At 48.1% G+C, this 144,179-nt stretch overlaps 2 protein-coding genes and 1 non-coding gene across 3 annotated transcripts; 1 reads left to right on the top strand and 2 right to left on the bottom strand.

The window, feature by feature from the left end:
• Window positions 1-23,511: 23,511 nt before the first annotated feature.
• Window positions 23,512-97,792, top strand: LOC147124605 (low-density lipoprotein receptor class A domain-containing protein 1-like). Its single transcript, XM_085990228.1, has 6 exons — window positions 23,512-23,672; window positions 55,905-55,986; window positions 66,324-66,446; window positions 73,958-74,095; window positions 77,746-77,868; window positions 89,967-97,792. The coding sequence occupies exons 1-6, from the start codon at window positions 23,637-23,639 to the stop codon at window positions 90,104-90,106; spliced, it is 642 nt and encodes a 213-aa protein (XP_085846354.1). The 5' UTR covers window positions 23,512-23,636; the 3' UTR covers window positions 90,107-97,792.
• On the bottom strand, window positions 95,441-114,717 carry btf3 (basic transcription factor 3). Its single transcript, XM_085990242.1, has 6 exons — window positions 114,611-114,717; window positions 113,254-113,322; window positions 105,907-106,020; window positions 103,546-103,747; window positions 97,856-97,912; window positions 95,441-97,441 (listed from the first exon to the last, which is right to left on the bottom strand). The coding sequence occupies exons 2-6, from the start codon at window positions 113,320-113,322 to the stop codon at window positions 97,395-97,397; spliced, it is 489 nt and encodes a 162-aa protein (XP_085846368.1). The 5' UTR covers window positions 114,611-114,717; the 3' UTR covers window positions 95,441-97,394.
• On the bottom strand, window positions 107,553-107,685 carry LOC147124604 (small Cajal body-specific RNA 24). The gene has a single exon (XR_015080238.1).
• Window positions 114,718-144,179: the final 29,462 nt, after the last annotated feature.

Raw genomic sequence — 144,179 nt, 5'->3', positions numbered from 1 at the left:
AGCCATGCCTCTCCACTGTCATCGAGCTGGGTGGGACTGCACTCGCCTGGTTCCATTCTTATCTATCTAATCGTAGCCAGAGAATCACCTGCAATGGCTTCTCTTCCTGCTCCTGCATCATTACTTCTGGTGTCCCCCAAGGATCTATCCTTGGCACCCTCCTATTTCTCATGTACATGCTGCCCCTTGGTAACATCATCCGCAAGCACAGCATCAGTTTCCACATGTACACTGACGATACCCAACTCTACCTCACCACCACTTCTCTCGACCCCTCCACGGTTTCTAAATTGTCAGATTGCTTGTCCAACATCCAGTTCTGGATGAGCAAAAATTTTCTCCAATTAAATATTGGGAAGACCGAAACCATTGTTTTCGGTCCCCGCCACAAACTCCGTTCCCTAACCACTGACTCCATCCCTCTCCCTAACATTTGTCTGAGGCTGAACCACACTGTTCACAACCTTGGTGTCATATTTGACCCTGAAATGAGCTTCCGACCACATATCCGCAGCATAACTAAGACCGCCTATTTCCACCTCCATAACATTGCCCGTCTCCGCCCTTGCCTCAGCACATCTGCTGCTGAAACCCTCATCCATGCCTTTGTTACCTCTAGACTTGACTATTCCAATGCACTCCTGGCTGGCCTCGCATGTTCTACCCTACGTAAACTTGAGGTCATCCAAAACTCGGCTGCCCGTGTCCTAACTTGCACCAAGTCCTGTTCACCCATCTCCCCTGTGCTCGCTGACCTACATTGGCTCCCGGTTAATTAATGCCTCAATTTCAAAATTCTCATCCTTGTTTTCAAATCCCTCCATGGCCTCGCCCCTCCCTATCTCTGTAATCTCCTCCAGCCCCACAACCCCCGAAGCTATCTGCGCTCCTCTAATTCTGCCCTCTTGAGCATCCCTGATTATAATCGCTCAACCATTCGTGGCCAAGCCTTCTGTTGCCTAGACCCTAATCTCTGGAATTCCCTGCCTAAATCTCTCGGCCTCTCTACCTCTCTTCCTCCTTTAAGACGCTCCTTAAAACCTGTGACCAAGCTTTTGGTCATCTACCCTAATTTCTTCTTAGGTGGCTCTGTGTCATTTTTTGATTTATACTCCTGTGAAGCGCCTTGGGATGTTTTACTATGTTAAAGGTGCTATTTAAATACAAGTTGCTATTGCAATTATTTTCCACCCCATAACCCTCTTGTACAAGTAGAGAAAATTTAGATTATATTTATATCTGAATAAATCCTCTATAGCTTCATTGTTACCATGTGATATTTAAATATGTTACTTGAAATTTCAAACATTGAAACAATCCACTCCTTTACTAGTTATCCTATTTCCGCAAAATGCACATAGTTCCTTGAAAAGTGAATATTAAAGAGTATGGGGAGTTCGGAGGAGAATGGGATTCAATTAGGTAACCCGTGGAGAAAAGTACTGGCACAGATTTGATGCTAAATACTCTTTGTCTCTGAATCTAAGCACTAGTGTACAGATACTGGGAGAGTATTATCTATCTATCATATATAAAAAGACCTCTCTGTCTGTCCGTTCTCCATACGTTTGAAAGTTATAGAGCGTACCGACGCGCGCGTCGCCTCAAAAGAAAGCTTGCGATTGCGGACCGGTCATAGTCGTATTTACGTTTCGGCCGGACAAAGATCGCGCCCGCGGTATCCAAAAAAGTTCAACATTCCGCTCATTAGCATCTCATTAGCGACCGTGTGACATCGAGGTCGACCAATCGTACGGCGGGTTCCTGGCGCGTGCCATCCTACAGTTGAGTGTTGAGTGACTTGACGATTGACCAATCCTACGCTTCGGTGACCTGACCGGTCGACGGTGCGTGTGTGGGCGGGCCTTATCCTTCTGAACCGAGGTGAGTGGCCGCCATCTTGCTTCCATTCTTTTTCCTGCTTTCTGCGTCTTTTCAAATATACATTTCCAGCAAAATAAAATTGAATTTATTAAATTGTTTTTAAAAAAAACTTCATTCATTTGCAAATATTTTTTCTAACCTGAACATTCTTTTTCCTACCTTTTCCCGTTTTTTTGTTAGGCCTGAAAGCCTGGGCCTTTCTTGCCCAGCCAGGTCCGAGCTAGGGCTTCTGCTAAGCTCCTCACCACCCCGCGCCCCCCGCCCCCCCACCGTCACGTTACCCGGGGCAACGGCGTCAGCCACGAGGGTCAGGGTTCGCGCGCAGCAGGAGCTGGTGAGACGCGGCGTCGGATCTCGGCCTTGGTGAGCGGGAAGGGTTACCCCGGCCGTGGGGGGCGGGGCTTGGTGAGCGGGGCTCTTGGCCGGGGGGTGCGGGGCTCGGAGAGCGGGGCGGCTGTGGCTTGGAGAGCAGGGCTCTCGGCAGTGCGGGGCGGGGCGCTGGGGCTTCAAGAGCGCGGCTCTCGGCCGGGGGGGCGGGGCTCGGAGAGCTCGGCTCTCGGCCGGGGGGGGGCGGGGGCTTCAAGAGCGCGGCTCTTGGCCGGGGGGGGGCGGGGCTCGGAGAGCTCGGCTCTCGGCCGGGGGGGGGGCGGGGCTCGGAGAGCTCGGCTCTCGGCCGGGGGGGGCGGGGCTCGGAGAGCTCGGCTCTCGGCTGGGGGGGGCGGGGCTCGGAGAGCGCGGCTCTCGGCCGGGGGGTGCGGGGCTCACAGAGCGCGGCTCTCGGCGGGGCGGCGCGGCAGGGTTACCCTGGCAACTGGGCGTGGCCACAGAAACCCCACAGTGCAGATAGAGGGCATTTCGGCCCATCAGCCTCAAGCCCTCCCTTCCTCCCCCCCAGGAGGGAGGGCGCCGACCTCGGGAGGGAGGGAGGGCTCCGACCTTTGGAGGGAGGGAGGGCTCCGACCTTTGGAGGGAGGGAGGGCTCCGACCTTTGGAGGGAGGGAGGGCGCCGACCTCTGGAGGGAGGGAGGGAGGGCGCCGACCTCTGGAGGGAGGGAGGGCGCCGACCTCTGGAGGGAGGGAGGGCGCCGACCTCTGGAGGGAGGGAGGGCGCCGACCTCTGGAGGGAGGGAGGGGGCCGTCCCTCGGGAGGGAGGGGGGGGGCGCCGACCTCGGGAGGGGGCGTTCAGGGGGCTCGGGGACTCTCCCCCTCCCTCCCCACCCCACCCCCCCAGTCGCGCTCTCTCTTCCCCCCCAGTCGCGCTCTCTCTTCCCCCCCAGTCGCGCTCTCTCTTCCCCCCCAGTCGCGCTCTCTCTTCCCCCCCAGTCGCGCTCTCTCTTCCCCCCCCCAGTCGCGCTCTCTCTTCCCCCCCCCCCCAGTCGCGCTCTCTCTTCCCCCCCCCCCCCAGTCGCGCTCTCTCTTCCCCCCCCCCAGTCGCGCTCTCTCTTCCCCCCCCCCCAGTCGCGCTCTCTCTTCCCCCCCAGTCGCGCTCTCTCTTCCCCCCCAGTCGCTCTCTCTCTTCCCCCCCAGTCGCTCTCTCTCTTCCCCCCCAGTCGCTCTCTCTCTTCCCCCCCAGTCGCTCTCTCTCTTCCCCCCCAGTCGCTCTCTCTCTTCCCCCCCAGTCGCTCTCTCTCTTCCCCCCCAGTCGCTCTCTCTCTTCCCCCCCAGTCGCTCTCTCTCTTCCCCCCCAGTCGCTCTCTCTCTTCCCCCCCAGTCGCTCTCTCTCTTCCCCCCCAGTCGCTCTCTCTCTTCCCCCCCAGTCGCTCTCTCTCTTCCCCCCCAGTCGCTCTCTCTCTTCCCCCCCAGTCGCTCTCTCTCTTCCCCCCCAGTCGCTCTCTCTCTTCCCCCCCAGTCGCTCTCTCTCTTCCCCCCAGTCGCTCTCTCTCTTCCCCCCCAGTCGCTCTCTCTCTTCCCCCCCAGTCGCTCTCTCTCTTCCCCCCCAGTCGCTCTCTCTCTTCCCCCCAGTCGCTCTCTCTCTTCCCCCCCAGTCGCTCTCTCTCTTCCCCCCCAGTCGCTCTCTCTCTTCCCCCCCAGTCGCTCTCTCTCTTCCCCCCCAGTCGCTCTCTCTCTTCCCCCCCAGTCGCTCTCTCTCTTCCCCCCCAGTCGCTCTCTCTCTTCCCCCCCAGTCGCTCTCTCTCTTCCCCCCAGTCGCTCTCTCTCTTCCCCCCCAGTCGCTCTCTCTCTTCCCCCCAGTCGCTCTCTCTCTTCCCCCCCAGTCGCTCTCTCTCTTCCCCCCCAGTCGCTCTCTCTCTTCCCCCCCAGTCGCTCTCTCTCTTCCCCCCCAGTCGCTCTCTCTCTTCCCCCCCAGTCGCTCTCTCTCTTCCCCCCCAGTCGCTCTCTCTCTTCCCCCCCAGTCGCTCTCTCTCTTCCCCCCCCAGTCGCTCTCTCTCTTCCCCCCCAGTCGCTCTCTCTCTTCCCCCCAGTCGCTCTCTCTCTTCCCCCCCAGTCGCTCTCTCTCTTCCCCCCCAGTCGCTCTCTCTCTTCCCCCCCAGTCGCTCTCTCTCTTCCCCCCCAGTCGCTCTCTCTCTTCCCCCCCAGTCGCTCTCTCTCTTCCCCCCAGTCGCTCTCTCTCTTCCCCCCAGTCGCTCTCTCTCTTCCCCCCCCAGTCGCTCTCTCTCTTCCCCCCCAGTCGCTCTCTCTCTTCCCCCCCAGTCGCTCTCTCTCTTCCCCCCCAGTCGCTCTCTCTCTTCCCCCCCAGTCGCTCTCTCTCTTCCCCCCAGTCGCTCTCTCTCTTCCCCCCCAGTCGCTCTCTCTCTTCCCCCCCAGTCGCTCTCTCTCTTCCCCCCCAGTCGCTCTCTCTCTTCCCCCCCAGTCGCTCTCTCTCTTCCCCCCCAGTCGCTCTCTCTCTTCCCCCCCAGTCGCTCTCTCTCTTCCCCCCCAGTCGCTCTCTCTCTTCCCCCCCAGTCGCTCTCTCTCTTCCCCCCCAGTCGCTCTCTCTCTCTTCCCCCCCAGTCGCTCTCTCTCTTCCCCCCCAGTCGCTCTCTCTCTTCCCCCCAGTCGCTCTCTCTCTTCCCCCCCAGTCGCTCTCTCTCTTCCCCCCCAGTCGCTCTCTCTCTTCCCCCCCAGTCGCTCTCTCTCTTCCCCCCCAGTCGCTCTCTCTCTTCCCCCCCAGTCGCTCTCTCTCTTCCCCCCCAGTCGCTCTCTCTCTTCCCCCCAGTCGCTCTCTCTCTTCCCCCCCAGTCGCTCTCTCTCTTCCCCCCCAGTCGCTCTCTCTCTTCCCCCCCAGTCGCTCTCTCTCTTCCCCCCCAGTCGCTCTCTCTCTTCCCCCCCAGTCGCTCTCTCTCTTCCCCCCCAGTCGCTCTCTCTCTTCCCCCCCAGTCGCTCTCTCTCTTCCCCCCCAGTCGCTCTCTCTCTTCCCCCCCAGTCGCTCTCTCTCTTCCCCCCCAGTCGCTCTCTCTCTTCCCCCCCAGTCGCTCTCTCTCTTCCCCCCCAGTCGCTCTCTCTCTTCCCCCCCAGTCGCTCTCTCTCTTCCCCCCCAGTCGCTCTCTCTCTTCCCCCCCCAGTCGCTCTCTCTCTTCCCCCCCAGTCGCTCTCTCTCTTCCCCCCCAGTCGCTCTCTCTCTTCCCCCCCAGTCGCTCTCTCTCTTCCCCCCCAGTCGCTCTCTCTCTTCCCCCCCAGTCGCTCTCTCTCTTCCCCCCCAGTCGCTCTCTCTCTTCCCCCCCAGTCGCTCTCTCTCTTCCCCCCCAGTCGCTCTCTCTCTTCCCCCCCAGTCGCTCTCTCTCTTCCCCCCCAGTCGCTCTCTCTCTTCCCCCCCCAGTCGCTCTCTCTCTTCCCCCCCAGTCGCTCTCTCTCTTCCCCCCCCAGTCGCTCTCTCTCTTCCCCCCCCAGTCGCTCTCTCTCTTCCCCCCCCAGTCGCTCTCTCTCTTCCCCCCCCCAGTCGCTCTCTTCCCCCCCAGTCGCTCTCTCTCTTCCCCCCCCCAGTCGCTCTCTCTCTTCCCCCCCCCCAGTCGCTCTCTCTCTTCCCCCCCCCAGTCGCTCTCTCTCTTCCCCCCCCAGTCGCTCTCTCTCTTCCCCCCCAGTCGCTCTCTCTCTTCCCCCCCCAGTCGCTCTCTCTCTTCCCCCCCCCCCAGTCGCTCTCTCTCTTCCCCCCCCCAGTCGCTCTCTCTCTTCCCCCCCCCAGTCGCTCTCTCTCTTCCCCCCCCAGTCGCTCTCTCTCTTCCCCCCCCAGTCGCTCTCTCTCTTCCCCCCCCAGTCGCTCTCTCTCTTCCCCCCCCCAGTCGCTCTCTCTCTTCCCCCCCCCAGTCGCTCTCTCTCTTCCCCCCCCAGTCGCTCTCTCTCTTCCCCCCCCCCCCCAGTCGCTCTCTCTCTTCCCCCCCCCCCCCAGTCGCTCTCTCTCTTCCCCCCCAGTCGCTCTCTCTCTTCCCCCCCAGTCGCTCTCTCTCTTCCCCCCCAGTCGCTCTCTCTCTTCCCCCCCCAGTCGCTCTCTCTCTTCCCCCCCCAGTCGCTCTCTCTCTTCCCCCCCCAGTCGCTCTCTCTCTTCCCCCCCCAGTCGCTCTCTCTCTTCCCCCCCCAGTCGCTCTCTCTCTTCCCCCCCCAGTCGCTCTCTCTCTTCCCCCCCCAGTCGCTCTCTCTCTTCCCCCCCCCAGTCGCTCTCTCTCTTCCCCCCCCAGTCGCTCTCTCTCTTCCCCCCCCAGTCGCTCTCTCTCTTCCCCCCCAGTCGCTCTCTCTCTTCCCCCCCAGTCGCTCTCTCTCTTCCCCCCCCAGTCGCTCTCTCTCTTCCCCCCCCAGTCGCTCTCTCTCTTCCCCCCCCCCCAGTCGCTCTCTCTCTTCCCCCCCCCCAGTCGCTCTCTCTCTTCCCCCGCAGTCGCTCTCTCTCTTCCCCCTCCCCCAGTCGCTCTCTCTCTTCCCCCCCCCCAGTCGCTCTCTCTCTTCCTCCCCCCCAGTCGCTCTCTCTCTTCCCCCCCCGTCGCTCTCTCTCTTCCCCCCCCGTCGCTCTCTCTCTCCCCCCCCGTCGCTCTCTCTCTCCCCCCCCGTCGCTCTCTCTCCCCCCCCCGTCGCTCTCTCTCTTCCCCCCCCCCGTCGCTCTCTCTCTTCCCCCCCCCGTCGCTCTCTCTCTTCCCCCCCGTCGCGCTCTCTCTTCCCCCCCCGTCGCGCTCTCTCTTCCCCCCCCCGTCGCGCTCTCTCTTCCCCCCCCCGTCGCGCTCTCTCTTCCCCCCCCCGTCGCGCTCTCTCTTCCCCCCCCCCGTCGCGCTCTCTCTTCCCCCCCCGTCGCGCTCTCTCTTCCCCCCCCGTCGCGCTCTCTCTTCCCCCCCCGTCGCGCTCTCTCTTCCCCCCCCGTCGCGCTCTCTCTTCCCCCCCCGTCGCTCTCTCTCTTCCCCCCCCGCTCGCTCTCTCTCTTCCCCCCCGCTCCGTCGCTCTCTCTCTCTCTCTCTCTTCCGCCCCCCCCCCGCCCCCAGTCGCGCTCTCTCTCTCTTCCAACAACAACATGCCCTCGAAAATGCCTCGGCACCGCCGGGCACCCCCAGCTAGTCTATATATATAAAGCAGCTCTTCTGTCTGTCTGTCTGTCTGTTCGTTCTCTATACGTTTGAAAGTTATAGAGCGTACCGACGCGCGCGTCATGTCAAAAGAATGCTTATGATTACGGACCGGTCATAGGCGTATTTACGTTTCGGCCGGACAAAAATCGCGCCCGCGGTATCCAAAAAACGTTCAACATTCCGCTCATTAGCATCTCATTAGCGACAGGTTGACCAATCGTACGGCTGATTCCTGGCGCGTGCCATCCTACAGTTGAGTGACTTGACGATTGACCAATCCTATGCTTCGGTGACCTGACGGTTGACCAATCGGTGCGTGTGTGGGCGGGCCTTATCGTTCTGAACCGAGGTGAGTGGCCGCCATCTTGATTTTTCACGATTTTTTCCCCACACTTTCTGTGTGTTAGGGAACTAAGCTAAATATTTGAATAATGTGTTAGGGAATTAAATAACAATTTATTTGAGTTTTAAATTGTGTTTAGCAACAGTAGGAAATTAAGTGATCCCCTAACCGCCGCCGTCTCCCCCCTCCTCCTCACCCTCACGCAGGGGGGACTCGGGGCTGCTCCCCCGCAGTCGCGCTCTTCCCCCCCCCGCAGTCGCGCTCTTCCCCCCCCGCAGTCGCGCTCTTCCCCCCCCCGCAGTCGCGCTCTTCCCCCCCCCGCAGTCGCGCTCTTCCCCCCCCCCCGCAGTCGCGCTCTTCCCCCCCCCGCAGTCGCGCTCTTCCCCCCCCCCGCAGTCGCGCTCTTCCCCCCCCCCGCAGTCGCGCTCTTCCCCCCCCGCAGTCGCGCTCTTCCCCCCCCGCAGTCGTGCTCTTCCCCCCCCGCAGTCGCGCTCTTCCCCCCCCGCAGTCGCGCTCTTCCCCCCCCGCAGTCGCGCTCTTCCCCCCCCGCAGTCGCGCTCTTCCCCCCCCGCAGTCGCGCTCTTCCCCCCCCGCAGTCGCGCTCTTCCCCCCCCGCAGTCGCGCTCTTCCCCCCCCGCAGTCGCGCTCTTCCCCCCCCGCAGTCGCGCTCTTCCCCCCCCGCAGTCGCGCTCTTCCCCCCCCGCAGTCGCGCTCTTCCCCCCCCGCAGTCGCGCTCTTCCCCCCCCGCAGTCGCGCTCTTCCCCCCCCGCAGTCGCGCTCTTCCCCCCCCGCAGTCGCGCTCTTCCCCCCCGCAGTCGCGCTCTTCCCCCCCCGCAGTCGCGCTCTTCCCCCCCCGCAGTCGCGCTCTTCCCCCCCCGCAGTCGCGCTCTTCCCCCCCCGCAGTCGCGCTCTTCCCCCCCCCGCAGTCGCGCTCTTCCCCCCCCGCAGTCGCGCTCTTCCCCCCCCGCAGTCGCGCTCTTCCCCCCCCGCAGTCGCGCTCTTCCCCCCCCGCAGTCGCGCTCTTCCCCCCCCGCAGTCGCGCTCTTCCCCCCCCGCAGTCGCGCTCTTCCCCCCCCGCAGTCGCGCTCTTCCCCCCCCGCAGTCGCGCTCTTCCCCCCCCGCAGTCGCGCTCTTCCCCCCCCGCAGTCGCGCTCTTCCCCCCCCGCAGTCGCGCTCTTCCCCCCCCGCAGTCGCGCTCTTCCCCCCCCGCAGTCGCGCTCTTCCCCCCCCCGCAGTCGCGCTCTTCCCCCCCCCGCAGTCGCGCTCTTCCCCCCCCCCGCAGTCGCGCTCTTCCCCCCCCCCCGCAGTCGCGCTCTTCCCCCCCCCCGCAGTCGCGCTCTTCCCCCCCCCCCGCAGTCGCGCTCTTCCCCCCCCCCCGCAGTCGCGCTCTTCCCCCCCCCCGCAGTCGCGCTCTTCCCCCCCCCCGCAGTCGCGCTCTTCCCCCCCCCGCAGTCGCGCTCTTCCCCCCCCCGCAGTCGCGCTCTTCCCCCCCCCGCAGTCGCGCTCTTCCCCCCCCGCAGTCGCGCTCTTCCCCCCCGCAGTCGCGCTCTTCCCCCCCGCAGTCGCGCTCTTCCCCCCCGCAGTCGCGCTCTTCCCCCCCGCAGTCGCGCTCTTCCCCCCCGCAGTCGCGCTCTTCCCCCCCGCAGTCGCGCTCTTCCCCCCCGCAGTCGCGCTCTTCCCCCCCGCAGTCGCGCTCTTCCCCCCCGCAGTCGCGCTCTTCCCCCCCGCAGTCGCGCTCTTCCCCCCCGCAGTCGCGCTCTTCCCCCCCGCAGTCGCGCTCTTCCCCCCCGCAGTCGCGCTCTTCCCCCCCGCAGTCGCGCTCTTCCCCCCCGCAGTCGCGCTCTTCCCCCCCGCAGTCGCGCTCTTCCCCCCCGCAGTCGCGCTCTTCCCCCCCGCAGTCGCGCTCTTCCCCCCCGCAGTCGCGCTCTTTCCCCCCCGCAGTCGCGCTCTTCCCCCCCGCAGTCGCGCTCTTCCCCCCCGCAGTCGCGCTCTTCCCCCCCGCAGTCGCGCTCTTCCCCCCCGCAGTCGCGCTCTTCCCCCCCGCAGTCGCGCTCTTCCCCCCCGCAGTCGCGCTCTTCCCCCCCGCAGTCGCGCTCTTCCCCCCCGCAGTCGCGCTCTTCCCCCCCGCAGTCGCGCTCTTCCCCCCCGCAGTCGCGCTCTTCCCCCCCGCAGTCGCGCTCTTCCCCCCCGCAGTCGCGCTCTTCCCCCCCGCAGTCGCGCTCTTCCCCCCCGCAGTCGCGCTCTTCCCCCCCGCAGTCGCGCTCTTCCCCCCCGCAGTCGCGCTCTTCCCCCCCCGCAGTCGCGCTCTTCCCCCCCCGCAGTCGCGCTCTTCCCCCCCGCAGTCGCGCTCTTCCCCCCCGCAGTCGCGCTCTTCCCCCCCGCAGTCGCGCTCTTCCCCCCCGCAGTCGCGCTCTTCCCCCCCCGCAGTCGCGCTCTTCCCCCCCGCAGTCGCGCTCTTCCCCCCCGCAGTCGCGCTCTTCCCCCCCGCAGTCGCGCTCTTCCCCCCCGCAGTCGCGCTCTTCCCCCCCGCAGTCGCGCTCTTCCCCCCCGCAGTCGCGCTCTTCCCCCCCGCAGTCGCGCTCTTCCCCCCCGCAGTCGCGCTCTTCCCCCCCGCAGTCGCGCTCTTCCCCCCCGCAGTCGCGCTCTTCCCCCCCGCAGTCGCGCTCTTCCCCCCCGCAGTCGCGCTCTTCCCCCCCGCAGTCGCGCTCTTCCCCCCCGCAGTCGCGCTCTTCCCCCCCGCAGTCGCGCTCTTCCCCCCCGCAGTCGCGCTCTTCCCCCCCGCAGTCGCGCTCTTCCCCCCCGCAGTCGCGCTCTTCCCCCCCCGCAGTCGCGCTCTTCCCCCCCGCAGTCGCGCTCTTCCCCCCCGCAGTCGCGCTCTTCCCCCCCGCAGTCGCGCTCTTCCCCCCCGCAGTCGCGCTCTTCCCCCCCGCAGTCGCGCTCTTCCCCCCCGCAGTCGCGCTCTTCCCCCCCGCAGTCGCGCTCTTCCCCCCCGCAGTCGCGCTCTTCCCCCCCGCAGTCGCGCTCTTCCCCCCCGCAGTCGCGCTCTTCCCCCCCGCAGTCGCGCTCTTCCCCCCCGCAGTCGCGCTCTTCCCCCCCGCAGTCGCGCTCTTCCCCCCCGCAGTCGCGCTCTTCCCCCCCGCAGTCGCGCTCTTCCCCCCCGCAGTCGCGCTCTTCCCCCCCGCAGTCGCGCTCTTCCCCCCCGCAGTCGCGCTCTTCCCCCCCGCAGTCGCGCTCTTCCCCCCCGCAGTCGCGCTCTTCCCCCCCGCAGTCGCGCTCTTCCCCCCCGCAGTCGCGCTCTTCCCCCCCGCAGTCGCGCTCTTCCCCCCCGCAGTCGCGCTCTTCCCCCCCGCAGTCGCGCTCTTCCCCCCCGCAGTCGCGCTCTTCCCCCCCGCAGTCGCGCTCTTCCCCCCCGCAGTCGCGCTCTTCCCCCCCGCAGTCGCGCTCTTCCCCCCCGCAGTCGCGCTCTTCCCCCCCGCAGTCGCGCTCTTCCCCCCCGCAGTCGCGCTCTTCCCCCCCGCAGTCGCGCTCTTCCCCCCCGCAGTCGCGCTCTTCCCCCCCGCAGTCGCGCTCTTCCCCCCCGCAGTCGCGCTCTTCCCCCCCGCAGTCGCGCTCTTCCCCCCCGCAGTCGCGCTCTTCCCCCCCGCAGTCGCGCTCTTCCCCCCCGCAGTCGCGCTCTTCCCCCCCGCAGTCGCGCTCTTCCCCCCCGCAGTCGCGCTCTTCCCCCCCGCAGTCGCGCTCTTCCCCCCCGCAGTCGCGCTCTTCCCCCCCGCAGTCGCGCTCTTCCCCCCCGCAGTCGCGCTCTTCCCCCCCGCAGTCGCGCTCTTCCCCCCCCGCAGTCGCGCTCTTCCCCCCCCGCAGTCGCGCTCTTCCCCCCCCGCAGTCGCGCTCTTCCCCCCCCGCAGTCGCGCTCTTCCCCCCCCGCAGTCGCGCTCTTCCCCCCCCGCAGTCGCGCTCTTCCCCCCCGCAGTCGCGCTCTTCCCCCCCGCAGTCGCGCTCTTCCCCCCCGCAGTCGCGCTCTTCCCCCCCGCAGTCGCGCTCTTCCCCCCCGCAGTCGCGCTCTTCCCCCCCGCAGTCGCGCTCTTCCCCCCCGCAGTCGCGCTCTTCCCCCCCGCAGTCGCGCTCTTCCCCCCCGCAGTCGCGCTCTTCCCCCCCGCAGTCGCGCTCTTCCCCCCCGCAGTCGCGCTCTTCCCCCCCGCAGTCGCGCTCTTCCCCCCCGCAGTCGCGCTCTTCCCCCCCGCAGTCGCGCTCTTCCCCCCCGCAGTCGCGCTCTTCCCCCCCGCAGTCGCGCTCTTCCCCCCCCGCAGTCGCGCTCTTCCCCCCCGCAGTCGCGCTCTTCCCCCCCGCAGTCGCGCTCTTCCCCCCCGCAGTCGCGCTCTTCCCCCCCGCAGTCGCGCTCTTCCCCCCCGCAGTCGCGCTCTTCCCCCCCGCAGTCGCGCTCTTCCCCCCCGCAGTCGCGCTCTTCCCCCCCGCAGTCGCGCTCTTCCCCCCCGCAGTCGCGCTCTTCCCCCCCGCAGTCGCGCTCTTCCCCCCCGCAGTCGCGCTCTTCCCCCCCGCAGTCGCGCTCTTCCCCCCCGCAGTCGCGCTCTTCCCCCCCGCAGTCGCGCTCTTCCCCCCCGCAGTCGCGCTCTTCCCCCCCCCGCACTCGCGCTCTTCCCCCCCCCGCACTCGCGCTCTTCCCCCCCCCCGCACTCGCGCTCTTCCCCCCCCCCGCAGTCGCGCTCTTCCCCCCCACCGCAGTCGCGCTCTTCCCCCCCCCGCACTCGCGCTCTTCCCCCCCCCCGCACTCGCGCTCTTCCCCCCCCGCACTCGCGCTCTTCCCCCCCCGCACTCGCGCTCTTCCCCCCCCCCCGCAGTCGCGCTCTTCCCCCCCCCCGCAGTCGCGCTCTTCCCCCCCCCCCGCAGTCGCGCTCTTCCCCCCCCCCCGCAGTCGCGCTCTTCCCCCCCCCCGCAGTCGCGCTCTTCCCCCCCCCCCGCAGTCGCGCTCTTCCCCCCCCCGCAGTCGCGCTCTTCCCCCCCCCCGCAGTCGCGCTCTTCCCCCCCCCGCAGTCGCGCTCTTCCCCCCCCCCGCAGTCGCGCTCTTCCCCCCCCCCGCAGTCGCGCTCTTCCCCCCCCCCGCAGTCGCGCTCTTCCCCCCCCCGCAGTCGCGCTCTTCCCCCCCCCCGCAGTCGCGCTCTTCCCCCCCCCCCCGCAGTCGCGCTCTTCCCCCCCCCCGCAGTCGCGCTCTTCCCCCCCCCCCGCAGTCGCGCTCTTCCCCCCCCCCGCAGTCGCGCTCTTCCCCCCCCCGCAGTCGCGCTCTTCCCCCCCCCCGCAGTCGCGCGCGCTTCCCCCCCCCCCGCAGTCGCGCGCGCTTCCCCCCCCCCCCGCAGTCGCGCGCGCTTCCCCCCCCCCCGCAGTCGCGCGCGCTCTCTCTCTTCCCCCCGCAGTCGCTCTCTCTCTCTCTTCCCCCCGCAGTCGCTCTCTCTCTCTCTTCCCCCCACAGTCGCTCCCCCTCTTCCCCCCCACAGTCGCTCCCCCTCTCTCTTCCAACAACAACATGCCCTCAAAAAAGCCTCGGCACTGCCGGGCACTCCAGCTAGTATATATAGATGGGTATGTCTGTCTGTCTGTCTGCTATACACTCAAAATTTATAGAGTGTACCTGCACATATGTTATATCAAAAGAAAGCTGATGATCAGGGGAGTGTCATAGCTGTATTTACTTTTTGGTCAGACAAAAATTGTTCTGACGGTATACAAAAGACTTTCAAAAATCCGCTCATTAGCGGTTGACCAACCCTACCGCTCATAAGCGTATAGTGACGTGATGGTTCACCAATCATACAGGGGATAGCGTTGACTGACGTGATTGTTCCCCAATCCTACAGTTCAGTGACCTGATGGTTGACCAATCGGTGCATCACGGGGGGGGCGTTTCATTCCGTGTGTGGGCGGGCCTAATCCTGCAGCCTCCTGAAACTTCGTCACCACCTTTTTAATTGCCACAGCGACAGCACCAGCACAACATACCCCCACATTGCGGCTCCAGCACAGTATCCCGCTCCCGGCCCGCCAGAGCGGCAGGTGAGTTGGGGCCACTTGGGCCGGGCCTGACAACCGCTCGGCCTGAGACACAGAGCGGGTGGAGGAGCGGCAGCGGCCGGCCGTTAACCACGCGGCCCGCGGCCGGCCGCACTGGGAGCTCAGCTGGGGTCAGTCTCTGCCCGAGAGCCCGGCCGGGCCTGAAGCGCTAGGCCGCGCACGGCCACCGCGGCCGCACTCCATTTTCAAAGCCCTTCCCAGGGTGCCAAAAGAGGGGGAGGGAGGAAGAGGAGAGGGAGGGAAAGAGAGAGGGGCCAGACGGGCAGGGAGAGGGGGCAGGGAGGGAAAGAGTGACACAGAGCGGGGGAGCGGCAGCGCCCGGCCGTAAACCGCGCGGCCCAAAAAAGCCCTGGCAACGCCGGGCCCCCCCCAGCTAGTTAACATATAAAGGGGTTTTGTAATGAAACTCTAGACTGAAAAATTTGGAGGTTTCTATCTTTAACACCTAACAAAGGCAAGTGCAATCTTTCACAATATTCTATGTTTTACATTTTTACATTATTTCAATGTATAACTGGTCATAAGCATTGCATTGTTTTTTAATAAATTGCCATTATATTTTGTTCTATATTAGTCAATAATTAGTCATCAAATACTAAAGTGGATGCATTGATATGGCTCTGCCTGTGAGATCTAAACTGAAAAATGAAGCTGAAATTACCAGGCTCTTTGTGTAAGCTTAATTTCTGGGGTATGTTAAGGTAAAGATGCGGAGGTAAAAAATGAAAGAAAGACTTGCATTTATATAGCGCCTTTCACGGCCATCAGATGTTCCAAAGCGCTTTATAGCCAATGAAGTAATTATGACCCCAGTTATACATTGAACAATGTAAAAATGTAAAACATAGAATATTGTGAAAGACTGCACTTGCCTTTGTTAGGTGTTGAAGATAGAAACCTCCAGATTTTTCAGTCCAGAGTTTCATTACAAAGCCCCTTTGTAGTCACTGTTGTAATGTAGGAAACGCGGCAGCCAATTTGCACACAGCATGATCTCACAAATAGCAATGTGATAATGACCAGATAATCTCTTTTTAGTGATGTTGAATGAGGGATAAATATCGGCCAGGACATCAGGGATAACTCCCCAATTATTCTTTGAAATAGTGCCATGGGATCTTTCACCTGAGAGGGCAGATGGAGCCTCATCTCATCCAAAAGACGACACATCCGGCAGTGGGTAGAACTTAAAAACAAAAAGGGAGCAAACACTTTGCTGGGAGTGTACTATAGGCCCCCAAACAGTCAGGGGGAGATAGAAGAACAGATATGTAGGCAAACCTCAGAGAAGTGTAGAAATAATAGGGTAATAATAGGGGATTTCAACTTCCCCAATATTAGCTAGGATAGTCGAAGTGTGAAAGGCTTAGAGGGTGCAGAATTCTTAAAAAGCTCTCCTGGATGGACTTTGAGCCAGCATGTAGAAAGTCCTACAAGAGAGGGAGCGGTACTGGACCTAATTCTAGAGAATGTAGCCGGGCAAGTGGTAGAAGTGTCAGTAGGAGAGCATTTTGGTGACAGTGCCCATAATTCATTGAGATTTAAGGTAGCCATGGAAAAGGACAAAGATGAACCAGAAATAAAGGTTCTAAATTGGGGTAAGGCCGATTTTAATATGATAAAGCAGGATCTGGCCAAAGTGGACTGGGATCAGCTACTTGTAGGAAAATCCACATCAGAGCAATGGGAGTCATTCAGAAAGGAAATAGGGAGCGCCAACATGTTCCCGTAAAGGTCAAGGGCGGGACCAACAAGTCCAGGGAACCCTGGATGTCAAGGGATATACAAGAATGGATTAGGGAAAAAAGGGAGGCTTTTGGCAGATACAAAGGACTAAACAGTGGAAGCCTTGGAGGAGTATAGAAAGTGCAGGGGGGTACTTAAAAAAGAAATTAGGAGAGCGAAGAGGGGGCATGAAAAAACACTGGCAGGCAAAATAAAGGAAAATTCCAAGGTGTTTTATAAGTATATTAAGGGCAAGAGGATAACCAGGGAAAGAGTAGGGCCCATTAGGGACCAAAGTGCCAATCTGTGTGTAGAGCCGGAAGATGTGGGTGAGGTTTTAAATGAATATTTTGCATCTGTGTTCACTATGGAGAAGGACAATGTAGGCAAAGAAATCAGGCAGGGAGGATTGTGATATACTTGAACAAATTAGCATCGAGAGGGAGGAGGTACTAGCGGTTTTAGCAGGCTTAAAAGTGGATAAATCCCCAGGCCCAGACGAGATGTATCCTAGGCTGCTGTGTGAGGCAAAGGAGGAGATTGCAGGTGCTGTGACACAAATTTTCAGAACCTCTCTGGCCACAGGGGAGCTGCCAGAGGACTGGAGGACAGCTAACATAGTACCATTATTCAAGAAGGGTAGTAGGGATAAACCAAGGAATTACAGGCCAGTGCGCCTAATATCAGTGGTAGGGAAATTATTGGAAAAAATTCTGAGGGACAGAATTAGTCTCCACTTGGAGAGGCAAGGATTAATCAAGGATAGTCAGCATAGCTTTGTCAGGGGGAGATCATATCTAACCAATTTGATTGAATTTTTCAAGGGGGTGACTAGGTGTGTGGATGAAAGTAGTGCAGTTGATGTAGTCTACATGGACTTCAGTAAGGCTTTTGACAAAGTCCCGCATGGGAGACTGGTCAAAAAGGTAAGAGCCCATGGGATCCAGGGCAATTTGGCACATTGGATCCAAAATTGGCTTAGAGGCAGGAGGCAGAGGGTGATGGTCGAAGGTTGTTTTTGTGACTGGAAGCCTGTGTCCAGTGGTGTACCACAGGGTTCAGTGCTGGGTCCCTTGCTGTTTATAGTGTACATTAATGATTTAGATATGAATGTAGGAGGTATGATCCGTAAGTTCGCAGATGACACGAAAATTGGTGGAGTGGTAAATAGCGAGGAGGGAAGCCTCAGGCTACAGGATGATATAGATGGGTTGGTCAGATGGGCAGAACAGTGGCAAATGGAATTTAACCCTGAAAAGTATGAGGTGATGCATTTTGGGAGGACTAACAAGGCAAGGGAATACACGATGAATGGTAGGACCCTAGGAAGGACAGAGGATCAGAGGGACCTTGGTGTGCATGTACATAGATCCCTGAAGGCAGCAGGACAGGTAGATAAGGTGGTTAAGAAGGCATAGGGGATACTTGCCTTCATTAGCCAAGGCATAGAATATAAGAGCAGGGAGGTTATGATGGAGCGGTACAAAACACTAGTTAGGCCACAGCTGGAATACTGTGTGCAGTTCTGGTCACCTCACTATAGGAAGGATGTGATTGTATTAGAGAGGGTGCAGAGGAGGCTCTCCAGGATGTTACCTGGTCTGGAGCGTTTCAGCTATGAAGAGAGACTGGACAGGCTGGGGTTGTTTTCCTTAGAGCAGCGAAGTCTGAGGGGGGACCTGATTGAGGTGTACAAAATTATGAGGGGCATAGATAGGGTAGATAGAAAGGAACTTTTCCCCTTTAGTAGAGGTGTCAATAACCATGAGGCGTAGTTGCAAGGTAAGGGGCAGGAGGTTTAGAGAGGATTTGAGGAAAAACTTTTTCACCCAGAGAGTGGTTGGAATCTGGAACTCACTGCCTGAAAAGGTGGTAGAGGCAGGAACCCTCAACATTCCAGAAGCATTTAAATGAGCACTTGAAAAGCCATAGCATACAAGGCTACGGACCAAGTGCTGGAAAATGGAATTAGAATAGATAGGGCTTGATGGGAAGTGCACAGGACGCCATCTTGGTAAAAGGGATTGTGCGCACGCCTAACGACCGCCGGCTGCATGCAAAGCGGGCAGATCATGCTGTCAATCGGTGCAATGCTGATTTGATGTCCGTACTGCCACGCTCCAGTCGACGCCCTCTCTTAACCTCGCACAGCTGAAAGCGTGTTAAACGGCATGAAGGACCCCCACCCGCACTATTTAAAGGGATCATGAACTACTTACAGGTTAGTTGCTGGATTAATTCTTCTGGCTGCTGGTGCAATTGTATGCATTTTTGGAGCTTTCCTATACTTGGCTAAAGTTTGAATAGTCTACAGGGAGTGGTCTGGCTGGTAAGGGTGTTCAGCCCTTCACCTGTGAGTAACCTGATTTAAATTCACTGAAAATTACTTTAAAAATCTATACTGAACCATTGAAGAGTTTCACTGGTGCACATTATTCAGCTTCATAAGAACATAAGAACATAAGAAATAGGAGCAGGAGTAGGCCAATCGGCCCCTCGAGCCTGCTCCGCCATTCAATAAGATCATGGCTGATCTGATCCTAACCGCCAATCTACTATCACAGAACCATCTCCTGAATCTAACAGAATTAGACACACGAAATAGGAGCAGGATCAGGCTACATGGCCCCTGGGCCCGCTCCGCTACCCACAGGGCCATGTCCGATCCGAACCTAGACTCATGTCCAAATTCCTGCCCGCTCCCCGTAACCCTTAATTCCCTTTACTTCTAGGAAACTGTTTATTTCTGTTTTAAATTTATGTAATGATGTAGCTTCTACAGCTTTTTGGGGCAGCATATTCCATGGACCTACCACCCTCTGAGTGAAGTAGTTCCTCCTCATCTCAGTTTTGAAAGAGCAGCCACTTATTCTAAGACTATGCCCCCTAGTTCTAGTTTCACCCATCATCGGGAACATCCTCCCCGCATCCACCCGATCCAACCCCTTCACAATCTTATATGTTTCAATAAGATCGCCTCTCATTCTTCTGAACTCCAATGAGTAGAGTCCCAATCTACTCAACCTCTCCTCATCCCCGGGATTAACCGAGTGAACCTTCTTTGTACTGATTCGAGAGCAAGTATGTCTTTTCTTAAGTATGGACACCAAAACTGTATGCAGTATTCCAGGTGCGGTCTCACCAATACCTTGTACAACTGAAGCAATACCTCCCTATTTTTATATTCTATCCCCCTAGCAATGAAAGCCAACATTCCATTGGCCTTCTTAATCACTTGTTGCACCTGCATACTAACCTTTTGAGTTTCGTGCACCAGGACCCCCAGATCCCTTTGGACTTCAGTACTTTCCAGTTTCTTGCCATTAAGATAATAACTTGCTCTACGATTTTTCCTGCCAAAGTGCATAACCTCACACTTTCCAGTATTGTATTCCATCTGCCAAATCTCTGCCCACTTACTTAGCCTGTCTATGTCCCCTTGCAGGTTTTTTATGTCCTCCTCACTCACTACTTTCCCTCCCATCTTAGTATCATCTGCAAACTTTGATATGTTACACTCGGTCCCCTCCTCCAAATCGTTAATATAGATTGTAAAGAGTTGGGGACCCAGCACTGACCCCTGCGGAACACCACTAGTTACTGATTGCCAGTCTGAGAATGAACCATTTATCCCAACTCTCTGCCTTCTGTTAGATAGCCAATCCTCTATCCATGCCAGAATATTACCCCCAATCCTGTGATTTTTTATCTTAAGCAATAACCTTTTGTGTGGCACCTTGTCAAATGCCTTTTGGAAGTCTAAATACACTACGTCCACTGGTTCCCCTTTATCCACCCTATATGTTACTTCCTCAAAGAACTCCAGCAAATTTGTCAAACATGACTTCCCCTTCATAAAACCATGCTGACTTTGTCCTATTAAATTATGATTATCCAAATGTCCTGTTACTGTCTCCTTAATAATGGACTCCAAAATTTTACCTACCACAGATGTTCGGCTAACCGGTCTATAGTTTCCAGCCTTCTGTCTACTGCCCTTTTTAAATAAGGGTGTTACATTAGCAGTTTTCCAGTCTGCCAGGACCTTTGCTGAGTCAAGGGAGTTTTGGAAAATTATTATCAATGCATCCACAATCCCTACCGCCACTTCCCTCAAGACCCTAGGATGCAAGCCATCAGGTCCAGGTGATCTATCCCCCTTGAGTCCCATTATTTTACCGAGTACCACTTCCTTAGTGATTTTGATTGTGTTTAGCTCCTCCCCCCCCCCATAGCCTCCTGTTTGTCCAGTGTTGGGATATTCTTAGTGTCCTCTACTGTAAAGACTGATACAAAATATTCATTCAGTGTTTTTGCCATCTCCATATTTCCCACCATTAATTTCCCGGTCTCATCCTCTAAGGGACCAACATTTACTTTAGCCACCCTTTTTCTTTTTATATAACTATAAAAACTCTTACTATCTGTTTTTATATTTTTTGCTAATTTACTTTCATAATCTATCTTCCCTTTCTTAATCTTTTTGTTATTCTTTGCTGTCTTTTAAAGTTTTCCCAATTCTCTATCCTCCCACTAGATTTGGCTACCTTTATATCCCCTTGTTTTTAGTCGAATACTATCCTTAATTTCTTTACTTAGCCACGGATGGCTGTCTTTTCTTTTACACCCTTTTCTTCTCAGTGGAATATTTTTTTTTTGGAAGTTGTAAAATAACTCCTTAAATGTACACCACTGATCATGTATCGCCTTACCCTTTAATCTATTTTCCCAATCCACTCTACTCAATTCCACTCTCATACTTTCATAGTCTCCTTTATTCAAGCTTAGCTCGCTTGTTTGAGATCCAACCTTCTCGCCCTCTAATTGAATATGGAATTCAACCATGTTATGGTCACTCATTCCAAGGGGATCCTTTACTAGGACATTTTTAATTAATCCTGTCTCATTACACAGGACCAGATCTAAGGTTGCTTGCCCCCTGGTCGGTTCAGTTACATACTGCTCAAGAAACCCATCCCTAATACACTCAATGAACTCATCCTCAAGGCAGCCCTGCCCAATTTGATTTGTCCAATTAATATGATAGTTAAAATCCCCCATAATTATAGATGTTCCCTTATTACAAGCCTCAACTATTTCCTGATTGATACTCCGTCCAACAGAGTTGCCACTGTTCGGAGGCCTATAGACTATGCCCACTAGTGTTTTTTTCCCCTTATTATTCCTGACCTCCACCCAAACTGTTTCATTATCCTGATCTTTTGACCCAATATCATTTCTCTGTATTACAGTGATTCCTTCCTTTATTAACATAGCCACCCCACCTCCCCTTCCTTCCTGCCTGTCCTTCCTGATCGTTAAATAACCTGGTATGTTTAATTCCCAGGCATTGTCACCCTGCAGCCATGTTTCTGTAATGGCCACAAGATCATACCCATATGTAGTTATTTGTGCCATTAACTTGTCTATTTTGTTACGAATGCTACGTGCATTCAGACAGAGAACTTTCAAATATGTTTTGTGACACTTAGTTCCTGCTTTTGCCCTTTTTATTACTTTACCTTTTACTCCATACCTTCTGCCCCTTCCTGACACGCTCTGGTTTTTAATTTCCCCACTGCTACCTAAGTCTATGACCTTCTCTGTTGTCATTTTTATTATTTGCTCTCTAGGACCCTCCCCCCCACTAGTTAGTTTAAAGCCCTCTCTACAGCCCTAGTTATATGATCCGCCAGGACTCTAGTCCCAGCACTGGCCAAGTGAAGCCCATCCCAACGGAACAGCTCCCTCCTGCCCCAGTACTGGTGCCAGTGTCCCAGGAAGCAAAACCCATTTCTCCCACACCAGTCTTTGAGCCACGCATTTAACTCTCTAATTTTATTTGTCCTAGCCAAATTCGCTCGTGGCTCATTATTACCCTTGAGGTTTTGTTTTTTAATTTGACCCCTAGCTGCTCATACTCCTTTAACAGAACCAGCTTCCTAGTCCTATCTACGTCGTTTGTACCAACATGGACCATGACAACTGGATCCACCCCCTCTCACTGCAAGTTTCTTTCCAGCCCAGAGGAGATGTCCTTAACCCTGGCAACACAGCCTTCGGGACGCTCGCTCTCGGCTGCAGAGAACTCTATCTAGCCCCCTAATAATACTATCCCCTACCACTACAACATTTCTATTTACTTCCCCCTCTTGAATGGCCCCCCATTCCACGGTGCTGTGGCCAGGTTGCTCATCCTCCCTGCAGTCCCTGCTCCTGTCCCCACAGGGAGTAAGAACCTCGAACCTGTTGGACAAGAGCAAGGGCTGCGGCTCCTCCAGCTCTACCTCCTGGATCCCCATACCTGCCTCACTCGTAGTCACACTGTCCTGTCCCTGACCATGGGCTACATCTGAATTAATTAACTTCATAGGTGTGACCACCTCCTGATACAGAGTCCAGGTACTTCTCCCCCTCCCTGATGTGTCGCAGTGTCTGAAGTTTAGACTCCAGCTCATCAACACAGAGCTGGAGTTCCTGTAGCAGCAGACACTTGTCACAGACATAATCACCGTGAGCCTCAATGGGGTCCACCGGCTCCCACATCTCGCAACAGTAACACATTACCTGCTCCATTCTATGTAATTATTTAAATGTTTTATTGTTAGTTATGGACACCCTCTGCCCAATTTTAGATGCTAGTATCCCCTTTAATTAAATGGATTTAAATTAAATCAATCCCTCTAATTACACCAGTTAAATGGTTTACCAGCAGTCACTCTGCACCAGAAAGGCCTTATTAACTACAACCCACAGAGTTAAAGTTTGAAAACAGCACCTAGCACCCCAACTCACACTTACCCAAACTCACAGCACTCTCTGCTGACTCGCACTCAGTGCTTGCTCGCACTAGCACTGGTCTTTTTATACTGTTTGTTTGTTTACAGCCAAATGAGTGACCCCTGCTGATTGTTGAGAAAACTGGTTTCCACTGCCTGCTGTGCCAATTTACTCCTCCTGCAGTGTAACCTTGTTTTACTCTTAAACCAACAGAATCCCAAATATTTAACTTTTCCCCTTTACTTAAACTGCTTAAGTAATCTTATCAAGAATGATTTAAAGAGAAATAACAATTAAAGAACTCTCACACTTACCCAAACTCACAGCACTCTTTGATGACTCGCACTCCGTAGTAAATTAAATATTTTTGATATGAAAAATCTTTTAAAATGTACCTATGCCTGTGTGCTTAAGAAAATTAGCACAATTTGAAGAGCCTTCCTGAACCAATGCAATCGGTGGAATCTCGCAATTTTGACCTGAGGGCAAGGCCATTTTTTGGGTCGGGCCTGATTCCAGCTAATTGAATCTTGAGCAAGTGTCAAAGATTGGGGAAAACACGAACACAAGTTGCTTTGGGTGGTAACTCACTTTACGTTTAAAATTCCTCGATCTTTTGCGCTGGTTCACCTGATTCCGCCCAGATTGCGCTAGCGGAAAGTGAAACTCGACCCCCTTGTGTTTTATATAGTGGTTTCATTGTTCGTTTTCATTTAATCACTTGATCTAATATGTGGAATGTGATCAGGGCCACTGATCTACATGTGTGAATAAGTCAAATTCTATTTTTGTTTCGTGGATTTCTGGGAATTATACCAGTCTTTTTGGGATCAGTTTCTGCAATTGATCCATTTTTTTCTGCAAAAGCCTTGAATATGATCTTTCACTCGTGTACTGCCTGACCATTCTCCCGGGTTATCAGTTGAGACAACATGAGGGCTAGAAATCACACCCAGGCCTCCTCGACAGCTATTCTCTCTAGATTAAATTTACTGTCCTGTTTATTTCATGTTCTACTGATTTAATATGGATTTCAAGTTTCTAATTACAAACTTTGTAGAAGTTTCATTTCCGGGTATTTCATAAGCCTCAGTGGGAGATATTTGATCTTTACTCTAGCTTCTTGCTAAAGTGTTTACTGCACCTTTAATGGCCCTCTACAGGTAAGTAACATTATGGAAAAGTGTGTGCGTTGCTAGGTGACAAATGAAAGTAGGTTCTTGTCCTCTGATTCGGGTGGAGTTTCAAAGCCCGCAGATCGGTGCCGCGGGAACTTTATCAAAATCTTCTCTTTTTCGTGCATCCTTAGTGTTCTACTTTTGAAAGCGTGCATCAACACTGATGCGAAATGAGTTCAAACAGAATATATCCGTCGCGATTCAAGGTACAATGCATTAATTTCAAAGTATTTACGCACTTCTTTTTTACAACTTTAAAAGATGGCAACATCCAGTTCAGTTTATCAACCGTGTAAAAAGCATGTTGCTGTTTTATCAGAGCTGGTGTATGAATAGACATAATTATCAATGGAGTCCTTTCATATGACAGATTGGCAATGCCATGTAACTACGTGTCATAAATTAACTTCCGTTAAATTAATGGTGGATTTCGAATCTCCTTACTCTTATTAGTGGTTAAAGTGCTCTTTTAGACACACTTCATTGTTGCCTTTACCGTGAAAATACATTTTTTTTAAATTTGCAATAGAAAATGTGCATGTCTACTTCATGGAAACACACTAAATCACTAAAAGAACATCATTGACAAGTGTTAAAGAACAAACTCATAAGAAATCATAGACAGCTTCAAAAACAAAGACTTGGCACATCCACAACAAATTGGGCTGAAATCAGCAGAGCGACAAGTCCAGTGGAAGCTGTCCGGCCCATCCGTCACAAAATAGTGCCATCGATCAGAATTAGTTTCTATTACAAATCATCCCGTATTTTTGATTTGGAAAAAGCCCTGTTTCACGGTATTGGAGTGCTGGGTGTGGGCTTGTGCTCAGCATTTTGCACTCGGTAAGTAACTCCCCCCAACTCAGAAAAGAGGCGAGGTGCTGAACTCGTCAGTTTACGGGGAAATCTTTAAAAACAGACGGCGAAATTTTTGTGGGAATGATCACAGCTTGTTCTCGCATGCCTCGTAGCTTAGGGCACTTGAAGTACGAATAAAGTAAGATCCCTTTTCATCGTAATCCAGTAAGAGAGTATTGACCAGATTGCCTCATGTACAGGATATATTACCTTACCTGAGAACTACTTCACTAGACCCAATGAACTGTGTCGTAAATTGATAGTAACTCGTTGCAATAAAACTTTGGAAATATAACAGGACTGAATCACTAGGCCAGCAAATTTGTATTCAGACACAACAACAACTTGTATTTATATAGCGCCTTTAACGTAGTAAAACGTCCCAAGGCGCTGCACAGGAGTATTGTAAGACAAAAAATTTGACACCGAGCCACATAAGGAGAAATTAGGGCAGGTGACCAAAAGCTTGGTCAAAGAGGTAGGTTTAAAGAAGCATCTTAGAGGAAAGAGAGGTAGCGAGGCGGAGAGGTTTAGGCAGGGAATTCCAGAGCTTGGGGTCTAGGCAACAGAAGGCACGGCCACCAATGGCTGAGCGATTATAATCAGGGATGCTCAAGAGAGCAGAATTAGAGGAGCGCAGATATGTTGGGGGGGGGGGGGGGAGTTGTAGGGCTGAAGGAGATTACAGAGAGGGAGGGGGCGAGGCCATGGAGGGATTTGAAAACCAGGATGAGAATTTTGAAAGCGAGCTGCTTAACCGGGAGCCAATGTAGGTCTGCGAGCACAGGAGTGATGGGCGAATGGGACTTGGTGTGAGTTAGGACATGGGCAACCGAGTTTTGGATGACCTCAAGTTTATGTAGGGTAAAACGTGTGAGGCCAGCCAGGAGTGCATTGGAATAGTCAAGTCTAGAGGTAACAAAGGCATGGGTGAGGATTTCAGCAGTAGATGAGCTGAGGCAAGGGTGGAGATGGGCAGTGTTAAGGAGTCTTTGTTATGCTGTGGATATGTGGTCGAAAGCTCATTTCAGGGTCAAATATGACACCAAGGTTGCGAATAGTGTGGTTCAGCCTCAGACAGATGTTAAGGAGAGCGATGGAGTTTGTGGCGGGGACCGAGAACGATGGCTTCAGTCTTCCCAATGTTTAATTGGAGAAAATTTCTGCTCATCCAGAATTGTCGGACAAGCAGTCTGACAATTTCGAGACCGTGGAGGGGTCGAGAGGAGAGGTAATGAGTTAGAGCTGGGTGTCATCAGCGTACATGTGGAAACTGATGTTGAGTTTTCGGATGATGCCGCCAAGGAGCAACATATAGATGAGAAATAGGAGGAGGCCAAGGATAGATCCTTGGGGGACACCAGAGGTAATGAAGCAGAAGCGGGAAGAGAAGCCATAGCAGATGATTCTCTGGCTATGATTAGATAGATAAGAATGGAACCAGGCGAGTGCAGTCCCACCCAGCTGGACGACAGTGGAGAGACATTGGAGAAGGATGGAGTGGTCAACCATGTCAAAGGCTGCAGACAAGTCAAGAAGGATGAGGAGGGATAATTTACCTTTGTCACAGTCACAAATTATGTCATTTGTGACTTTGATGAGAGCCATTTCGGTACTGTGACAAGGGTGGAAACCTGATTGGAGGGATTCAAACATAGAATTGCGGGAAAGATGGGCACGGATTAGGAAGCTAACAACAAGTTCAAGGACTTTGGAGAGGAAAGGGATGTTGGAGATGGGGCGGTAGTTTGCAAGGACGGAGGGGGTCAAGGATTGGATTTTTGAGGAGAGGGGTGATGACGGCAGATTTGAGGGAGAGGGGGACAGTACCCGAGGAGAGAAAACCTTTAACAATGCTAGCTAACATCGGAGCCAGCAAAGGAAGTTGTGTGGTCAGCCGTTTGGTGGGAATAGGGTCGAGGGAGCTGGAGGTGGGTTTCATGGACAAGATGAGCGTGGAGAGGTCATGAGGGGAGAGCAGAGGGAAACTGGAGAAAGATGTGAGTTCAGCACTAGGGCAGGGGGCGACCTGAGAGGAAGTTTGGCCCAGTGGGCTAGGGGAAGGAAGGGAAGTGGCAGAGGCAGCTGAATGGATTGTCTCAATCTTGGAGACAAAGAAGTCCATGAGCTCCTCAGACTTGTTATCAGAGGTGAGGGTGGAGGAAACCGGGGAGAGGGGTTTAAGAAGATGGCTAGCAGTGTAGAATAGAAGCCGGAGTTTATCTTTGCATTCCAGAATGATTCTGGAATAGTGAGCAATTTTGGCAGATGAGAGCAGGACCCGATAATGCTTTATGTGGTCCAGCCAGATCTGGCGGTGAATGGCTAAACCAGTTGTCCACCATATCCGTTCCAGTCTGCATCCCTTGGACTTAAGGGAGCGAAGATGAGAGCCATACCAGGGGGAATGGCCAGGGTGAGAGAGAATAATTGTTATAGTAGGGACTAGGGCATCAAAGGTACTGGTGAGGGTATGGTTGAGCAGATCGGTAGCTGCAGAAATGTCATGGTCAATGGAGGGCCAAAGGCTGGACAGTTGGAATTTCATAAGTGCAATTCTAAGAGAGTTTGGAGAGAGGTTTTTCCAGGGGCGGACACAGAAGGAAGTAGGGTTGTGAGGGGTGGAAGGGGGAATGTGGATGGAGAGCGATACGAGGAAATGGTCAGAGATGGCTTTATCTGGGATTGACACGATGGGAGTAGCGAGACCCAACTCGGGAAGGATTTCCAGAAAGAAATACAATAGCCAGTACTGATGGTTAATCAGTTATATACACCAAAATACAGCAAAGGCGGTCCATGGCAAAGTTATAACTTGCTATTCAACTTAATATCCTTGTAATGAGCTCCAGCAGAGATCTGCCAGCTGAGGTCTGGCTCAATTACACATCAGTGCAGGAGTGAGCGCTCTCTCCCCACAAACCTTTCCCCCTTTTGCCACAAATTTATGCTCACACATAGGCTGAAGGAAGCTGCCATTGCTGGGAGTTCTGAGCCATGAAAAACTGTTAAGACATATTTTATGTGCCACAAGCTTAATTTGCATTGAGACTTTGGTATCACTGAGAAAGGCAAGGAAGTCCAAAGTGCCTTTCACCCCATCTTAGCACAGTCTTGAAGGATGATATATCCAATTAGGTCTTCCAATCAGTACCTTCAAAGTTTTTTTTTAGAATCGTAGAATCATAGAAATTTACAGCACAGAAGGAAGCCATTCTGCCCATTGTGTCTGTGCCGGGTGAAAAAGAGCTATCCAGCCTAATCCCACTTTCCAGCTCTTGGTCCGTAGCCTTGTAGACCAAGATACTTTCAGTGCATATCCAAGTACTTTTTAAATGCAATGAGGGTTTCTGCCTCTACCACCCTTTCAGGCAGTGAGTTCCAGACCCCCACCACCCTCTGGGTGAAAAGATTTCTCCTCAACTCCCCTCTAATCCTTCTACCAATTACTTTAAATCTATGCCCCCTGGTTATTGACCACTCTGCTAAGGGAACTAGATCCTTTCTATCCACTCTATCTAGGCCCCTCATAATTTTATACACCTCAATTAAATCTCCCCTCGGCCTCCTCTGTTCCAAAGAAAACAACCCTAGCCTATCCAATCTTTCCTCATAGCAAAATTCTCCAGCCCTGCAATTCTTGAGTCATGTAAAGTCATACCTCACGGGGACAGCTACCTCCCACTGGTTAGCCCATTGTTCAATGTGATGAGTAGCGTGCATTAGATCCTCAGGTGAGTCTCATATCACTTGTGAAAAGGAGGACTGCAATTTTTTTCAGAAATGCTCAATACAGTCACTCCAAGACCATCCCTTACCGTGCAATCTAGCACATCATTGATGCAACATTGAATAGGATCTGTCGGGTGTATACAACTGTGGTCATGAGCCCTGGCAGTCTGGCCCTCTAATCCCAGCCAACTCAGTTCTATTTGTGCTTATACTTATTACTTGCTGGTTTGTGCCTTTTAAATGTAATGGGCTGTTTTGGGAAGGACTGCTCTTCAGGCTGATAAAACATATATCAGAATACCAAAAATAAAAACAGAAAATGCTGGAAATACTCAGCAGGTTAGGCAGCACCTGTGGAGAGAGTAACAGAGTTAATGTTTCAGGTCGATGACCCTTTGTCAGTTCTGACGATAATATATACATCTAATATATTTGCACCTATGTGTTCCATAAAGACCAAATGCCTAGATATCCCTTGGAGAGGTGATGGTAAACAATTTTGCTTCACTTCTCTCACTGTCTGAGGCTGAACCAGACTGTTTGCAACCTTGGCATCCTATTTGACCTTGAGATGAGCTTCCGACCACATATTTTCTCCCATCACCAAGACCGCTGACTTCCATCTCCGTAACACAGCCCATCTCCCCACTGCCTCCGCTCATCTGCTGCTGAAACCTTCATCCCTGCCTTTGTTACCTCTAGACTCAACTATTTCAATGCACTCCTGGCCGGCCTCCCACCTTCCACTCTCCACAAACTGAACTCATCCAAAACTCTGCTGTTCATATCCTAACTCGCACCAAGTCCCGTTCGCCCGTTGCCCCTGTGCTTGCTGACCTACATTGGCTCTCGATTTGGCAGCACCTTGATTTAAAAAGTCTCATCCTCGTTTTCAAATCCAGCCATGGCCTCGCCCCTCCCTATCTCTCTAACCTCCTCCAGCCTTACAACCCTCCGAGATCTTTACGCTTCTCCAAATCTGGCCACTTGCGCATAAGAACATATGAAATAGGAGCAGGATTAGGCCATATGCCCCTCAAGCCTGCTCCATCATTCAATAAGATCATGGCTGAACTGCTACATCAACTCCACTTTTCCGCCCCATTCCCATATTCCTTGATTCTCCCGATTTTAGTTGCTCCACCATTGGTGACCGTGTCTTCAGCTGCCTAAGCTCTGGAATTCCCTCCCTAAGCCTCTCTACCTCTCTCTCCTCCTTTTAAGATGCTCCTTCCAACCTACCTCTTTGACCTGACCTGTCCTAATATCTCCTTATGTGCTCGGTGTCAAATTTTGTTTGATAATGCTCCCATGAAGTGCCTTGGGAAATTTATACTACATTAAAGGCACTCTATATGAAAGTTGTTGCTGTTGAAAGAAATGTTTGTGGAATTGTTCCTCCACCTTTCCACAGATCATGGAGCTGAAGTAAAATCCACATTTGGTAATGCACTCTCTCCCATAGCTTCCAACTTCTTTATCAGACTGCATGATGCACTAGATCGAAAGCCTTGTGAGGAACAATGTAAATGGGTTTCTTCCGAGCCTTACAAAGTTCTGTGATCTTGAATATATCCATAACCTGTCCTACATATTCCTTACAATAGATGAATCCAGCTGTTCCTTTCTGATTAACTGTGCCCCTCCAAAGCACCCCATAATACGTATCGCGGTAATTCAAAGACCAGCTTAAGAGTCACTGATATAATTCCTCATTAGAAATCACCGTCTATGTCTGCCTCAAAACGAATCCTATTCAGCCTCCGAGGACAGCTCCAAAGTGAGTCAGCAATTCTTAGCAATGTTCTGCAAGACCATTCTTGCTCCCCATCCTCCCCCACCGTGCCTATAGTCCCTTTCAGGGATTCAGCATAAATACTGTCCATGCCTGCAATTCCACCATTAGCTAAGCAATTCAATGTAGAGTCTAGCTTCTTCCAAAAAACTGTTCATTTAAGGCCTTCTCTCTGTGCAACACATGTTTCCAATCTTTATAGAGATGAGTTTTTCCTAAGGCCTGTTTTGTCAGATGGCAGGCAGCCCAGTGTAATGTTCTCTCCAGACTCTGAGGATGCCCTCCCAAGTTTGTTGGTCAACACCAGCCTTGTCGGTCATTGGTACTAGCCCAGAGAAACCTTTCAAAAACATTTTATGACAGAAATGGAAGTTATTCTAAACCGATATAAAACTCTAGTTCGACCCCAGCTGGAGTATTGTGTCCAATTCTGGGCACCACACTTTAGGAAGGATGTGAAGGCTTTGGAGAGGGTACAGAAGAGATTTACTAGAATCGTTCCAGGAATGAGGGATTACAGTTACATGAATAGACGAGAGAAACTAGGGTTGCCCTCCTTGGAGCAGAGAAGGCTAAGGGGAGATTTGATAGAGGTGTTCAAAATCATAAAGGGTTTAGATAGAGTAAATAAAGAGAAACTGTTTCCAATAGCTGAAGGGTTGATTACGAGAGGACACAGATTTAAGGTGATTGGCAAAAGAACCAGAAGCGACATGAGGAAAAACTTTTTTACGCAACAAGTGGTTAGGATTTGGAATGCACTGCCTGATAGGGTGGTGGCTACAGATTGAACAGTAGTCTTCAAAAGGGAATTGGATAAATACTTGAAGAAAAAATTGCAGGGATATGGGGAAAGAGTGGGGAATTGCTCTTCGAAAAAGCTGGCGCAGACTCAATGGGCCGAATAGCCTCCCTCTGTGTTGTACTCTATGATTCTAAATTATCTAACAGAAAAGAATTTAGGGTAAGGTTTGTATAATTCCATGCTCCTATGGATGAGCACAACCCAATAATCCTGCTTCATCTTCCCAATAACTTTCCCAGCTTAATTGTGCAGAAGCTCTTGACTGCTCCATAAAAGAAAGAACTTGCATTTATATAATGATTTTTATAACCCCCAGAACGTTTCAAAGCAATTCACAAGCAATAAAATACCTGTTGTAATGTTGGGAAACATTGGAGCTAATTTGCGTACAGTACGATCCCATGAACAGCAATGAGATAAATGACCAGATAATCTGTTTTTGGTGGTGTTGGTTGAAGGATAAATGTTGGCCAGGATACCAGGAGAACTCTTCTGCTTTTGTTCAAAAAGTGCCATGGGAGCTTTTACATCTATGCGAGAAGGCAGATGGGGCCTCAGTTTTACATCTCAAGCCAGCCCACTATTGGTTCCCCAATGTCACAAAACAACCAATTCCCAATTCCCAACAAGTTCCTCCTCTTGGGGAGCACCACTAAAATAACTAGACAAACTAAAATCACATACGATAAGTTAAAATATGACTTTCTTCTCCTTATTGACAAAACACAATATATCCTGCGGTGCCCATGGGTCACAAAAGGCTTGAAGGGAACCTGTGGATACCACATGGCTTAATTACAGGGTCACCTGGAGTGCAGCACTCCCTCAGTACTGCACTGAAATGTTAGCCCATATATGTGCTCCAGTTTTTGGAGTGGGGCTTGAACCCACAATCTTCTGACTCCTGTGAAAGTATTATCGCTGAGCCAAGGCTGACACTTGTCATTCAAAAAGGCCTCAATTATCAGTTTAAAGGCCCTCTGATTTCACCTAACAGCTCTCCTTCCCATTTTCAGTTAATGTAATAGGCTTGTGCTTAGTGGTTGAGCAGTTAGAGGCTCCAGCTTTAGTTTATTTATAAATTTTGCTGCAAAGGCATCCTCTGCTTTGTTCACCCTTTGGCAGCCATTCAGACTGGGTCCCAGGCTTTGTAGTTGGCAATAACCTCCTTGTCTCACAGCACAAAGGCCATCGGCTACTCCAACTTGACAGACATCCATTGTCAGGAGGCCAGCATTTTGCCCAAGACGGCCAAGAGCTGTGTTTATAAAAAAAAAAAAAAAAAAAAAAAAAAAAAATTGCATTTGTATTGCGCTTTTCATGACCTCAGGACATCCCAAAGCACTTTACAGCCAATAAAGTACTTTTGAAGTGTAGTCACTGTTGTAATGTAGGATAAGCGGCAGCCAATTTGTGCACAGCAAGGTCCCACCAATAGCAATGAGATACTGACCAGCTGATCAGTTTTTTAGCGATGTTGGTTGATGGATAAATATTGGCTATGACTCACTTATGTTATTGGTGAATAATGCCATGTAACCGATGAACCTTGCATGGACTGTTTACAAAGCGTCATAAATGGAGGCCTAGAAGTAGATCATCATAGAGTCATAGAGTTTTACAGCACAGAAAGAGGCCCTTCGGCCCATCGTGTCTGCGCCGTCCATCAATCCCTGTCCTGTCCTCTCCTCAACTAGGAAATAGCATGTGGAACAAAAGAAATTTGTAGTGGGGGGAAAAGAATGAGAAAACAAATACAGTTCTAGACTATATGATGTTCAAAATCAATGCATTAAAGATATTCTATACAGAAGCCCAGTTATATAACAACTAATTAGACATGCAGGGCTGGATTTTACCAGCCCTGAGGAGGCGGGTTTGGAGGCTGGACTGCTGGGGAAAATGGGAAAAATTGGGAACGGATCCCAACTCTGCTCCCAACCTGCCTCCGAACCATCTTCCTGGGAGGCGGGTCCCTGACTCGCGCAGGGACCCATCTCCTAGCAGCGGGAAGGGGATTAGAGCTAATTAACTGCCTGTTAACAGGCAGTTAGGAGGCTTTTCACCATTTTCTGCCTGCTGATGTGGCCTTCCCGGCGGCGGGAAATTGCGCCAGGGTCAGCGAGGTGAGCTGCGGGTCTGCTGCAGTGTAAGTGTGCAAATGACAGCTGCAGAGGTAGTGTGATGGTTGCAATGGTGCACAGGTAAGTATGACAGGTGAGAGAATGTAGTGAGAAATATTTTTATTCTGTTTATATGTATCTGCAGGTTGATGAGATTTGATGTTTCTGTGAAGCCTCATCTGATCGGTAGAATTGACAGATGGCTTCTGCAATCTCGCATGCAGCTGCCACCTGTTTTCTCCTAAGGAGAGAGTCATTGATGAGCCTGGGTGCAAGGGCTCACCTTTGGACAGTGATTGTCAGTGTTTGACAGCACCTCAATGCTGTCAAACACTGTCAAAAAATTATAGGGCCTGTCACTTTAACAAAACCGGCAGATGAAGCGTCATGCACTGACCTAATCTGACACCGGCTTTCCCTTAGTTGGCCGGTAAGCCTGCAGGGTGGGCTTAACAAGGCCAATCAGGGGAAAATAGCGTCAGGTCGTCAGACGTCACTGGGGGTGGGACTAGAACCTGGAAACCAGCAGTCCCGCCCACAACGCGCCTCCTCCGGTAAAATCCCGGCCGCAGAGTCTAAATGCTTCAATTTAAACTACTGGGAGGAGGTAAACTCTGATGTTAATCATGCAAATGACAGGAATGTACTTGCATCCTGATGTTTTATTGATTTAGCCCAAATTCGTCCAAAAGCTGCACTGCTAAATATGCTGTAGGTATTTACCCAACTTTTGGAATGTGCAGCATAAAGTTTCCACCAGAGATGGACAATTGGAAAGTAGCTTATGGCTCCAAAGCATCAAGATTACTTTTTCTTGACAATCAACAAGGTATTTAACTATCCCACACATCCCTATTTATATATATATATATATATATACAAATAAAGCAATTGCACTCCCTCACATCACATCATGAAATGTAGATAAATCATTTAAATAAAAAGTGTGTTGCTAGAGCACATGTCTGGAACAATGTACTATATTTAGCTCCAATAACATATTCTGTCAATGTTGAATATTATTGGAATTAAATGAAGCTCATTCTCAATATGATTTTTTTTCCTTGTGCTAATAGGTCCACTTTTACTTCCCTCTCCCCCTTGCTTTGCCTGGGTGCTGGACAGGCACAGCTCACCCAAAGTGCACTGTGCCTGTCTTGACATGGCCATGTTTGTATTAAGTGGGTCAAGTCATTTGAATGGCCTGGTCATACCCCAGTGTAAACTTACTCCCTGACCAGGTCCTTCTGCCTATAAAGGTGTCAGGAATTCCTGGCTGTGATTGGAAAATAGCAGCCAGAGGCTTCCAGATCTGAAAATCCATGAAGAGGCTGGAACAGGAATTTAGTACTTATCTTTTTCAGCCTCCCTTGCCTTGCGGCCTGGTCCCCTCTGATCTGAACAGGTCTGAATGCCAGAACAACTTTTTCTGGAGCCCCTAATCTTCCAGTGAAACTGGAAAAATGTGCTTGGAGGGCTGAAAATGCTTTGTCCTGCATAATTTTCCTGCCTGCTCTTATCCTACATGTATTGGAGGTGCAGGCCCTGTGTCACCGCTCCTTCGGGAGAAGCACTGGAAATCCCATGGAAGTACAAAGAACATAAGAAATAAGATCATGGCGGATCTTTGATCTCATCTCCACTTTTCCGTCCGATTTCCATATCCCTTGATTCCCCATGAGTCCAAAAGTCTATCTATCTCAGCCTTGAATATACTCAAAGACTCAGCATTCACAGCCCTCTGGGGCAGAGAATCCCAAAGATTCACAACCCTCTGTGTGAAGAAATTCCTCCTAATCTCAGTCTTAAATGGCCTACCTCTTATCCTGAGACTATGCCCCCTGGTTCTAGACACTCCAGCCAGGGGAAACAACCTCTCAGCATTTACCCTGTCAATCCCCTTCAAAATCTTGTATGTTTCAATGAGATCACCTCTCATTCTTCTAAACTTCAGAGAGTATAGGCCCATTCTACACAATCTCTCATCATAGGACAGCCCTCTCATCCTAGGAATCAAACTAGTGAACCTTCGTTGCACTGCCTCCAAGGCAAGTATATCCTTCCTTGGATAAGGAGACCAAAACTGTGCACAGTACTCCAGGTGTGGTCTCACCAAGGTCCTGTACAATTGTAGCAAGACTTCCTTACTCTTATACTCCAACCCCTTTGCAATAAAGACCAACATGCCATTTGCCTTCCTTTATTGCTTGTTGTACCTGCATGCTAGCTCTGTTTCTTGCACGAGGACACCCAAATCTCTCTGAACACCAACATTTGAAAGTTTCTTACCACTTAAAAAATATTCTCTTTTTCTATTCTTCCTACCAAAGTGAATAACCTCACATTTCCCTACATTATACTCCATCTGCCACCTTACTGCCCACTCATTCTTTGCAGACTCTTTGTGTTCTCCTCACAGCTTACTGTCCCACCTAGCTTTGTATCATCAGCAAACTTGGATACATTACACTCGGTCCCTTCATCTAGGTCATTAATATAGATTGTAAATAGCTGAGGCCCCAACACTGATCCTTGCGGCACCCCACTAGTTACAGCCTGCCAACCTGAAAAAGATCCGTTTGTCCCTACTCTCTGTTTTCTGTCGGTTAACCAATCCTCTATCCATGCTACTATATTACCCCCAACCCCATGAGCCCTAATCTTGTGTAATAACCTTTTATGTGGCACTTTATCAAATGCCTTTTGAAAATCCAAATATACTACGTCCACTGGTTCCCCTTTATCTACCCTGCTAGTTACATCTACAAAAAACTCGAATAAATTTGTCAAATGATTTCCCTTTCATAAAACCATGTTGACTCTGCCTAATCATGTTATGATTTTCTAAGTGATTTGATATCATTTCCTTAACAATGGATTCCAGCATTTTCCTGACGTCTGATGTCAGGCTAACTGGCCTGTAGTTCCCTGTTTTTTCTCTCCCTCCTGTCTTGAATAGCAGTAGAGGTGGAGGCTCAGTGGCATCAGTTTTTACCCATATAAGCATTCCCCAGGCACAATTCACAGGAAGAATGGCCCTTGAATTTCATATTAAATTGAAGCGAATCTTTTTTTATGCATAGGCGCTTCTAATTTTAGTGGACAACTGCCAAAATATGTTATTGTTTTGAGTCCATAAGGGATAAAGGACACTTTACCCAATGGTAGTGAGTTCCAAATCCTTTCAAATGAAAACCAGATCTTCCTTTTATTTGTTATTTTCATTTCCTCCTTTTCTGTATCAATGTTCTCTTCTCCCCTCTCCTGAAGGCAATTGACTGCTTATTGAGGTATGATTCCAAAGGTACCTGGTACCTATGGGACTCCACCTAAGTGACTTCTTCTCATGTGAAGGAAGGTCTTTGATGAAGCAGTTGAAGATAGTTGGGCCTAGGACACTGCCCTGAGGAACTCCTGCAGCTATATTCTGGGGCTGAAGTGATTGGCCTCCAGCAATTACATTCATCTTCCTCTGTGGCAGATATGGTTCCAGCCACTAGAGTGTTTTTCTCCGAAAGCCATTGACTTCAAGTTTACTGAGGCTCCTTGATGCCACACTCGGTCTGTTATGTATTGTGTGTTCCCCTCCCACCTGTGCTGGCGCTATCACAGCAGATAAATGGTTGGGTGTTCTCTTGGTTAAGTTTAGCTCTCTTTGTTCGGAACTCTCCAGAACTTTCCTTTCCTTTTGAATAAAGCACTTCATGTTTGAATCTCTGGGTTCTGAGTTCTAATTGTGTCTAGGTAGAAAGGTACCGACACAACAAAGTGGCGATGAGGATTGGATGAATCTGCGTTGTGGGAACTTTCTTGTTTTCGACTACAAAACACTCGGAACAGAGATTGCAGCATCACATTAACGTTATGGGTGCAGTGAGTAAACAGAAATGTAAATTTGAAACGTGAGATGGCTACTATAGTAGGAAACATCGGTGATTTTGATGAAAATGTGGAGCAATGGAGCGCTTATACATAACGTTTTGACTATTTTGTCTTGGCGAATGCGGTGGCAAACGAAAAGGTCGTGCCTACCTTTTTGCGTGTAATGGGGCTGAAGACATTCAATTTACTTCGCAGCCTTGTGCAGCCAGATAAGCCAGGAACTAAAACATATAAACAACTAGTGGAAATTCTTGGCGCACATTTTTCACCAAAACCTCTGGTTATTGCTGAGAGATTTAGATTTCACAAACGGAATCAAGAGGAGGGGGAATCAGTGACGATGTTTATTGCTGCTTTAAAAAGGTTGTCAGAACACTGCGAGTTCAAGGAGGTGCTGAATGACACCATTAGAGACAGACTCGTGTGTGGTCTGCAAAGTGCAGCTACACAGAAGCGCCTTCTTACTGAGGACAACCTTACTCTTGAAAAGGCCATTGAAGTTAGTGTCTCCATGGAGATGGCGGAAAAGGAGGCTCACCAGTTGAGGTCAACAGGGAGAGTTCACAAGGTGTCGTCTGAGCCTAAAGGTGCGCGGAACGGCACATGTTACCGTTGTGGGAAAACGGGCCATCACGCTAATGACTGCTGGTGTACGGAGCTGGAATGCCAAAATTGTGGCAAAAAGGGTCACATTGAACGTGCCTGTAGAGGTAAAAAAAAGAACAGACAGAGCTGGGAAACATGAAAGCAAAATGTCTGTATTTGGACAAGAGAGGAAAAAGAGTGTTCATTCAGTGCAGTATGATGGAACAGGCAAAACAGAAGGGAGCAACACCTCTGAGGAGGAAGAGGTGCACATACTGACGGTTGCAGGTGATTCAAATGGCTACTGGGTGTCACCACTGATGGAGGGTCAATCAGTGCGGATGGAGGTGGATGCAGGCGCGGCTGTGTCCCTTGTTTCAGACACTGTCTACAACAAAATGCTAAAGCATCTTACCCTTCAGCCAACAAACATTGTGCTAAAGACGTATACCGGCGAACCTGTGGCCATGAGAGGCGCCATTGAGGTGACAGTTAAATTGAACGGACAGACTGCGAAACTGCCACTATATGTGGTAAAGGGAAATTACCCATCGCTACTGGGACGTGCGTGGCTAGAGAAAATCATGCTGGACTGGCCTGCAGTCCACATGATGTCAAAAGGGGAGTCAGGTCTGACTGCAGTGTTAAACAAACATGCAGAACTCTTCAATGGGGAACTTGGGAGCATGAAAAAGATCAGCGTGAGACTGGACATTAAACCTGACAGCAAGCCTAAGTTTCACAAAGCCCGACCTGTACCCTATGCAATTAGGCCAAAAGTTGAGGCTAACTTGGAGGCCTTAGTCGAGAATGGAGTCCTGGAGCCTGTGAGCGTGAGCAAATGGGCCACACCCATTGTTCCTGTCCTGAAAAAGGATGGATCTGTTCGAATCTGCGGGGATTTTAAAGTGACTATTAACCCGGTGCTGTCTGCGGAACAGTACCCTCTTCCCCTCATTGATCTTTTTATGGGCCTGGCCGGAGGGCAAAAGTTCAGCAAAATAGACTTATGCCAGGCTTATCTACAAATGCATGTCGATGACAAATCAAAGCAGCTGCTGACAATTGTGACACACAAGGGGCTATACAGGTACTGCCGCCTTCCTTTTGGAATTACGTCGGCCCCTGCTCTATTCCAAAGGGCAATGGATCAGATTTTGAGTGGACTGCCAGGAGTCCAGTGCTACCTGGACGACATCCTTGTCACTGGGACAAATGAGGAGGATCATTTTCTGAACTTGGATGCGACACTACAACGACTGAAAGAGTACGGACTCGGAATTCGTAAAGACAAATGTGAATTCTTTCAGTCTTCAGTTGAGTACCTGGGGTATGTGATTGACGCTACTGACCTGCATAAGGCACCGTCAAAGGTCAAGGCAATTGTGGAGGCCCCAGCACCTCAGAATGTGAGCCAGTTACGTTCATTTCTGGGGCTACTTAACTACTATGGGAAGTTTATTCCAGACTTAGCAACTGATGTAACGGCTTCAGCAATGTTGCTATGTCAAGGCAAAACATGGAAATGGACTGAACTGTGCAACGAAGCTTTCGCCCAAGCAAAGAAAGCATTGCTGAATTCGGAGGTCCTGACACACTTCGACCCAAAGCTACCCGTGCAGCTAGCATGTGATGCGTTACCATATGGTGTGGGAGCAGTCATATCCCACATCACGCCTTCTGGTGAAGAGAAACCTATCGCCTTCGCATCACGCACCTTGAACAAGGCCGAGAGTAACTATGCACAGATTGAGCGCGAGGCCTTGGGAATCGTTTTTGGAATTCGAAAATTTCATCAGTACCTGTTTGGGAGAAGGTTCACACTCCTGATGGACCACCGTCCATTGACTTCAATCTTCGGGCCCCACACCGGAATTACATCTCTTGCTGCAAGCAGGATGCAAAGGTGGGCTTTACTGTTGTCAGGACACACATACGACATCAAATATCGCAAATCAGACTTGCACGGCAATGCAGACGGTCTCTCGAGGCTGCCCTTGCCTGTTACTCCCCCAGAGCCTCGTCAGATAGACATCTTCTACTTTAGACAAGTGGAGGGAGCACCTGTCACAACAGTTCAGGTGCGAAGGTACACCCGCAACGATCCAGTCCTGTCTGAGGTAATGGACGATGTAATTCGAGGGAGAGCTATAGGAGATTCTCCTAGTTTGAAACCTTACGTTTCAAAAAGAAATGAGCTCTCCATCCAGGCAGGTTGTCTTCTTTGGGGATGCTGTGTCATCATTCCGCCACCTCTGAGGGAACCTATACTGCAACAACTTCATACAGGCCACAGTGGGATGGTTCGGATGAAGGAAATGGCATGAAGCTACTTCTGGTGGCCAGGTCTCGATGGAACTATTGAGGAGAAAGCCAAAACATGTTCCCCATGTCAAAGGGTCTGGAATCTTCCACAGCTGGCAACCCTACACCCCTGGGATTGGCCTGCAGAAGTGTGGCAACGAGTACATGTGGACTTCGCCAGTCCTTTTGAAGGGAAGATGTTTATGGTGGTTGTGGACGCTCGTAGCAAGTGGCCGGAGGTCGCTGTGATGAGGTCTACCACGGCAGAGAAAACAATTGAGAAACTTGGTGAGATGTTCAGCCGTTATGGCTCACCGGAACAACTCGTAAGTGACAACGGTCCACAATTTGTATCACAGTAGTTTGCAACCTTCCTGCATGTGAATGGTGTCCAACACATCAGGTCTGTGCCCTATCATCCCTCTACTAATGGCCAGGCAGAAAGGTTCGTGCAAACTTTGAAGCACGCCTTGAAGGCATCGCAAGGTCAGGGCTCAATCCACCAACGTCTGAACAGCTTCCTGTTGTCCTACAGGAACGAGCCGCATGCCACAACCAAAACTTCCCCCGCTTCGCTCATGATGAAGAGGCAGTTGCGGACAAGTTTTGACTTACTCAAACCTCCAAGGGCAGAACAAGTTGTCCATCGTCAACAACAAGCTCAAGTTGAAAAGAGAGAGAAAAGAGCCAAGGAGAGACGGTTTCACCCTGGAGAGCACGTCCTAGCTCGAAACTACAACACTGGACCGAAATGGGTTCCTGCTACGGTGATCGCGCAGACGGGCCCAGTGTCTTACACGGTTGAGACTGCTGAGGACGTCGTCTGGAGAAGACACACAGATCAACTGTTGCTAGGAGCAGAGACAGCCACAGAGGCTCCAATGGCTGGTTGGCCTGAACTGTTTCCGGATGATACCGCAAACCAGCATCCTTTGCCACAGTGCTCTTCTCCAACACAGGAAGTCAAAGAGACGGTTCCACCTGTGCAAACTCCTGACTTTCGACTGACACAGGCACCTTCTCTATCTAGGCCTGTGTCAATGCCTACTGCTGTGGAAGCCAGCGATGACCGCCGATATCCTGTCAGAGAGCGGCGGCCTCCAAGACGCTTGGATCTGTAGGCTTAGTGACTTACCCACAAGACTGGGGCAGATTAAACCCCAGGGTAAAGTCAAGGTTTGAGGCAGTCCACCTCTACCCTTGGTTAGTTGAGTGCATTGAAAGTAACTTAACTGTTGAGGAATAATGTGGACCTTTCATTTAAGAGGGGAAGAATATGTTATGTATTGTGTGTTCTCCTCCCACCTGTGGTGGCGCTGTCACAGCAGATAAATGGGTGTTCTCTTGGTTAAGTTTAGCTCTCTTTGTTCGGAACTCTCCAGAACTTTCCTTTCCTTTCGAATAAAGCACTTCATGTTTGAATCTCTGAGTTCTGAGTTCTAATTGTGTCTAGGTAGAAAGGTACCGACACAACACGGTCGAATCCAGCCTTGATGTCAAGGGCAGTCACTCTCCCCTCACCTCTGGAATTCACCTCTTGTATCCAATGTAGTGTGGCGGTACCACTGGTTGTCCCTTACATTGAGACACATTCCCTTTAACTTACCTTTTGGGGCCGTTGCCCTTTTAACTTACCTGTTGGGGCCATTGCCCCTTTAAGGCGCGCCCTAGCGCACTGACGTCACGTCACGTACGACGTGATGTGCGTGCGCCGGCACAGCCCGGCCTAGCGTCTTCGACCTCAACGGCCAGCCGATGGGAGCGACGCGATCTTCCGCTCTCGCGGCAAGCACCGGCACAGCCCAGCCTCCCGACTTCGGCCTCAATGGCCAACGACGCGCATCACGTGACGCCCTAAGCGTGGGAAACACGAACAACGTGATGACGTCACAACACAAACGCGATGACGTCATCACGCTCCCCACAGGACTGCGAACTCAGTCCTCGTGGAGTCCCCGCTGGGACAAGACCTACACCACGGTGCTCCTACAGTCAGCCATCTTACCTGATGTAATTAGCCTGTTCCTGTAAATAAACAACTTGTTACTAGTTCGCCGAAGTCAAACTCTCTTATTTAGTGGCGATCTACACGAACCGCTACATGGGTGACCCCACGACGTGAGTACGGGAGCTCATCAATTCCAATGCTACAATTGGTGAACCCGTATCCGTGAATGATTTTCACGGTAGCAACACACGCCTGAACCTCGTCTTCACTCAAGACGACCGATGAACAACCACGGAACAGCAACCGCCTAACACCGATTCCACCAAAAGCGACCCCGTCTTTGCGTACGTCTTCGCAAAGGAAGCGCAGCTTGGAGGTGAGCCCGTTTTTCACGAACGATTTCACAGAAGTAGAGCACGACCAACGGCAACCGTCATCCACCAGCGCTACAATTGGTGGGTTTGTGAACGTCTTTCACAAACGAAGCACGCTATGGAAGCATCAGCCGTTCTGCTGTCGCTACCGCAATCCAGGGAGCCACGGTTTCCCTCGTGCTTTATGCATGTAGAAGCCCTGTTCGCTGAGAACATCGGTGCGGCGCAGACCACGCACGTGCTCACGGTCTCCGTATTCGACTCTTCTACCGCCACACGGATCGTCCGCCTCTACATCCAAAGCAACAGCAAGTATACATCTCTCCAAGCGCGGGGTACAGCATGTTCGGGCCCACAAGATCGGAGCACGCCCCGCGGGGATACCACGAGGACTCACCCCCGCAAAACACGAGGACGCACTCCTTGCGCACGAGGACACATCCCTCGTGAACACCGATGACTCCTTCTCCGCCGACGACGCACCAGCCCTTCAGCTTGCTGGTTGTGTTACCTACTACACGATTCGGCGTGAACAAAAGCATGCCGCCCTCCCGGCTGTTTTCTCCTAAATCTACAACTGTTACAAGTGTTGCCGCCCTCCAGGCAGAGTTAACCCCTCCTGAAAGCAACAACAACCTGGACCGTTGCCGCCCTTTCTCCAGTTTTCCCTTTAACAAACGCAAACGTCGGCTGACGCTGCACACATCGAGGACGGGTCCAACGGGCATCCTGCGGCCGCGATCAGCCACGTGAAAGTTGCTAGCCTCACTGATCACTGATCAACGCAGCAACTCTTCACCCTCCATTGTGTTCACGTCGTAGCACTATGGCATGCACCGTTCCGTGCGTTCCAGCCTCCCGAAGGTTTCGCTCACCAGCCAACGGAGACATCGCCCGCGTCCGCCCAACCTGCCCGTCACTCTGACAAGGCCTGCTGTTTCGCACATCTCCACGGTCCTTCGCCTGACGGATACGTTTTATTCGCCACGACGCGCGTAAGGATCCGCTCACCAGCAGCATCTTCATACCTCGCCTACCAAGCCGAGACAGCATGACCGCCGAGACCACCAGCTCATCAGACCATCTCATCCTTGGACTTTCGTTAAAGCGAATTCTGGGAGGGCCTATGTGGCGGTACCACTGGTTGTCCCTTACATTGAGACACATAATTCCCTTTAACTTACCTTTTGGGGCCGTTGCCCTTTTAACTTACCTGTTGGGGCCATTGCCCCTTTAAGGCGCGCCCTAGCGCGCTGACGTCACGTCACGTATGACGTGATGTGCGTGCGCCGGCACAGCCCGGCCTAGCGTCTTCAGCCTCAACGGCCAGCCGACGGGAGCGACGCGATCTTCCGCTCTCGCGGCAAGCACCGGCACAGCCCAGCCTCCCGACTTCGGGCTCAACGGCCAGCGACGCAACGACACGCATCACGTGACGCCCTAAGCGCGGGAAACGCGAACAACGTGATGACATCACAACACAAACGCGATGACGTCATCATGCTCCCCACAGGACTGCGAACTCGGTCCTCGTGGAGTCCCCGCTGGGACAAGACCTACACCACGGTGCTCCTACAGTCAGCCATCTTACCTGCTATCTTACCTGATGTAATTAGCCTGTTCCTGTAAATAAACAACTTGTTAATAGTTCGCCGAAGTCAAACTCTCTTATTTAGTGGCGATCTGCACGAACCGCTACAGTAGTATATATTATAATGTATATTTATCCTATTATAATACTTTTTAACCAAACATTGCAATATTAATCAATATATTGTTCCAAAGAATGTAGGAGTAGTTGTCCTCAAGGCAAGATAGAAGGTATGTAAACCTTTTTGGTTTGTCAAATGATCTCAGGAGATTCATAAATGATACTAAACCTGTTAGACTTGAGTTTAAATGAGAGATGGAAGCAGGGCATTCACATTTTATGGTAGGACCTTTGAATTAATTTGCTGACCAGAAAGCACAATTCTAATGATATTATCAGCAGCAACACTGGCATTTCTCTAAAGCAGAATTTATTGAATCGCTTGCACAATATGTGGCATAGTTGAAAACTCTTGCTATTTTGTCTACAAAATCACTGTGGTGAGAAAATTAATGGAAAATGGAAAAAAGCCCGGAGGCCAAAGCAAAAATGTGCAAAAACAGTTGACAGTTTAAAAAAAAACAAGGGGTAGAATTTTGGCAGGCACAAAATAGGGACCAACATCTCCCCCCGCTCCCCCCACCCCCCCCCCCCGCCGCCTCCAAACGTGCCTGACAGACGTCCGATCCGATATTGGTTTAGGCCGCATATATATGTAAATAATGCCTGTTTTAGGCCCCCTCTACCAAACTGGATGCAGATGAACAGTGCCGGAACCGGACCTGCTCCACTCCGAATTCTTCCATGGCTGCTGTGGCCTAAGTAGCTTCTGCCACCAAGAGGTTTAAACACTCCAGTGGAGCCAGAGGAGCAGGAGTATTCCCCCGACTCCACTTTTCTCCCCCTCCCGAGTCTTACCTTTGGGCTACTGCCAGCGAGCCAAGCAGCCCAAAACTCATCATTTTAATATGAGCGAGCAGCCTGTGGAGGCATGACAAGCACCGACGGCTCACTCAGTTAATGTTAATGAGGCACAAGGCTCAATTTCAGGTCAGCCTTAGGCCTCCTGGTTGGGGCACACGGCATCCATTTCAGGCCCAATAACAGGCCTAAAGCAATTTCAACCCCCAAATATTTACAAATACATCTTTACACCAGGTTGCCCACCAGACGGCAACAGGAATTACCTTTTACTCCTAGTGCTTTTTAACTTTACCAAACTCAGCCAGGTTATTTTTCTCATTATTTGATTGAGTTTTAAACTGTTCTGCGAAAAGGGTAAAATCACTCGGTACTGACAGCGAATGTACTGTTCAGATAATGTTAAGTCCTTACAGTAATGAATAGAGCACATGCTGGTGTCACGTCAGAAATTAACTGCTGTGTCTCCACATTCCTTATTCCAGCAGTTGTATCTCTCGAGAATCTGAGGGCCACACTGTGTTTGATCTTCCTCAGTGCTGCTTTAAAATCAACCAGTTGGATCTTTCTCACCTGACTAGCAGCCATAGTCTTGTTCTGGTTTGAGCTCTCGAATTGGACCCAACAATGTCTCCTTCGCCAGTGCAGTTAGGTCACTTCCTGAATATCCCTCCAGCAATTTGGCTGGTTTTTCAAGGTCCCTTCGGCTCAGTGGGTTTCTGTGTTTACCCAAAAGATTTGTAAGCAGCAATAATTGTGTTTCTTCATGGGCAGGGAGAGAACATTTTAATATTGTAATCTGTATTTGTATGATCTTTTTGAGATAAAAGCAGTGCTAAAGACAGTTAAGAGATCCTGTCTTTTTTTGCGGGGTGGGGGGTGAGGTTGAAAACCGAGAGTATGCGTTGAGGGGTGTGGCAGGTTCACATGAGCAGGCTGGAAGATGGTGCTTCAGCTCTGAGTACTAAACCCTTTACTTATCTGCAAGAAATGTTGCAGTGTAGGAATGGCTAGATTCCTAACTAAAGGATTGAGGTCGAGTTAGTCTATCAAACAAACGATGTTTAATACTAATCAACAGAGTTTAAAAAAATAAAAATCACTCGCTTGTTCGTCAATGTTACAAGGCAGTGAGACCTGAATGCGAATTGCATTATACAGGGACGCTAATGCTCGTTAGCGGACAGTGGCAAATCTATGGCTCAGACACAGCGGATGTCCACATTACAGGTCTGTACTCTTTGCTGGCTCCACAAGGACTGGCTAGGGCGGCTCCCCAGCCTGACGTGATGACGTCATCACGTTTTCCCGCTGCTGGAGGATCACGTGATCAACGTGATGACGTCATCGCGTTTGGTCTCATTCTTAAAGAGACCGCGCTATGTACATGCAATGATATGAACAAAGATACAGATTCATTCTGTAGCTAATAATTTGTTAAAGATAATTATGTACATTAGATCAGAGTCCCCCTGGTGGCTCTGCCACATGCGCCCCCCCAGAATTGTCTTTAACAGTAAAAGTCAATCGACTAGGAGGTCTGACAAGCCTGTCAGAGCGACTCCTGTATTCTTGGAGTGGACGTTGTTGAACAGCGGGCAGGCTGGCGGATGGAAGCCTTCGGTCTGGCGTGGATGCAGCGGGAGGTCAACCACGTCGTGGTGGCTGTGCAGTCTCTACTGGCCGGTCGATGTCCAGGTGTGCTGGTTTGAGATGGTCAATGGATATGTGGTCGGGTTTACCACCGATGTCTACAGAGAAACTCTTGTCGCCTGTCTCCAGTACGCGAAAAGGGCCTGTGTAAGGGGCCTTGAGCGGATCCCTATGGGCATCATGACGAATGAATACAAATTCAGCATTCTTTAGCTCCGCTGGTACGTGTGAAGATGGAAGGCCATGATGCGAAGTTGGGATAGGCGCAAAAGCCCTGGCTGTTTCCCGGTGGCTGCTGAGTTGTTCGGCTGCGGACCACGGCTCAGTTGGAAGCGGCAGGAAATCTCCCGGTACGCGGAGTGGCTGGCCGTACACGAGCTCCACGGTGGATGATTGCAGGTCCTCTTTGGGTGCCGTGCGGAGACCCAACATGACCCATGGAAGCTTATCCACCCATCCGGCGCCTTGGAGGCTGGCCATCAGCGATGCCTTTAACGAACTGTGGAAACGTTTGCACAAACCGTTTGCTTGCGGGTGATAGGCCGTGGTGCAGTGAAGCTTGGTGCCGAGACCCTGGGCCACAGCGTTCCAGAGCTCGGAAGAGAACTGTGGACCACAGTCTGAAGAAATGTCCGCCGGAACGCCGAAACGTGCGACCCACGAGGAGAGGAATGCTCTGGCAACATCAGCGGACGTAGTAGACACCAGAGGAACGGCCTCTGGCCATCTAGTAGTACGATCGACCATGGTGAGGATGTGTGTGAACCCCTGCGATGGTGGAAGCGGCCCGACAAGGTCCACGTTGATATGGTCGAATCGACGCTCTGGTACTGCGAACGTGGCCAATGGGGCCTTAACGTGACATTGCACCTTAAGAGTGTTTAACAGATGATGCAGCTGTTAGCCCAGTCGCGGATATCCTTACGCATTCCTCTCCAGACGAACTTACCCGACATTAATTTTTGAGATGCCTTCATGCCAGGATGCGAAAGCCCATGTATGGCATCGAAAACTTTGTGGCGCCAGGTGACTGGAACGATCGGGCGGGGATCTCCCATGGAGACATCGCAGAGTAATGAGGTGCCTGCAGCGTGGAATTGCACATCGGTCGGTTGGAGGCTAGAGGTGTCGGTGCGATACGCCTGTGTTTCAGGGTCGGATGCCTGATCGGTAGCCATGAGGGCATAATCGATGCCCAGCTGGACCGCCTGTACGGTCGCGCAAGAAAGGCAATCAGCTACCAAGTTGTCCTTGCCAGCTACGTGTTGAACGTCTGTCGTGAATTCTGAAATGAAAGTTAGCTGTCGCTGCTGTCGAGCCGACCACGGTTCGGCGGTCTTGGCCATGGCGAAGGTCAGTGGTTTGTGATCTACAAATGCAGTGAAGAGCCGTCCTTCTAACAAAAAATGGAAATGGCGGATAGCCAGGAACAGCGCCAGCAACTCCCAGTCGAAAGTGCTGTATTTGCGTTCGTTGCGCCGGAGTTGGTGGCTGAAAAATGCCAGTGGTTGCCACGTCCCGTTGACCCACTGTTCCTGCACAGCGCCTATGGCATAGTCGGAAGCGTCGGTGGTAAGGGCGATGGTGGCACCTGGCAGAGGGTGCACCAACATAGTTGCATTGGCTAGAGCGGTTTTTGTGTTGTCGAAAGCGTTGTCCATTTCGACCATCCAGGCTATTGTATCCTTTCCGGCCTTGCCTTTGAGGGCCTCGAAGAGGGGCTGCATGAGTCGTGCTGCCTTGGGCACAAAGCGGTGGTAGAAATTCACCATGCCCAGGAATTCTTGAAGAGCCTTGGTGGACTGCGGCCTTGGGAATGCCGTAATTGCTTCGACCTTTGACTGCAGCGGAATTGCGCCCTCCGAAGTAATGCGGTGGCCCAAGAAGTCAATTTGTTGTAGGCCGAACTGACACTTGGCCGGGTTGATTATGAGGCCATGTTGGCTGAGGCGCCGAAAGAGGGTGCGGAGATGGCAGACGTGTTCCTCTTTGGTAGAGCTGGCTATCAGGATGTCATCAAGGTAGACAAATAAAAATGGAAGATCCCGCAGGACCGAGTCCATTAGTCGTTGAAAAGCCTGTGCGGCATTCTTGAGCCCAAATGGCATCCGTAGAAACTCAAACAGTCCAAAGGGAGTGATGACAGCCGTTTTCTGGATGTCCTGCGTGTTAAGTCCGTGAATGATTGAGACACGGACTAGCAGGAGAGAAAACAAAACGATCTTTACTGGTGGAAGGCATAAACGAATCTAACCAACAGAGGCTCTCTAGCGCCTTTTATACAGGGGTGGTCACTGCCGGTATTGCAGTCTGAGACCAGTTATTCTCTTAAAGGTACATACACAACAATTCCTCCCCTTTTAGATAAACAGTACATAACATTCATTTAACACTAATGATAACGAATTACAATCACAATTACTGTTGCTAGATACATTGGTTAAGTTTAAGCAATTATAAGTTCAGTCTTTGAGGAGACTTCCTGATTCTGTCTGGATAACGCCTCTTTGGAGTATCAGGTTCTTCTGGCAATGTTGAGTAGAAATCAATGTCGTTGTTTGGTTCATCTGCTTCCAATATTACCGGTTCTGCGGTAGCTGCAATTGGAACGTCGATTTCATTACCAGGTGTATCAGATCGTGGTGTGGAGTTGACGTTTTCCAGTGACTCTAGAATCTGGTCACCATGGCGTCTTACAATGCTCTCCCCAACGTCCACGGTATACATGAGAGGTCCTTGTCGTGTACAAATCGTTCCTGGCTGTCATTTCTCAGTGCAGCAGTCCCGGGCCAAAACTGGTTGACCTATCTTAAAACTCCTGGTCGGCCTTTCATTCATATTCTGAAACTGCCTGTTCTCCACATCTCTTCGGACGTTTGGCTTAACCAAATCCAAGCGGCATCGTAGTCTTCGATTGAAGAACATCATGGCTGGAGTTTGGTTGGTAACCGCATGTGTCGCATTCCGGTAGGCAAACAAGAAGTTGTCCACCTTGTGTTGTAGGGGTATATCTTCATTACACATTGCCTTGATAGCCTTCTTGAATGTTTGGACAAACCTCTCGGCCAATCCATTAGTGGCTGGATGATATGGGGCAGATGTGTAATGCTTAACACCATTGTTCTTTAAGAACCTCCGGAACTCTTCAGACACAAACTGTGGTCCATTGTCAGAGCAAATCTGTTCAGGCAGCCCATTCCTGGCGAATATGGTTCGTAAAACTGTGATAGATTTTTCCGTGGTGGTTGAGGACATTTTTATTACCTCTGGCCACTTTGTGCATCCACCGCAATTAAAAACATCGAGTCCATGAAGGGACCAGCAAAATCAATGTGCACCCTTTGCCATGGAGATGAGGGCCACTCCCATGGATGCAGAGGAGCTTGTGGTGGGGCGTTTTGGACCTTCTGGCATCCTGCACAGCTCTTGGTCATCTCTTCGATTTCTCTATCAATTCCCGGCCACCACACAAACGCTCTGGCTAAGCTCTTCATTTTTACCCCACCCAGATGACCCTCATGAAGCTCATTGAGCACTCTATCCGTCAACTTAGGTGGAATTACTACTCTGGATCCACACATCAAGGTTCCTCTGCACACTGACAGCTGTTCTCTTCTTGACGAAAATGCTGGCAGCAGTGGTTCGCCATGTGCTGGCCATCCCTTCACCGTTAAATCATAGACCCGTGATAGTGTCGGGTCATTCCGTGTTTCCTTTTCTATGTTTGCATCCATCACAGGGAGACATTCGACTATGGTCGAGTGGAATAACTCCATTGGATCCACTGCAAGGTCGTCTTCTTCCACCGTCGGCAACGGTAGACATGACAATCCATCAGCATTTCCATGCTGTTTAGTTCATTTGTACTCGATGTCATATTGGTGTGCCCCTAGGAAAAGGGACCACCTCTGCAGCCATTGTGCTGTCATTATCGGTACGCCCTTCTGAGGGTTGAAAATGGAGACAAGAGGTTGATGATCGGTTAGTAGAGTAAATTTTTGACCGTGCAGATAGTGATTGAACTTCTTCACCCCCCCACACTAGGCTGAGGGCCTCTCTGTCAATCTGGGCGTAGTTACGCTCGGCAGAAGTTAACGAGCGTGACGCAAAAGCTATCGGCCTCTCCAAACCATTAAGGAATTTATGTGACAGTACCGCCCCAATGCCGTAGGGAGACGCATCACACGCCAGCCTGATTGGCAGTGCTGGGTTGTAGTGAGCCAATACTTCCTTCGAAGTGATTAAGTCCTTACTCTTCTGAAAAGCACGTTTACAATCATCGCTCCATTTCCATGCTACCCCCGTTCGTAGCAGGGCGTTCAGTGGATGCAGAATTGTCGACAAATTCGGCAAAAACTTATGATAGCAATTCACCAACCCGAGGAATGACCTCCGTTGCGACACATTTTCAGGCGCTGGGGCCTTAACAACTGCTTCAATTTTGTCAGGGGACTTATGTAACCCCTCTTCATCAATCACGTGGCCACAATACGATATCTGTTTCTTAAAAAATTCGCACTTGGGGCGGTTGGCTCGCAGCCCATGTTCCTGTAGTCTAGTGAGCACCTGTTCTAGGTTGTTAAGGTGTTCACTGTCATCTTCACCTGTTACAAGGATGTCGTCCAAGTAACACTGAGTCCCCGGAATCCCTTGCAGGGCTTGTTCCATCGCTCTTTGCCATATCGCCGGAGCCGATGCTACTCCGAATACCAATCGATGATATTGTTAATGACCTTTGTGAGTGTTTATCGTGAGATACTTCCTAGAGGACTCTTCAACCTCCATCTGCAAATATGCTTGTGCTAGGTCAATTTTTGTAAAACGCTTCCCTCCAGACAGTGAGGCGAAGATGTCTTCTATCCTTGGAAGAGGATATTGTACTGTGTGAAGGACAGGGTTCACCGTCACCTTGAAATCCCCACAGATGCGAATCTTCATTGGCTCTCCGGACTTATTGCTTAACGTTTTTTTCATGACAGGAATGATGGGTGTCGCCCACTCGCTCCAGTCGACCTTAGACAACACGCCCGCCTTCTCCAGATTCTCCAGCTCTGCCTCGACGGCTGGACGAATTGCATATGGTACCGGTCTCGCTTTGAAAAACTTGGGAACTGCATTCTCTTCTATTTTTAACGAGGCGGTTACGCCTTTAAGCGTGCCCAGTTCTTGTTGAAATACCTCTTTGGCGTTAGCTAAGATTGTTGACAATCGTCCAGGAGTGACGTCTTCATCTTTTTTACCGTCCACCATCATTGCATGAATGGAATGCCAATCTAAGTTTATCTTCCTGATCCATTCCCGTCCCAATAACGGTGGTCCACCATTTGGCAGTATGTAGAGATACAATTTCCGTATTTTCTTGCCATTGTATTCGACAGGCACCCTTATTTTTCCTCTGGGGTATACTTTTTGCCCCGTATACGTTGTCAAGACGATGGATGTCTCTCTCAAGGGTATGTGTGAAAATAGCCGCTCATAGTCTCGTCGATTCATGACGGTTAGCGCTGATCCTGTATCCAATTCCATTTTAACTTGGGACCCTGCTATCGTGAGGGTGACCCAAATGGTTCGGTGATCCTCTTTTGCGATTACATTGTGAAGTTTGAGACAGCTTAATCTCCTGTTCTCGGATTCACTATCGCTCATCTGGTCTTCGGAACTACTGTCCGTCATCTTTTGTACTTTCTTGTACGGTTCCTTAGTAGCCTTTTTGTTGTTGCTGGTCTTCTTCCCAGACCTACAAACTCGTGCAATGTGTCCAATCTTCCCGCATTGTCTGCATATTTTGTCTTTGGACCAGCAGTCCTTCTGGTCATGGTTAGTTCTGCCGCAGCGATAACATTTTGCAAATCCCCGTGTCATTTCGTGGGTGCCGTATTCCTGTGGTTTTTGTTGAATTTCTGCAGCTCCCCTGGCTGCTGCTTCATACGATACTGCCACGCTGAAAGCCTTATCTAGTGTCAGCTCTTTTTCTGCGAGTAACTTCTTCTGTGTTCCTTCACTCAGGAGTCCACAGACAAATTTGTCCCGTAGGGTATCTGCCAGTCCTGCTCCGAACTGGCAGTGCTTTGATAGCTTGCGTAGTTCCGTAAGATACTCAGCATTGCTCTCATCTTTGTGCTGAGTTCTCCTGTGGAATTTAAATCTTTCTGCTATCAACAGCGGTGCAGGGTTTAAGTGCTCCTGTAGAACAGCAACAATTTCGTTAAAACTCTTCGCCTTCGGTTTGACTGGAGTAATCAGATCCCACAATATGCTGTACGTTCTAGCGCCCATTACGTTTAGCAATATTGATGCCTTTTTCCCCTCCGCTATTTCATTTGCCTCGAAATATACCTCGACTCTTTCCACCTACGTGGTCCAGTCCTCTATTGTATTATCAAAAGCAGTGATACAGCCAGTCTTCGGCATCTTGAAAATCTAAAATGGCGCCTCCCGCGCTTTGCCTTCTTCTCTGATTTAACAAAATGGCGCCTCCCGCGCTTTTCCTTCTTCCCCCCGCTGTTGTTAGCGCTGCTTTCCATGGTTTTTTGCGCGTATTCTTTTTCTTTTATTATTTTCCCGTCGTGGAGCGGACCCTCTGGAACACTTCCCTCCCTCTTCTGAGGTCCGAACGCTGCCCAGCTTCGAAACACCGGCCGCGCCCTGTATGCTCCACCCTCTCTCACTCTCCTTGCTTCCCAACTCGCTGCCCGGCCCCGTTGCAGCCCAGGAAGGATCAGAGCACTACCTGCCACCAGCCCGATTAGCTGGGAAACCACGGACCGAGGAACCTAGCCTGGCTCTGGAAAGTCGCTCCTGCAAAGCCTTGAACCCGATGATTGATGGTCGACGCCCGTTCCTCGAGTTTCAATGGACTCTTTTTTTTCTTCTTCTTCCAACCTTCAACGTCGTCGGAGCTGCTGCTGAGTTGCAGGTAAGTTCTTTCTACCTCGTCGCCAGTGTTAAGTCCATGAATGAGTGAGACACGGACTAGCAGGAGAGAAAACAAAACGATCTTTACTGGTGGAAGGCATAAACGAATCTAACCAACAGAGGCTCTCTAGCGCCTTTTATACAGGGGTGGTCACTGCCGGTATTGCAGTCTGAGACCAGTTATTCTCTTAAAGGTACATACACAACACTGCGGGTGTACGGGAACTTGGTGGTAGCCACGGACAAGGTCGACCTTGGAGAAGATTGAGTTTCCCGCCAAATGGGCGGAGAAATCCTGTATCTGCGGGATCGGGTACCGATCAGGAGTAGTGGCGTCATTAAGGCGTCGGTAGTCCCTGCATGGCCGCCATCCACTGCCGGGCTTTGGGACAATGTGGAGAGGCGAGGACCAGGGACTATTCGACCGGCAAATAATCCCCAGCCTTTCCATCGTGGCAAACTCTGCCTTCGCAGCCGCGAGCTTGCCGGGTTCCAGGCGCCGAGCTCACGCGTAAACCGGAGAGCCAGTCATAGTAATGTGGTGTTCGACACCATGCTTAGTGGCCGAGGAGGAGAAAGTGGGCTTGGTCAGCTCCGGGAATTCACCTAATAGGCGAGTGAACTCGTCCGGCGAGGACAACGCGCAGGAGACCGTGTGCGACATTGCGGAACTGCGGAAGCAAGGGATGGAGTGGAAGGTGGCCGCGTTGACCAATCGACGATTTCTTACATCCACCAAGAAGCTGTTGGCGCATAAGAAATCTGCGCCGAGGATGGCTTGTGAAACCTTGGCTGTAATAAATTCCCACTGAAACCGTTGCCCGCTGAAGCACACCTGGACCCACCGTTTGCCAAAGGAACGAATGGCCCCGCCATTAGCTGCCACGAGAGAGAGGCCATGCATCCCAGACTGAATATCGACTGCCGAGGCAGGAAGGATGCTACACTGCGCCCCGGTGTCGCATAAAAAGCGCCAGCCTGAGAGGGAATCTGTAATGTAGCGGAGCTGCCCGGAATTTCCAGTCGCCATCGCGGCCGCGGAACGTCCGTCAGACTCGGTCCTCCTTTTCTGGAGTTGCTGCTGGTGTTAATGTTGGGTTTTTTTTTTAGGCGCGAAACTGCAGGGAGGGCGGCAGCCTCTGGCTTTCGCGCCGAAACGGGCGTGGTAAAAACACAAGCCGGGGGATGGAGGCGTCGGGGCGGCGTTCGCGGGGGAGGGGTGCCTCATAGCGACGCAGTATGGCTGCGTGACCGCGTTAATCGTACCTGCTTCTGCAGCAAGTGCTGCGCAATCTGTCACTTCCGATCTAGCGACGGCAGCCTGAACCTGCTCGGGTAGTTGACTCAGGAATAACTCCCAAAAGAGGAAACATTGTGGTTCTGAGCCAAGGAGCGTGAACATCTGGCTCATTAACTCAGATGGCTTGGAATCGCCAAGCCCGGGCAAAGCGAGTAGCTGGCGGGCACGCTCTGCCTTTGTGAGCCCGAAGACCTGTATTAACCGCGCTTTAAGAGTATTATACTTGCTGTCAACCGGGGGGGTTTTGAGCAGGCTGATGATCCGTGAGGCCGTGGAGCTGTCGAGTGCGGAGACCGCGTAAAGGTAACGGGTCTGATCCGCAACGATGTTTCGGAATTCGAATTGTGCTTCTGCTTGGATGAACCAGGAGGCCGCCTGTTGTTCCCAAAACTGTGGGAGCTTCAAAGCCACGGAGTTTGCTTCCATGTTTCGTCGCGCTTCGCTTCTTCTGCGAAAATTGTTCACAAAAATTCGGGGTCACCACTGTAGGAATGGCTAGATTCCTAACTAAAGGACTGAGGTCGAGTCAGTCTATCTGTTGGGTGAAAATAAATTCACATTTAATCTGTGGTAAAGTAAATGGTGCAGTTTATTGAAAACAGAGCTCTGGGAGAAGCGTCTCAGACCCCGCGGTCTGTGCGAGCACCTTCTCTCCGATCAACAAAATTCACAAGCTTATATACAGTACAAGACTGGAGCACACCGATAGCCGTTATTACATTACTTATTCCTTGGCCAATCCGGCTCCGTGGCAACAGCCGCCCCCCCCCCCCCACCCCCAATTATATTCCTTCGAAAGCAACCTAATTATAACTTTACATCATTAGCTAAGCCCCTTCTTTCAGTTCTGTCTTTTATCTAAGTTTGTCCAGTTATCTGGACCGTAGGGTCCATTCTTGCTTCATCGTGGCTTTGGCCGATCTGAGTCAGTGACTTGTGATTGGACATGGCTCAAAGGTTAATCAAATATACCTTACATACATCCGCGTGACAGTTGTTACTTCGTAACCCGATTGTTCTGCAAATGTTAACCTTGTTATTGCAGCTTCTCATATCCCCACATGCTTAATCACTTTTGTAGTTTAGTTTCTGACCATCTGTTCCATTTGTGGCTTCAACTAGTTTCAACCGAAACTAGGTTGTCATGCTGTGTCACTTGACTGCAACATTCAACTGGTTCAAATCCCAACCCTTCACTATCAAACAAACGATGTTTAATACTAATCAACAGAGTTTAAAACGAAAACACAGGAGAACTACATTACAGGTCTGTACTCTTTGCTGGCTCCACGAGGGCTGGCTAGGGCGGCTCCCCAGCCTGACGTCATGATGATTTCCCGCCGCTGGAGGATCATGTGATCAACATGATGACGTCATCGCGTTTGGTCTCATTCTTAAAGGGACCGCGCTATGTACATGCAATGATATGAACAAAGATACAGATTAATTCTGTAGCTAATAATTTGTTAAAGATAATTATGTACATTAGATCAGAGTCCCCCTGGTGGCTCCGCCACAGCAGGACAATACTGGTACAAACTTGAGTACAGAGATATTTTGCCCATACCTGATTTATGCAAATTGACATATTAGAATCAAATTACAGAAAGCCTATTCTACTTGCTAAATAACCTTGTGCTTTTCTCTTGTAGGGTGGGGACATGACTTCAGTCTCATCTGATGTATATTCTCAGTTTGGATCCCAAATTTCTTTAGCTCATGATAAACAGAAAGGTATATTGTAATTTTTTTAATGTATTCCAAATAAGGATTGTGGGATTAATTTTATTTTAACATACAAGCCTTTGTGTAAATGTTTACAACCTGCAAATCTGAAAATGCAACTTTCCTTTAATTATTTTGCTCTATTCTGCTAATTTTCTTTCCCCCGTCCCTCCACCCTCCTGAAGATGTCAATTCCTTGCTTCTGTATCATCTGGTGCCTTGAAAGAAAGACTTGCATTTATATAATGCCTTTCATGACCACTGGACATCTCAAAGCGCTTTACAGCCAATGAAGTACTTTTGGAGTGTAGTCACTGTTGTAATGTAGGAAACACAGCAGCCAATTTGTGCACAGCAACGTCCCACAAACAGCAATGTGATAATGACCAGATAATCTGTTTTTGTTCTGTTGATTGAGGGATAAACATTGGCCAGGACACTGGGGATAACACCCCTGCTCTTCTTCGAAATAGTGCCATGGGATCTTTTACGTCCACCTGAGAGAGCAGACAGGGCTTCAGTTTAACGTCTCATCCAAAAGACAACACTTCTGACAGTGCAGCACTCCCTCAGCACTGCACTGGAGTGTCAGCCTAGATTTTTGTGCTCAAGTTCCTGGAGTGGGACTTTTAACCCACAAACCTTCTAACTCAGAGGTGAGAGTGCTACCCACTGAGCCACAGATTACTGCCTTGCCCAAATTGCCATTTTTCAAAGTTAAATATTGGCAGGCTATTCAACTGTGATGACGATCATAGCTAAACATAATCATGCCCTCATCCAATATCTGAACATACACACTTCCAGCAGAGATCACTAGATAAATTATGTCCGTATACCTCTGGGATCTAAGTTGAATAGTGATTGGGAGTGGGAAATCCTATTTGGTTTTCCCTTTCTAATCCAGAAATGCTGAGACCAATTGTAATTCCCCTAACAAGAGCTCTACGGTGAGCATAGAGGGGAGATTCTGGATGGCCTCAATTTCAGCTCAGATCCCAGAGGTATAAGCACAATCTTCTCATTTATTCAAATTACCCCCACGATTCCACCACCAACCAGGTCACTAGTTATAGGAGTTGGTGGTGGAATCATGGGGGTAATTTTCACACAGGTGCAACGGCGAAGGGCATTTTATGGAATTATTTCAATTGATCTAATGTCCTATGTTCAGTACAGTACTCTGCAATATGCTACGGTTTAGGTATATGTAATGTCCCTAACATGGTAGAATACAGAACACATCCATTTGTTTCACTTGTTCCAGCAATGCAGCAGAAGAGCAATGATCTGACCCTTGAGTCCCAGCTCACCTTTGAATATGTCAAAATGAAGGCCACTGGCACAGCATCTCCGAGTTTCCTGGTTTTACACTCCTGAAGCACTCTGGGTACCTTAGATTGAGATTTATAAGGCACAGCAGTTTCCAGAATCAACTGATATAGTTAGAAGTGAGGAATTTCTGAGCCTGAAGCGTTTGAATAATGATTTCTGCAACTGGGAAAAAAAAATTGTGATTTTATTTTTTGCCATTTTGCCTACAGACACCTGCACTTGGTTGTGATAGGGTAAGACCAACAGTATATTTCTGGCCCAACACCCTCCTACATGCATTGAGGGATTCACAGAAACAGGTATGCCATTCCCTATGGACATAACCTTGTTTGCCATTACCTGTACCATGGTGGAGGAGGAGGAGGAGCCCGCGTATGGTGGAGAAAAGAAGAATCAGGCAGCATTTAAGGCGCACGCAGCCTACTAGGTATTACTCCGCCATCCTCCCCACCCCCCACCCCCCCCCCACCCCACTAGAATATACAGGCAACACATATGAGGACTTTTCTGAGGAGTTGTGCATTTTACCAAAGAGGCAGTAGGGCAGCACTGACACCTACTGCAGAAGGACCTGCAGCCATGCTCAAATGTCCACACTGCGGCTATGAAGGTGACCAGCACCCTCAACTTTTATGGCACAGGATTACATTAGGCAGCTAGGGGCAATCTGTTCAATATCATTCAGATAGCAGTATAGACATGCAGTCGTCAGGTCACTGACACCCTTTTCTGGGGAGTTGGGGAATTCTTAACCTTTGGCATCTCAGTAAGGCAGCAGCAGTGAAATAAAACCATCCACTTTTAGAGGGTTATTGACATCCCCAAGATACATTATAGGGTGCATTCCATGGCACACACATTGCATTGTATGATTCCAGAGAACACCTGCTCACCTACATTAACAGTAGGAGCTTCCACTGCCTCAATGTGAAGAACATGCAGAGGATCCTCCATGTCAATGCCCAATATGCTTGAAGTTGTCACGATACCTTCATACTGCGAAATTCAGCCCTCCATCACCTCTTCAGGGAAGAAAGTCATAAAACAGATGACATCTGGGTAACAAAGCCTATCCCCGCTCCCAAGGATAATGACTCCAGTAAGGATGGCCTGAACAGCAGCAGAGGAGTGCTAAAACAAAGCGTATGCTTCTACAAGATTGGTCATCCTCCAATTCTGGCGTCTTAAGCATCCCCGATTTTAATCGCTCCACCATTGGTGGCCAAGCCTTCAGTTACCAAGGCCCTAAGCTCCGGAATTCCCTCCCTAAACCTCTCTGTGTCAGCTGTGGCTCAGTTGGTAGCACAGTTGCCTCTGAGGCAGAAGGTTGGGGGTTCAAATCCCACTTCAGGGATTTGCGCACACAAAGCTAGGCTGACACTCCAGTGGAGTGCTGCACTGTTGGAGGTGCTGCCTTTCGGATGAGATATTAAACCAAAGCCCTGTCTGCTCTCTCGGGTGGACGTAAAAGATCCCATGGCACTATTTTGAAGAAGAGTAGGGGAGTTCTCCCTGGTGTCCTGGCCAATATTTATCCCTCAATCAACATAACAAAAACAGATTATCTGATCATTATCACATCGCTGTTTGTGGGAGCTTGCTATGCGCAAATTGGTTGCCGCGTTTCCCACATTACAACAGCGACTCCACTTCAAAAAAAGTACTTCATTGGCTGTAAAGCGCTTTGAGACGTCTGGTGGTCGTGAAAGGCGCTATATAAATGCAAGGCTTTTTTTTTTCTTTCTCTGCCTCTACCTCTCTTTCCTCCTTTGATGCTCCTTAAAACCCACCTCTTTGACCAAGCTGTTGGTCATCTGCCCTAATATCTCCTTATGTGGTTCAATGTCAAATTTTGTTTTATAATGCTCTTGTGAAACACCTTGGGAGATAGTAACAACTGTGCTTAACTTTTTTGTGACTAGATTAATCTAGGGAACTACGAGTAACATCTGCCAAGTTAGTCAGCATGTAGTGCGTTGCTGCATTCAGCAGGTTACAAATGCCTTGTGTGCCAGAGAGCCTCATTCCATCTTGTTTGGCTCTGGAACCAGGCAGATGATGATGATCCGGTTATCAATTTTTATAGAATTGCAGGTTTTCCTAAACTGGTTGGGGCAAATAACGTCGGTAGCATAGTGGTTATGATACTAGATTAGTAATCAATGTTACCTTTAATTTTTTTTGTGGGGGTGGGTATGCAGCCCCTTTTATGGCATGCGCAGCCCACTCAAACTTCTGTGCATTGCGCGGTTTTTCCATTGAGAAACCGGCAAGCGGCCTGTGCGGGTGCTTAAGACAGCTATGCAGCCACGCGGCTAAGCAGGAATGATGCTAGTAATCCAGAGGCCTGGACTTATAAGCCGTAGACATGAGTTCAAATCCCATCCTGCAGTTTGTGACTTTGAATTCAGTTAATTAAATAAATCTGGAATAAAAAGCTAGTAATGGTGACCATGAAGCTACCTGATTGTTATAAAATCCCACCTGATTCACTAATGTCCTTTAGGGAAGGAAATCATCCGTCCTTACCCGATCTGGCCTATATGTGACTCCAGACCCACAGCAATGTGGTTGACTCTTAAATGGCCTAGCAAGCCAATCAGTTGAATCAAACCGCTATTAAGACATACAATACAAATAAAACCAGACAGACCCAGCCCAGTCATAGAATCATAGAATGGTTACAGTACAGAAGGAGGCCATTTGGCCCGTTGAGCCTGTGCTGGCTCTCTGCAAGAGCGCTTCAGCTAGTCCCACTCGCTCGCCCTTTCCCCATAGCCCTGCAAATTCTTTTCCTTCAGGTACTTATCCAATTCCCTTTTGAAAACCACGGTTGAGTCTACCTCCACCACCCTTTCAGGCAGTGCATTCCAGATCGTAACCACTCGCTACATAAAAAAGTTTTTCCTCATGTCGCCTTTGGTTCTTCTGCCAATCACCTTAAATCTGTGTCCTCTGGTTCTCAACCCTTCCACCAATGGGAACAGTTTCTTTCTATCTACTCTGTCTAGACCCCTCATGATTTTGAATACCTCTATCAAATCTCCTCTCAGCCTTCTCTGCTCTAAGGAGAACAACCCCAGCTTCTCCAGCCTATCCATGTAACTGAAGTCCCTCATCCCTGGAACCATTCTTGTAAATCTTTTCTGCACCCTCTCTAAGGCCTTCACATCCTTCCTAAAGTGCAGTGCCCAGAATTGGACACAATACTCCAATTGAGGCCGAACCAGTGTTTTATAAAGGTTCATCATAACTTCTTTGCTTTTGTACTCTATGGGGGCGATTTTCATTCAGAAGTCGGGAAGGAGGCGGGACTACAACTTTCGGGGTTGTAGTCCTGCCTCCATCGAGATGCGGCCAATCCACACGATTTTAACTTGACAGGCCAATTAAGGGCCACCCGGCAACAGGTGATGTCACAGACTGAAATTTCATCTGTCAAGACGTTTTGACAGATGAAATATCAGTGTTTCACAGCTGTTTGAAGCTGTCAAACACTGACAGTCTTACTTCTAACCTGAGTCCGTCTACACAGACTCAGTTAGAAATCTCACTGACACAGAAAGCTGCAGGCTGTCACTTTTGACAGATCGCAGCCATTCTGCTTTCTGTGCCGGTTAGATGATGGACTCTCGAAACCTAGAGGAAAGAAGGCTGAAAAGGTGAGGAAAGAAGGCTGAAAAGGTAAGAAAAGGTCATTTAAAATTCTTTACACGCTTTAGACACACCAAACACACTTACCTTTGCACTCATGCACCCATCACTCACCTGAACGCCGGCATCTCGACCCCTCCAAGTCCTTCAACCCGACGGCCCAACTCCTCTAACTTGGCGTGGTTTGGAGCCGTTGGGAATCCCACAGTTCAAGCTTTAAAATAGGGATTAGGCTAAAAACTACCTGTTAACAGGCAGTTAATTGGCACTAATCCCTTCCCGCCTCGGGTAGGCAGGTCCCAGTGCGGGGCGGGTACCCGCCTCCTTTGCAACTTACTTGGGGGCGGGATGGTGTCGGGACGCCTGAATTCGGGACTTTAACCCCCCCGCATGCCTCCAATCCCGACTCCACGGGTCAATGAAAATCGACCCCTATGCCTCTATTTATGAAGCCCAGGATCCTGTATGCTTTTTTAACCACTTTCTCAACCTGCTCTACCACCTTCAATGATTTGTGCACATATACCCCCAGGTCTCTCTGTTCATGCACCCCCTTTAGAATTGTACCCTTTAGTTTATATTCCCTCTCCTCGTTCTTCCTACCAAAATGTATCACTTTGCACTTTTCTGTGTTAAATTTCGTCTGCCACATGTCTGCCCATTTCAACAGCCTATTTATGTCTTCTTGAAGTCTATCACTATCCTCCGCACTGTTCACTATACTTTGGCAGCATCTTCCTTGGTAAAGACAGATGCAAGGTACTTATTTAGTACCTCAGCCATGCCCTCTGCCTCAATGCGTAGGTCTCCTTTTTGGTCCCTAATCGACCCCACCCCTCTTACTACCCATTTACTATTTCTATGCCTATAGAAGACTTTTGGATTCCCTTTTATGTTGGCTGCCAATCTATTCTCATACTCTCTCTTTGCCCTGCTTATTTCCTTTTCCACTTCCCCTCTGAACTTTCTATATTCAGCCTGGTTCTCACGTATTCTCAACCTGACATCTGCCATACACCCCCTTTTACTGCTTCATCTTACTCTCTATCTCTTTTGTCATCCAGGGAGTTCTGACTTTGGTTGCCCTATCTTCCCCCTCGTGGGAATGTACCTCGAGTGTACCAGAACCATCTCCTCTTTAAAGGCAGCCCATTGTTCGATTACAGTTTTGCCTGGCAATCTTTGATTCCAATTTACCCGGGCCAGATCCGTTCTCCGCCCACTGAAATTTGCCTTCCTCCAATTAAGTATTTTTACTCTAGATTGCTCCCTGTCCTTTTCCATAGCTAATCTAAACCTTATGATCCTATGATTACTGCTCTCTAACTGTTCCCCTACTGACACTTGCTCCACTTGACCTACCTCATTCCCCAGAGCCTGATCCAGCAATGCCTCCTTCCTCGTTGGGGCAGGAAACGTACTGATCAAGTAAGTTCTCCTGAACAACATTTCAGATATTCTTCTCCCTCTCTGCCCTTTACACTATTACTATCCCAGTCTATATTAGGATTGTTGAAGTCCCCCATTATCACTACTCTATAGTTCTTGCGCCTCTCTGTAATTTCCCTGCAAATTTACTCCTCTATATCCTTCCCACTAGTTGACGGCCTATAGAATACACCTAGTAGTGTAATGGCACCTCAATTGTTCCTTAACTCTAACCAAATAGATTCTGTCCTTGACTCCTCTAGGACATCCTCTTTCTCCAGCACTGTAAAATTCTTCTTAACCAATACTACCACCCCCACCTCCTTACGTTCCTTCCCTATCTTTCCTGAACACTTTATAACCAGTCGACTCTGCAACATCCTCCACACTAACATCTGGGGACTTATGCCAAATCTGAGACATAGTCACAGAATCATACCTATCAGCCAACATCCCAGACTCCTCCATCAACATCCCTTGGTCCCACCGGCAGAACAGGACCCAGAGGTGAAAATTTGGCATTACTGTGCCAGAGGTGATGGCACAATAGTTTACAGTCAGGAGGGAGTGGCCCTGGGAGTCCTCAACATTGACTCCAGACCCCATGAAATCCAATGACATGGGCAAGGAAACCTCCTGTTGATTACCACCTACTGCCCTCCCTCAGCTGATGAATCAGTACTCCTTCAGTTAAACAGCTTGATAGTAGCAAGGGCACAGAACATACTTCAATGTCCACCAAGAGTGGCTCGGTAGCCGCACTTCTAACTGAGCTGGCTGATTCCTGAAGGATATATCTGCCAGTCTGGGCTTGCGACAGGTGATGAGAGAACCAACGTGAGGGAAGAACCTACTTGACCTCATCCTCACCAATCTACCTGTCGCAGATGCATCTGCCCATGATAGTATTGGTAGGAGTGACCAATGCACAGTCCTTGTGGAGACGAAGCCCCGTCTTCACACTGAGGACACCCGCCATTGTGTTTTGTGGCACTACCACTGTGCTAAATGGAATAGATTCAGAACAGGTCTAGCAGCTCAAAACTGGGCATCCATGAGGCGCTGTGGGCCATCAGCATCAGCAGAATTGTATTCCACCACAATCTGTAAACTCATGGCCAGCATATACCTCACTCTACCATTACCATCAAGCCAGGGGACCAACCCTGGTTCAATGAGGAGTGTAGAAAAGCAAGCCAAGTGTAACAGAAACACTCCTGAGGTCCCCACCATCACAGAATCCAGTCTCCAGCCAATTCAATTCACTTCATGTGATATCAAGAAATGGCTGAGTGCACTGGATACAGCAAAGGCTGTGGGCCTTGACAACATCCCGGCTGTCGTGCTGAAGACTTGTGCGCCAAACTAGCCTCTAGCCAAGCTGTTCCAGAATAGCTACAACACTGGCATCTACCCAATAATGCGGAAAACTGCCCAGGTATATCCTGTCCACAAAAAGCAGGACAAATTCAATCCGACCAATTACCGCCCCATCAACCTACTCTCAATCATCAACAAAGTGATGGAAGGTGTCGTCGACAGTGCTATCAAGCGGCACTTACTCACCAATAACCTGCTCACCGAAGCTCAGTTTGGGTTCTGCCAGGACCACTAGGCTCCAGACCTCATTCCAGCCTTGGTCCAAACATGGACAAAAGAGCTGAATTCCAGAGGTGAGGCGAGAGTGACTGCCCTTGACATCAAGGCAACATTTGACCGAGTGTGACATCAAGGAGCCCTAGTAAAAGTGAAGTCAATGGTGATCAAGGGAAAGCTCTCCACTGGCTGGAGTCATACTTAGCACAAAGGAAGAGATGGTTGTGGTTGTTGGAGGTCAATCATCTCAGCTCCAGGACATCGCTGCAGGAGTTCCTCAGGACAGTGTCCTACGGCCAACCGTCTTTAGCTGCTTCATCAATGACTTTCCCTCCAGCATAAGGTCAGAAGTGGGGATGTTCGCTGATTGCACAGTGTTCAGTTCTATTTGCAATTCCTCAGATAATGAAAAAGTTCCTGCATGCAGCAAGGCCTAGACAACATCTAGGCTTGGGCTGATAAGTGGCAAGTAGCATTCTCGCCTCACAATTGCCAGACAATGACCATCTCCAACAAGAGAGAGTCTAACCACCTCCCCTTGACATTCAACGGCATTACTATTGTTGAATCCCCCACCATCAACATCCTGGGGGTCACCATTGACCAGAAACATAACTGGACCAGTCACATAATACTGTGGTTACAAGAGCAGATCAGAGGCTGGGTATTCTGTAGCGAGCAAGGCAATTCCTTACTTCCCAAAGCCTTTCCACCATCTACAAGGCACAAGTCATGAGTGTGATGGAATACTCTCCATTTGCCTGGATGAGTGCAGCTCCAATAACACTCAAGAAGCTTAACACCATACAGGACAAAGCAGTCCACTTGATCGGCACCTCATTCATCAGCTTAAACATTCACTTCCTCCGTGGCTGCAGTGTGTACCATCTACAAAATGCAATGCAGCAACTCGCCATGGCTTCTTCGACAGCACCTCCCAAACCAGCAGGCGCATGGGAACACCACCACCTCCAAGTTCCACTCCAAGTCACACACCATCCTGGTGTGGAAACATATCGGCATTCCTTCATTATCACTTAGTGAAAATCCTGGAACTCCCTCCCGAACAGCACTGTGGGCGTACCTTCACCACACAGTCTGCAGCAGTTCAAGAAAGCGGCTCACCCCACCTTCGCAAGGGCAATTAGAGATGGGCAATAATTGCTGGCCTTGCCAGCGAATTCCTCATCCCGTGAATGAATACATTTTTTAATCTGCACTCAAGTAGCTATTTATGTCCTAAGTGTCAATCCTCACCACTGTATTTCATTAACCGTGAGGGATTTCATTCCTCACTGTTAATGAAATGATGAGGGTTGACACGTAGGAGTCTAATATCCGCGTTCCCTTTCACAATTAATGGGAATGTCTAAGATTGCTTCTTGGTGACCAGGGTTATGCAATATTACCCTGGCTCATGACCCACTGTGTCATGCAGAAGATGAGTGTTACAATGAAGCAAACTAATGGTATGTTGAAAGGACAATTTAAGTGCTGTGACAGGTCCAGGGGTTCTTTCCAGTATTCTCCTAGCACAATGTCCAGACTAGTAATAGCCTGCTGTGCGCTCCAAAATTTTGCTCAGCAAAACGACTTACAGATGGAGATTGCCGAGGAGGAAGGAGAGGCAGAGGCTGAAACCATCGAGGCAGACGGGTGGGACGTGATGGAAATGCAGCATCTTCACAGTCAGCTTCAGGTTGAGATCTGTGAAGCTGACTTTGAGAAACCTTCAGTGATGTGTGACCTATCTCTTGCCATTGCACCTCAAACATCAAAGTCACCATTCTGTAAATCGCAGGAACCATTTTCAGTCCCTCACTTTTATATTGACATCTATGACTGTCTGAAAGAATCTAATGCAACATGTATTATTAGCAGTTCCAGTTTATATTGTGAGATGAAATGTGGTGATGCCTTCTATGGTAGAATAGCCTATTGACACAGTGTAGACTCACACATGGCCATGAGGATGCGATACCAGAGGGCTGGTGTCCATGGAATCAATCCTCTATCAAAACTCAATGCCTTCAGGAAAGGACTGGAGAACATTTGAGTGAAAAACTGGTGTTACAAATAATTTTAGTTCTTTTTAACTTATTTTTAAAAGGGATCCTAATGGTGAGACTCCCTCTTTCAGTATTAATTTCATGTACTGAAATTAATGGAAATACTTTGAGCATCTAACATTTTAATTCACCAATTATAGAGTGACTGTTAACTAACAATGTTTGCAATTACTTTGAAGGGGGTGGAGGGCTGACCCCTACACATTTACCATGGACAAATTCCAGCATTTGAAAGATGACCTAATATAACCCATTTTTTTTTAGACTGCAGGAACTGCTGTCCCTGGAGATGCCTCTTAATCACATGTATAACCATGCTCATTCTTGGGGCAATGGCCGCTGCTTTAGCCTGTGCGATTGTATTTGGAATACCACCCAAACAGCCAAGTATGTAACCATAATACAAATGTGTTCAGCTTGTTTAAAATAAATATTGTTACATTAAGAATAATGGCCACCTGGTAGAGATTACAACATAGAAGGTTCAGATGATAATCATGGGAGTGAAACTTGAGCAGTTTATTCCTCCTCCTCCACAGAGATTAGATACAGCTTTGAAAGCATGTTCTTTCCTATACTGCATAGTACATACTTTGCAGAATCATGCTATTCTATTTTGGGTCCGACACTGGTCAGTCACAATGGTGACAGTCAATGTACTCATGTCATGGAAGTACGAAAATGTTCACACAGGATTAACAATGATGATACCGCTTCTGCAAGTTTGTCAAGAAACAGCCTGAAGAGCACTGCTAGAAAGTTTTGTGCCTGGCCTATATATATTATTACATATTTGTTGGAAGTGTCTTTCTACCTCCTCCAATAGCTCAGCTGAGCCAAACAGATAAAGAAGCTCTGGAGTTCAGTATCTAGCCTGTGGTGAGCTATCTGGACTCCGCTGAGGTGAGGGCAATTGGCTATAATGTGCCACATGTGACTGTGTGTTACTCATGTTCTTCCACTTATGAAACAGTCTTTCATTGATCACTTGTGTCCATTAATCTCATGCAGTATGAACATCCAAATGTATTTTATTGTTGTGTCCTATAGCTTTGGTGCATTGTGATGACTGGATTTGATAAATTATTTCTCTGTATAGCTGTTATACAATTAATGCCAGTTATTGCAATTTGTATAAGTCACAATAAATTATAACTTTTATGATAACCTTCCTTCTGTTGCATTATGCTTCCTGAAATCAAACTAGCATGCCCCAGCTTTGTATTAATTAATTTGATGATCATTCTCTTGCGGGGGGGGGGTGGGTTAGCTAAACAGGGTCTCTCTGTAGCCAAATTGACTTCAAGGTAACACACTTGGTGATGGGCGTTGGAAGTGTGTCCTTCCTATGTAGTGAACTGTGTAATCAGATAACTGAGCCAGCCAGGTTCGCAATTCCGGAGTGGTGTTGATGATTGACCAGCCAGCCTGGCTCATTGATGAGACATGAAGCATGTCAATGGGAGCTGAGATTCTTCCCACTCAACTGCAGATAATTCAGCAAGCCAATGCCCTAATGAGAAGCTGGGTAATCAGCAGGAACCTTCGAAGTGCTCTGTGCTTACATACTGTATATGACAGCCAATGAAGTACTTTTGAAGTGTAGTCACTGTTGTAACTAGGAAATGTAGAAAAATGTAGATGCAGCATGTAATGAAATCTGTTTGTCTTGATCCTGTATTCGTTTTGCACTCATGTATATTACCCTCCCCCACTGTGTATAGTTTCACTTCCTCTTTCCCGACTAACCTGGGAGGTTCCAGGTCTTGGCTCTTGGCTCCGCCCCTGACTTCTCTTACATAAAGATCCCAGGATCTGTATGACTCATTCCTGTGAACCAGTCGGTGTGTTGAGATGTTAGCTCTGATCTTAGTGATTAAAAGCCAACTTGTTTAAGTCTATAACTTCTAGTTTTGTGGTTATTGAAGGCCCATCAATTTTAATCACTAAATAATACTAGGATGGATCGACTCCTAAAGCCAGAGCGTCTGGACTTGGATCCACATTCTGCTGAAGCATCAAATCAATTTGGACACTGGCTCAAATGCTTCGAACTCTTCGGGGGGGCCTCATCCGCTAGTGAGGTAGATAAACTGAGTCTACTGACTACTCGCATAAGTCATTGGATTTATTCGTTCATCCGGGACGCCACCTCTTACACGGAGGCCATCACTATCCTGAAGGCCCAATACCAGAGGCCGGTAAACGAAGTGTACGCCAGACATCTGCTGGCTACACGCAGGCAGCGACCAGAGGAATCAATGGACGATTTCTTACAGGGCCTAAAGGACCTGGTCCGGGACTGTAACTGCAAGGCCGTGACGGCCAACGCGTACTCTGATGAATTGGTCCACGATTCCTTCATCACGGGCCTCAAATCAAATTATATCCGGCAGAGACTGCTGGAGAAGGAGGTCCTGGACTTAAAAAAGGCAGTGGCCACTGCGCGATCGCTGGACGTTGCCCAGAGAAACTCTGACTCTTATTCTTCCGGCCATGCGGCCCTCACCGCCTCATGCGCGCCGAGGGGGCAGCCATCTTGGAATCAGCCATCTTCCCCATCCAGGTCTCAGACCAGCTCTACGCCGCCGGAGTCCCCACACAGAAGTTCACCCAGGAGTCCTACTACAGCGGCAATGTCTCGAGGCCCGAAATGCTACTTCTGCGGCCAGGCCAAGCACCCCAGACAACGATGCCCAGCGAAGGACGCTACATGCTTCAAATGTAAGAAAAAGGGGCATTTTAGCAAAGTCTGCAGGCGGAATCCGATTCCCAACTCCGTCACCGCCTCGAGCGTGCTGTGCGGGCCACCATCTTGGGATCCACCATATTTTCCCGACTCAACGGCCGCCCAGGGCCCAACAGTGGCTTCAATCACGGTGGATCAATCCAGGCCACACCCATTGACAAAATCCATGATGGACATACAGGTAAACGGGAATTTAACAAAATGTTTAATTGACTGTGGGAGTACTGAGAGTTTTATCCACCCTAGCCTGGTACGGCGGCACTCATTAATGGTAACCCCTACATGGAGCAGAATTGCTATGGCTGCTAAGCCCCACACTTCGGACATTTTGGGCTACTGTGTGGTAACACTGACTGTAAAAGGCACGGACTACAAGGATTTTAAACTCTTCGTGATGCCAGAACTCTGTGTTAATGTAATCTTGGGCCTGGACTTCCAGTGCCACCACAAAAGTGTCACGCTAGCATATGGCGGGTCCCAGCTGCCACTCAGTCTGTGGCCTATCAACCTTAAAAATCAGCCCGCCCTCTTTATTCGCTAATCTCGCTCCGAACTGTAGGCCCCATAGCGACCAAATGTAGACGGTACAGTCTGGAAGACAGACACTTTATCAAGGCGGAAGTGGACAGACTCCTGCGGGAAGGCATTATTGAATGCAATACCAGCCCGTGGCGTGCCCAAGTAGTCATAGTTAAAAATAGCGAAAAGAAACGGATGGTAATTGACTACAGCCAGACTGTTAATATTTATACCCAGCTGGATGCCTACCCTTTACCCCGCATATCAGAAATGGTCAACCAGATTGCGCAATACCGAGTCTTCTCGACTATCGACCTCAAATCCGCGTATCACCAGCTCCCCATTAGAACGGAGGACCGCCCATACCCCGGCTTCGAGGCGATCGGGCGCCTCTACCATTTTCTCAGAGTGCCCTTCGGGGTAACAAATGGGGTCTCGGTCTTCCAACGTGAGATGGACCGCATGGTTGATGAGAATAAACTACAAGCTACCTACCCCTATCTGGACAATGTCACTATCTGCGGGCACAACCAGCAAGACCACGATCTAAATCTTGCGAGATTTTTAAAAACTGCCCTAAAGCTGAATCTAACCTACAACGAAGATAAATGTGTCTTCAACACAACCCGTCTCTGTATCCTCGGCTGTGTGGTGGAAGATGGGGTAATTGGACCGGACCCTGACCGATTACGCCCCCTAAAGGAACTGCCCCTGCCACACAATCCCAAAGCTTTAAAAAGGTGCCTGGGATTTTTTTCATATTATGCCCAATGGGTGCCCAATTACTCTGATAAGGCCCGACCCCTCATTAAATCGACATCCTTCCCACTATCAGCTGAAGCTCGGGAGGCTTTCACCAGTATTAAACAGGACATTGAAAGGGCTGCAGTGTGTGAAAGCGATGCGTCAGACTTTGCCTTAGCTGCGACCCTCAATCAGGCTGGGAGACCTGTTGCCTTCTTCTCCCGAACCCTTCAGGGACCTGAAATCAGGCACTCTTCTGTTGAGAAGGAGGCACAGGCTATAGTGGAGGCAGTGCGGCACTGGAGACACTACCTAGCCGGCAAACGTTTCACCCTGCTCACCGACCAGCAGTCGGTGGCTTTCATGTTTAATAACAAACAAAGGGGGAAAATCAAGAATGACAAAATACTCAGGTGGAGGATCAAACTATCCACGTTCGACTATGATATTATGTACAGGCTGGGAGCCCTTAATGAACCCCCAGACGCCCTATCGCGGGGAATGTGTGCCAGCATTCATACGGACAAATTACAGGGTCTCCACAACGACCTCTGTCACCCAGGGGTCACCCGACTATACCATTTTATAAAGTCCCGCAATCTGCCGCACTCCATCGAGGAGGTCAGGGCAAAGACCAGAGCCTGTCGCATCTGTGCGGAATGCAAGCCTCGTTTCTACAGGCCTGACCGTGCACACCTTATCAAAGCCACACGGCCATTCGAGCGCCTAAGTCTGGACTTCAAGGGACCCCTTCCCTCTGCCGACCGTAACGTATACTTCCTCAATATCATTGATGAATATTCCCGCTTCCCCTTCGCCATTCCCTGCCCAGACATGACCAGTGTCACGGTCATCAAGTGTCTCTGTAATCTATTCTGCATGTTTGGCATGCCGAACTACACACACAGCGATAGGGGGACGTCATTCATGAGTGACGAGCTGCACCAGTTCTTGCTCTCGAAGGGGATAGCCACTAGCAGAACCACTAGCTACAACCCCCGGGGTAATGGGCAAGTGGAAAGGGAGAATGCTACTGTTTGGAAGGCTGTCACGTTAGCCTTAAAGTCAAAAGGCCTTCCGACCTCCCGCTGGCAGGAAGTCCTCCCAGACGTGCTCCACTCCATAAGGTCTCTGTTATGTACTGCCACTAACGCTACCCCTCATGAAAAGATGTTCGTTTTCCCCCCGGAAATCCACCTCGGGCATATCTCTACCCGCATGGCTGACGTCTCCGGGGACAGTACTATTGCGGAAGCACGTGAGAGGCCATAAAACGGACTCCCTTGTGGAAAAGGTACAGCTCCTCCATGCAAACCCTCAGTACGCCTATATCGAATACTCTGACGGGTGAGAGGACACTGTTTCCATAAAAGCCCTCGCTCCCTCGGGGAGCGGAGAGAACGATGGGAGACTACCCGATGAAGACCTACACTACAAAGAGACAGGACGCCCAGAGGTATCAATACCCAACTTTAACCTGGAGGACACTGCAGATAACCTGGAAGACACTGCGGAGGCCCGGACAACGGAGGAACCAGAATCCATTCCCCTAGAGGCACCCCAACCGGCTTTGCGCCGATCACTGAGAACTGCAAAACCTCCTGACAGACTCACTTATACCAACTTTTAAGAAACATCACCCCGATGGACTAAATCTATAGAAGGGGTGAATGTAATGAAATCTGTTTGTCTTGATCCTGTATTCATTTTGCACTCATGTATATTACCCTCCCCCACTGTGTATAGTTTCACTTCCTCTTTCCCGACTAACCTGGGAGGTTCCAGGTCTTGGCTCTGCCCCTGACTTCTCTTACATAAAGATCCCAGGATCTGTATGACTCATTCCTGTGAACCAGTCGGCGTGTTGAGATGTTAGCTCTGATCTTAGTGATTAAAAGCCAACTTGTTTAAGTCTATAACTTCTAGTTTTGTGGTTATTGAAGGCCCATCACAGCATATGCCACCCCAACCCCCATTCCTCACACACATTTTCCCTAGTGGATCTGGTGCAGGTCTGCAGCTGGTACAAGGAGGGGGGAAGTTGTAGGGTAACAGACAAATGGCCATTAATCGGTTGGCTGGAGTCTCCCACGTGGTGAGGGGGGGTTTTGCAGAATTGGATTGAGGTGCTTGGAGTTTGTCCCTAGAAGCAAGTAACTGATTGGGTGGTCTGGAGTTATGTGTGCAATAACTCAAACTAAAACCAGGTGAGATGTTTTCCTGTCAAGTCACAAGTAAAACCAGCAAGCAGAAATTCCTAAAGATCACAAAGAAAAGCACAGATAGGAGAGATCATTTGGCCCAAGTAACTCATCGTTCAATGGAAACTGGGGATTATCAATGATGATTTGTCATGTAATAAACTTCCAGTGATTACACTATAATCATTAATCTCTCATGTTATTGTGTATCAACTATGCATTGCAAACCGGCCATCTGTGTCTGCCTATAAAAGGGCCAACATGGAATAAACCAACCTCAAGAATTCAGTTTACTTTACAAAAGAACCACAGACCGATAGAAGTAATTTCAAGAGTACAATCTTATTTGGGGATTGTAGATAACAGTTATAAGTCACTCAAGATTTGTTGTAATGGTTTGTGTTGTCATCTGAACACCTCAATGAGATTATTGCCTTGCAATCACTATTAGCTATCTGATATTCCTTATATAATTAAAAAGTAAATGTAATGGGGGTTATTTTAATGAAAGGATGAAACCAGGCGCTAAATGGGTGCTGTGCAAATAAGACGCCTATTTGAAAGTCTGGTTTTAGCATGCAATTTTGGTCGTAATTGCTGATTACCATAATTTAAACTTGCCTGCAGGTGCTAAAGCAGAGACACCTGCAGGTTTAGCACTCAAGCATTGATCAGAAGCAATTTTCATGGTACAGTATATGTGGGCTCCACGCACCCACTTCCACTGAAGGTGTGGAGTGGGCTGGCTGACATACAGCGGCCCGTTTCAGGATGGCTCAGGGACCATGTGAGAGGGCACACAGGTTCTTGGACCCAGCAATGGAGGTCAAGGTGGAGGAGGTCCAGAGGAGGAGGGATGTCCTGTGCTGGCAGGGGGGAAGGAGTCCACCTCGCCTTCCTGTCCCTCTCTCCTGCAGCAGCTGGTGCTGCTCTGCCTGGCCTCATGTCCTCCTCCCATTCCTCCTGTAAACCAAGGGGTCCCCTAGCAAAATGCCCATGACCAAGCACTCCCTTTCTCCTGGTGACTCCTATAAGGTGTCCAATAAGGTAGAATAACACAGCACTCACTCTTTTTAGGTGAAGCCCTCAGATAATTTCTGGAATAAATGTTAATACAGAGAGTGTTGGTGAAGTCTTGACAAACTGTCCCAGAAAGTCTCCCGATGTGTTTCAAAAGTCCTCTTCAAACCTCCAGCAGCAAGTGAACAGTGAAAGGTGATATACCTTTTAAGTAGCACTCGAAATGCTCTGCAACAACTACTTTACTTCCAATCAGTTGGTCGCTGTTAGGAGAGGGCGTTCGTTTAAGTGCTAGCCACCAAAATGCCATGTAGCCTCCTGAATGAGCACTAGCAGCCAATTTAAGCGGCAATCAGCTGCTTAACGATCCTCTGGGCGGCCGTTCCTAGCACACCAAGGTGGTGTCTTGCGCTAAACGCGAGCTAAACCGGCGTTGCAGCTTAAGATCCCCATCTTGGCCACCTCGGAGGCTCTTTAGCACCTAAAGTATCTGGGGAAAAATGCCCTCAATCTGTTTTTGAACTTAGCAGTAGAATCACAACATTAGTTATTCTATACCAACAGAGCTAAAATAAGGAAACCAGTTGCTTCAACAGGTGATATAATTCTCCTTGCCAGTAATAGCCAAAATGCATTTTTAATCTACCCATGTCTCTTTGCTTTAGTAACCCGTCAGTGTAAAACCACCTCAAACTCGGATGGCTTCCTGTGTGATGACCGCAGAACCTGTATCACTTCCACACAGATGTGCAATGGCAAAGTAGACTGTAGCAATGGGGAGGATGAATCAAACTTGTACTGTGGTATGTATTTTACTCAAGTATCTTCAATTCACGTTTGCACATAGGAAAAGGTTCTTGTTACATCTGAATTTTTTATCTCAAAGGTTTACTGTAGGATACATTACTAGTTATTTATTTTGCTGCAACATATTATAGAAAGCTGATTTGTGTACAGTATTTACTGGTCTTGTGGAAGATATAATTACATGTTTACATCCCTTAGGCCTAAGCACCGGTACAATGTCAGTGACCAAAGCTTCAGATTCTTGTTATCAGTATATCATTTGCTGAGTTCATATCTCTTCCTCTCTCTTGCCGGCTCTCGTCTGTAGATTGGCAGCCTTAATGGTCAACATTCTTTTTGTTTATCTTCTATTAAAGTTTAACAGGAAATAAACAGCACCATCCTTCAATGGTGGGTGGCATTTGACACTTCTATTATGTTCTGCTTTTCTTCACTGAGGGTTTGTGTATCAGAACTTCTCTCTCCCTGTGTGTCTGATCTTCTATCTCTCCCTATGTCTGAACTTTTGTCTCTCCCTTTGTATCTGAAACTTCCTGCCTTACTTTGCATCTCAATTTCTACCTGTTTTTTGTGTCTGATATTCCTGCACTGTCTCTCCCTGTGATTCTGAACTCTCCTTATTTCTGCCTGGACTGCTCTCTACCCTCCTGCGGGTCTGAACTTGTCTCTGTTTCCTTGTGTGTCTAAACTCTTTCTTTTTCACTGTATGAGTGCACTCCACTTATGGGTTGAAATTGCTCTGTGATATTTATAATCTTAAACCCAAAACACAGCAACAAACCCAAACCTGAAGAACCAATTCAAATGAGTAAAACCAGGAGAACTAGGGAACTAAGCAACAGCTGGCCTCATGGGACAGTAGCAGAAATTCACATTTTAAATTTGCAAAATTATGAAAAAATACACAATTAATACAAGATGCACACTGATGTAAAAAGAATACTGAGCACTTGGTTTGAGTATAAAACAAAGCTTTAATCAACTGTTTCAAAACCATGAGATTTCTAGTTACAATCACTAGTTCCTGGTTACAGAAACATCCTGAGCAAGCTGGGCCCACGCCCGAGTATTTATACTCCTTGGACGGCACCACCAGCTGGCCGCCCCATGTTACTTCATGAGTCATGATAAGATTCATGACACACACTCTGTGTTCAAGCATTACAATTAATCAGTGAGTTATTGGGCTGCCTCAGATAGTTTATTTAGCACAATCTTTTTACCGAATAGTAGTTGGTATGATGGCACATTATCAAGCTTGAGGCTTGATTTTAATAGCCCTGAGGAGGTGGGTCTGTTGTGAAAATCGGAAAAAATGGCTTCAGACTGCCAACCCGCCTCCATCCCACCCCCACCCGATTTTCGTGAGTGTCGGGTCAGCCACTCCCAAACTGACCCGACTGGAACTGGTGGGACAGGTAGTTAAGGCAGTTAACAGACTGTTAATTGCCTTGCTAATCCTATTTTTATAGTGGTTTTCCATTTTCGTGCTTCTGGCTCCTGTTTCCCGTCTTGTCAGAAACAGGCCAGCTGCAAGAAGACGAGTTTCTCGAGGACATGATTTGTAGTCATTATTGGTGCAGAACTTTAAATGTGCTCCTGTAACATGGCTGACAATCAAATGCAACAACCTTGTTGTTGGAGGTTTGAGATAAGATTTTGCAAATCTACTGACCTTGTGACTGTTCAAGCTGACACCCATCTGCAGTGTGACCTGATTGGAATAATCTCAGGCCACTTCGAATGTGCGCTTGCAAGCTTCTTGCCTCAACTGAAATCTATAGCAATGGGATGGGAACCATTTACATCCTCTCATCCTGGTCGTCAGATTTGGAGGAAGAGCAGCCGTGGCAGCACCACAGCCAGCCACAACAGCGGCACCAGCACCAGGAGTGCCAACCTCCTCCTCACTCACCTGAAGCTGCACTGGACACAGGGCACCAGCCCCTGACAAAAATTGCTGGCCGGGAGGCCATCACCATGGCTAGATTTTCTTCACTTGATGCTGTAAACTCAGGCTGCCACTTGATGCGCCAGGTTGACACCATCTCACACCAGCACTGTGAAGCATCCCTTTAATGTCCAAGCCATTAAATGCACACAAATCACTATAACGGGGGTGGGGGGTGGGGGAGAGTTATGACTGAACAATCACTGGAACTCAGTAAGACACTTCTCAATGTGCGCTCAGATCTGTCCAATAAGGGGCACTTTTGGAAAAAGATAATTACACTGTATGCCAACACATTACCAGAAACTTCACAGGAACATCTGCTAAACCTCTCAAGTGCCTACCCTTGTGTGTTGTTAGTTGGTATGCTTGCAGTAGGATGAGGGTGAGTGTGAGGGGTTGCTAGTGAGATGGAGAAATGATAAAGTAGATAGAAAGGGTTGGGTGGAGGTGCAAGGTAAGTTAGTGTCCTGGGGAGGTCTCTTCCGCCCTTGGAAGGGAAGAGAACCTCCCTGCGTGCTGTGACTCACTCCATAAGCATATGGAGGGAGTCATTGGAGAGCCTGGGTGCAAGTGTTCACCTTTGTTCAGTGATTGTCAGTGTTTGCAGCACCTCAATGCTGTCAAACACTGACAGATCAACTGTCAAAATAAAATGATGCATGGTCCCTTTAAGGAAACTGGCAGATGATGCATCATCAAATGACGCCATCAGACCCGCTTCCAGTTAATTGGCCAGTAAGGCGGGCTTAACAAGGCCAATCAAGGGAAAATCACGACTGTAGAGCAGAGGCAGCTGGGGGCAGGACCGGAACCAGGAAACCAGCTGACCCGCCTCCATCCCACCTCCAGAATTAAATTTGCGGCCTTGGAGACCCTCATGGATGGGTAGGTTGTAAACAGTACTGTGAAATTATTAACTTATTAAATGCTGCCCTCACCTAATGCCCACAAGTACACACTTCAAGAAGAGATCACTGAATAGCAGTTGAGAGTGAGAACCCTGACTGATCTTTCCCAGGGTGCTGAGAGCGATTGTAGTGTTCAAATTTCTGACCCATATGAGATTAGCTAACTTAGCACAGACTGGGAATCAAACCTGGACCTTCTGGCCTGCGTGGCTTAGTACTGCATCACTTGGTGCCTTTACCCACCAGAACACCAGAAAGCTTTCTAAAGCATATTCTAATGAAACTGTGTAGCCTAATAGTTATGGTACTGGACTGGTAACTCAGATATCATGGCAAGTTGTGAAATCAATTGAATAAATCTAATAATTTGCAGACTAGCTCCAGAAAAAACCCAACTGGTTCGTCAATGTCCTTCATAGAAGGGAGCTTGCCTACCTGGTCTGACCTACATGTGATTACAATTCCACATTGTATGGCTGACTCTTAATGCCGTCAGAGCAAATAGGGATGGGTCGTAAGTGCTGCCAGTGTTGCCCATGCCCAAGAACAAATAATTTAAAAAAATAATTTGAGATTAAGATTGCTGGAAACTCCAGAGAAACAGAGTAACTGGCTATTTCTGCCATTTCTCCAGGGACTCTGCCAATCTTCTGCTGAAAGTACACTGGCAGATCAGGAAAACCTCCATCGCAATTCTACCCCACTGTCTGTAATTTTATGAAAAATGTATGGAAGTAGCTTTGACCATCACACACTTTGCCACATCTTTATCTTTCCTTACCAGGAGACCTGCCTAACAGCCTCCCCAGACATTTAGTTTTTATGTGTGGCAACCAGAAGTCCTGGACCTATATAGATGAAAAGTGTGATGGAAAAAATCACTGTGGAGACTGCTCCGATGAATCAGGTAATCTAATCCTCTTAAAGCATTGTTTCTTCATTATGTTCAGGCACCATATACCTTTACTACAAATTTATTACTACATGACCAAATATGTCTTTTTTTTGTCATCCTACCCTTCCATAAGTCATCCTGGGACATACTCCAAGCGGACAGATTGTTTTCTCCTAAACTTTTTCTGGACCCGGGTCACATACCTCAACTTCTCAGAGGAGCAGTGCTTGTGCAGCTTACTGTGAGGCTGTAACTGCACTTGTGTTACTGCTGTGATCTGGCCTGGAGCCCAACAGATGAGGAGGCCATGCGTTGTCATTGACAGCAAAGTTACAATGGTCCTAAACTTCTTTGCCTCCAGGCAGGTGATATGGCACATATTAGCCCATCTGGCATCCATTACATAGGATTACATAGGATATACGGCACAGAAACAGGCCATTCGGCCCAACCAGTCCATGCCGGCGTTTATGCTCCACTCGAGCCTCCTCTCGTCTTTCCTCATCTAACTCTATCAGCATAACCTTCTATTCCCTTTTCTTTCATATGCTTGTCTAGCCTCCCCTTAAATGCATCTATACTTTTCGCTTCAACCACTCACTGTGGTAGCGAGTTCCACATTCACACCACTCTTTGGGTAAAGAAGTTTTTTCTGAATTCCCTATTGGATTTCTTGGTGACTATCTTATATTGATGGCCTCTAGTTATGCTCTTCCCCACAAGTTGAAACATTCTTTCTGTATCCAGTCTATGAAAACCTTTCATAATTTTAAAGACCTCTATTAGGTCACCACTCAGCATTCTTTTTTCAAGGGAAAAGAGACCCAGCCTGTTCATCCTTTCCTGATATGTATACCCTCCTGTATATGTACAGGTTGTTGGCTTTTTGGGAATCATTGGCTTCCCCCAAGTGCAAGTGCGATTAGATTGCACACATTTGGTCATCAGGGCACCTCCCTAAAAGCTGGCCATATTCCTTAATCAAAAAGGATTTCATTTGCTGAATGTCCAGCTTGTAAGCAAATATAACTTGAGGATAATGGAGCTGTGCTTTGAATATTGTTTAGGTTCTGGTTACTAAGGTTCAAAGACAGCATCAAAGCCCTGGAAGCAGAAGGGCCATGAGTTTAATCCTTAGTTTTAGAGGACTGAGTTCTGAGGAAAGGTTAGAAAAAAAGTGAATGTAAGAGGTGTATAAGATACTAAGTGGGCTACTATTACTACTGCTTTTGCATGACGGGAAAAGCTTATAATGGGATGTCGAGTTAGGCTATCCATTCGATGGCCCCCTGAGATGCCGAGTGGAGAAATGAGGTGCCTCACCCAACTGATCTTCGTGGGCAAGTTGGTGTGATGTGTTCAGGAACTCATGGCCACAGTCACACTTTGGGTCGTCTCTCATCTTCCACTTGTGGAGCAGGTGGCTGCACCGTCCATGCCTTGTGCGGATTTGGTTGAGCGCTGTCTACTGTCTTCGAGGGAGGTTGAAGCCAGGGACCTCTGCTGTTGGGTTAGTGAAGAGATGTTGGTTCTTTATGTTGCATGTGTCCCACGATTCCACCCATCTGGATAGTGGGTTGATACCAGCTGCATGAATATTGGCTGCTCTTTCCCAGGATGGCCGACGTGATTTTAAGCGATTTTGTGGTGGGTTTTCAAGTCTTGGTGAATGGGAAGGTTGCTGTTGCTGATGATTGTGTCCATCTCACGGAGCACGGTGGAGTCGTGGCGAATGGCAGGTGGGGCAATGTGGGACAGCACCGGGAGCCACTCATTTGAAGTGGACTTAAGCGTCCCTGACACCATCCTCATGGCAGCATTTAGCTGCACGTCTATGATTTTTGTGTGGTGGCTGCAGGACCATGAGGCAGACCAGTATTCTGTGGCAGAGTAGACTAGATCCACTGTTGCGGTACAAAATGTTCTGGCTGTGCTCCCCCTTGACGTTCTGGCGAGTTTTCGGACCAGGTTCAGCCTGGTTTTAACGTTTTGGCCAGTGTTGGTGAGATGAGACGGACAGGTGAGAATCCTGTCCAGGGTGACGCCCAGGTATTTTGGGTGGGATTCATGGGTAAGTCGCTTTCTGCCGAAGGAAATATTGAGTTCTTTCCCGGCGGCGTTGTTGTTCAGATGAAACGCCGGCACAACTGTCTTCTCTGGATTGGGACGGAGGCACCAGGTCCAGAAGAAGCATTCCAGTAGGTCCAGGTCACTTGTGAGCATCCTACTTGCTTCCTCTAGTATTGATGCCTGCATCAGCAGTGCTATGTCATCAGCCTAGGTGAACTTCCAGGATTCATTCGCGGGCATACCCACCGTATAGATATTGAAAAAGGCTGGTGCGAGCACCAATCCATTGTTGGCAGGCCATTGTTGAGCATTCGTGTTCGGCTGGTCTTGTCACCAAGATAGACACGGAACTTATGGCTGCTCATTAGGGTGTTGATAAGCCTGCTTCAGTAGCAGGCCTTCGCACCAGTGTCATATGCCGATGACAAGTCAATGAAGGCAGCTCCAGTCTTCAGCTGCTTCTGGAACCCTGCCTCAATGTTGGTAGGACATGGGGAGAGAGAATTGCAGACGGAGTGAATACACATGCTGAAGATGGGCTGCTGAGATTTTAGTGTTTTTAGTGTCTAAAGTGGGGAAAAAAAAAAGTTTCATTTCATTTCAATTTTTAAAAAGGTTTTAAAATTAAATTTAGTTCTAGTTAAGTTAGTTTAGTTTAGGTTAGTTTAAGTTTAGATTAGTCTAGACAAAGTAGAGAAGGAAAAGACCGCCAGAAAGACTACCAAAGAAAAAAAAACCCAGAGGAAAATAGAGGAAAAAAAAAAGCCAAAGCAAAAAAAAAAGAAACAAGAGAAGAACTACACAAACCAGTGAACGGCAGCCACACGGGGCTTCAGCAGCGGTGGTTGAGTCGGCGGCATCGGGACCGAGTTCGAGGAGGCGAGGTGACTCGGGCCGCAGCCCAGTGGTCCAGCAACCTGCACAGCCGAGGGGACTCGGGCCGCATCCCAGAAATCGGCACAGCCGAGGAGATCCGGAACGCAGCCCGGCAATCGGCACAGCGGAGAGGACTCGGGCCGCATCGCAGAAATCGGCACAGCCGAGGAGATTCGGAACGCAGCCCGGAAATCCAGCAATCAGCACAGCCGAGGGGACTCGGGCCACAGCCCAACAATCCAGCACGGGAAAGGCCCGAGGAGCCAGGCCAGCAGGCACAGAGACCTCTGAGGAGAAGGAGAGCAACCAGAAGGCTCGCAACCAAGACCGTGAGTACAGGGCCCAGGGAGGGAGGCCCAGGGAAAGGCCCGAGGAGCCAGGCCGAAACAGAGGCCCAGAGACCTCTGAGGGGGAGGGGAACAGCCCGAAGGCACCGGGAAACAGTGGCTCACAGACTCAGACCTGAGAAGGGTGAACCCAGGAGCCGAGGCCCAGGGACCACGGGGTCGGAGAGGGGGACCGGGAAAGTTCGCGAACAGGGAGAGGGTAACACCAAACCCGGGGCCCCAGAAAAGCTTATTCTAAGATCAACAATACTTTACCAAAAATGAGCGAATCAGAAGATCCACAACAGCCCCGCTTCCAGATTCCCCCCAACACCACAAAAAAAGCTATAAAAACGATCAAGCATGCTCAGATGAGAGAAAAACCAGAAACTCTCTTTACTGACTGTTACAACAATGGGACAAAAAGTAACCTCATATTCTACTCAGATCAGCCAGCGGCTTGGATCAGAGCAATAAAATCACACTATACCAGTGTTAAGCTAAAAAATACTGCAAATGGGTCCATAATGAAAATTAACACACCAGGAGACAGTTCAATCACGACTGTCAACGCGTACAATACCGGAACAATATTAGTGCAAGGCAACCTCGACAAATTTGCAACGGCCTTCAGGACACTGAAAAGATCAACTACGAGGGGAATGAACAGCCCCAGAGTGGCCCGCACTCCCCCCAACATTGACAACTTACCAGGAGAAAATCTGCATGGTCAAGGGATGAACGAGCCACACAGTTCAAACCAGACACTAACCCCGGGGAACCACAGCCACACGATACAACTGACAAACCCCAGCATAACTACCACGGAGGAAGCCACACATAGTTCCCCTACCATTCCCAGCCCACCAAGAGAAGAGCAGCATAGCCAGGAAGTGAGTGAGCCTTCCAGGGCCGACCAGCTTAGCCAGGAAGTGAGTGAGCCTTCCAGGGCCGACCAGACACATACCCCGGGATCACACAGCCAGATACAACCAAAAGATAAATTTTATCAATTAGAGATAGAGATGGTTAAACTTAGAGAGGAGGTCCTCAAATTGAATGACAAACAAAAGCAGGAGAGGGAGAGACACAAGAGAGAGCTGAACAGACTTGATAACCAGATGAATCTACTTAAGAATCAGGTGAAAGAGCTGCAGGAAAAAGAAGAGAGCCATAGAGGAGAGAAAACACCATTAGACCAGCAACCAGAGACTAGAGATAAGACAAGACAGAGCCGGACGGAACGGCTGCACTCCCACACGGAACAAAAGCAACAGACACACAATACAAGGGGTGCCACACAGACCGACCAGCATGCTGACTCGCAATCTTCCCCCACCACCATGGAACCACAAGCGAGCCGCTCACAAGAGGTACGCACACACCAGACACCCCAGCCCAGCACACACACTATGAGTCCAGGCGAAAGCCACCAGACAGTAAACACAAACAAGGCTGACGTCGTAATACTCATAGACTCAAATGGGAAATTTCTATGGGAGAAAAAGCTCTTCCCTAGAAGTAAAGTAGAAAAGATTTGGTGCCCAACAACAGACAGAGCCATGGGATGGCTGACCAAAGCCAGATTAGGCTCCCCCCAACACATAATAATACACACGGGCACAAATGACCTAAAGGCCAAACAGAAAGAGGTAGCAACATCGCTCAGAGCAATGATTAGGAAGGCAAGCAGTACATTTCCAAACACTAGAATCACTGTTTCCACAATATTGCCGAGAACAGACTTCAACAACAACACAATTCATGAGATAAATGCCAGCATAGCAACAGAATGCGAATCAAACCACAACGTACACCTGGCCCAACACCCCACCCTCGATGAAGAATGTCTTTACGACCACGTCCACATCCAAAGGCAAAAAATATCGATCTTTGCTAAAGCCCTGAAGGACGTCGCTTTTAACCGGGTCCATACCCAGACTCCAAGAGGACCCCCCCCCGACCACCAGAGATCAGCGGGGTACATATCAGGAACACTACAAAGACCACCACCACACCAACCGAGACCGGAGAGGATCCCCATGCAAAACAACATTATCAGACCTGCACCACTCCTGTCCCACAGGGGAATAGGACCGCTACCAGCCAGACAGAGGGAGAGATGCACAGGACGTACGCAATACCTCAGACAGAAACAATCCATTAAGAGACAATAAGCAGATGTGCAGCAGCATCTACTTCCACCTTATGGATCAAGGACTAATTAATAGAAAGAACTGTAACCAAATTGTATTAACTTTTGTAGACAACTGGGGTGATCTTTTTTTTCCCCACACTTAGACACGACAAACACGTACCACTCTTTAACCTATCATAGAAAAAGATAAAACTTAACATGAAATCCTTATATATTTCGACCTGGAATATCCAAGGTCTACGCTCTTCACTGCGAGAAGTGAAGAGTAGGACCCCAGAGTTCATAGAGGAAACTAAAGATCTAGATATTATCATTTTACAGGAAACTTGGTATAAAGGAAAAGGACACACCGGCTGTCCCCAAGGGTACACTGAGCTAGTGGTCCCCTCCAATAAATTACCAAGTGTAACCCAAGGCAGAGACTCCGGAGGCATACTGATCTGGTTTAAAACAGAACTTAAGAATTACATCAAATTTATAAAAAAGGGCGAAAACCATATGTGGCTCAAACTTGAGAGGGAGATTATCTCAAACACCCAAGATGTTTACATTTGCGCACTTTATATCCCTCCAATCGATTCCCCGTACTACAAAGAGGACACCTTCTCCAACATGGAGGGGGAAATTATCCAATACCAGGCCCAGGGGAACGTGTTGATCTGTGGGGACCTCAATTCAAGAACGGGCGAAGAACCAGACTTCACCAATAATCAGGGAAACAATTACGTATTCGGGAATAACCACTTTGACATCCCTTCCCTTCCATACAGGCATAACTGCGACAAGCAGTCAAATACCAACGGTAAACAGCTACTACAGCTCTGTCGAAACCTGGGTCTGTACATTGTCAATGGTAGGTTCATAGGAGACCTCCTAGGAAGATCGACCTACTGCTCACCTCTTGGCTGCAGCACAGTAGACTATATGATTACAGACTTGGACCCATCCTCTTTCAGAGCATTCACAGTCAAACCACAAACAACACTGTCAGATCACAGTCAAATTACTATGTTTCTCAAAAAGACAGAAACAAACAACATAGAAACACAACCCAGTAAACTGTACAACACCAAAAAATCGTACAGATGGGCCAAAAACGACACGGAAAAATACCAGAAAACAATTAGCAATGCATCAACTCAAGCTCTCTTAGACACCTTTCTGGATAACATATACACTCACAATAAAGAAGGCGTAAACCGGGCAGTTAGTAAACTAAACAATATTTTTGATAATTTGGCAACAAATGCAAACTTGAAAGCTCGCAAGAACAAACCCAAAACAAAAAACTATGAAAAATGGTTTGACCATGATTGCCATAACATGAGGAAAAAACTTAGAAAACTATCAAACCAAAAACACAGACATCCAGAAAACGAGGAATTACGCCTTACTTATTGTCAGACGCTAACACAATACAGAAACACACTCAGGACCAAAAAAGAGCAATTTATTAAGAATACACTCAGCTCCATGGAGGAATCCATTGAGTCGAATTGTTTCTGGGACAACTTGAAAACACTACACAAAAAACAACACGACGATTTGTCCATTCAAAATGGGGACACATGGGTAAACCACTTTGAAAAATTATACCAGAAAAACACACTAGGACCAGAGCAACACCAAATACGCAAAAAACTTGAAAAGCTTGAAATGGCCATAAAAGATAACCAAAACCCGCTAGACGCCATAATAACAGAAAAAGAACTTCTTGAAAAACTCAAGGACCTGCGACCAGGAAAAGCTTGCGGGACAGACGGCATACTAAACGAGATGATTAAACACGCAGACGACAAACTGAAACTGGCTATCCTAAAACTCTTCAACTTGGTTCTGAGTGTCGGTTATTTCCCTGACATCTGGAACAAAGGACTCATAACACCCATATACAAAAGTGGGGACAAAATCGACCCAAACAACTATCGAGGCATCTGTGTAAACAGTAACCTGGGGAAGGTATTCTGTAGCATCATAAACAAAAGACTTATAAACTTCCTTGAAGAGCACAATGTCTTGAGTAAAAGCCAAATTGGATTCCTGCCAAACTATAGAACATCCGATCATATCTTCACCCTACAGACCCTAATTGACAAACACGTTCACCATAACAAAAGCAAAATCTACGCATGCTTTGTAGATTTCCAGAAGGCTTTCGACTCCATCTGGCATGACGGTTTATTCCTGAAACTTATCGAAAGCGGGGTAGGAGGGAAAACATATGATGTAATTAAATCAATGTATACAAACAATAAATGTGCAGTTAAAATTGGAGACAAACAAACAAAATACTTCCCACAGGGGCGGGGGGTGACGCAGGGCTCGCCAATCTCACCGACACTCTTTAATATTTACATTAATGGATTGGCAAAACTACTTGAACAATCTACAGCACCCGGCCTCACCCTATATGAATCCAAGGTTAAATTCCTCCTCTATGCCGACGACCTGGTTCTGCTGTCACCAACTAAGGAGGGTCTACAGCAGAACCTGGACCTGCTGGAGTCGTACTGCCAGACTTGGGCCCTGACAATAAATCCCCAAAAAAACAAAGTCCTTGTGTTCCAGCAAAGATCCAAACAACATGGACCCACAATAAATTTCACAGTAGGAACAACCAAAATTGAACAAACCACTCACTACACATACTTGGGCTTAAAAATCAGTTCTACGGGAAACTTCAAACTGGCTGTGAGTGAACTGAAAGAGAAAGCAAGAAGGGCTTTCTATGCCATCAAAAAATCAATCCAAATAGAAATCCCAATTAGCATTTGGCTCAAAATTTTCAAATCAGTAATTGAACCAATTGCACTCTATGGCAGTGAGGTCTGGGGACCACTAACACAACAAGATTTTGCAAAATGGGACAAACACCCAATTGAGATCCTACATGCGGAATTCTGTAAAAGTATCCTCCGGACTCAAAGGAAAACAGTAAACAACGCATGCAGGGCGGAACTAGGCCAATACCCATTAATAATCACTATCCAAAAAAGAGCCACCAAATTTTGGAATCACCTACAAATGAGCAACCCCCAATGCTATCACTACGACGCCCTGAAATGCCAAGAGCTGACCATAAAGAAGAATACCCTCAGTCAACTAGTCCTGGGACTCAATAAAGTAACTAATAACAATACTAACAATAACCAGCCCCAGGACAGTGACAGGGTAACACAAAGAATTCGACCCAACACAATCGTCGCTGAGCAAAAGGAAAAATATCTGTCATATTGGGCAGAAACAACAAAAACCCAAAGCAAACTCAATTGCTACTTGGTCCTAAACAGACAATACAACATAGCTGATTACCTGACCATGGTAAAGGATAACAAACTGAGAAGAACCTTGACAAGGTACAGACTTAGCGAACATAGCCTAGCGATCGAAAAAGGCAGACACAGGCAGACCAGGCTGCCAAGAGAAGACAGGATATGCTCTCACTGCAGTCAGGGAGTAGTTGAGACAGAGATGCACTTCCTCACAGCCTGTGGAAAATATCAGGGCATCAGAGAGAATTTCTATCAAAAATTCTCACAAATATGCCCTGAATTCAGAAATCTGACTGACAACCAAAAACTCCCATTCCTACTGGGGGAGGAGAGAAGCTGTGTAACACTGGCGGCACACTATGTTACAGCTTGCCATGAACAGAGAGACAACCAGTAAACTAAGACAAGAGTATATATAAACAAGGCGAAAATATATTTATAAACTCAAGGATATACCTGTTTAAACACTGTATGAATGGAACCGCGTTTATGTGTTCAACCATAAATGTATTTTGATGCTTTGGCAACATAAGATGTACCTTATCATGCCAATAAAGCGATTTGTATTGTATTGTATTATTGCAAGGACCTGATCAGAGCAGCTTCTTCCCTCTCTGAAGCTCCCCTGCTCGTTTGGGTGAGCGGCTTCTAAAACCAGTTTTATCCAGTTACGTATGAGCCATTCGACAGAAGGGCAATGGGCCAATAGCTTTTGGGATCATTGGCTGGTTTTCCTGGCTTTAGGATGGCAACGAGTTTGAAATGGCACCAGACTTCCAGGATTATCCCAGTGTCACGGATATTGGAGGTGAGTTTGGCAAGACACATCCGTCTATTTGGGCCCTGGTTCTTGAGCAATTCTGGGTAGATGCCATCGATCCCAGCAGCCTTTCCAGACTTCGTGGCTGTCAGTGCTGTGTCCACCTCTTCGGTGGTGAAGGCTGCCGAATAGGTGGTGTCCGGAGCGGGTTTTTGCAGAGAGAGCTTAAGCTGCTTTCTCACTCAGCATTTGTTTTTGGTGGTAGTCGTTGACTTTGAGTTGGTTAGGAGGCAGGTTACAAAGGCATCTACACGGACCTTTGGTGCTTCATGTGGGGGCAGTGAGGTGGCGCCAAGCCGACGGAGCAGGTTCCAGGGTTTCCTGCTGGAGTGTGAGAAATCCAGGTTTTCGGTGGTTTCTTGCCATCGTGCTAATCTGCCGTTTTCTAGGGAATCCATGAGTGCTGTTGCTGTATCTGGGTCTTGAGCGACATTGAACTCTGCCAGTAGTCTCTCGCTCTCCTGGGACCAGCATGGCATGTATTCTTTCCTCTGGCCGCGCGGGATGCTTCTGGCGGCCCCCACTTTCAGCAATCGAGCAAAACAGTCGTAGTTGTTTGGGGACGATGGTATTCACTGGATTGTGTCCTTGACAATGTTCGTGAAGGTGGGTCATGAAGCCTTACGGAAGTTCCACCTTGGTTTCGGCACCTCGGTCCCTATATGTGCGATGCTGGCTCGGTGTTGTGAGTGGGTAAAGTTCTTAAGAATCTTCCAGGAGCAGGTGAATTAAACTACCTGCTGTCCAGGATATCTACCCCGAGAGGTGCCGGGGGAAGGCCCTGAGAATCATTAAAGACGCGAGCCACCCCAGCCACAACCTCTTCACCCTGCTCCCGTCCGGTAAGAGATATCGAAGCATACGGTCTCGTACCAGCAGGTTTCGAAACAGCTTCTACCCCCAGGCCATAAGACTCATGAATGTATAATTTATTATTATTTATTACTGTTTTATTTATTATTACTGTATTTCTATTAGTATTTTATCATTGTTATGCCATATTTATTCCAATGTTGGGAGGACTTGTAAAAATCAACATTTCATTGTGCAGTACACACGTCTGCTGCATATATGACAAATAACATTGAATTGAATTGAGTGGCTATCCTTTGCTGTCACTGGTCATGAACAGAGGTCCGGTGAGTATTCCTTCTGCCAGCGGGAAAAAAAAGGTGCCTGGAGTTTGGCATCGTAGACGAGATGGACATCGGAGGACAGCACCCAGTCTTCCAGTGGTTCACCCCCTCGGTCTACTTTTTGGTAGCCCCACATGTAGTGGTGGCTGTTGAAATCGCCGATGTAGATGGCTGGGTGGTTAACGGTTGGTAGGGCGATGGTTGGCCATGTCTCCATCAGCGGCTTGTAGACGTTCATGACGGTCAGCTTGCCCACTCTGATTAGATGGAAAACGGTGAGCTGTCTGCCGGCGGGATTTCTTCAGCTTTGGTAATTAGGTCGGCCTGGATGTATGTGGCCATACCATATTTTGCATGGTATCGTCACACTATCATGTTGAATCCATGGATCCGGTGTTGGTTGGGTTCAAGAAGGTTGGTTTCTTGGAGGGCAGGAACGTTGATCATTTGCGTTCTAAGTTCCCTTGACAAGACCTCACAACTCGCTCTAGATTCAATATTGAGTTGATAAATGCGGAGTGCCAGGCCGATTATCTTGGTTGGTTGGTCCTGAAAGGGACCTTTGGTTGACATGTTCGATGCTTTCATGCTTTTCAAACCAGGAGGCCGCTTTCGGGCATTCGATCGTCTGATTGATGACATTAACTGGCAAGTTCTCGGTGAACTAGCACACACAGGGAGACCATGTGTAGTTTTTCATCAGCTCCCCACTAAGTGGACTAGAAAAGTTAATCCTGAGAACTATTTTCAAGATAAATCAAGACTGCAGGCCACAAATACTAACTGGTAAAATGCAAGTTCAAGACTGATGTCAGGAAGCACTTGACTACAAAGTGATTAATACCTGGAGTGGTCTTCAGTGGAGGCAAAAGCTCTGGAATCATTCAAGAGGCAGTTAGATTTCATGATGGGAGGGTTATAGATTTCTATGGGAGGAAAAGTTAGGTGTGCCAAACCTTCTTCATCTGTATTTAACTTTGTGGCGGGAAAAGTTACTGCAATCTATATAGCTTCTAAGTTAATAAATGATCGAGTAGAATTGAAAATGCCACTATTTCAAGAGGGAACTCGGTAGTAAATGCAGCGTGCTGTGTACTGAATGTTAGTACATTGGATCTCCCCAGTGAACAACCATAAAAGCTAAGGAGCAGGAATAGCAGGGCTGGAGACAGTAAAGGTGAATGAAGCCAGGAAGCAAGAACATCAAGGCCAGGGTTGGTAGCACTTAGACCAGGATCCCTATTCCAACAAACACAGCTAAAAGATGTACAATTTCTTCCAACTAACTGTGAGCAAGGCCACAAGATATTCATTGGTTTTTAATAATACACAGATAGATTAAAACAGTGCATTATTGAGCATCACAAAACAATAGATTTAAAAATTACATAATTTGAACTTTTAAAAATCAATTTGTTGGAAAAACGACTGAAACAAATGCTTGTTTTAAAGAATTGCAGTGCCCTGCCTGTTCTGGATGGAAATGCGCTACTGTCTTCTTCAGTGACTGCGACTGCATACCTAAGAGTCGCTGCAAAGACGACATTCAGGACTGCAGTGACTTGAGCGACGAAAATGACTGTACAAAATGACAGTTGAATGAATTGCTCACCTTAAACTTGACATTTGTCTCTACAATGCTACATGGATTACATATATTCTTCCATAAACTTTGTGCTATTTTAAGGTGAAGGGTGACACACACACACACACACACATCAGATCAGGTTGGGTTAGATGCTATATTTACTGTGCTGTGAAATAGCCCAGTTTCTAACTGCATTCAGCAAAACATGATTAGACTGAATTTGTTTTATTTAAATGATGAGCAATTTTGTCAGATATCTACATTCAAAATCTTACATCTGTATGTACTTCCTGGGCCAACATTTCCATTGTAAATTCCTTTGTCCATATTTATAATGGAAACTGCCTTGGTCATGTTGTAATTACACACTCCCAACTGTGGTGGCACTGTAGTACCTCAATTATGCATTTCTCAGCTCCTCATCTTGTATTGAAGATAAACTCCTATACTGCAACCAACCTTACCTCTGCTTTCCAAGCTGCTACAAGTTTTGTCAAAGTATCATATAAAAATGACAGAATGTATGATTTTAAAATGGAGTCTGAATTACATCTGAACATTCTGCTACAATTATCCCCCAGGCTCTAATCCTATCTCACCCGAAGAGCGCATTCAATCTTGACTCTTTATGTGTAACTCCATGGGATATTTTACTAATTATAAGATTACATATTAAAATTCTTACTTCCTGTTGGCACCACTTGACTTTCTATTATCCAATTTTAGCTACACTTTTTGTGTTAAATTTTTTCCTGTTATAATTTCCTTTGTCCACATGTAACATGGGAATTGCCTATGTAGACTTGCATTCAACTGTAATGACACAATCTGGCTGTTTAGTGACTTTGTGCCCAGTCTATTAACATCGTCACAGACCCTCTCAAAATTTTCAGAGCCTCTGACTCCAATGCAAAAAAATTCCTGGGCTTACTTTCAGCCTTTTGCCTCATATCTCTACTTAAAGTGAAAAAATAAAATTGGCATCCTGCTTGTTACTTTCTTTTTGCTGCTCTTTGCCCACTGCTGGGGCCTGTCTCAGTTGCTGGTCCAGAATAGTTGCCGTTTGTAAATGTATCCATTATTTACATTTTCAATTATCGTGTGATGAGAGCCCCACTGGCTGTGCCTGGCCCCAGATTGTGTTGCACCCATGCACTCCATTGATACATCGAAGCATCACGGCTGTGTCAGCTGATCTGAGGCTTGCGCTATTTAAGTAGCTACGCAGCAGTGGTTCTCCCACCTAGTGCCAAGGTTTCTTCGGCAGCACCTCCCAAACCCGTGACCTCCACCACCTAGAAGGATAAGGGCAGTAAGTGCATGGGCACAGCATCACCTAGTTACCCACCAAGTCACACACCATCCTAACTTGGACATATATCACCATTCCTTCATCGTCGCTGGGTCAAAATCCTGGAACTCCCAACCTAGCAGCACTGTGGGAGTACCTTCACCACACGGACTGCAGCGGTTCAAGAAGGCTTGCCACCACATTCTCAAGGGCAATGAGGGATGGGGAATAAATGCCAGCCTTGCCAGAGACATCCATATCCCGAGAACGAATACACTTAAAAAAGTACCTGCATCATAAATTTATATGGATTGAGTATTGACACCATGGAGCAACTGCATTGCACATATGCAGTGACCTCACCAACCTGCGATGTTGACAATGCGCATGCGCCATGCAAGTCACACATTCACCCAAAAATAAAAAAAACAAAATTAAATTCTCCTGGATGTTTAATTTAGAAGTTAATGTCTTGTGATAATGAAGTTTTATCGACACTGCGGGCACCCTGCATAGCTCGTGTACAGTGATGTCATTGGTCCGCGAATGTGCAATGCAGGTCTAGCAATAATTTTATTAATGATATTTCTAATCAAATGAAGATTTTAATCCCAGAATGGGTTATAGAGAAGTAAATATGCTTCTGAATATAAAATTTGAGCGCAACACCCATACATACACAATGACTTCATTGGCCTGCACGTGCAAGCCAATATTTATCTCCCTTAATCTTTCCCTCCATATAAATTCCCCTACCCATATTCATGGCCACCCCCTTGACCTTGCCATCTCATGTAGCCTCTCTACTCCCATCATTTCCTTGTATCGCTCTCCACCCCCAACCCTACTTCCTTCTGTGTTCCCCCCTGGAAAAAATACTCTCCCAATTCACTTAGAACTGCACTTTCAAAATCCCAACTGTTTAGCCTTTGGCCCTCCATTCGGTATGACATTTCTGCAGCTACCGATCTGCTCAATCACACCCTCACCTCCACCTTTGATGCGCTAGTCTCCATTAAAACCATTACTCTCTCCAACCCTGGCAGTTCCCCCGCCCTCATCTCTACTCCCTTAAGTCCAAGGGACGCAGATTTTAAAGTTTATAGTGGACAATTGGTTTAGCTATTCATCGCCAGATCTGGCTGGACCAGATAAAGCACTATGAGGTGTGTTCTCCTCTGCCAAAATTGCTCTTTATTCCAGACTTCTTTTCTCTACTGCAAACCATCTTCTTAAACCCCTCTCTCCTGTCTCCTCCACCTTCCCCTCGAACAAGTGTGAGGAGCTCCTGGACTTCTTTGTCACTAAGATTGAGACCATCCGTTCAGCTGCTTCTGCCCTCCCTTCCCATAGCCCACCAAGCCAAACTTCCTCCAAGGTTCCCCCACGCCCTAGCCCTGAACTCAGATCTTTCTCTAGTTTCTTTCCTGTCTCCTTATGCCCTCTCCGAGCTCAGCTTGTCCATGAGACCCATCTCCTGCTCCATCGACCCCACTCCCACCAAACTGCTGACCACCCAATTTCCCTTCCTGGCCCTCAAAGGTAGCTGATATTAACGGTTCTATCCTCGGGTACTGTCCCCCTCCCTTCAAATCTGCCATCACCTCTCAAAAAACAAACATTGACCCCTCTGTCCTTGCAGTCTACCGCCACATCTCCAACCTCCCCTTCCTCTCCAAAGTCCTTAAGCGTGTTGTCACCTCCCAAATCCATGCCTTTCTCGGAACTCCATGTTTGAATCCCTTCAATCAGTTTTCCACCCTGTCACTACTGAACGGCTCTTATCAAAGTCACAAATGACATCCTGTGTGACTGTGATCGTGGTAAACTATCCCTCTCCATCCTTTCTGCAACCTTCAACATGGTTGACCACACCATCCTCCTCCAGCTCTTCACTGTTGTCTAGCTGGGTGGGACTGTAATCACCTGGTTCCATTATCACCTGCATAGGCTTCTCTTCCCACTCCTGCACCATTACCTCTGGAGTCCAAGGGTCTATCCTTGACCCTATTTCTCATCTACATGTCATCCGAAAACACGTCAGGATCCACCTGCATGCAGATGGCACCAGTTCTACCTCACCACCACCTCTCAACCGCTCCACTGTCTCTAAATTATGAGTTGCTTGTCTGACATCCAATACTGGATGAACAGAAATTTCCTCCAATCATACATTGGGAAGACTAAAACCCTCCAACCATACATTGGGAAGACTAAAACCCAATGTCTTCAGTCGCAGCCTCGAACTCCATCCCTCTCCCTGGCAACTATCTGAGGCGGAACCAGACCGCTCACAACCTTGACGGTCTAATTGACCCTGACATGAGCTTCCAACCACATATCCATGGCATCACTAAAACTGTCACTTTCCACCTCCGTAACATAGTTCGGCACTGACCCTGCCGCTGAAACCACCATCTATGCCTGTTACCTCTAGGCTGGACTATTCCAATGCACTCCTGGCCAGCCTCCCAGCTTCCATAAATTTGAGCTCATCCAAAACTCTGCTGCATATCTTAACTTGCACCAAGTCCCGTCCACCCATCACCGTGCCCACTGACTTACATTGGCTCCCGGTTGAGCAAGGACTCAATTTTAAAATTCTCATCCTTCAAATCCGTCCATGGGCTTGCCCATCCCCATCTCTGTAACCTTCCTAGAACTCTCATATCTGCACTCCCCAAATTCTGGCCTTTTGCACATCCCTGATTTCAATCACTCCACCCTTGGCAACTATTGAGCTGCCAAGGCCCTAAGCTCTGGAATTTCACCCCCGCCACCCAAAACACAAACAGTTCCTCCTTAAAACCTATCTCTACCAACATTTTGGCCACCTCCTCTATTATCACCGTATGTGGCTCAGTGTCAAGTTGTTTGATAATGCTCCTTTGAAGAGCCTTGGGATGTTTTGCTACATTAAAAGGTGCTATATAAATACAAGTTGTTGTTGCATTCTGATAGAAGCCCTTTTGTATCCATCAGTGCCAATTGCTGGCAGGACTCTTGAAAAGAGCAGGAACTTATGCTGAGAAAGCCCAAGTGGACTTTCCTCAAATTAAACATTATTCCAGTTATCAATTACACTAAACCAGCAGCCCTCAATTGTCCAGCTGAATGTCTAATTTGATACATTTCTGGAGCTTTTTAATTACAAGATGCTTAAATTCTGGCAGAGTACTGTTAAAAAAAACTTTTAAATACCAGAATCCACAAATTTCTAATGACAGTGCATTTACAAAGCTTTGCACCCACTCCTTAAACAATGATTGCTCATTTACTACTTGTACTTAAAATGGTTTGGTATACTGGCTTTATTGTCACTTTTAACAAAAAAATGTTTTACAGACTCTGCATTAACATTGATTTGGTCTATGTGCTGATTCATCCGTGGTTGGAGCTATACAGCCCCCAAACCGACAATCCAGTGAGCGAAGCCCAAGCAAAATCAGTTCCATTCATGCTTATATTTCTTAGATGCCTTTTTCCCCCCTTTTGAATTGTGTGGGCCTGGAGGTTTAGAAAAGGCTGTGCTTACTGCAGTTCCCTCATTGGTACAGAACTATCTATAGCTCAACTGGACTTTATTAAAAATAAAATACTTTCTCAAAATAATCCATACCAAAAATCTCAAGGACAGTAGTGGCCATCCTAAGCATTAATAAAAAAAAATCAATTTAGATTTTAAATATAATCAGTCAAATCTGAAGCTATCCAAGTTACCTCTTCAATGTATTTGTACAGATTTCCCAAGACCTGGCCTACCACAAGTGCAGATCAGAAAACTAGGTCTGCTGCCTGCAATTTCATCTAAATTCATGGCAGGCCAGGTGCCTCGCCACAGTCACGGGCTAGCAATGTACCTCAATGTCCATAACTTAAATAATCTTATTCTGAATTCCACCCGGAGAACAGAATCATTTACATATACTCTTTACTCAGCATGCAGCATCACTGTAAACATATATAGGGTGTCAAAATACATGGAATAGATTTCAGGGAGAGATTATACAAGCCTTTTAAAAAATAAAAAAAAAACTGGACAAATAATTTTAAATTCCTATTTTGTACAATTTAATACTTTCAAGCACCATAAATATTGACTCAAACTTTGGATTAAAAAAAAGGTGAGTAAACATTTAGACTATCACATGCATATCTCACATTCATGTTAAATGATTACATTTTTTGGGTTGCAAACAGATGTCCAATGTTTTTATTGCAGTGAACTTATACCATATATACGCTGTATAGAATAGCTGCCGTCATAGAACAGTAACTATTAAGTTTACACTGTGAACTGAACAAATGCCAAGTTACATAGAGAAACCCCATTAGTTTTATGTACCAACTAAACACTAGATTTTCATGTGCTTTGGCAAAAATGTGACCATTATATACACAAGGGAAAGCAGATATTAATTGTCAAATATTCTAAAACATTGAAGGACAACATCTATATATAAAAGTTGGCAGCTCCTACTCAGCCCTCGTTACCAAGTTGTATTAGAAAAAAATAGCTGTTGGAACCTTTGAAAGAGCTCATGTGAAAAACTTCCTTTGATGCCACAAGGGGAATTCATTTTTATTTCCAGATATTTTGCTCAATTATCACATATCTGTATGCTTACTATTGCCATAAATGTCACCTACAATTCACCATTCTCCTTGGTCACTGGTACACCAATTTATGACACATCAAGGGAGTTATACACAACATGGTTGCTAAGAGGTTACTTTTAGTGATCAGTTTATGCATGAAGCACAGTAACATAGGATGATGGATACCAGGTATCCATCACAACGTAAGCAAAATTCACTTCCTTTTAAACGTCTGAACATGGTCAAAGAACCTCACATCTGGTCTGTAATTCTCCTCCCAAAAAGATCGGGGAAAAAACTCCAGTTAAGAGCAATTGTGTCATGTCAAACTTTCCTGAAGGATATATTTCATTTCAAGTCTGAAGTACGCCTCCAGGAAAATTAAGTTTCACTTGACATGTAGTAAAGTGAACTGGGTTTTAGGGAGGAGACACAAAAGGAAATAGAAAGCTAACAGATGCAAGAGCTTAATAATCTGCATTACGATTCATGCAGGGTTGAGGAGAAAGAATACTGAATTTTAGTGCATCTGTTCCATATTCCTTAAAGCTGCTCTTGCATTGTAATTACACCCAATCTGACCCATCCCGTGGCTTCTGACAGCACTTTAACAAGTTTGCATGCGGAAATACTGTTGCTGTATCAGGTTAGAGTTGAGCTATATTTAAAACGCTTAAATTTTAAACATTTATGAATTCTAATGATGTTATTTTCAAAGCACATTACAAATAAAAATCACTTGTTACAAATTTACTTCAGTTTGTTAAATCCTGGTGATTTTAGGCTATGAATCCAGTATAGTTCACAGCTCAATACTCAAATCTCACACTCTAGTGGTTCCCCCCCCTCCCCCACATAATTGATCCACTTAGGTCTAGAGTAATTTGTGAACAGGAATGCTAGTATATAGTCAATAGACTTCCCAAACCTGGAGGCCTGGCAACAGAAATTTTACACAGGTGACTGATCATAATCAGTAAGCCCACATTTCTGTAGACATCTCAGAAATGTGAATCAAATCAAAAAATAAATACTTAAGTATTTCCCACAAGAAAAAAGCCAATTTTCTAGCTGAAACATACATTTTTATAACCTGTAATTAAATAGACCAAAATTTAGATGCTTCTCGCCTTTATTTCCACTCCAATCCACAGTGCTAGATTCAGTTCAGACTTGTTCATTTTAACCAGGTTGCAGCTAGTAAACATTCCATTTGCATGACTCAGCATTAGAAGAGCTGCCATGGGTAACAAAAACAATAGGATAATTCTGCCACCATGATTGCAAAACCATGAAATATCAGAACAGTACAAAAATGCAAGATTACAAAAGCAAAAAAACTAAAAGAGCAGCTTGCTAAAGCCATTTCAAGTTCGCATCATCTTCAGGTTTAAACTTCAGTTCAGTTTGCTTCATCCTTTGAAGCCTCATCGAAGTTTTCAACAAGATCTACAAGAAACAAGTCATCATTTAAGTAACAGAAACCAAGCATTGTGTACAGAACTTGCATATTGTACCAGCCACATGGACTTTTCACCCTCCAAACATTAATGAAACTTCTATAGTACCATACATATAAGTAAGATGTGTTTATCCAAAATTTTAATGTCTGACTTATTACACTGACTATGAAATGCTGCCTTCTGCAATTCTCTCTCAATTTACTTGTTGGTATTTTAATTCTGTTACTTAGGATATTATGTACAGTGCTGTGGTGGAATTCAAATAAATTTGGGTAGCATGTATAGGCCTATGAAGTACTTCTGCTCTTTCCAACAATAAAGACTACATTTGAGATAACAGTTCTCGTTATGACTTCAGCTTCACTCCACTGGCTTCAATATGAACTCAATTTTTAATTACCTGGAACTTCATCATCATCATCCTCACCAGAAGCAAGTGGTGCTTTGCTGTCCACAGCTGCAAACAAAATAATTTATTTTTGTGAAAAATCTTCAATCGCAATTCAGCTATTTATCTTTTAAGCAAACTCTCATTTAGCAAATAGATAATCACTAAAGTGCAACTTAAATTTGCTAGATACTAAAATTGATAGACATAGAATCATACAGAACATAGAGGCCATTCGGTCATTATGCCTGTGCCAGCTCTTTGGTTGAGCTGTCCAATTAGTCCCACACCCCTGCTCTATCCCCATAGCCCTATAAATGTTTCCATTTCAAGTATATATCCAATTCAGTTTTGAAAGGTAATATTGAATCTGCTTCCACCACCCTTTCAGGCAGTGCTTTCCAGATCATAAGTCGCTGCATAAAAAAAATTCACATCTCCCCTTTGGTTCTTTTGCCGATTACCTTAAATCTGTGTCCTCTGGTTACTGACCCTCCTGCCAGTGGAAACAGTTTCTCCTTATTTACTCTATCAAAACCCTTCATAATTTTGAACACCTCTATTAAATTTCCTCTTAACCGTCGCTGCGCCAAGGAGAACAATCCCAGCTTCTATAGTCTCCCCACATACTTGAAGTCCTTCATCCCTGGCAACATGGCTTATTTTCCCACAACCAAGCCAAAAGCAAAAGAGACCGTGCAAACTTCAGAACAACTTTCTTTAAAGAAAAGCAGATTACAGCCATTGAGTTACTCAAAGGAGATAGGCAAATGCAGCATGAACTCAGCAAAGTCCCACAAAAGGTAAATAAATGAACACCAAGATAATCCGTTTCTGTGATGCCGTTTCTTCTCTTTGAACAGTCCTAGTGATCTTATGTTTAACTGGCAGCAGGTAGATAGCAATGTTACCCCTAAAACAATCGGGAGGCACCACGCAGGCCGCTGCTGCTGGAAGATACCGCGCATGTGGCCATGCAGCAATTTTTTTATTTAAAAAGAGCGTTGGTAGATATCGCCCCAGTTTAATGTCACTGCTAAAACACTGCACCTCCAACAATGCAACACTCCTTTACTAACCCATTGAAGTGTCAGTCTAGTTATGTACTCAAGTTCATAGTGGAGCTTAGCAATCTTGCCTCTCGAGTCAGAAGTTGTCAACTGAGCCAAGATGACAATAGTATGTTTCATAATTGTTTGCTATAATTTTTGTGGTTTATAGTTTCTAGGGTCTCTTGTGTAGCAGGGACTGCTGGTAAACAAGGGCCCTTGAGTATATCTTTTAATTGTAGCGTAATTGGTGGGATTGATTTAAAATGTTAATTAATTAAAGGGTATTCAGGCAGTACAGCTCGGCACAGTGGTATGCTCCTCCTGCACTATGTGGGCGGGAAGTGTATCCAGCTGCAGCTGCTGGCAGACTGCATTGCAGTGCTGGAGCTGCGAATGGATACATTCTGGAGCATTCGCGATGCTGAAGACGTCGTGGATAGCACATTTAATGAGTTGGTCACACTGCAGGTAAAAGCAGCACAGGCAGGAAGGGAATGTGTGACCGCCAGGCAGAGTATTAGGCGCAGGCACATAGTGCAGGGGTCCCCTGTGGCCATCCCCTGCAAACAGATATACCGCTTTGGATATTGTTGAGGGAGATGGCTTATCGGGGGAAAGACAGCAGCAGCCAACTTCCTGGCACCGTGGGTGGTTCTGCTGCAAAGGACGGGAGGAAAAAGAGTGGGAGAGCTATAATAATAGGGGGTTCTACTGTAAGGGGAATAGATAGGAGTTTCTGCGGCCGCAAATGAGACTCCAGAATGGTATGTTGCCTCCCTCTTGCAAGGGTCAAGGATGTCTCGGAGCGGCTGCAGAGCGAACAGCCAGTTGTCGTGGTGCATATAGGTACCAACAATATAGGTAAAAACCGGGATGAGGTCCTAAAAGCTGAATATAGGGAGTTAGGAGGTAAATAAAAAATTGGACCTCAAAAAGGTAGTAATCTCAGGATTGCTATGTGCTAGTCAGAGCAGAAATAGAAGGATATTTCAGATGAATACGTGGCTAGAGGAATGGTGCAAGAGGGAGGGATTCATAAAAACTGACTGACTGACATTGGAACCGGTTCTGGGGGAGGTGGGACCAGTACAAAACGGACAGTTTGCACCTGGGCAGGACCGGGACCGATGTCCTCGGGGGAGTGTTTGCTCGTGCTGTTGGGGAGGGTTTAAACTAAAATGGCAGGGGGTTGGGAACATGTGCAGGGAGACAGAGGAAAGGGAAACAAGGATAGAAGCAAAAGACAGGAAGGAGAAAAGCAAAAGTAGCAGTCAGAGAAATCAAAGGTTTAAATCAAACATGGCCACAGTAAATAATAATTCTAAAAGGTCCAAGAGTGTTAAAAAAGCAAACCTGAAGGCTTTGTGTCTTAATGCGAGGAGCATTCGTAATAAGGTGGATGAATTAGCTGCGCAAATAGATGTAAATGGATAGAATATGATTGGGATTACGGAAACATGGCCCCAGGGTGACCAAGGCTGGGAATTCAACATCCAGGGGCATTTAATATTCAGGAAAGACAGGCAAAAAGGAAAAGGAGGTGGGGTAGCATTGCTGGTTAAAGAGGAGATTAACACAATTGTAAGGAAGGATATTAGCTCTGATGAGGTGGAATCTGTATGGGTAGAACTGAGAAATACCATGGGGCAGAAAACGTTAGTGGGAGTTGTATACAGGCCCCCAAACAGTAATGCGGAGGTTGGGGATGGCATTAAACAGAAAATTAGAGACGCGTGCAATAAGGGCACAGCAGTTATCATGGGTGACTTTAATCTACATATAGATTGGGCTACCCAAATTAGTAATACTGTGGAGGAGGAATTCCTGCAGTGTATACGGGATGGTTTCCTGGACCAATATGTCGAGGAACCAACAAGAGATCAGGCCATCTTAGACTGGGTATTATGTAATGATCAAATTCTTCATTAGTTGACTCAGAGACTAGGGTCCTGAATTTAAATAAAGGAAACTACGATGGTATGAGGCGCGAGTTGGGTAGGATCGATTGGGAAATGTTACTCAAAGGGTTGACGGTGGATAGGCAATGGCAAACATTTAAAGATCGCATGGATGAACTACAGAATTTGTTCATCCCTGTTTGGCATAAAAATAAAAACAAAAAAGGTGACTCAACCGTGGCTAACAAGGAAAATTAGGGATAGCATAAGATCCAAGGAGAGTACATATAAATTGGCCAGAAAAAGCAGTAAACCTGAGGATTGGGAGCAGTTTAGGATTCAGCAAAGGAGGACAAAGAGATTAATTAGGAGGGGGAAATAGAGTATGAGAATAAGCTTCCAGGGACCATAAAAACTGACTGTAAAAGCTTCTATAGATATGTGAAGAGAAAAAGATTGGTGAAGTCAAGCGTAGGTCCCTTGCCGTCAGAATCAGGGGAATTTATAATGGGGAACAAAGAAATGGCAGACCAATTAAATATATATTTTGGTTCTGTCTTCACAAAGGAGGACACAAATAACCTCCCAGAGATGTCAGGGAACATAGGGTCTAATGAGAGGGAGGAACAGAAAGGAATCAGTATTTGTAGGGAAATGGTGTTAGGGAAATTGACGGGATTGAAGGCCGATAAACCCCCAGGGCCTGATAATCTACATCCTAGGGTACTTAAGGAAGTGGCCCTAGAAATAGTAGATGCATTGCTGGTCATCTTCCAACATTTGATAGAATCTGGAACAGTTCCCATGGATTTTAGGGAAGCTAATGTTACCCCACTATTCAAAAGAGGTGGTAGAGAGAAAACGGGGAATTATAGACCGGTAAGCCTGACATCGGTAGCGGGGAAAATGCTAGAGTCCATTATAAAAGATGTACAGGAAACTCTTTTATCCGGCACCGACGGGACCGGCGTGGTGCCGGTTTATCAAAAAGTCCGGCTTACAGAGAGGTATAGTAAAAGGTACGAGAGCTCCGTACACAGCAACAAATCCAGGCTTCCCTGTTGCTTAGCAACAGGTGCAGGAACCCCAGCCACAAAATCCAAGCGTCCCTGTTGCTTCGCAACAGGTACAGGAACCCCGGCCACAAGATCCAAGCATCCCTGTTGCTTAGCAACAGGTGCAGGAACCCCAGTTACACAGCCACAGATCCAGGAACGGCCACTAATATGAAGCAAAACTTACCTGAACCTACTCCTGCATTTTGCCGGTTAACAGAGATTTCCGGTTATTTAGGTGCCGGTAAATCGAGTTTCCTGTAATAGCAGAGCACTTGGAAAACAGTGACAGGATCGGACAAAGTCAACATGGATTTACAAAAGGTAAATTGTGCTTGACTAATCTACTGGAATTTTTTGAGGATGTAACTGGTAGAATAGATAAGGGAGAACCAGTGGATGTGGTGTATTTGGACTTTCAGAAGGCTTTCGATAAGGTCCCGCATAAGAGATTAGCGTGTAAAGCTAAGGCACATGGGATTGGGGGCACGGTACTGACTTGGATAGAGAACTGGTTGGCAGACAGGAAGAAAAGAGTTGGAATAAACGGGTCTTTTTCCGAGTGGGAGGCAGTGACTAGTGGGGTACCGCCGGGATCGGTCCTAGGACCCCAGCTATTCACAATATATATTAATGATCTAGACGAGGGAACTAGATGGAATATCTCCAAGTTTGCAGACAACACAAAGCTGGGTGGGCGTGTGTGCTGTGAGGAGGATGCAGAGAAACTCCAGTACGATTTGGACAGGTTGGGTGATTGGGCAGATGCAGTATAATGTGGATAAATGTGAGGTTATCCACTTTGGTGGCAAAAACAGGAAGGCAGATTATCTAAACAGCAATAGATTGGGAGAAGGGGAAGTGCAACAAGACCTGGGTGTCCTTGTGCACCAGTCGCTGAAGGTAAGCATGTAGGTGCAGCAGGCAGTTAAGGCGGCAAATGGTATGTTGGCCTTCGTAGCGAGGGGGTTCGAGTACAGGAACAAGGATGTCTTGCTGCAGTTGTACAGGGCCTTGGTGAGACCACACCTTGAGTATTGTGTGCAGTTTTGGTCACCTTATCTGAGGAAGGATGTTCTTGCCATGGAGGGAGTGCAGCGAAGATTCACCAGGCTAATACCTGGGATGGCAGGAGAGATTGGGTCGATTAGGCTTATACTCGCTGGAGTTTAGAAGAATGAGAGGGAATCTCATTGAAACTTATAAAATTCTAACAGGACTAGACAGACTAGATGCAGGAAGGATGTTCCCGATGGTGGAGGAGTCCAGAACCAGGGGTCACAGTCTAAGGATAAGGGGTAAGCCATTTAGGACAGAAATTAGGAGGAATTTCTTCACCCAGAGAGTGGTGAACCTGTGCAATTCTCTACCACAGAAGGCAGTTGAGGCCAATTCATTAAATATATTCAAGAAGTTAGATATATTTCTTAAGGCTAAACGGATCAAGGGATATGGAGAGAAAGCAGGGACAGGGTACTGAGTTTGGATGATCAGCTATGATCTCAATGAATGGCGGAGCAGGCTCGAGGGGCCGAATGGCCTACTCCTGCTCCTATCTTCTATGTTGAATTTCTGCAACATGGGGTGACCATACACAAATTAACTTACGAGAATTAATGAAAAGTGTATGCATTTAAACATAAAATTAACATAGCTTAAAAACATTCACAAGGAGGTACAAAGTTCAGTATACTAACGTTGTTTAGGCAGTGACTCTGCCAACCGCCTCAAGCTGGTCAGGCTATCAGCTCCAAGTTGATTCAGGATACTGGGCAGCATCTCAGTCAGCTGCTTAGTCTCTGCATGTCCTGTGATCGTAAATGTATTTGCAGCAAGTGAAGCCTGAACTTTAGGATTATTGAAATGGATGACTGTTCCCTGGTTTGTGAACATATTCACCTGCAAGAGATTTAAAGCTATTCACTAAATTGCAAGAATTTTTAACAGCTGTACAATGCAACTTAAGTCAGTCTTTGTACACCTGGATTCAGTCATTGATTCTAATATGGATTGTAAAATTTCACTGGCAACTCCTCACTTTCTCACAATTTCAATTGTACTGCTATATTCTAGATTGTCATTAGTTTCTAATGGAAGCTGTATTTTATTATTGTTCATGAATTAGAAGTGATTCCAATTAGATTGTAACTATAGTAGAAACAATGACTTCAAAATAAGAGCAAGAACATTCACATCAGTTGAGAAAACAGAATTTTCATTATGTAGTTGCTACAATGAACATTCTCATCAACAGGGTCCTTTTCAAAGCATGTTTAAGCACTTTAAGCGAATTGCTAAAAAATATTTCATACATGACTCTCCTTTCAAAGGTAAAACACTTAAATTTTAGCATTTAAAATGTCAATTGATTTTAGCCCAAAATAAGTTAATTATGGATACTTTTCAGCACAGACACAGCCCATTTGGCCCAACTGGTCTGCGCCGGTGTTTAGTCTCTCCGATCCAACTTCATCCAACCCTATCTGCATATCCTTCCATTCCTTTCTCCCTCACGTACTTACTTACCTAGCTTCCCCTGAAAGGCATCTCCTTATTTAAGGAAGGATATACTTGCATTGGAGGCAGTTCAGAGACGATTCACTAGGTTAATTCCAGAGATGAGGGGGTTGGCTTTGAGGAAAGGTTGAGCAGGCTGGGCCTATACTCATTGGAATTTAGAAGAATGAGAGGTGATCTTATTGAAACATACAAGATACTGAGGGAGCTCAACAAGGTAGATGCAGAGCAGATGTTTCCCCTCGTGGGGAAATCTAGAACTCGGAGGCACAGTTTTAGAATAAAGGGACGCCCTTTTAGAATCGAGATGAGGAGGAATTTCTTCTCTCAGAGGATCGTAAATCTGTGGAATTCTCTGCCCCAGAGAGCTGTGGAGGCTGGGTCATTAAATACATTTAAGGTGGAGATAGACACATTTTTGCAAGATAAGGGAGTGAAGGGTTATGGGGAGCAGGCAGGGAAGTGGCTTTGAGCCCAAGATCAGCCATGATCTTATTGAATGGCGGAGCAGGCTCGAGGGGCAAGTGGCCTACTCCTGCTCCAATTTCTTATGTTATCTATGCTATTCACCTCAACTACTCCACGTGGTTACAAGTTCCACATTCTAACCACTCTTGGGTAAAAATGTTTCCTCTTAATTCTTTATTGGATTTATTAGTGACTATCTTACATTTATGACCCTTAGTTTTGGACTCCCAAGTGGAAACATCTACTCCATCAAACCCATTCAGAATTTTAAAATAATTTTAACCATGGTCTTTAAACCATAACATTCTCTCCAATTCCTCCAGCAATCTTTGCAGCTATTAGAAAACAACTAACATTGAACTCACTGCCCATATTTTTGTCAAATATCTACGACTGGAGGGGAGACAGCTCCAGGCAATCACTGGGCAGAATTCAAAGCAACAACCTAGGTGAGAAAACTGCTTTACATGGTGACTCACTAAATCCACTCAGCGGATGTATCAGCTTATTCCTCAATAGTAATTACCACAATGCAGGTATCCTTTAGTGCAAGAGTTGAAATATCATTCAACATCCTGCTCTCTAGCACCATAACAAAGGCATCTCAAGTAAAAAACCCAATTTCCCTTAATTAGAAAAGCAGCATCATTAGTGCCTTAAATATATGAATTAAGTTTTTGTTTTTTCAACAAAAGAGTACTATCTCAGGTTATATCCTGATTAACACTAGGGAGCTTTAATTATTAAACCATACCAACATTAGCCAAGATATCTCAGCTGTGTGCATATTAAATCAGTCAACCCCCCGCCCCCCCATGATTGTACCAGCACCTACTGCCCAAAACCGAAGGAAAGGGGGCGGGGGAAAAGAAAAAGAATTAATATCAAAACGATGTCAAAATTGGCACCATTTCATCTTCAAGATATATACTTAAATTTTCACACTATTAGTTTTTAGGGGGCAGTGGAACTGTGTTGTTTTCTCCCCTAAAATAAGACTAAAGTCCCAATATGTACCACAGGGTCCAATCAAGTGAGGATCACTTGATACACAAATATATTTTTGTGAATACCTCTTCAATACCAGAAATATTATTCACACCAAGCTTCTTTAAGGAGAATTGGAGCTTTTTGTCATCTGCTGTTGCTGTTCTATGTACAACCTTCTTCTTTCTGCGGGCAGTACCCTGGGTACAAAAACAGAAAAAAATTATACAATGATCTAAATTAACACTTAAATTTAAATTCCAATATAATAACTACTGAAACATTGCACCTAAAATACCCAATTTATTTGCTGAAAATCAACTCTCAATTCGAAACAGGTACACCACTGGCTGGACCAAATGATTCTTATTTCTTCCATGCTGCGGTGGCGTTCAAAGTGCTGCATTTGCCAGATCAACCATGAGTGTAGAAATAGATTTAAAGATAAGTGAACAGATTCTGTGCCAGCCGTTCGCCTTCTTAAGTTTTACCTACTTACCTAGAGCAGGATAAATTATGAAAAAAGTCTGAACTTTACTAGTCCAAGGCGCACATTAATACTTCATTATACAAGTGGCCAAGGATCAAATTGAGATTTGGAATAAGAGATAGCCATTGCTGGTTCTAGTATTCTTAGAACGCCATTTTGGTTCTACTATAATTCAGTTTTGGCACCCTTCTTTTCCATGTACATTTCCACAATCTCACTTCCACCCAAAGAGCTACAACAACTACAAGGCTCTCAGCTTGGTCAGTGTTCAATGAGGTATGCATAAGCAAAGAAAGTTAACTCGTCTTTCTTGGGAATGCTGAAGTCAACCCAGTCAGTGGAGATACTGTTTCTAACAGTGGCTCAGTTCACTTTTGCAGCATAAACAATGTAGTAAAATCCCCATACCTGGTCCTGGCTGAAGCTCCATTACAATGGGTACAAGAGCTCACATCTAACTCATTTCGATGCTTTCCTGTCAGTTAACGCAGGATATAACTGACAAAATAATCAGTCTCTCCGCCACACTACGACAACTGACAATAGAAGTATAAATGATACAATAGACTAGTGAAAACAGTCACTTACACTTGCTTTTTGTGCAAGCTTTTGACAGCTAAAGAACTTGTTCACAAAGGATTCAGTGAACAGCTTAGTGCAGTTGCCGATTGTGTTCTGTAATAGCTACAAAACATCAGTATCAAGGACTGAATAAATGTTACATATTAAAGGCCCTTACATCCATATATGAAGCAACAACCAGTCTCAAACCATCCACTAAACCAATGTTGACCAATACATTAGCCACTAGTGGCTAATTGGGAATCCAGATGTGGCTCATTGCAGTCTGATTAGTAAATAATGAATGAGTAATAGACACCATTGTTAGGTATGGAATCTCAATTCTCACATCGTATGCATGTGTACATTATACTTTTTTGTGTGTTTGTTGGTAAAATGATATGGCAGTAAGTGTTATTTAGTTATTTATTTAGATAGATATATTATATATCTATATCTCCGTGAAGTACATTTACCTGTATCATGATAGCGTATGCAAGGCATTTTCTACTAAATTAGTGCATGTGGCTAATTGCCATTAACAATTTCTATTTGCCAACTGTAATAAGACATTTCTAAACAATATCTACAAATGAATTGCAAAACCTTTTCTGAAGCTAGACAAGTATACTTTACTTGCATATTTAATTTTCATGATATCACCTGAAAATTCAATTTCATGAATGTAAGAAGTGGAACGATCCAACCCTCAAACTTTAGAAGATTGAACAGAAAACTTCTCTTTTATCTAGGGCACCAGCATTGCCAGATATCTCAAAACTGAAAGATACTGGATTGAAAAAGTAAGTGCCCAAACTAGTCCTTTGCAGCATTAACAGGTATTTAATCTCCTATGCAGAAATTACAGCAGTCACATGCACATTTTGAAGGATGTTTAATTTGCAAGAGGAATAAGACGCAACATCCCAATCACTAGCATTACCGAGGTGTACAATCCAGAATCTTTCATAAGCTAACATGTAAACAGCATCTACATTGGTTATCATTAACAGTTATGCAGCTGACAACAGCACATAAAACATGCATGGGTCAACATAAGAAATAGGAGCAGGAGTAGGCCAATCGGCCCCTCGAGCCTGCTCCACCATTCAATAAGATCATGGCTGATCTGATCCTAACCTCAAATCTTCTATCACTCTGCATCCACCCGAACCCATGTGATCTCCCGGGAGAGGCAAAAAACCAGATAAAGACCCAATGGCCAATTTGGGAGAAAAAAATCTGGGAAATTCCTCTCCGACCCATCTAGGCGATCGAAATTCTTCCAGGAGATCACTCTGTCCCTATATTTTCTACAGTACTTACCTTCTGTAAAGGCGATCTCCACCCCAGCCAGGAACAGGAATAAAACCATCTCCTGAAATCTAACAGAATTAGAACACAGTAGGAGCAGAACAAGGCTACACAGCCCCTGGGCCCACTCCACTACCCACAGGGCCATGACCATTCCGAACCCAGACTCATGTCCAATTTCCTGCCCGCTCCCCGTAACCCTTAATTCCCTTTACTTCTAGGAAACTATCTATTTCTGTTTTAAATTTATTTAATGATGTAGCTTCCACAGCTTTCTGGGGCAGCAAATTCCACAAACCTACCACCCTCTGAGTGAAGAAGTTTCTCCTCATCTCAGTTTTGAATGAGCAGCCCCTTATTTTAAGATTATGCCCCCTAGTTCTAGTTTCACCCATCATTGGGAACATCCTCACCGCATCCACCCGATCAAGCCCCTTCACAATCTTATATGTTTCAATAAGATCGCCTCTCATTCTTCTGAACTCCAATGAGTCCCAATCTACTCAACCTCTCCTCATATGACCACCCCCTCATCCCCGGGATTAACCGAGTGAACCTTCTTTGTACTGACTCGAGAGCAAGTATGTCTTTTCTTAAGTATGGACACCAAAACTGTATGCAGTATTCCAGGTGCGGCCTCACCAATACCTTGTACAACTGCAGCAATACCTCCCTGTTTTTATATTCCAACCCCCTAGCAATAAAAGCCAACATTCCATTGGCCTTCTTAATCACTTGCTGCACCTGCATACTAACTTTTTGAGTTTCGTGCACCAGGACCCCCAGATCCCTTTGTACTACAGTACTTTCCAGTTTCTTGCCATTAAGATAATAACTTGCTCTATGATTTTTCCTGCCAAAGTGCATAACCTCACACTTTCCAGTATTGTATTCCATCTGCCAAATCTCTGCCCACTTACTTAGCCTGTCTATGTCCCTTTGCAGGTTTTTTATGTCCTCCTCACTCACTACTTTCCATCCCATCTTTGTATCATCTGCAAACTTTGATATGTTACACTCGGTCCCCTCCTCCAAATCGTTAATATAGATTGTAAAGAGTTGGGGACCCAGCACTGACCCCTGCGGAACACCACTAGTTACTGGTTGCCAATCTGAGAACGAACCATTTATCCCAACTCTCTGCTTTCTGTTAGAGAGCCAATCCTCCACCCACGCCAGAATATTACCCCCAATCCCGTGATTTTTTATCTTGAGCAATAATCTTTTGTGTGGCACCTTGTCAAATGCCTTTTGGAAGTCTAAATACACTACGTCCACTGGTTCCCCTTTATCCACCCTGTATGTTACTTCCTCAAAAAACTCAAGCAAATTTGTTAAACATGACTTCCCCTTCATGAAACCATGCTGAGTTTGCCCTATTAAATTATGTTTATCCAAATGTCCCGTTACTGTCTCCTTAATAATGGACTCTAACATTTTACCAACCACAGATGTTAGGCTAACAGGTCTAGTTTCCAGCCTTCTGCCTACTACCCTTTTTAAATAAGGGTGTTACATTAGCAGTTTTCCAATCTGCCGGGAACTTTGCTGAGTCCAGTGAGTTTTGGAAAATTATTACCAATGCATCCACAATCCCTACCGCTACTTCCCTCAAGACCCTGGGATGCAAGCCATCAGGTCCAGGGGATTTATCCGCCTTGAGTCCCATTATTTTACCAAGTACCACTTCCTTAGTGATTTTAATTGTATTTAGTTCCTCCCCCCCTAGAGCCCCCTGTTTGTCCAGTGTTGGGATATTCTTAGTGTCCTCTACTGTAAAGACTGATACAAAATAATTGTTCAGTGTTTTTGCCATCTCCATGTTTCCCACCATTAATTTCCTGGTCTCATCCTCTAAGGGACCAACATTTACTTTAGCCACCCTTTTTCTTTTTATATAACTATAGAAACTTTTACTGTCTGTTTTTATATTTTTTGCTAATTTACTTTCATAATCTATCTTCCCTTTCTTAATCAATCTTTTTGTTATTTTTTGCTGTCTTTTAAAGACTTCCCAATCTTCCATCCTCCCACTAGATTTGGCTACCTTATATGCCCTTGTTTTTAGTCGGATACTATCCTTAATTACTTTACTTAGCCACGGATGGCTGTCTTTTCTTTTACACCCTTTTTTCCTCAGTGGAATATATTTTTTTTGGAAGTTGTAAAATAACTCCTTAAATGTACACCACTGGTCATGTACCGTCTTACCCTTTAATCTATTTTCCCAGTCCACTCTAATTAATTCCGCTCTCATACCTTCATAGTCTCCTTTATTCAAGCTCAGCACGCTTGTTTGAGATCCAACCTTCTCACCCTCTAATTGAATATGGAACTCAACCATGTTATGGTCACTCATTCCAAGGGGATCCTTTACTAGGACATTTTTAATTAATCCTGTCTCATTACACAGGACCAAATCTAAGGTTGCTTGCCCCCTGGTCGGTTCAGTTATATACTGCTCAAGAAACCCATCCCTAATACACTCAATGAACTCATCCTCAAGGCTGCTCTGCCCAATTTGATTTGTCCAGTTAATATAATTAAAATCCCCCATAATTATAGCTGTTCCCTTATTACAAGCCTCAACTATTTCCTGATTAATACTCCATCCAACAGAGTTGCAACTGTTCGGAGGCCTATAGACTACACCCACTAGTGTTTTTTCCCCCTTATTATTCCTTACCTCCACCCAAACTGTTTCACTATCCTGCTCCTTTGACCCAATATCATTTCTCTGTATTATAGTGATTCCTTCCTTTATTAAGATAGCCACCCCACCTCCTCTCCCTTCCTGCCTGTCCTTCCTGATTGTTAAATAACCTGGTATGTTTAATTCCCAGTCATGGTCACCCTGCAGCCATGTTTCTGTAATGGCCACAAGATCATACCCATATGTCCTGCCTTCCTTTGACAAGAATACAATTACAAGACAGATTTTCCGACCCCCAGGGGTGCGTATGAGGTGTGTATGCACCCATAGGGGCCTTGCAAGTGCCGGGTTTAGGCATGCGAAACACATGCGCTAAAACCCGGCACGTCCGATCTGTATCCTCTTGACAGATCATCCACCTGCCCCGGGAGAAAGGCCTCCGCGGGCAGAGAGTTCCGCATTCTGCACAACTTCCGCCCGCTGAAAACTTAAAAAAAAAAAATCTACCAGCATGTGTTTAAAAAATATATATTTTTTAAAATTTAATGTAATTTTAAATACGTGATTTAAAAAAATTGTATTTTAGGTTTAACTTTTAAAAAGAGATCCCCATTCATACTTTTGACAGATCCATACGTAGAGAACTGTCAAAAGTGTGAAAGGGAATTCTCTTCTTTGATTGGTTCCCCATGGCCCGTGATCCATGGGGCGCTTGCGAACCGCATGCGTCCCTGGGCCTCTGCACATTTCGTAGAGCAGAGGCCCAGGATCGCAAGCCTCGAGATCTACAGAGCCAGCAGGTAAGTGCGTAGATTTTTTCCGATCAGAGGCATCTGCACGCAAGAAGCCTCCAATCAGAAAATCCTGCCCATGATTTCAGGTGCCAACCACTTGGAGGCAAACAATATTAATCACTTTAGAATATTGACAAAATTGGTGACATAAAAGTACATCGTTTAGGAAAATGCTACTGTATTGGAAGTTCTTGCCCCTGGGTCTCCCTGTATAACAACTTGGCCCTGGGTCTCCCTGTGTAACAACTATCAAAGACACCCTAGCTACCAAACCACCTCTACCGTTGCTCCAAAATAAGCTAACTTGTGTCTCAATGTGAGACCTCCAAGGCAAAGCAGTGACAATAGCACAAAGCTATATGCTATGATTTTGTGTATATTAGGGCTCCAGGCTGCTATGCAATTTTTAAAGTTACTGCATTTAAGATTAAGATTCTGACTAGAGTGCCATCATGATCAAAGGCATAGCAAAATAGTTAGCACAGCATTAACTTTCTGTTACAAACCAATACCAGACACTTTCTCCAAACCAAATTTAACTACAAGGCTAGAAACAGCTGCTGAATTATGCAATCTAGCTACATAAAACTTTAGAAAAATGTGATTGCATACAATTTAATCAGCTGCATATAATACAAATGCTTGTTCCTTTCATTAACTGCTGGAAGTTATTCCAAGATCATACTGAGGCAAACCAATCACCACTCCATCAACTAAATGCACCAGGTAAACAATATTTCAGGTCACATCACAGATTATCTACACTTAACAGATGTGAATTATAGCTGCATAAGTAAATTCATTGTGCTATTATTGCACTTCTTAATCATCAGATACAAAGCTTCTTGGCACTTTGGAAAAGATAGAATACAAACAAATCTTTTTCTAGAGGTCAACAACAGAATGCTAACTTTTTTATTCTTAACAGATGTTGACAGACCTGTTGTATATTCCCAGTATATTAAGGCTCTTTTCCTCTAAACTTGCACCAAGTCCTGTTCACCCATCACCCCTGTGCTCGCTGACCTATATTGGCTCCCGGTCCACCACGCCTCAATTTAAAAATTCTTATCCTCGTTTTCAAATCTCTTTTTGGCCTCGCCCCTCCCTATCTCCAATCTCCTCCAGCCCTCCGAGATCTCTGCACTCCTCCAATTCTGGCCACTTGTGCACCCCCCCGATTTTCATCACTACCAATGGCAGCTGTGCCTTCATCTGCCTAGGCCTTAAGATCTGGAATTCCCTCAAACTTCGCTATCTTCCTTTAAACTCCTTAAAACCTACTTCTAACCAAGCTTTTGGTCACTTGTTCTAATATGTCCAATTTTGGCTTGGTGTCAATTTTTGTTTGATTACGCCTGTGATGCACTTTGGACATTTTACTACATTACAGGCACTATATAAATGCAAATTGTTCATAAGAATTTTTTTCTGAATTACTGTAATTTCTACCCCAAGTGTTAATTTTAGGTAATTTAAAATAATTCTGTTGCCAACTTTATTTTGGGAACAGAACTTTGTCATGCTCACAATATCAGTTATCAGATACCATGCACTGGTTTCTCAATCATTCAAAAAAAAGTTAAGCTAAAACTGAAAACTTTCTTCTGAAACTGCTTACCTTACCACCAATGCGCACTTGGGCTTGGAGCTTGGCTAGTTTTTCTTGATTCATGATTGTTTCTTTCATCTGAAATAACATAACATCTAAAAACATTAAGGTTCAACATTCAAAAAAATTAGCCTTCGTCACACAGCTACAAAATTTCACCTTTATGTTCACCTCATGCTTGGACATGAACTAACTCTTCACTCAAACTGAAATCCAAAACAAGCAAAACTGCTGAGACAAGTACAGATTTTACTGTTCCTGGGGCAAAGGGTAGTGTCAAATCAATTAAGCACCACCACTCAGGTTGTTGTGAAGTCAGAAATCTTACTTTCTTAACTTGAATGCTTAGTTTTGTTCCAACATGCACACATGATTAAGTAGATAACTAACCATAATCATTCTTGACACCACCCCACTTATACCATTTCAAATAAAACATCCATATAAATTTTATATATGTCACACAAAGTTCAAACCCTGCGTTTGAAGTGCATACAAGACTAGGTCAGTAATTGAAGGCGAATACATAAAAACACCAAATATTTTATGGTGAAACTACTAAACGTACACCATACTGTTTTCCAGAGTCAATTTTAGGTTGTGTCAAGTTAATGCAGCTGTGGTTTCCCATCAATGCACACAATTCATCCACCAAAGAGAATCACAGGAAAACAGAGCATACACAAAAATGCTCTGATTATCCAAGTAGAATTTTAACGTGAACTCAACCTGTTCGTGGCAGGATCGGACTTATTCGATAATTCAATTAGAAAAGCGAGCAGATATAATCGGATATATTTGTCTCAACTGGTTTCCAACCTACAATTTTCTCATGTTTGTTGGGCGGAAGGTGAAGAGAGAACCGAACATCAAAAATAAATGGTTGGGAAGTTAACACTGCGGCTAAAATCGCACCAGGCAACGAAATACAGAAGTGCAATTGCTCCAGCTCTCCAGCGAGGGGCCAATTTCAGCAGAATCGCGCTCAACTCCGTAAAACAATCTTTAGTGGGAAGAATATGAAATTCGTCGCACGATTTAAAAAAAAACTTCTTACGTTGAACTTAAACCGTGATTCGTGAAGGCCCGCTCCCCATTGATCGCAGAGTGCGGGCCCGATCCCCCCACCCCGGCCTGTATGATCTCGAGTTATGAGGGACCGGGCCTCAGCCCTGTAGCCGGGTGTGGGAAGGTTTCCCCACACAGAGCGGGTCTGCTCGATCCGGTGCCCGCGCTGTAGCCGAGGCCGCGGGACATGTCCGCAACGCCTGGGCCCGTCACAGCGGCACGTAGACCGGACCAGCGCAGCCCTTGACCTCCCTGAATAAAACCATCGCCCTCGCGGGACGGTGGGCCGCTAAATTACCTTGCGCGGTGGCGGTGAGCGAGCGGCGGGACAGCCAGGCACACACGAGGCGGCCAGCAAAATGGCGGCCAAAGGGAGAGCGGATGTGACGGCGCGGCATATAACACCGGGGGGGGGGGGGGGGCAGGGATCGGGGCTGACTCGTGTCACAGGCAATTGCCTATTAAAAGGGACACAACCAATAAAAACTGTAACTGAACCCCAAAAAAAACAAGTTTAAAGGAACCTTAACCAATTAAATTAATATTCCATTACCGGTGGTCCTCTTTTGGTGTACCAAATTAACTGTGAATTAACTGTAACTTAAAAATCAAATGAAACTTAACAAATTAAATTAACATTTGGTTTCCGGGGGTGATGATGCACTCCAGTCCCTGCGGTGCCCACCTGTCGAGGAAGGCCTCGAGCGTGCCGGTGGACACCGCCTGCTCCATCTCCAGGGACACTCAGGCGCGAACGTAGCCGTGGAAGAGAGACAGGCAATCGGGCCAGGCCCAGGAGCAGTCCCACAAGGAGGTCCCCCAACCAGCCCACTCGCACCCCACCCACCCCCCCCCCCCCCCGCCCGGCCACCCCAGGTGACCAAAGATCAGGAGCGTGAAACTGAAGTGCAACCAAAAATCGAGGAGCAGCCCCTTCAAGTAGTGGAAGAAGGGCTACAACATCTCTACACACAAAATGCAGGCGGCCTGGAAGTCCGTGAACCGACGTAAAACCTTATTGCACAGGACTGCCCCGTGCAACACCTTCCAGGCCAAGTGCAGGGGGGTGGAGCTGGATGGACCAATAATAAGGGGCTCCACCAAACCAAAATCATCACAACTTGTGCCCTTTTTAGGGCACCTCTATTATGGGACGGCCCAATCAAACTAAAAAGGTGCCAAAATAAGCATCAAGTGGCACCAACACAAAAGGACACCTTCCCAACTAAATCAGGATTTTATTATTGATGTTTACACTCTATGCCCTGCGGTGTCCACTGTGTAAGAATTTGCAATAATTTACAGTTCTGAAGATCAATTTTTTTGATTAAAGAATCCCTGGGCATTGTGCTTTTAAATTTCCAGGGATAAAAAAATGGCTGTCACCACATGGCCGAAGGCAAAGGACAATGCTTTGTTTACAAAGCAATTGAATGCTATTAGCATTTGTTTGTATATCGAGTGGATACATCTAAACTGCAGAAGAGACTTTTGTACCTTGAATTGGGAAACGTTTAACAATTGAATGGGCCTAAATCACTTAGCATTCTGGACAATAGGGCTGTTGCATTCTCTTTTGTTTCAGCCCAGGGAGCTCCGGAAGACACATTAACCCAGTCTAACCACTTTGAGTTAGCCAATCACAGCTTTCTCTTGTGTATTGGACTCTTTGGGCAGGGAATTTTGCACACAGCCCTTGCAGGGCAGAACAGCAGGACCTGACCAGTCCAATTATGCACTCCAGTCCCCGCGGCGCCCACCGGTCACGGAAGTGCTCGAGCGCGCCGGCAGACACCGCGTGCACCATCTCCAGGGCCACCCGGGCGCGAACATGGCTGCGGAAGAGAGGGAGGCAATCTGGCTGGACGACCCCCTAAGCACCCCTTTCTCTCTTTTAAAAGAACCAAGTAAATTAAACAAATAAACTGTAATTAAACCTCTAAAACTTTAAATAAACCTTAGCAAATCAAATTAAAATTTGGTTGTCCAATCCAATTATGCACTCCAGTCCCCGCGGCGCCCACCGGTCACAGAAGTGCTCGAGCGCGCCGGCGGACACCGCGTGCACCATCTCCAGGGCCACCCGGGCACGAACATGGCTGCGGAAGAGAGGGAGGCAATCTGGCTGGACGACCCCCTAAGCACCCCTTTCTATTGCCTGGTCTGGGACAGCTGGAGCTGCCTAGGTGAAGTCTTTAATTTCAATAATTGCATCGTTAAGACCTGCTGCAGGACTGAGCCTGGGCATCTCCAGCTCTCCCAGGTGAAGACATCTTCTCCCCCTGCCAGAAGACCACCACCACCAAAGACTTTTTAAATCCCATCGGAGAGTGCACCCCTGCCAACACCCACCCACCATCCTGAGTGGCAACACTGCCCTTGCGGCCTCCCTCCTTCCCACCCCCCTCTCTCTCTCTCTTTGTCTCTCTCTGCCTGTTTCTCTGAGGCACCTCATTTTCATCTCTTTTTATTAATTGCCTATTGAGCAGAGGGGAGAAGACCCCTCTCCCAATTTCAATCAATAAGGGGGAGAGGTGTGCCTTCAATTTAAACAGCTCCCTCTGCTCAATAGCGGTCCAAAAAAATACCTGAGGCCATTAAAACCTCCAGGCCTGTGACTTGGGGTGAGTGTAGCCCTTATAAAAGCACCCCAGAATGGCGACTGCATCTTCGCCGGTGGCGGGGCAAGCCAGGACTTATGCGGGAGTGGCAGCCACAGCCACAGCTGCTCCCGCTGCTTCTGCTGCCCCGTCACCATTCAGATTAATAACAAAAAAGTTTGGGGTGAAGAGCTACACTCACCCCACTATGACCATTGAGGCCTGCGTTAAAGCCATGGCTGGGGTTGTCGGCCCCTCAGCCATCATCGCGGCCTCAAAAATGTATGGGAAGGCTGTGTTCTTCCTGGGGTCGGAGCGGGCGGTGTCCGTGGCCGTCACCAAGGGGCTCACCGTGGGCAGGACCTTCCTGCCGGTGGATCCTCTCGAGGCCACCGCGCAGAGGATCATCATTTCCAACGTCCCGCCCTATGTTCCTGGTGAGCTCCTCCTTCCCCATTTACGTCAACTTGGGGAGGTGAGGTCGGGGATCACACCCATCCCGCTCGGCTTCCGGGAGGCCAGCCTTCACCACGTCTTCTCCTTCCGGCGCCAGCTGTTTATCCAGCTGGCACGGGAGGAGGACACCGATGGGGCGTTCGTCATCCTCCACGAGGGGACCGCCTATCGCGTCTTTTGGACGTCGGACGGTGTGCGGTGCCATGCCTGCAAGGAGGTGGGGCACATTAGGAAAAACTGCCCCGCCTCCAAGGCCGCCGGATCATCTCGTGCGGCCGAGGCTGGTGCCGCCACCGCTCCTCCCCCCGGATCTGCCCGCGCATCGAGAACGTCTGATGCGCGGTTGACGTCGGGGTCCGATGCCACCAAGGCCTCCGGCGGGGGGGAGGGAGTGTGTCCGGACGGAAAGAAGGTGCGGGGAAAAAATAAACACCTTAGGCAGGTCCCGCCGTGGATGGCCAGCCCTTGCCCCTTGAGCCCCTTACACCCGCGCTCCTCGCGGAGTTAATCGGGGCAGACGCGAGCGGGAGGGGCCTCGTGCCCGAACCTGTGGCCGCAACCGCCGCAGCGGTAATGCCGATACCTGCGGCCGGGCTCGGGCCCGAGGAACCCGACAAACCTGCTCCGCCGGAGGGAGCTGAGTAGGAGGCCTTTGCAGACATGGAGGTCTCCCTCGCTCCCTCCGTGCTAAAAAGAAGGCGCGACCCCCTGGAAGAGGAGGAGGACCAGGAGGAGGAAGGTCCCTCCGAGCAGGGGGAGTCGTCGCCCGCCGCGGGTACTGCGCCCCCTCCCCCCCGCTGTCGTCATCACCAGCGATCGGCAGGGGTCGCCTGTCCCTCGGGAGGCTGAGGCAGATGTGTCTGTCCGGCGCGTGCCTCCCGGGGATGGGGACGAGACCCTGCCCGTGGGGGGGGGTCGCGGAACAACCCGCGGCGGAAAATGAAATTGCCATTCTATCGGTGCCATTACCCCTCGCCGGGTCGGGCGGCCTGGGTTCTGGGTCGGGCGAGCTCGGGGATAATGAACTCGCCCAATGCGACTCGGACATCTCCCAGGGGCTGCTCGACCTGGTAGAGGTTTTTATTCAAAACACCCCATCCGCTGAGTCGGAGGTTGGTGGCGGGGAGGAGGATGGCCCCCTGGCTGCGTCTCTGGTGCCGGACGTACTGGAGGAGCTGGGAATTGTTCCCTCCCCAGTTTCTCCGGTTGTTCCGGCGTCTGGGGCGGAGGGGAGCTCTGAACCGCCGCCATCTTCTGGCCCAGCACGCCTAGAGGAGCCCAGGGAGGAATCCTCTGCCGCCGATCCTGGGGGTAGGATCCGGGCGGAGGCGGGGCTGGCTGGTGCGGCTGAGCTGTTCGCTGCGCACTGCGTGGCGGACGGGTCGGCCGCTGGTGACGACCCCCTGGAGGAGGATGTGGACTCGGTGATGGGCACGGAGGACGATTCGGACTCCAGCGCCGACGAGGCGTATGGATGACCTCGTGCCCCTTGCCGAATCTCCCCTCATTCCCGTAAGGGAACTCTGGGATTTTATGGCCATGCACCTGGGTCGGCGCAATAAGGTCCGGCTGGCCCTCGACAGGTGGTCGGAGCTGGCGCTGCTCATCGTATCCGTCCGCGCCACCGTTAAGATCATGGGCGCGGACGAGGGTGTGAACCCGCTCGAGCTGCGTCGGCTCAGAACGTTTCTCACTGGGCTGCTGAGGAAGTGGCGGCTGACCAGCGGCTGCGCTTCCTCCCCCCGTTAGGTGTAGGTAGAGGTTGCACTATGCTTCTGACATGAAGATAACCATAGCCAGCCTCAACATCAACGGCAGCAGGGAGGCGCGCCGCAGATTCAATAACTTCTCGGTCCTTCGGGACTGGAAGTATGCGGTGTGCTTCCTGCAAGAAACCCACACCGTTCTGGGAGACGAAGCCACGTGGCTCCTGGAGTGGCAAGGAGGGATCAGCATGAGTCGCCTCTCCAACAATTCCAGCGGGGTGGCTATCTTGCTGGCCCCGCATTTTCAGCCGGAGATCTTGGGGGTCAAGGAGCATGTGCCGGGCCGCTTGCTCCAGGTCACTGTTCGCCTGGGGGGCGTGCCGCTCCATCTAGTGAACGTGTACGCCCCTCAGGCCGGTGCACAGCAAGTGCGCTTCTTTCAAGAAGTGTCCGCTCTTCTGGGCTCCATCGACGTGGGCGAGTGCGTCATCCTCGGGGGGGATTTTAACTGCAACCTCGAGGCGAGGGACCGTCCGGGTCCCCCGCGATGCCCGCCGGCGATGGAGAAGTTGAGGGACCTGGTCGGCTCCTTCGACTTGGTGGACGTCTGGCAAAATCTTCAACCCGACTCCAGCGCCTTCACTAGCGTGAGGTCTGGAGGAGGAGGGTCCAGAATCGACCGCCTCTACATTTCCCGGGCGTACGTCTCCTGCGTTCCGGCGGCTTCCATGCGGCCGGTGCCGTGCATGGACCACCACCTGGTGTGGGCGGAGCTCGTTCCGCTGCGCGCTCGGGGGGGGTCCGCGTACTGGCACTTTGACAACCTGCTGCTGGAGGACGCGCGGTTCCGGGATTCGTTCTGTCGTTTCTGGGCCGACTGGAGAAGGAAGCAGGGGGGCTTCCCCTCCTTGAGGCTGTGGTGGGACGTGGGCAAGGCTCACGTGCGTCTCTTCTGTCAGGAGTACGCGAAGGGGTCGACCAAGAGGCGGGAGGCCCGGGTCGGGCGGTTGGAGAAGGAGGTGCTCGACCTGGAGTCCCGTCTCGGTCAAGTCGTCGGGGACTCGGCCCTGTGGAAGGTGTACGAAGAGAAGAAGGGCGCGCTGAAGGACCTGCAGCTCGTCGGGTCCCGAGGCGCGTACGTGAGGTCGCGGATCCAGCTCCTGCGGGACCTGGACCGCGGCTCCCCCTTCTTCTACTCGCTGGAAAAAAGACGGGGGGTCCGTAAGCAGCTCTTGGGGCTGCTGGCCGACGACGGATCTCTGGTCTCGGATCTGGAGGGAATCAACGCGGAGACCCACGCCTACTACGGGGCTCTGTTCTCTCCGGATCCGTCCAGCGAGGATGCGCGCAGAGTTTTGTGGGAGGACCTGCCGAAGGTCAGTCCGGAGGGCGCCGAAAAATTGGACGCTCCGCTAAGCCTGGCGGAGCTGACCGGTGCCCTCCGCCAGCTCTCTAGGGGAAAGTCCCCGGGGCTGGACGGGCTGACCGTGGAGTTCCACAGGATGTTCTGGGACGTCTTGGGGGGCGACTGCGCGCGCGTCCTGGGGGAAAGTTTGGCGACCGGGGAGATGCCCCACTCTTGGCGCAGGGCGGTCATTGTCCTGCTGCCTAAGAAGGGCGATCTCCGCCTCCTTAAAAACTGGCTCCCGGTCTCCCTCCTCAGCACGGACTATAAAATCTTTGCCAGGGCCATGTCTGCTCGATTTGGCGCCGTGCTGGCCCACATGATCCACCCCGACCAGTCCTATACGGTCCCGGGTCGGACCATCCACGATAACATCCATCTGGTCCGGGACCTGGTCCACCATTCCCAGAGGGCTGGTCTGTCGGTCGCCTTCCTCTCCCTGGATCAGGAGAAGGCGTTCGACAGGGTGGATCACGAGTATCTCTTCGGGACTCTGCGCGCATTCGGGTTCGGGACGCATTTCGTCACCTGGATCCGACTTCTGTACGCCGCCGCAGAGTGTCTGATTAAAGTTAACGGGTCCTTGACGGCGCCCCTTCACTTCGGGAGGGGGGTGCGTCAGGGATGCCCCATGTCCGGTCAGTTATACGCCATTTGCGTGGAGCCATTCCTGCGCCTCTTGCGGAAGAGGTTGACGGGACTGGCTCTGCAAGGGCCGGGCATGGAGGTGGTCCTCTCGACTTACGCCGATGACGTGCTCCTCACGGTCACGGATCTCGCTGACTTGCGGAGGATGCGGGAATGCCAGCAGATTTACTCGGACGCATCCTCCGCCAAGATCAACTGGGAGAAATGTTCCGGACTCCTGGTGGGTCAGTGGCGGGTGGACTCCCTGCCGAAGGAGTTCGGGCCTTTCGCCTGGAGCACCACGCACTTCCTCTATTTGGGAGTCTACCTTAGCCCTGCCGAGGACGCCTGGCCGGCGAACTGGCAAGAGCTGGAGGCCAAAGTCACCGCTCGCCTAGGACGCTGGACAGGACTGTCCTGAGTGTTGTCCTACAGGGGTCGAGCGCTGGTCATAAACCGGCTGGTGGCCGCCATGTTGTGGTACTGGTTGGTCACTTTGATGCCTCCCCCTGCGTTTGTCACCAAGGTGCAGAAGAAGCTCATCGACTTCTTCTGGGACAAAAGGAAGCACTGGGTCTCTGCCGCGGTTCTGTGGCTCCCGCTTAGGGAGGGCGGTCAGGCGCTGGTGTGCCTTCGCACCCAGGCTGTGACTTTCCGTATTCAGACGCTGCAGAGATACCTGTACGTCGAGAATCCTCCGAGATGGTGTGCGCTGGCGACATTTTTCTTCCGCCAGCTGCACGGCCTCAATTACGACACGCAGCTCCTGTTTGTGAAAGTGGGCGGCAGGCGTGCCGACCTGCGGGAGCTGCCTGTCTTCTACCAGGAACTACTATGGGTTTGGAACTACGTCGCTTCCAGGCGGAGCTCTCCCCCGTCAGGAGCGGCGGCTCTCCTTCGGGAGCCGCTGCTCAGGAATCCGCACCTCCACAAACGCGGGTTCGGGCGGCTGGTGGAGGGCAGGGCTGTGCCTGGCGGGGTGACCAGGGTCGGGGACCTGCTCGATGGCGGAGGAGCGGGCTGGATGGCGCCGGAGGAGCTGGCGTGGCGCCTGTCCTGGGCCAACGTCTGGCTCGCGGCCGAAGCCATCGAATCGGTGAAAGCGGCACTGGGCCCCGACTCCACTAGGTGTATCACAGAATCACAGAAACCCCACAGTGCAGATAGAGGCCATTTCGGCCCATCGAGCCTGCACCGACACATATCCCACCCGATCCCCGTAACCCCTACACCAACACATATCCCACCCTATCACCGTAACCCCACGTATTTAATCCCCCTAACACTAAGGGTCAATTTATCATAGCCAATCATCCTAACTCGCACATCTTTGGACTGTGGGAGGAAACCGGAGCACCCGGAGGAAACCCACGCAAACACGGGGGGAATGTGCAAACTCCACACAGACAGTCATCCGAGGCCGGATTCGAACCCGGGTCCATAAGAACATAAGAAATAGGAGCAGGAGTAGGCCAATCGGCCCCTCGAGCCTGCTCCACCATTCAATAAGATCATGGCTGATCTGATCCTAACCTCAAATCTTCTATCACTCTGCATCCACCCGAACCCATGTGATCTCCCGGGAGAGGCGAAAAACCAGATAAAGACCCAATGGCCAATTTGGGAGAAAAAAATCTGGGAAATTCCTCTCCGACCCATCTAGGCGATCGAAATTCTTCCAGGAGATCACTCTGTCCCTATATTTTCTACAGTACTTACCTTCTGTAAAGGCGATCTCCACCCCAGCCAGGAACAGGAATAAAACCATCTCCTGAAATCTAATACAGAATTAGAACACAGTAGGAGCAGAACCAGGCTACCCGGCCCCTGGGCCCACTCCACTACCCACAGGGCCATGACCATTCCGAACCTAGACTCATGTCCAATTTCCTGCCCGCTCCCCGTAACCCTTAATTCCCTTTACTTCTAGGAAACTATTTCTGTTTTAAATTTATTTAATGATGTAGCTTCCACAGCTTTCTGGGGCAGCAAATTCCACAAACCTACCACCCTCTGAGTGAAGAAGTTTCTCCTCATCTCAGTTTTGAAAGAGCAGCCCCTTATTCTAAGATTATGCCCCCTAGTTCTAGTTTCACCCTTCATTGGGAACATCCTCACCGCATCCACCCGATCAAGCCCCTTCACAATCTTATATGTTTCAATAAGATCGCCTCTCATTCTTCTGAACTCCAATGAGTAGAGTCCCAATCTACTCAACCTCTCCTCATATGACCACCCCCTCATCCCCGGGATTAACCGAGTGAACCTTCTTTGTACTGACTCGAGAGCAAGTATGTCTTTTCTTAAGTATGGACACCAAAACTGTATGCAGTATTCCAGGTGCGGTCTCACCAATACCTTGTACAACTGCAGCAATACCTCCCTGTTTTTATATTCCATCCCCCTAGCAATAAAAGCCAACATTCCATTGGCCTTCTTGATCACTTGCTGCACCTGCATACTAACTTTTTGAGTCTCGTGCACCAGGACCCCCAGATCCCTTTGCACTACAGTACTTTCCAGTTTCTTGCCATTAAGATAATAACTTGCTCTGTGATTTTTCCTGCCAAAGTGCATAACCTCACATTTTCCAATATTGTATTCCATCTGCCAAATCTCTGCCCACTTACTTAGCCTGTCTATGTCCTCTTGAAGGTTTTTTATGTCCTCCTCACTCACTACTTTCCATCCCATCTTTGTATCATCTGCAAACTTTGATATGTTACACTCGGTCCCCTCCTCCAAATCGTTAATATAGATTGTAAAGAGTTGGGGACCCAGCACTGACCCCTGCGGAACACCACTAGTTACTGGTTGCCAATCTGAGAACGAACCATTTATCCCAACTCTCTGCTTTCTGTTAGAGAGCCAATCCTCCACCCACGCCAGAATATTACCCCCAATCCCGTGATTTTTTATCTTGAGCAATAATCTTTTGTGTGGCACCTTGTCAAATGCCTTTTGGAAGTCTAAATACACTACGCCCACTGGTTCCCCTTTATCCACCCTGTATGTTACTTCCTCAAAAAACTCCAGCAAATTTGTCAAACATGACTTCCCCTTCATGAAACCATGCTGAGTTTGTCCTATTAAATTATGTTTTCCAAATGTCCCGTTACTGTCTCCTTAATAATGGACTCTAACATTTTACCAACCACAGATGTTAGGCTAACAGGTCTATAGTTTCCAGCCTTCTGCCTACTACCCTTTTTAAATAAGGGTGTTACATTAGCAGTTTTCCAATCTGCCGAGACCTTTGCTGAGTCCAGTGAGTTTTGGAAAATTATTACCAATGCATCCACAATCCCTACCGCTACTTCCCTCAAGACCCTAGGATGCAAGCCATCAGGTCCAGGGGATTTATCTGCCTTGAGTCCCATTATTTTACCAAGTATCACTTCCTTAGTGAGGCAACAGTGCTAACCACTATGCCATCGAGGCGGCTCAAGCACGTGGGGCGATCCCGTCTGAGCTTACCCCCGTCCGGACGGAATTCCTCATCAGCGCCCGGCCCCGAAACTCCCCTCGGGAGCCGACGCCTCACAACTTGAGCCGTCTCGAGGAAATACCCTCCGTGCCTTTTCATTCCGCGCGGAGGGGTTTCCTGTACGGGCTGCTCCTGCACACTCTCCACTTTGCCATCTTCGTCTGCCGTCCGGACACGCCTTGGCGTGGCGTTTTGCCGACTGGCGGTGGCGGAGGTCCCCAATGGAGGGCTCTCTACACGGGAGTCCTCCCTTGTTCCATTGGGGACTTGGCCTGGAGGGTGTTGCACAGAGCAGTCCCGTGCAATAAGGTTTTAAGTAGGTTCACGGACTCCCAGGCCGCCTGCATTTTTTGCGGCCTGGAGGAGTCCGTGTTTCACGTTTATATGGTGTATGAGAGGTTGCAGCCCCTCTTTCACTACTTGAAGGGGCTGCTCCTTGATTTTTGGTTGCACTTCAGTCCCACGCTCTTGATCTACGGTCACCCGGTGCGGAGGGGAGCGGACAGGCTGGAGGACCTCCTTGTGGGCCTGCTCCTGGGCCTGGCTAAAAGAGCAATCAATTGGTCCAGGCAGCGGGCGGTCGAGGGGGTCGTCCGGCCGGATTGCCTGCCTCTCTTCCGCGGCCATGTTCGCGCTCGGCTGGCCCTGGAGATGGAGCACGCGGTGTCCGCCGGTACGCTTGAGTATTTCCGCGACCGGTGGGTGCCGCAGGGACTGGAGTGCATCATCAATTCGGAAAACCCAATTTTAATTTGATTTGTTAAGATTTAGTTGAACTTTTGTTTATTTACAGATAATTGTTTTTTTTTTTGTTTTTTTTTTGGGTTCAAATTAAAAAGAGGACCCTCAATCAATTTTCAATTCAATTCAATTCAAATCGCTTTATTGGCATGACAAGTTACATCTTATGTTGCCAAAGCATCGAAAAACATTCATGTTTGTTCACAAAAATACAGATCTATCCATACAGTGTATAAACAGATACTTTCATATAATTTATATGTACTCTTTTCTTATATTTATTGGTTGTCCCTCTGTTTATGGCAAGCTGTAACATAGTGTGCCGCTAGTGTTACACAATTTCTCTCTTCCCCTAGTAGGTATGGGAGTTTTTGGTCGTCATTCAAATTTCTGAATTCCGGGCATATTTTTGTGAATTTTGGGTAGAAATTCTCCCTTATGCCCTGATATTTTCTACAAGCTGTGAGGAAGTGCATCTCTGTCTCCACCACTCCCTGACTGCAGTGAGAGCATATCCTGTCCTCTCTTGGTAGCCGGGTCTGCCTGTGTCTACCTTTTTCGATCGCCAGGTTATGTTCACTAAGTCTGTACATTGTCAAAGTTTTTCTCAGTTTGCTATCCTTTACCATGGTCAGGTAATCAGCCATGTTGTATTGTCTGTTTAGGGCCAAGTAGCAATTGAGTTTGCTTTGGGTTTTTGTTGTTTCTGCCCAATATGACAGATATTTTTCCTTTTGCTTAGCGACGATGGTGTTGGGTCGAATTCTTTGTGTTACGCTGTCACTGTCCTGGGGCTGGTTATTGTTAGTAGTGTTAGTAGTTACTTCACTGAGTCCCAGGACTAGTTGACTGAGGGTATTCTTCTTTATGGTCCTCTCTTGGCATTTCAGGGCTTCGTAATGATAGCATTGGGGGTTGCTCATTTCTAGGTGTTTCCAAAATTTGGTGGCTCTTTTTTGGATAGTGATTATTAATGGATATTGGCCTAGTTCTGCCCTGCATGCATTGTTTACGGTTTTCCTTTGAGTCCGGAGGATACTTTTACAGAATTCTGCATGTAGGATCTCAATTGGGTCTTTGTCCCATTTTGCAAATTCTTGTTGTGTTAGCGGTCCCCACACCTCACTGCCATAGAGTGCAATTGGTTCAATTACTGATTTGAAAATTTTGAGCCAAATGCTAATTGGGATTTCTATTTGGATTGATTTTTTAATGGCATAGAAAGCCCTTCTTGCTTTCTCTTTCAGTTCATTCACAGCCAGTTTGAAATTTCCCGTAGAACTGATTTTTAAGCCCAAGTATGTGTAGTTAGTGGTTTGTTCAATTTTGGTTGTTCCTAGTGTGGAATTTATTTTGGGTCCCTGATGTCTGGATCTTTGCTGGAACACAAGGACTTTGGTTTTTTGGGGATTTATTGTCAGGGCCCAAGTCTGGCAGTACGACTCCAGCAGATCCAGGTTCTGCTGTAGACCCTCCTTAGTTGGTGACAGCAGAACCAGGTCGTCTGCATAGAGGAGGAATTTAACCTTGGATTCATATAGGGTGAGGCCGGGTGCTGTAGATTGTTCAAGTAGTTTTGCCAATTCATTTATGTAAATATTAAAGAGTGTCGGTGAGATTGGCAAGCCCTGCGTCACCCCCCGCCCCTGTGGGAAGTATTTTGTTTGTTTGTCTCCAATTTTAACTGCACATTTGTTGTTTGTATACATTGATTTAATTACATCATATGTTTTTCCCCCTACCCCGCTTTCGATAAGTTTCAGGAATAAACCGTCATGCCAGATGGAATCAAAAGCCTTCTGGAAATCTATAAAGCATGCGTAGATTTTGCTTTTGTTTTGATGAACGTGTTTGTCAATTAGGGTCTGTAGGGTGAAGATATGATCTGATGTTCTATAGTTTGGCAGGAATCCAATTTGGCTTTTACTCAAGACATTGTGCTCCTCAAGGAAGTTTATAAGTCTTTTGTTTATGATACTACAGAATACCTTCCCCAGGTTACTGTTTACACAGATGCCTCGATAGTTATTTGGGTTGACTTTGTCCCCACTTTTGTATATGGGCGTTATGAGTCCTTTGTTCCAGATATCAGGGAAGTAACCGACACTCAGAACCAAGTTGAAGAGTTTTAGGATAGCCAGTTTCATTTTATCGTCTGTGTGTTTAATCATCTCGCTTAGTATGCCGTCTGCCCCGCAAGCTTTTCCTGGTCGCAGGTCCTTGAGTTTTTCCAAAAGTTCTTTTTCTGTTATTATGGAGTCTAGCGGGTTTTGGTTATCTTTTATGGCCATTTCGAGCTTTTCCAGTTTTTTGCATATTTGGTGTTGCTCTGGCCTTAGTGTGTTTTTCTGGTATAATTTTTCAAAGTGGTTTTCCCATGTGTCTCCATTTTGAATGGCCAATTCGTCGTGTTGTTTTTTGTGTAATGTATTCCAGTTGTCCCAGAAACAATTGGAATCAATGGATTCCTCAATGGAGCTGAGTGTATTCTTAATATATTGCTCTTTTTTGGTTCTGAGTGTGTTTCTGTATTGTGTTAGTGTCTGACAATAAGTAAGGCATAATTCCTCGTTTTCTGGATGTCTGTGTTTTTGGTTTGATATTTTTCTAAGTTTTTTCCTCATGTTATGGCAATCTGGGTCAAACCATTTTTCATAGTTTTTTGTTTTGGGTTTGTTCTTGCGAGCTTTCAAGTTTGACCTTGTTGCCAAATTATCAAAAATATTGTTTAGGTTATTCACTGCCCGGTTTACACCTTCTTTGTTGTGAGTGTATATGTTATCCAGAAAGGTGTCCAAGAGAGCTTGAGTTGATTCATTGCTAATTGCTTTCTGGTATTTTTCCGTGTCGTTTTTGGCCCATCTGTACGATTTTTTGGTGTTGTACAGTTTACTGGGTTGTGCTTCTGTGTTGTTTGTTTCTGTCTTTTTAAGATACATAGTAATTTGACTGTGATCTGACAGTGTTGTTTGTGGTTTGACTGTGAATGCTCTGAAAGAGGATGGGTCCAAATCCGTAATCATATAGTCTACGGTGCTGCAGCCAAGAGGTGAGCAATAGGTCGATCTTCCTAGGAGGTCTCCTATGAACCTACCATTGACAATGTACAGACCCAGGCTTCGACAGAGCTGCAGGAGCTGTTTTCCGTTGGTATTTGTCTGCTTGTCGCAGTTATGCCTGTATGGAAGGGAAAGGATATCGAAGTGGTTATTCCCGAATATGTAATTGTTTCCCTGATTATTGGTGAAGTCTGGTTCTTCGCCAGTTCTTGAATTGAGGTCACCACAGATCAATATGTTCCCTTGGGCCTGGTATTGGATAATTTCCCCCTCAATCACTAAAGACCTGTTTACTTACTTCTGTAGTCTGTGTCCTGTTATTCAGTATAACTGCAATTGAAACCACAGACTCAACATTCACCACTCTCTGGGTGAAGAAATTCCTCCTCATCTCTGTCCTAAATGGCTTACCTCTTATCCTTAGACTGTGACCCCTGGTTTGGGACTCCCCCGCCATCGGGAACATCCTTCCTGCATCTAGTCTGTCTAGTCCTGTTAGAATTTTATAAATTTCAATGAGATCCCCTCTCATTCTTCTAAACTCCAGCGAGTATAAGCCCAATCTCTCCTCATACATCATTCCTGCCATCCCAGGTATCAGTCTGGTGAATCTTCGCTGCACTCCCTCCATGGTAAGAACATCCTTCCTGAGATAAGGTGACCAAAACTGCACACAATACTCAAGGTTTGGTCTCACCAAGGCCCTGTACAACTGCAGCAAGACATCCTTGTTCCTGTACTCGAACCCTCTCGCTACGAAGGCCAACATACCATTTGCCTTCTTAGCCGCCTGCTACACCTGCATGCTTACCTTCAGCGACTGGTGCACAAGGACACCCAGGTCTCATTACACTTCCCCTTCTCCCAATCTATTGCCGTTCAGATAATAATCTGCCTTCCTGTTTTTGCCACCGAAGTGGATAACCTCGCATTTACCCACATTATACTGCATCTGCCCAATCACCCAACCTGTCCAAATCATACTGGAGTTTCTTGGCATCCTCCTCACAGCACACACGCCCACCCAGCTTTGTGTCGTCTGCAAACTTGGAGATATTACATCTAGCTCCCTCATCTAGATCATTAATATATATTGTGAATAGCTGGGGTCCTAGGACCGATCCCTGCAGTACACCACTAGTCTCTGCCTGCCACTCGTAAAAAGACCCGTTTATTCCAACTCTTTGCTTCCTGTCTGCCAACCAGTTCTCTGTCCAAGTCAGTAGCTTGCCCCCAATCCCACACGCTAATTTCTTGTGCGGGACCTTACCGAAAGCCTTCTGAAAGTCCAAATACACCACATCCTCGCACCGTTATTTCACATTTGGGCTTAATCGTAAGAAAATAAAACACACTTCTCCTGTCTCTGGTTTAATTTCATTGGAGCTCATCAAATAATCACAATAACAGGTGAGCGCTTCCTTTCCTCTGACAACTAAGTGTAGAAAAGGGGTCGGGGGGTCATTGAACCTATAGAGCATGAACCCATAGTCCTCCTCCGTAGCATTAAATGGTCTCCTGATTGATTCCAGAGTTTTTACCTTCATTACCCTACCTAGAAGATGATGCCAACAATTATTTAAATACTTGGAGTGGGCGGCCTGCACCTGTAAGGGTGTATCAAAGGCACTCACTCCAAGAATGGCCAAGGAAGGTCAAAAGAGGAACTTCGATTAAAATGAAAAAATGTTACTAAAGGAGCACATTGCCACTTTTTGGACCTGTTCCCAGTGAGGTCATAGGGCCTTTATTAGGCTCTGAATGCTCTTGTCAGCTCTCAGCTGGTGAGAGTTCCATTGGGCCTAACGGGACACAAGTGAAGGAATTCCATAGGCATCCCAGGAACTCTCCACCTACTCACCCATTGACATGACAAGGGCATGGGTGGAAGGCTTGCCCACATTCCCTGCCACCAACATTTCCTATTCTTGTGGAGCCCAAATTCCAGACCCAATAAGCAATCTACCTAACTTCCATCCTGGTGTCTACCTCTTGAAATTTATTTGTTTGGAGTTTATCAAGGACCTCTATCACGATGATGTCAAAGTCATTGGGCCTGAGTTTATTTGTGATTTCTGGTGAGTTTGGGGCTTAAAATGAGATAGACATTTTCTGAGGTAGATTCTGGGCCAGGCTTTTCCCCCATAATGGTAGCGCTGTAATTTCAATCTGGGGACGTTTTGAAGTGAACTCTCTGATGCTCCTGAGAGGTCATTAAATTAAATTAATATATGGTATGGGATTCCCAACAGGCATTCCCTTGTTTGCAATTATAATGGAGAAGAAGGAGGAGGAGCAGTACAGGATGGAAGAAAGGAGCATGAGGCACCGTTTGAGGATAATGCACTCTATAAGATAATAACTTCTCCTTCTTAGGCAGTCCCTCGGAACCGAGGATGACTTGCTTCCACATTAAAAATGAGTTCGTAGGTGACTGATGAGTCCAATGCGGGACCTACAGTCTCTGTCACAGGTGGGACAGATGGTGGTTGAAGGGGCACTGTTGGGGTTGTCCATGAGGGTCCTAACGTTCCAGGTCCCGAACTTAATTTTATAGGCTGGAAGATGCCTGTGCGTGAATTATTTTAATGTGGGGTGGCCGTTGCACACCAGCTACCACATGGGCTTGACAGAGCAAGGTCTTGGACTAATGGCAAGGGGATCCAAGACGATTGGAGACCAGGAGACCAGTTCTGCTACATCGGCCTAGCACACACAAACATAATGCTACTGTCCTCCTCCCTCCTTCCCGCAGGTCCTCTCTGCTTGGGTTTCGTAGGATGCATTGTGGTCCTCCCGACCTCGCTGTTGGCCCGTGCTGCACCTTCCCTGGGCCCTGACCCCGCTGCTGGTCCACACTGCGCCACTCCTGGGCCTTGACCTCACTGCTGGGCTCGTCCTCGCTCCTGGGTCCCGGCCTCGGACATGAATGATGTAAAAATGTATAGAACATGCAAATACTATGAAGGTCTCAGTGGGGAACTGTGACAGCTATTACATGAAGACCTGTAGTCAAGCTTCCACAAACCGTTTGCCTGCGGCTGTGAAAAGTCTAACCGCCCTCAATCTTTATGCTACTGGCTCATTTAAGGAGCCACAGTGGTTATGTGTATTATCACCCAGAGACAGTGGCCTTGATATTTATGGGGAGGCAGGGAGAGAGCGGGGGTGGTGGGGGGTTAATGGGGGGGAGCAGGGGGGGACGGGAGGTGTAGCAGCTGGGAAACCTGAAAGCACGGGTCAAATGTAACCTGATTTAAATTTTTGGGCTTTGTTTCCTCATCTCGTTTCACAGATTTAGAAGCTGACTGGCTGCTGGGCAGGAAGGCCTGCGGCGCCAGACAGCAGCTGGGGAACAGAGAAGAGGAAGGGAGAAATCGTGGGTCAGGGCACATCGTGGTGATGGGGGGGAGGCATGGATAGATCATGGGGATCTGATCGCGGGAAGAGAGGAGTCCGATCGCAGAGGTTCGATCACATGGAGTGGGAAACAGGTTTGCTTGGTGAGCCGGGAGGAAGCACTCCTTCTCCTGCCCCACAAGCAGTGCTGGAAAGGCACTTACCTGTTGGAGCCGGCCGCTCTCGCCTCCCTTCAGCTGCCGGATTTCTTGAGCTCTGGGAAACCCAGCCAGCAGCCATTAATTTTAAAACACAACTCAAATCTGAGGCATGCAGCCTCATTAAACTATTTAAATTAGGGACCCGCCTCTGCAGAGCAAATGAGTCGCCCAACCCCCAACCCGCCTCCATTAAAACTGGAGGTGGGCACGTTGGAGGTGGGTTGGGGTTGTATTTCCCATTTTTGAATTTTCAACTCCCCCCATTACCCTGTCCCTCTCCCACCCAACCTGTGTGGTTAAAATTCCTCCCAATGCATTTGTCAGGTCGCCGGCACACTTTTCTGGGGAAATCATCCAGTTTGGCATGACAGCAAGACAGCAGTGTGAAAGGACATTATTGAGTTTCCCAAAATGCAGGCTACAATAGATGGTGCCCACGTAGGATTGCAAGCTTCTACTATTAACCTCCTCAACATTCTTAATAGATAAGGGTATCATTTGAAGAAGGTCCATACTGTTTTGACCACATGTAAAAAATCCTTCATGTCAATGCCAGATTTTCTGGAAGTTGCCATGATAAATTCATCCTCAGGAATTCTGCCTTCCCTGGACTCTTCACAGATGATAGTCAAGTGAACAGAAAGTTTGAGGGTGACAAGGCGATACCTTTGCTGCCACGGATAATGGCCCCAGTAAGACTTGCTAGAACAACACCTAAGCAGCACGACAGTGAGGCACAGAGTTATCATAGAGATAACCATAGGATTTTTACAACAGTGCTTCTGATCCCTTGATAGATCAGGAAGGGCTCTGCAATACATTCTAGAGCATGTATCCCACATAGTTGTAGATTGCTGTGCCCCAAAAAGGCCTGGACATGGAGATTCCTGAGCAGCTAGCTCCATCTGCTTTGGAGAATGGAGTGAAGCATCAGGAGGACTGTCACTCAACAACAACAACAGCAACAACTTGTATTTATATAGCGCCTTTAACGTAGTAAAACATCCCAAGGCGCTGCACAGGAGTATTTTAAGACAAAAAATTTGACACCGAGCCACATAAGGAGAAATTAGGGCAGGTGACCAAAAGCTTGGTCAAAGAGTTAGGTTTTAAGGAGCGTCTTAAAGGAGGAAAGAGAGGTAGCGAGGCGGAGAGGTTTAGGCAGGGAATTCCAGAGCTTAGGGCTTAGGCAACAGAAGGCACGACACCAAAGGTTGAGCAATTATAATCAGAGATGCTCAAGAGGGCAGAATTAGAGGAGCGCAGATATCTCAGGGGGTTGTGGGGCTGAAGGAGATTACAGAGATAGGGAGGGGCGAGGCCGTGGAGGGATTTGAAAACAAGGATGAGAATTTTGAAATCGAGGTGCTGCTTAACCGGGAGCCAATGTAGGTCAGCGAGCACAGGTGAGATGGGCGAACGGGACTTGGTGCGATTTAGGATACAGGCAGCTGAGTTTTGGATGACCTCAAGTTTATGTAGGGTGGAATGTGGGAGGCCAGCCAGGAGTGCGTTGGAATAGTCAAGTCTAGAGGTAACAAAGGCATGGGTGAGGGTTTCAGCAGCAGATGAGCTGAGGCAAGGGCGGAGATGGGTGATGTTACGGAGGTGGAAGTAAGTGGTCTTTGTTATGCTGCGGATATGTGGTCGGAAGCTCATTTCAGGGTCAAATATGACACGAAGGTTGCGAACAGTGTGGTTCAGCCACAGACAGATGGTAGGGAGAGGGATGGAGTCAGTAGCTAGGGAACGGAGTTTGTGGTGGGGACCGAAAACAATGGCTTCGGTCTTCCCAATATTTAATTGGAGAAAATTCTTGCTGATCCAGAACTGTATGTCGGACAAGCAGTCTGAAAATGTAAACACCGTGCAGGAGTCAAGAGAAGATGTAGTGAGGTAGAGCTGGGTGTCATCAACGTACATGTGGAAACTGACGCTCCTTGACTCAGAGACTAGGGTCCTGAATTTAAATAAAGGAAACTACGATGGTATGAGGCGCGAGTTGGTAGGATTGATTGGGAAATGTTACTCAAAGGGTTGACGGTGGAAAGGCAATGGCAAACATTTAAAGATCGCATGGATGAACTACAGAATTTGTTCATCCCTGTTTGGCATAAAAATAAAACAAAAAAGGTGACTCAACCGTGGCTAACAAAGGAAATTAGGGATAGCATAAGATCCAAGGAGAGTACATATAAATTGGCCAGAAAAAGCAGTAAACCTGAGGATTGGGAGCAGTTTAGGATTCAGCAAAGGAGGACAAAGGGATTAATTAGGAGGGGGAAAATAGAGTATGAGAGTAAGCTTTCAGGGACCATAAAAACTGACTGTAAAAGCCTCTATAGATATGTGAAGAGAAAAAGATTGGTGAAGTCAAGCGTAGGTCCCTTGCAGTCAGAATCAGGGGAATTTATAATGGGGAACAAAGAAATGGCAGACCAATTAAATACATACTTTGGTTCTGTCTTCACAAAGGAGGACACAAATAACCTCCCAGAGATGTCGGGGAACATAGGGTCTAATGAGAGGGAGGAACTGAATGAAATCAGTTTTTGTAGGGAAATGGTGTTAGGGAAATTGACGGGAAGGAAGTGGCCCTAGAAATAGTAGATGCATTGCTGGTCATCTTCCAAAATTTGATAGACTCTGGAACAGATCCCATGGATTGGAGGGTAGGTAATGTTACCTCACTATTCAAAAAAGGTGGTAGAGAGAAAACGGGGAATTACAGACCAGTAAGCCTGAGTGGGGAAAATGCTAGAGTCCATTATAAAAGATGTAATAGCAGAGCACTTGGAAAACAGTGACAGGCTCGGACAAAGTCAACATGGATTTACAAAAGGTAAATCATGCTTGACTAATCTACTGGAATTTTTTGAGGATGTAACTGGTAGAATAGATAGGGAGAACCAGTGGATGTGGTGTATTTGGACTTTCAGAAGGCTTTTGATAAGGTCCCGCATAAGAGATTAGCGTGTAAAGTTAAGGCTCATGGGATTGGGGGCAAGGTACTAACTTGGATAGAGAACTGGTTGGTAGACAGGAAGCAAAGAATTGGAATAAATGGGTCTTTTTCTGATTGGCAGGCAGTGGCTAGTGGGGTACCGTAGGGTTCAGTCCTAGGACCCCAGCTATTCACAATATATATTAATGATCTAGACGAGGGAACTAGATGTAATATCTCCAAGTTTGCAGACGACACAAAGCTGGGTGGGCGTGTGTGCTGTGAGGAGGATGCTGAGAAACTCCAGTATGATTTGGACAGGTTGGGTGATTGGGCAGATGCATGGCAGATGCAGTATAATGTGGGTAAATGCGAGGTTATCCACTTTGGTGGCAAAAACAGGAAGGCAGATTATTATCTGAACGGCAATAGATTGGGGGAAGGAGAAGTGCAACGAGACCTTGGTGTCCTTTTGCACCAGTTGCTGAAGGTAAGCATGCAGATGCAGCAGGCGGTTAAGAAGGCAAATGGTATGTTGGCCTTCGTAGCGAGAGGGTTCGAGTACAAGAACAAGGATGTCTTGCTGCAGTTGTACAGTGCCTTGGTGAGACCACACCTTGAGTATTGTGTGCAGTTTGGTTGCCTTATCTGAGGAAGGATGTTCTCGCCATGGAGGGAGTGCAGCGAAGATTCACCAAACTGATACCTGGGATGGCAGGAATGACGTATGAGGAGAGATTGGGTCAATTGGGCTTATACTCGCTGGAGTTTAGAAGAATGAGAGGGGATCTCATTGAAACATAAAATTCTAACAGGACTAGACAGACTAGATGCAGGAAGGATGTTCCCGATGGTGGGGGAGTCCAGAACCAGGGGTCACAGTCTAAGGGTAAGGGGTAAGCCATTTAGGACAGAGATGAGGAGGAATTTCTTCACCCAGAGAGTGGTGAACCTGTGGAATTCTCTGCCACAGAAGTCAGTTGAGGCCAATTCATTAAATATATTCAAGAAGGAGTTAGATATATTTCTTAAGGCTAAAGGGATCCAGGGATATGGGGACAAGGCAGGGACAGGGTACTGAGTTTGGATGATCAGCCATGATCTCATTGAATGGCGGAGTAGGCTCGAGGGGCCAAATGGCCTACTCCTGCTCCTATCTTCTATGTTTCTATGTTTTTGGATTCTGTTGCCAAGGGGCAGCATGTAGATGAGAAATAGGAGGGGGCCAAGGATAGATCCTTGGGGGACACCAGAGGTAACGATGTGGAAGCGGGAAGAGAAGCCATTGCAGGTCATTCTCTGGTTATGATTAGATAGATAAGAATGGAACCAGGCGACTGCAGTCCCACCCAGCTGGACGATGGTGCAGAGGCATTGGAGAAGGATGGAGTGGTCAACCGTGTCAAAGACTGCAGACAAGTCAAGAAGTCACGAAGTGCAGATCAGAACAGAGTGTTAAGCTGCGAGTTTGGTGAGTGAGAGAGTGAATCTTAAAGGTTAATCTCTTTTTAAAAATAAAATCTAGTCTTGTGTGCTTGCAATTAACATTTAACTTAAATTTCAATTTACTGTTTTAAGTTTTAAGTTTCTTCTATGCTTGGGCGGGGCTCAGCAAGCTCTGTGCTGGAGAGCAGGTGAGAGTAATTAATTAATTAACTGGTCGAATCGAGTTCTGTACCCACCAGAGAACTCACTTATTTAAATCTCAGCAGTATAAGTAAGGGAGGCGAGAGTGCAGATTGGAACAGAGTGTTAAGCTGTGAGTTCCTTTCTTTTTTCTAATCTTAGTCAGCTTCCAGGAGAGCAGGAGCTAAAAAGCTGCACAAGAGGGGACAGAGAACCAGCGGTTCTGTGACACCCCCAACTGCATCTGGAGAAAAATAAAAGTGCAGTTTAAACAGTGTGTTGCAAATTGGTTCTTACTTTACACCAATGAAAGCCAGGCCAACACAATTTTAATTTGATTTGTTAAGGTTCATTTAAAATTTGATTAATTTACAGACAATTTGTTTTTGGTCCAAACTAAAAGAGTACACCAATGAAAGAATCTGGGAGCAGTCCAACAACAACTGTGAAACTGCTAAAGTGATGTCATAACCAGGGAAGGAGCTGATTGGTAAGTAGGACCTGGTGAGTATTTCTACAGTCCAGTCGTTAATGTAAAAGTAAGGTCTCTAGTTTAGAGTAAGTAGTGTTTAAAGGGAAGTAAGGTCCCTAGTGTATTTAATATTCTTTAATGTAAAGGGAGTAAATTAAAAGTAGGGCAGGGCAGCTCGGCAGCGTGGACTGCTCCTCCTGTGCTATGTGGGAAGTCAGGGACACTTTCGGTATCTAGGGCGAGCACATGTGCAGGAAGTGTCTCCAGCTGCAGCTACTTGCAATCCGCGTTTTGGAGCTGGAGTTGCGGCTGGAGTCACTGTGGAGCATCTGCGAAGCTGAGATCTTCGTGGATAGCATGTTTAATGAGGTGGTCACACCACAAGTAGAGTGCACAGGCAGCTGGGGAATGGGTGACTGCCAGACAGTAAAAGAACTAGGAATGTAGTGCAGGAGTCCCCTGGGGCCATCTCCCTCTCCAGCAGATTTTCTGTTTTGGATACTGCTGGGGGAGATGGTTTCTCAGGGGAATGCAGCAAGAGCCAAGTCTGGCACTACGAGTGGCTCAGCTGCACAGGAGGGGAGGAAAAAGAGTGGGAGAGCAATAGTGATAGGGGATTCGATCGTAAGGGGAACAGATAGATGTTTCTGTGGCTGCAGATATGACTCCAGGATGGTATGTTGCCTCCCTGGCACCAGGGTCAAGGATGTCACTGAACGGCTGCAGGGCATTCTGAAGGGGGAGTGTGAACAGTCAGGTTGTGGTTCACATTGGTACCAATGACATGGGTAGAAAGAGGATGAGGTCCTGCAACAAGAATTTAGGGAGCTAGGTAGCAGATTAAAAAGCAGGACCACAAATGTTGTAATCTCTGGATTACTCCCGGTGCCACGTGCTAGTGAGTATAGGAATAGAAGGAAAGAGCAGATGCATGCGTGGCTAAAGAGTTGGTGCAGGAGGGAGGGCTTTAGTTTCCTGGATCACTGGGTCTGCTCCTGGGGAAGGTGGGACCTGTCGGACGGGTTGCACCTGAACCGGAACGGGACCAACATCCTTGCGGGGAGGTTTGCTAGTACTGTTTGTGGGGGGGATACAGAGTGGCACTATAGTAAGAGGTGATGCACAGCCAAATATAGAGGAAAAAATAAGTCAGCCTGGAAGGCCGAGCAAATATGTAATGGCACAAGTAAGTATGGCAAGGCTGGATGACATTTATTTTAATGCAAGGAGTTTTGCGAGTAAGGCAGATGAATTGAAGGTGTTGATGAACACTGGGGAGTATGATATTGTTGCTATCAGAGACATGGTTGAGGGAGGGGCAAGACTGGCAGCTCCATATTCCGGGGTATAGAATCTTCAGGCGAGACAGAGGGGGGTGTAAAAGAGGAGGGGGTGTTGCAATATAAATCAAGGAGTCAATTACTGCTGTAAGGAGGGATGATACCTTGGCAGGTTCCTCTAATGAGGCCATATGGGTAGAACTTAAAAAAAAAAAGGGGGCAAGCACTTTGCTGGGAGTGTGCTATAGGCCCCCAAACAGTCAGGGGGAGATAGAGGAACAGATATGTAGGCAAATCTCAGAAGATATGTAGGCAAACCTCAACTTCCCCAATATTAACTGGGGTAGTCAGTGTGAAAGGCTTGGAGGGTTTGGAATTCTTAAAGTGCATCTAGGAGAGCTTTTTGATCCAGCCTGTAGAAAGTCCTACAAGACAGGGGGTGGTACTTGTTGTGTATGTACCTTTAAGAGAATAACTGGTCTCCGACTGCAGTACCGGCAGTGACCACCCCTGTATAAAAGGCGCTAGTGAGCCTCTGTAGTTTCAGTTTCCCGATTGACTTCAATCAGTAAAGACTTGTTTTGTTCAACTCCTGCTGTCCGTGTCTCAATCATTCACGGACATAATACTGGCGACGAGCAGATACGAACTTACCTACAGTCTGCACCACCTCCTGGGATCCATTCCTGCAGCGAAGTGAGCAGAGGTCGAGGCCAGAAGGAAGAAAGAAGCAGTAGAAACGGGCGTCGACCGTGGGCATCCGCCCCTGTGTTAGCGGAGTTGAAGATTGCTGGAGAAGCTGTCGAAAGCGGGGCCTGGTTCCTGTCGATGGTGCTTCAGCTAATCGGGCTGGTGGCAGGTAGTACACTGATCCTTCCTGGGCTGCGGCGTTCGCGAACTCGAGCGGGTGGCTTGCAACGGGGCCGAGCAGCGTTGTCGGGAAGAGGAGAGAGAGAGGGTGGAGCACACAGGGCGCGGCCGGTGCTACGAAGCCGGGCTGCGTATAGACCCGAGAAGAGGGAGGCAAGAGTCCCACAGGGTTGTTCCACGACGGGAAAATAATAAAAAAAAGAAATATTAAACGCGCAAGAAACCGCGAGGAGCTGCAGGTTGCAACGGGAACCGCGGAAAGCAGCGCTAGAAACAGCGGGGAAGAAGGCAAAGCGCGGGAGGCGCCATTTTAGATTTTCAAGATGCCGAAGACTGGCTGTATCACTGCCTTTGATAATACAATAGAGGACTGGACCACGTATGTGGAAAGAGTCGAGGTATATTGCGAGGCAAACGAAATAGCCGATGAGAAAAAGACATCGGTATTGCTAAACTTAATGGGCGCTTGAACGTACAGCCTATTGCGGGACCTGATTACTCCAGCCAAACCGAAGGCGAAGAGTTTTAATGAAATTGTTGCTGTCCTACAGGAACACCTAAACCCTGCACTGCTGTTGATAGCAGAAAGATTTAAATTCCACAGGAGAACTCGGCATAAAGATGAGAGCAATGCTGAGTACCTTACGGAACTACGCAAGCTATCAAAGCACTGTCAGTTCAGAGCAGGACTGGCAGATACCCTACGGGACAAATTTGTCTGTAGACTCCTGAGTGAAGGAACACAGAAGAAGTTACTCTCAGAGAAAGAGCTGACGCTAGATAAGGCTTTCAGCGTGGCAGTATTGTACGAAGCAGCAGCCAGGGGAGCTGCAGAAATTCAACAAAAGCCACAGGAATACGGCACCCACGAAATGACATGGGGATTTGCAAAATGTTATCGCTGCGGCAGAACTAACCATGACCAGAAGGACTGCTGGTCCAAAGAGAAAATATGCAGGCAATGCGGAAAGATGGGACACATTGCACAAGTTTGCAGGTCTGGGAAGAAGACCAGCGACAACAAAAAGGCTACTAAGGAACCATACAAGAAAGTACAAAAGATGACGGACATTAGTTCCGAAGACCAGATGAGCGATAGTGAATCCGGGAACAGGAGACTAAGCTGTCTCAAACTTCACAATGTAATCGCAAAAGAGGATCACCGAACCATTTGGGTCACCCTCACGATAGCAGGGTCCCAAGTTAAAATGGAATTGGATACAGGATCAGCGCTAACCGTCATGAATCGACGAGACTACGAGCGGCTATTCTCACACATACCCTTGAGAGAGACATCCATCGTCTTGACGACGTATACGGGGCAAAAAGTATACCCCAGAGGAAAAATAAGGGTGCCTGTCGAATACAGCGGCAAGAAAATACGGAAATTGTATCTCTACATACTGCAAAATGGTGGACCACCGTTATTGGGGCGTGAATGGATCAGGAAGATGAGCTTAGATTGGCACTCCATTCATGCAATGACGGTGGACGGTAAAAAAGATGACGACGTCACTCCTGGATGATTGTCAACAATCTTAGCTAACGCCAAAGAGGTATTTCAACACGAACTGGGCACTCTTAAAGGCGTAACCGCCTTGATAAAAATAGAAGAGAATACAATTCCCAAGTTTTTCAAAGCAAGACCGGTACCATATGCAATTCGCCCAGCCGTCGAGGCAGAGCTGGAGAATCTAGAGAAGGCAGGGATGTTGCCTAAGGTCGACTGGAGCGAGTGGGCGACACCCATCGTTCCTGTCATGAAGAAAACGTTAAGCAATAAGTCTGAGGAGCCAAGGAAGGTTCGCATCTGTGGGGATTTCAAGGTGACGGTGAACCCAGTCCTGCACACAGTACAATATCCTCTTCCAAGGATGGAAGACATCTTCGCCTCACTGTCTGGAGGGAAGCGTTTTACAAAAATTGACCTAGCACAAGCATATATGCAAATGGAGGTTGAAGAATCCTTTAGGAAGTATCTCACGATAAACACTCTCAAAGGTCTTTACCAGTATCATCGATTGGTATTCGGAGTAGCATCGGCTCCGGCGATATGACAAAGAGCGATGGAACAAGTCCTGCAAGGGATTCCGGGGACTCAGTGTTACTTGGACGACATCCTAGTGACAGGTGAAGATGACAGTGAACACCTTAACAACCTAGAACAGGTGCTCACTAGACTACGGGAACATGGGCTATGAGCCAACCGCCCCAAGTGCGAGTTTTTTAAGAAACAGATATCGTATTGTGGCCACGTGATTGATGAAGAGGGGTTACATAAGTCCCCTGACAAAATTGAAGCGGTAGTTAAGGCTCCAGCGCCTGAAAATGTGTCGCAACTGAGGTCATTCCTCGGATTGGTGAATTACTACCATAAGTTTTTGCCGAATTTGTCGACAATTCTGCACCCACTGAATGCCCTGCTACGAACGGGAGTAGCATGGAAATGGAGCAGAAGAGTAAGGACTTAATCACTTCAAGAGAAGTATTGGCTCACTACAACCCAGCACTGCCGATCAGACTGGCGTGTGATGCGTCTCCCTACGGCATTGGGGCGGTACTGTCACATAAATTCCTTGATGGTTTAGAGAGGCCGATAGCTTTTGCGTCACGCTCGTTAACTTCTGCCGAGCGTAACTACGCCCAGATTGACAGAGGCCCTCAGCCTAGTATGGGGGGTGAAGAAGTTCAATCACTACCTGCACGGTCAAAAATTTACTCTACTAACCGATCATCAACCTCTTGTCTCCATTTTCAACCCTCAGAAGGGCGTACCGATAATGACAGCACAATGGCTGCAGAGGTGGTCCCTTTTCCTAGGGGCACACCAATATGACATCGAGTACAAATGAACTAAACAGCATGGGAATGCTGATGGATTGTCACGCCTACCGTTGCCGACGGTGGAAGAAGAAGACCTTGCAGTGGATCCAATGGAGTTATTCCGCTCGACCATAGTCGAATGTCTCCCTGTGACGAATGCAAACATAGAAAAGGAAACACGGAATGACCCGACACTATCACGGGTCTATGATTTAACGGTGAAGGGATGGCCAGCACATGGCGAACCACTGCTGCCAGCATTCCCGCCGAGAAGAGAACAGCTGTTAGTGTGCAGAGGAACCTTGATGTGTGGATCCAGAGTAGTAATTCCACCTAAGTTGACGGATAGAGTGCTCAATGAGCTTCATGAGGGTCATCTGGGTGGGGTAAAAATCAAGAACTTAGCCAGAGTGTTTGTGTGGTGGCTGGGAATCGATAGAGAAATCGAAGAGATGACCAAGAGCTGTGCAGGATGCCAGAAGGTCCAAAACGCCCCACCACAAGCTCCTCTGCATCCATGGGAGTGGCCCTCATCTCCATGGCAAAGGGTGCACATTGATTTTGCTGGTCCCTTCATGGACTCGATGTTTTTAATTGCAGTGGATGCACATTCAAAGTGGCCAGAGGTAATAAAAATGTCCTCAACCACCACAGAAAAAACTATCACAGTTTAACGAACCATATTCACCAGGAATGGGCTGCCTGCACAGATTTACTCTGACAATGGACCACAGTTTGTGTCTGAAGAGTTCCGGAGGTTCTTAAAGAACAATGGTGTTAAGCATTACACATCTGCCTCATATCATCCAGCCACTAATGGATTGGCCGAGAGGTTTGTTCAAACATTCAAGAAGGCTATCAAGGCAATGTGTAATGAAGATATACCCCTACAACACAAGGTGGACAACTTCTTGTTTGCCTACCGGAATGCGACACATGCGGTTACCAACCAAACTCCAGCCATGATGTTCTTCAATCGAAGACTACGATGCTGCTTGGATTTGGTTAAGCCAAACGTCCGAAGAGATGTGGAGAACAGGCAGTTTCAGTATATGAATGAAAGGCCGACCAGGAGTTTTAAGATAGGTCAACCAGTTTTGGCCCAGGACTACCGCACTGAGAAATGGCAGCCAGGAACAATTTGTACACGGCAAGGACCTCATGTATACCATGGACGTTGGAGAGAGCATTGTAAGATGCCATGCTGACCAGATTCTAGAGTCACTGGAAAACGTCAACTCCACACCACGATCTGATACACCTGGCAATGAAATCGACGTACCAATTGCAGCTACCGCAGAATCGGTGATATTGGAGCAGATGAACCAAACAACGACATTGATCCCAACTCAACCTTGCCAGAAGAACCTGATACCCCAAAGAGGCGTTATCCAGACAGAATCAGGAAGCCTCCTCAAAGACTGAACTTATAATTGCTTAAACTTAACCACTGTATCTAGCAACCGTAATTTTGATTGTAATTAGTTATCATTTAGTTGTTAAATGAATGTTATGTACTGTTTATCTAAAAGGGGAGGAATTGTTGTGTATGTACCTTTAAGAGAATAACTGGTCTCAGACTGCAGTACCGGCAGTGACCACCCCTGTATAAAAGGCGCTAGTGAGCCTCTGTAGTTTCAGTTTCCCGGTTGACTTCAATCAGTAAAGACTTGTTTTGTTCAACTCCTGCCGTCCGTGTCTCAATCATTCACGGACATAATAGTACTGGACCTAAATTTTGGGAATGTAGTCAGGCAAGTGATAGAAGGGTCAGTAGAAGAGCATTTTGGTGACGGTGACCATAATTCGGTGTGATTTAAGGTAGTCATGGAAAAGGACAAAGATGGACTGGAAATAAAGGTTCTAAATTGGGGGAAGGCTGATTTTTAATATAAGGCAGGATCTGGCCAAGGTGGACGAGGATCAGCTACTTGTAGGAAAATCTATATCAGAGCAGTGGGAGTCTTTCTGAAAGGAAATCGAGAGTACAACGTCAACATGTTCCCGTAAAGGTCAAGGGTGGGACCAACAAGCCCAGGGACCCCTGGATGTCAAGGGATATACAAGAATGGATTAGAGTGGGGGGGGGGTTGTAGGTAAAGGTGGCTTTTGGCAATACAAAAGACAAAACAGTGGAAGCCCTAGAGGAGTATAGAAAGTGCAGGGGGTACTTAACAAAGAAATTAGGAGAGTGAAGAGGGGGCATGAAAA

The sequence above is a fragment of the Somniosus microcephalus genome, chromosome 1, assembly GCF_052327205.1.
Source record: "Somniosus microcephalus isolate GS21.2 chromosome 1, FLI_Smic_1.0, whole genome shotgun sequence".
In the NCBI taxonomy this organism is placed as follows: Eukaryota; Metazoa; Chordata; class Chondrichthyes; order Squaliformes; family Somniosidae; genus Somniosus; species Somniosus microcephalus.
This window is presented reverse-complemented; position numbering and strand designations above follow the sequence as displayed.

Coding starts and splice junctions, on each gene's coding strand:
- LOC147124605 (XM_085990228.1), top strand. CDS start 23,637: ATGAGTTCAAACAGAATATATCCGTCGCGATTCAAG. Junction 23,673..55,904: donor TATATCCGTCGCGATTCAAG/GTACAATGCATT, acceptor TTTCTCTTGTAG/GGTGGGGACATGACTTCAGT. Junction 74,096..77,745: donor TGAATCAAACTTGTACTGTG/GTATGTATTTTA, acceptor TTTCCTTACCAG/GAGACCTGCCTAACAGCCTC.
- btf3 (XM_085990242.1), bottom strand. CDS start 113,322: ATGAAAGAAACAATCATGAATCAAGAAAAACTAGCCAAGCTCCAAGCC. Junction 97,913..103,545: donor AGAGTCACTGCCTAAACAAC/GTTAGTATACTG, acceptor TTTTGTTTGCAG/CTGTGGACAGCAAAGCACCA. Junction 97,442..97,855: donor TGATGATGATGAAGTTCCAG/GTAATTAAAAAT, acceptor TGTTTCTTGTAG/ATCTTGTTGAAAACTTCGAT.